At 44.5% G+C, this 142,905-nt stretch overlaps 4 protein-coding genes, 1 non-coding gene and 1 pseudogene across 8 annotated transcripts in view; 3 read left to right on the top strand and 3 right to left on the bottom strand.

The window, feature by feature from the left end:
- Window positions 1-3,544, bottom strand: part of LOC124977063 (cytochrome c oxidase subunit 5A, mitochondrial) — a 14,878-nt gene extending 11,334 nt beyond the window's left edge. Inside the window, exon 1 of the mRNA XM_047540256.1 lies at window positions 3,353-3,544. Within this exon, the coding sequence (XP_047396212.1) occupies window positions 3,353-3,455 (103 nt within the window). The 5' untranslated portion in view covers window positions 3,456-3,544. The remainder of the gene's footprint in view (window positions 1-3,352) is intronic.
- Window positions 3,545-19,829: 16,285 nt separating this feature from the next.
- Rpp25 (ribonuclease P and MRP subunit p25) lies at window positions 19,830-21,291 on the bottom strand. The gene has a single exon (XM_047540255.1). The coding sequence runs from the start codon at window positions 21,092-21,094 to the stop codon at window positions 20,477-20,479; it is 618 nt and encodes a 205-aa protein (XP_047396211.1). The 5' UTR covers window positions 21,095-21,291; the 3' UTR covers window positions 19,830-20,476.
- Window positions 21,292-28,875: 7,584 nt separating this feature from the next.
- Window positions 28,876-28,952, bottom strand: Trnar-ucu (transfer RNA arginine (anticodon UCU)). The gene has a single exon. It is a non-coding gene; the product is annotated as a tRNA-Arg (tRNA).
- An 18,224-nt stretch (window positions 28,953-47,176) lies between these two features.
- On the top strand, window positions 47,177-68,496 carry Scamp5 (secretory carrier membrane protein 5). Its single transcript, XM_047540249.1, has 7 exons — window positions 47,177-47,328; window positions 59,758-59,811; window positions 60,561-60,689; window positions 63,907-64,063; window positions 64,972-65,073; window positions 65,490-65,607; window positions 65,860-68,496. Exons 2-7 carry the CDS (start codon window positions 59,805-59,807, stop codon window positions 66,052-66,054), a joined length of 708 nt encoding a protein of 235 aa, XP_047396205.1. The 5' UTR covers window positions 47,177-47,328; window positions 59,758-59,804; the 3' UTR covers window positions 66,055-68,496.
- A 1,153-nt stretch (window positions 68,497-69,649) lies between these two features.
- On the top strand, window positions 69,650-95,904 carry Ppcdc (phosphopantothenoylcysteine decarboxylase). 4 transcript variants are annotated; one of them, XM_047539952.1, is made up of 6 exons: window positions 69,650-69,724; window positions 74,789-74,987; window positions 88,307-88,402; window positions 89,265-89,393; window positions 93,819-93,987; window positions 94,858-95,904. In XM_047539952.1, the coding sequence occupies exons 2-6, from the start codon at window positions 74,862-74,864 to the stop codon at window positions 94,941-94,943; spliced, it is 606 nt and encodes a 201-aa protein (XP_047395908.1). In that variant the 5' UTR covers window positions 69,650-69,724; window positions 74,789-74,861; the 3' UTR covers window positions 94,944-95,904. The 4 variants fall into 4 exon arrangements, with proteins under 4 accessions (XP_047395908.1, XP_047395909.1, XP_047395911.1 ...); XM_047539953.1 differs by lacking the exon at window positions 88,307-88,402; XM_047539954.1 differs by lacking the exons at window positions 69,650-69,724; window positions 74,789-74,987 and adding an exon at window positions 77,966-78,087.
- A 42,346-nt stretch (window positions 95,905-138,250) lies between these two features.
- On the top strand, window positions 138,251-138,550 carry LOC124978262 (acylphosphatase-1-like; annotated as a pseudogene).
- The last annotated feature ends 4,355 nt before the right edge of the window (window positions 138,551-142,905 follow it).

Genomic DNA, 142,905 nt, shown 5'->3' with positions numbered 1-142,905 from the left:
AAAAAGGGAAGCAGCTATGAAAAATGGGAACACTGTATGTGGGTGTGTGCCCTCCCCCCTCACACACTAGGGATTGAAACTAGGGGCACTTTACCACTGAGCTGTAGCTCCAGTCCTTTATTTTTCATTTTGATACAGGGACTCACTAAACTGGTGAAGCTGACCTTGAACTTGCCACCCACCTGCTTCAGTCTCCCCAGTAATTGGGACTACAGGTATATGCCACCATGCCTGACCAAAATTGGGAACATTTTTAAAAAGCTCTTATGAACATTGCTTTTTGGCATTTAGTTATGTGCTCTATTTAAAAAACCACCAACACCAACACCCAGCTGGCTTTGTTTAATAACTAATCAGCTCAGACAAAGCTGAAGGAATGGTGGTAATTCCAGGAATTAAGGATGGTAACAAATAATGTGGAGGGCACAATATCAAGTTTTATTTTGTTTTGTTTTTGGTAGTTGTAGATGGACAGATGCCTTTATTTTATTTATTTATTTTTATGTGGCACTAAGGATCGAACCCAGCAAGTGCTCTGCAACTACGCTACAGCCTACAGCCCCAGCCCAACAGCAGCGTTTTGATGATGTTGAGAGTGCAAGGTCCAAGACCAGGCATGGATCCTGAGAGCCTAAGGTTGAGAACCTGGAAATGTGGGAATGTTGCAAAAAGGTGGTTGGAAGGTAATAAAAAGTGTTGCTTAAATTCAGCCCAGCACGGAGAGGGAGAAAACTCTCTCACCCTTCTGAGTCTCCTGCAGGTCTCAGGAAAAGGATACGGGAGTCAGGATTTAAAAGTTGACTAGAAAATTTAACCATTATTTAAAACATTAAATCACCTAATTCAGCAGTTATTGGGAAACAATTAGGTTCCAAGTTAGAAGCTTCTTCATGGACCAGATTTAGGTTGTAGCTAAAGCTCCTCAGAGCAACCCCTTAAAAGTTCTCTTTCAAATATACTCTCATTTGACCTTGAATAGCCTCAATTAAGAAACTTAATTCTTTTTGACTTTCAATTGATTAAGACCTCTACAGTTTCATACTATTAACAAATCTCAACCTACTTACTATATGCAAAAATAAAATGCACTATAATAAAACTATAGTTCATACACTGCATAGCAATGTTTCAATCAGTGACTTTAAGCTTCAAGATGGAATATACCACACATATAGTCTAGGTGTATAGTAACCATACTATCTAGGTTTGTGTAAGTAAATTCTATGATATTCTCACAAAATTGCCTAAGGCCTAGGAGGCATTTCAGGTCTTATTTCCTCCTTAAGCAAGGCATGATTGAATTAAATATTTGTGTCAGGCAAGTTTCAAGTTATTACATTATCTCATTTAAACCTCACAACTACCAAAAATTATCTTGATTTCACAAAGGAAGCAACTGAGGTTTAAAAGTTAATGAACATGGGGCCAGGGTTGTAGCTCAGCAGTGGTGTGCTTGCCTTGCACATGTGAAGCACTGGGCTTAATCCTCACCACCATGTAAAAATAAATAAATAAAATAATGGTATTATGTCTACCTACAACCAAAAAAAAAATTTTTTTTAAAGTTAATGAACATGTCCACGGTCACAAATAAAAGTCGCTGATACCACTTGTACTGATATTGCCTCCATGTGCCAGATATCTTGGTATATGGGACAAACACCTAAAATAAAGCCCTTAGTTTAGTAATTAATTATATTTAAGAGGGTGAACAGAAAGTGTGAAAGACAAACCACAGATAAGAATCCCCATAGTCTACTGTTTGCCAAAAACCTATTGTGTTTCACAAAGCAGCAAAAAAAAAAAAAAAAAGGTAGAAATTTATTTAAAAAAAAAATTTTTTTTTGAAGCGGTCAAGAGAAACCTCCCAAAGTGTTATTCACATGAAAAAAATTAAAATAGTATTTGCTACTTTAACAACTAAATAAGGGGAGAAAAAAAAAAACCCTGAAACATCAAGATGGGCCAAACCTAACAACTATGGCTAAGAACAAAATATTTCTCCTACTACTAAAGGAGTCAGTTTCCTCTTTTGTATGTGATGATCTCCATGGTCTCTTAAGTGAACTCCAGCCTTATCATTCCATGAGACTTTAGAAAGAAGTCTAAATTGAATGAAACAAAAAATATTCTTCAGATTCCGAAGTGTCTAATTAAAATATCTGAAATAATCAAGAAAACATTATTAGTTTTGAACTTCTGAGTTTTTATGTTTAAATATGCATGCATAGGACATAAATTTCATAATATAGCATATACTACCACTCAGGAGCCAAGATCCAAGTGCAGTTACTATAATTAAAAGTAGAGTGCTGAGTCTGGCACGGTAGCGAACGCCTTTGATTCCAGTGAGTGGGAAGCTGAGGCAAGAGGATCACCAAATTCAAGGTCAGACTCAGTAATATAGAAAGACCCTGTCTCAAAATCAAAAATAGAAAGGACTGGGGATGCAGATCGTGGTAGAGTGTGCCCTTGAGTTCAATCCCCAGTACCAAAAAAGAAAAAGAAAAAAAAAAGTACAGTGCTGGACACACAATCTTCTGGAACACATAAAGGGGAAGGAAAAATAAAAGATAACAATAAACTGTATATTTTATGCTCTTACAACCAGGCTTCTAAGCGGAATGGGAAAAAAAGTCTACAAAATTTTCCTGTGTTTGTAAAACAATACTCCTGGGTCTGTGTTACTTAATTCTCGAAACAGTAATATAAATATATATCTTTTTTATCATAACACATATCAGTTCCTCAAGCTGTCTTTCAGACCCACTTACAGTGACACACGGAACTATTTTAAATGTGAAGGAATCAGAACGTGGCTCAATAGTACCTAAACATGAAAGTATGCACTAAGAACGGGACACACAAAACGCTAGCAGGGAACTGCCTGATTAAGGAAAAAAACTAGAGTCCGAGGAGACGCTGGGGGCCACCGGCGCACCCCCGCCCCTGCCCCAGTGGCGCGCCCGGAGGTTCAATGTCACCTTCGCCACGGCGCTGCAGGCCGGCGGCGGCCACTCCCGGTCAGGTGGCCGCGGGGTCGGCGTCGGGACACGGTCACCGCCCGCGTAGTGAAGTGGAACGCTGCGTCCCTGCTGGGCGCCCCCAGCAGGTCCACACCTGACCCATCACGGTGCCGGCGCCAGGAAGTTGCACTGAGGGAGGCCCCAGGAGCGCACCCTCAAGTTCACCATCAAGGTAGAACCGAGGGCGGTCTGCGGTCATAGGGCTCGGGCCACCAGTCCGCAGGGCAGAAGCTAGGCCGCCGGGACAGCCTGCCCTCGAGTGGCGGCGGGGGCCCAGGTCACCGCAAGGACACGCGGGCGAGGCCAGTGACAGGAGCGGGCCTTACCGGCGGCGGGGTTGGGAGCCGGGGCAGGGTACAGGAGGCCTCGGGGGCCGGCTCGGGCGGCTGCTGCTGCTACGGCGCAGCGGCGGAGAGCGGCGCCCAGCATGACGGCGATGGCTGCGCGTGGACTGAAGCTGAAGAAAAGCCGGGTGTGAGCTCGCGGGCCGCTCCAGAGATCGCGGGGGCTGAACCTACGCACTGACGCACGGTGGGCGGAGCGCGCAGGCCCGCCCACTGCGACGCTCGCGCCTCAGGAAGTGGGACCCACGCAGCCACGGGCGGGTTACGGCGCTTCGCTGAGGACAAATGCTGTTGGTGCGGTGGCCGGTTCAGGTGACTTGGAAGACAATGGTGAAATAATGGAAGACAGGCTAGGGCAAGCATTAAACAGTGTAAGGAGTTCGAGTCTGCGTTAGGAACAGATTGTCACCCCAAATGAGGAATGAGCAACAACAGCAAATTATAAATATAGTAGCTGGGCGTGGTGGTTTATCCCTGTGATCCCAGCAACTCGAGGGGAGAATCGGAAGTTCAAGGCCAGCTTCAGCAATTTAACGAGGCCCTAAGCAATTTAGCGAAACCCTGTCTCAAAATAAAAAATAGAGTTTGGGGGCTGGGGAAATAGTTCAGTCGGTAGAGTGCTTGCCTTGTAAGCACAAGGCCCTGGGTTCGATCCCCAGCACCCCCCCACCCCCCCACCCCAAAAATAGGGTTTGACTTGTAGCTCAGTGGTAGAGCACTTGCCTAGCACGTGCTAGGGTTGGATGTGCTGTAGCACATGAAAATAAATAAAATAAAGGTATGTGTCTATCTACAACTAAAAAAAGATTTACATTTAAAATAAAAAAATAAAAGGAGCTGGGCGCGGAGGTGCACCCCTGTAATCTCAGTGGTTTGGGAGGCTGAAGCAGGAGGATAGTGAATTCAAAGCCAGTGAAGTGCTAAGCAACTCAATGAGACCCTGTCTCTAAATAAAATACAAAATAGGTCTGGGGATGTAGCTCAGTGGTAAAGCGCCTGTGGATTTAATCCCCAGAACCTAATAATAATAATAATAATGATAATAATAAACTATTTTGCTTTCTCCATGAGTACCCCTTGAGAGACATGAGAAAAAACTGTATACCTGCAACGGACCTTACTTTTGTATGGAGAAGCAGGGTACTGGGAATTGAACCTGGAATACTCTTATCACTGAGCTACATCCTTGGTCCTTTTTTTTACCCTTTTTTTTTTTTTTTTTTTTTACATTTTGAAACAGAGTCTTAGCAAATTAAGGAGTCCTCGAATTTACAATCCTTCTGCCTCAACCTCCTGGGTAGCTGGGTTTACAGGCATGAACCACCGCCCCTGGCTGTATGGGACTTTACTAATAACTATTCTTATATCATAAATCAGCAAGTATTACTTGAGTTCATTTAATCCATGTGTACTAAAGTCTTTGGGTTCAATCCTGGGGTTGGGGGGTTAGGGTGTGTCCAACTACTTCCTTTCACAGATAAACAAGACTCAGAAAATAAAGTTGTTAGCTGGCTGTCAAAGCTTTTCACCACAGCCTCGGTTCTGTCTTTTTTTTTTTTTTTTTTTTTTTTTTTTTTTTGGGTGCTGGGGATCGAACCCAGGGCCTTGTGCTTACAAGGCAAGCACTGTACCGACTGAGCTATCTCCCCAGCCCCTGAGCTATCTCCCCAGCCCCCTCAGTTCTGAGGAATCATGGATTTTTTTTTTTTTTTTTAAGAATTTAACCTTAAATTATTTGTTTTTATGTGGTGCTAAGAAACAAACCCAGGGTCCCACCAGTGCTAGGTAAGTGTTTTACCACTAAGCTACAACCCCAGCTCCTCATCTGGATGTTTATGGCCAAAATGCCCACCTCCATTCCCTACAGGAGGGCTCTTAAGTTTATAGCAGATCACTCTGAAATGGGGTTGATCAAATTCTATGGCTCTAGCATCCAGTCTGGCCTCAGTAAATACATCCTAAGTCCCTGGGCAGTGGAGACACTTTTACACTTTGCCTAGGCCTCAATATTTATTCATTCATATTCACTTACTTTCTCTTTTTTCTTTTTTAAGACAGAACATTTATTGGGCAGCTAATCATTTAAACTCTCAAAGTGAATTGGATGCTGCCCTCTTAGGTTTAGGAGTTGTTCCTTCATGGAATCCATACCTGAATCTGCAGTATATAATTTTTAGGTGCCTTATTCGACCAGTCCTAGTGTTATTTAATCTTTTAGCCGTGGCACCGAAGTTGTACTTTCTTTTGCACTTTGCAGGGCAGCCACATTTGCCACAGGCCAACTTCTGAAGGAGGTAGTCCTTAGAGCCAGTGGCAGCACAATACATGTATCTTATTAGGAAGTTTTTCAAACAATAATGTTCCCTTTCCTTTGACTTCTACCTCCCGTAGAGCTGCCTGAATCATCTCAAGCCACAGAGAGTTAAAAAGAGAGTTTCTTTTGTCTTGGCATCTCCTTATTCTCTATTCTGAACCCACTGAAGAAAGAAAAGCTAGACATTCAGTTCCCTCTTCCTCACTCCAGGCCCTCGATCTATCCTTTCCCCGCCTCTCTAGTGGTGACTTTAGAGGAGTATGAACCTATTGGGAGAAGAATTTTAAAAGCATTTGCAGCCAGGTGTGATGGTGCAGGCTGAATCCCAACTACTCAGGAGGCACAGGCAGGAGGATAGCTAAATTTGAGGCCAGCCTGGTCAACTTAGACACTGTCTCAAAATAAAAAAAAATAAAAAGGGCTGAAAATGTAGTTCATTGGTAGAAACAAAGGACTTCTGGGAAGCTTTAACTTCTTTGCAGTTCAATTAATGTTCACCAAATCTCCCAAATGTGGAAGCTCAGGATGAAGTTAGGTCTAAAAAGTAAGAAAGTATTAAGGTATATTGTAACAGAGTTCCAGCTGGTCTCACTGGTTTCAGAGTCTCTCAACTTTGCCTTTAGTCATTTAGATCAATTACTGAAGTGATTTTTTAAAATATAACTATGATCTGGGTGCAGTGGTGGCCCACACTTATAAATCCCAGTTACTTGGGAGGCTGAGGTGGGAAGATTGATTGAGTCCAGGAATTCAAGGCCAGCCTGGGAAGTATAGAGAGACACCCTATCTCCAAAACAAAACAAACAAATGTGCCTATGAAGTGCCTCTGCATGTGACTAATCACTTATTATTCATTCTGTTTATGCTTCACAAGCTTGTGAGATAAATGTTTATCCCTGTTTTCACTTGCCCAGGAAATAGTGGGGCTTAGATTTGAGCCCACTTGAATGACTTCAGAAATTGTTTTCTTTCTCCACCTTGAAGGTAGGTTTTGCTGACCTCTCAGTCAATTTTGAACCCCCTTCTACCTTAAAGGCGGGCCTCAGCTGTAATTATCTGTATTAATTTCTATTGCTGTATAACAATTTGCTCCTAAGCAACTTATACCCTGTCCTTTTGGGGTTTTATGAAGAATTTATTGCATAAGCATAATTGAAGCATAGACAATAGTATAGAAATGTGATTGCAGAAACAGTATGGTATAATGCTTACAGACTGGGGAAAGCCAGCAAGGCCTGCCTGTTCAGATTCTTTGTGGCTCCCTCTGTGTAACATTCCTTATTCATGAGTTTGGGGCAGGACCCCTCTGAAATAGGGGTCTTTTTTGTTTGTTCTTTTTAGATATACATAACAGTAGAGTATACTTTGACATATTATACATACATGGAGTATAATTTATTCTAATTAGGATCCTATTCTTGTGGTTGTACATAATATGGAGTTACACTGGTTATGTATTCATATATAAACATAGGAAAGTTATATCTAATTCATTCTACTGTCTTTCCCATTCCAACTCCCCTCCCGTCCCTTCATTCCTCTTTGTCTAATCCAGTGAACTTTTATTCTTCCCCTTCCCACCCTCCCTTGTTGTGGGGTTAGCATCCACATATCAGAGAGAACATTTGGTCTTTGTTTTTTTGGAAGTGTCTTATTTCACTTAGTGTGATGGTCTCTAGTTCCATTCATTTACCAGCAAATGCCATAATGAAGTGGGGGTCTTATAATCTGTCAGACAAGGTGGGTCAGAAATTTTCTCTATGGCCACCCCTAAGACAAAAAGGTAGAGGAAGATGAGAGTGTATTTGTAGTTTCTCTGACTTACCTGGAAAGGAGAAATTTTAGTATATATGGCCTGCCCAGGAGAGAAAAAGGAGCAGATGATAGACCAAGAGAAAAAGAGAGATTTTGCTTTGTGAGGCCTACTTCTGGGGCCTAAAGTGCCCATCGTTATAACAAAAGATTGTTTTTATCTTTTAAAGCTTTTTTTGTTTTTGGTACTAGGGATTGAACCCAGGGGTACTTAACCACTGAGCCACATCCCCAGCCTTTTGATTTTTTGAGACAGGTTCTCACTAAGTTCCTTGGGGCCTTGCTGAGTTGTTGAGGCTGGCTTTACACTTGAAATCTTCCTGCCTCAGCCTGCCAAGTCACTGGAATTATGGGTGTGTGCTACCATGCCTGGATCTGAAGCTGTTTTAAAACTGCTTCAGAATCTAAAGACAAACACTTTGACCAAAGATATACTTATTGTTCCAGTCACTTAGGAAATAACAAGGGAGTTATAACTATGTGAGTTATAAGCCAGGAACTATGGACAAAAAAAAAAAAAATCACATTAACTCAAAGTAAACCGATTATTACCCTTATTTTAGGAATGGTATCAAATTCACAGATTCTGCCTCCCTATAGGAATTATACAAAGGCAGATACTTTAAAAGGCATGATACCCAGGTGCCATCTTCGGATTCAAAGGTAGAGCACCTGTGTTTGTTCCCAAGTTGGTCCTTAGATCCCACTACTTCTAGTGGAAACTCCTTCCCAAAAGAGCTCATACCAGACATCTGGTATGACATCAGGGTCTCTTCTCTCTTCCTACCATCCCCTCCTCTGAAGATTCTTTGCTGTCCCTCTGGAGAAGCAACAGCTGGATTTTTTGTTTATATATGCATATGTTTGTGGTGGTGCTGAGGATAGAACTCTACCACTGAGCTACAGCTAGACTTCTGATACCTCAGGAATGTCACCATCGGCAATTGATAAAGACATTATCTTTCGGCTGCAGCCCAGAGCCTTCATCCTTGAAGGGTTGTGATAAGGCAACACTTCCTATATGGTGACATTGTTGCAGAACTTGTGAGGGTTGACGCTGTTCCCCCGTGTAAATTTCATCTAAAGCTAACATGCAAGAAAAGCTCTCATTCTCCATAATGGTTAAAAAAAAAAAAATCCTGGCTGGGCACAGTATTGCACACCTGTAATTCTGTAATCCCAGAGACTTAGGAGGCCTAGGCAGGAGCATTGCAAGTTCAAGGCCAGTCTGGGCAACTTAGAGAGACCCTGTCTCAAAATAGAAAATTAAAAGAACTGTGGATATAGCTCAGTGTTAGTGCACCCCTGGATTCAGTCCCCAGTACCAAACATACACAATGAATCCTGGGGTCGATGGTACAGCTCAGTGGTACAGTATTTGCCTAGCATGTGTGAAGTCATAGTTTGATCCCCAGCACTGGGGGAGGGCAGGGGAAGGAAATCTGCTATTTCAAGGCTAGAAGTGGCCCAGTAGCTGTTAGTCTGATGGATTCTACATTAGGTCCATTTCCTCAGGCTCCCACTGGAGTATCTCCAGTGATGGGGATGTTAATAAAAAACTACTTTGAAAATGCAGATAAACAAGGAAAGGCAACTGCCAAGTAAATGAATGACATTCTTACTACTGTGGGAATTACAGCTTTGCGCATGCCCTTGGGCAAGTTACTGAGCCAGTTTCTCATCTTTAAAATGGTAATAATAATGGAACCTACATAATAGGTTAATAGGTTTGGGGGATTATTACCTGGGAAAATGAACATAAAACACCATGTCCTGGCTGGTGTCAATAAGGGCTCAATTAATGGGAAGTGTTATTCTCTAGAAAAAGCATTTTCCTGTTGTAAAGTTGTAGCAAGGAGTCTTTTTACGTGCGTGTGTGTGTGTGTGATGCTGGGGACCAAACCCAGGGCCTCACACATGCTAGGTAAGCTCTGAATCACTGAGCTACACCCCCAACCCACATGTAGTCTTCTCAGGGTATGGTAGGTTGTGAGATGGGGCATGTCTTAGTCTGTTTTGTACCTCCTATAGCATAGCAGATTACATGAGACTGAATTTTATAGTTTGGATCCAGACTTTCCCCCAAAGTCCCATATGTTAAAGGCATGGTCCCCAGCTGATAGCACTATTGGAAGTTAGTAAAAGGAATTTAGACCTTTGAGGGCATGCTCTTGAAGAGGGTATTGGGAGCCCTATCCTTTCCTTTCCTGTTTCTCTTTTTGTTTCCTGACTGCCATGAGGTCAACACTGTAGTGTTCCTTCCAAAGCAACAGAGTCAAAGAGCAGGGCCAATAATTGTCAAAACAACAGAGCCAAAACCTCTGAAAACTGAGCCAAAATAAACCTGTTCCCCTGTTAAGTTGATTATCTCTGTTATTTTATTACAGTAACACAAAGCTGTCTAACATACTGGGTGATTATAAAGAATCAAATTTAGGGCTGGGTTGGAGCTCATGGTTGAATGCTTGCCTAGCATGGGTGAGGCACTGGGTTTGATCCTCAGCACCACATAAAAAACAAATAAATAAAAAATAAAGGTTAAATTCTTAAAAAAAAAAAAATCAAAGTTTAGCTAGGTATGGTGGCACACACCTGTAATTCCAGTGATTTGGGAGACCAAGGCAGGAGGATCCCAAGTTTGAGGCCAGTCTCAAAAACTCAGTGAGGCCCTAAGAAACTTAAGACATTATCTCAAAATAAAAAATAAAAAAGACTGAGGATGTGGCTCAGTGGTAAAGCACCTCTAGGTTCAATCCCCAGTAACCCCCCCCCAAAAAAAATCCTGCAAATTTATTGGTTCAGGGTTCTGGAAACTGAGAAGTGCAATATTAAGTTGCTGGCATCTGGCAAGGGCCTTCTTTCTGTGTCATAACATGGCAGAAGGCATCATATGGCAGAGGGACAAAGAAAGTGTGAGAAAGAACAAAGGAAGCCAACCTACTCCAGAGTATACAGCATTTGTCCATTCTGAGGATGGATCTTTCATGACCTATGTACATGTTAAATGTCCCACTCTCACTGGGTGCAGTGGTGCACACCTCCAATCCTAGTGACTTGGGAGACTGAAGCAAGAGGATCTCAAGGTCAGCCTCAGCAACTTAGTGAGGCCCTAAGAAATTTAGCAAGACCCTGTCTCAAAATTTAAAAAATTTTAAAATGGGCCGGGCATGGTGGCACACGTCTGTCATCCCAGTGACTTAGGAGACTTGTTGCTCCCTATCGGGCAACAAGGTCGGATGTACCTCCTCAGGGCCTGCCTGAGGAGAATACGGGCCGAGCAGGATGATGAGTGTCGGCGGCAAAGGAAACACACCAGAGCTGGGAGGTCTGTCAGTGCACCAGGCACAGGAGGAATCTCAACTTTATTGTATGGGTCAGGTGTATATAAAGCCTTAGCAGATGGAGATAAGCAGGCCAATCAGGGAGTTACACATAACTGGTTGCTGGATAAGAACACATTTTTCAGGTTCCAGGGGAGAGCAGCAGTACAAGGAAGTCCTGGTAAACTGTTGGCGTGTCAGGCAGTGCCACGTATGAGGAAGAGGTTGCCATGAGGGTGCAGCCGCCATTATAGGGTGCGTCCCCTATAGAGACTGAGGCAGGAGGATTGCAAATTCAAAGCCAGCCTTAGCAACTTAGCAAGACCCCTGTCTCAAAATAAAAAAATTTAAAAAGAACTGGGGATATTGCTGAGTGGTTAAGGACCCCTAGGTTCAATCCCCAGTACTGCCAAAAAAAAAGAAAAAAAGTCCCACTTTTACTCTCAGTACTGTCACAAAGGCAATGAAATGGCAACATGAGTTTTGGTGGGGACAAACATTCACACTACAGCAGGAGACAAGGCCTGAGGTGAGTGGACAAACATACCACATGGATCACCTAGGAATCAGGGAAGAGAGTGTCAGAAAAGAGGAGACTTCAAAGGCAATCCTATGTGGCCACCATCCAATGGAGGAAGAGAACTCTAATAATATTTTTTCCTAATTTACATACTTATATTTACTATGAAATTTCCTAAATTAACTCAGAATATCATTAAATGATTTTTGAGATATAACTCACCATAAATATTGCTCTTTAAAGTATAGAATCCAGAGATGTTTATTCACTGCATTTGTGCAACCTTCACTAATTCCGGAACATTTTTATAACCACAAAAGGAGTAGCAATCCAATATCAGTCTCTCCCCATCCTAGGCAACCTCTAATCTGTTTCTATGGATTTGCCTTCTATGGACATTCCACATAATGGGAATTGTATAATGTGTTCTTTTTTTGGTCTCCCTTCTTTCACTTGGCATGTTTTCAAGATTCTTCCATGTTGTTAGTTTTGTTAGGGCTGCCCTAACAAATTACCACACACTGCCTTAGACCAACAGGACTTTTCTTGCAGTTCTATAAACTAGAAAGCCAAGATCAAGGTTTTGGCAGGGTTATTTCTGAGGCCTTTCCTTGGTCTGTTAAGCAACATCCCTCCCAACTTCAGAGTCTTTACTCTTTGTGCGTACATGACTATGACCAGTCCCCTCTTCTGACAAGGACACCAGTCATGTCAGATTAGAGCCTACCCACATGACCTCACTTCACCTTAAATACCTTTTTAAAGTCCTATGCCTCAATGCATTCACATTCTGAGATACTGAGAATTAGGACTTCAACAGGAATTTTGAAAGAATGCAGTTCAGCCCCTGCCACAACACTAAGTTGTACTTCTTCCTTCCTCTGGCAGAATTATACGCCATTATACTGATATACCATATTTTATCTGTTCATCAGCTCAGAGACATTTTAGGTTGTTTCCATTTTGGGGGGGTATTATGAAGGAGGCTGCTGTGAACATTCATGTACACATTTTTGTGTGAACATATTTTCAGTTCTTTTTGGGTACATAGCTAGGAGTATCACATGAATCATATTGTAACTCTGTGTTTAACTTTCTGAGCAACTGGACAAACTGTGACCCAAAGCAACTGCACTAGTAAGAAGGTTCCAATTTTTCCACAATGTAGGACTTTACAGTGCTGTTTGAGCTGGGCCCCACTCCCTCCGTTTCCTGTTAAAAACAAGGCCCAGAGTACAGTAGCTTCCTGCTTTGAGTTCCTTAACCTCTGCTGAAAGGTTTCCCTCTCTCCCTCCAGTTCAGGAGCTCAAAGTCTGTCATTCCTATTCTAACCTCTAGGGGGCAGCTTTCAGCAGGTCTTCAACAGTTTCTAAAAGAGTTTCACATCAGGGCCGGGAGTTGGTGGTAATGCTCAAGGGTAGAGAGTCCTTGCCTAGCATGTGTGAGGCCCCGGGTTCCATCCCCAACATGGGGCAAAAATCATAGCTGAATGTGAACAGAAAGGGGATTTAATTCTACATCTCTCTTACCACTATAAATGTGACTATTATCTCAGAGAATAAACAGCCTAGATTAATGATCAGAATCAACTGAAGATCCTATTAATGTGCACTTCAGTGTTTCTGGGGATGGAACCCCATCCCCACACACACATACTAGGCAAGCTCTCTACCACTGAGCTACAGAACCCCAGTCCTCCTCCTGAAAGATTCTGATCCTATTGATTTGGAGTTCAGCTCAGGCAATTTGTATTTTTAACATGTGTTCTAGGTGATTTTTACATTAAGCCAAGGTTGGAGGGCCTAGTGTTATCTATCTCCCACAGTACTCTGGCTTATTTTGCAAATGAGAAACTTGTGGCTCAGAGAAGTAACTTGCCCCAAATCACAGGCTTACTTCCTCCAACACCTATAATCTTTCAAGACAACACCAGATATATTTGCAATCACAAATATATAGCTGAGGGTAAAACCCACCTCCATGAAGGGCTGGAAATCTGATATGGGCACCTTGGCAATCACCCCATTTTTCTTCCTTATTTCCACTGAAGGCAGTGAGAATATCTAATCTATTAGTTTCCTAGGGCTGTCGTACCCTTAGTACCAGAGTTGGGTGGCTTAAAAGTTAGAGAGGGAAAAAAATCATTTTCTCACCATTCTCAAGACTAGAAGTCTGAAATCAAGGTTTGCTCTGAAATTTCTAGGGAAGAGTCTGTCCCATGCATTTGTTTTAGCTTCTGTTCATTGGTGGCAATCCTTAGAATCCCTTGGCTTGTGGATACATAACTCCAATTTCTGCCTCCTTCTTTTTTTCCCCTCAGGATGGGTCTTTATATGTTGTGCAGGCTGGTCTCAAACTTTTGGACCCAACTGACCCTCCTGTCTCAGCCTCCCAAGTGCTGAGCCTACAGTCACATGCCCCCATGCCTGGCTTCCTACCTCCATCTTTACATGACAATCTTCCCTCTGTGTATGTCTCTGCATCTCTTTTCTGTCTTATAAGGACCCTACATTTGATTGGGAGCCCACCCCACTTTAGTAAAACCTCATCTTAATTTCATAATTTCTTTTTTTTTTTTTTTTTTTTTTTGGCAGTATTGGGTATCAAACCCAGGGCCTTACACCCCACTCTACCACTGAGCTATATCCAACCCTTATTTTATATCTTAATATGCAAAGCCTTATTTCCCAAATTAGATTATGTTTATAGGTACCAAGGGTTAGGAGTTCAACATGTCTTTCAGAGGGACACAATTCAACCTACAGTACCTGTAAGTATCAGAAACAACACTGGCAGGGGGACCCAAGGGCCCAGATGGGATAAGGAAGCTGTGGTGGGGACAGGGGCAGTTTTGACCACTGGCTATGGGGCTAGACAGTTATGAACTTCGTTGTGACAGAACAGTTGAGAAACTTGGCTCAGGAAGTGTTTCATCATTCAGTCAACAACTCTTCAATGGCTTCTCATGTGCCTGGAACTGAGGCAGGAACAAGGTAGGCAGAATTCATTCAATCATGGACTTATGCTTTAGTTGGGTAACTGACAGGCTCACCAAAGTGATGAGGGCACAATTACTAACTAGTATCTGTGTCTGAGAGGAAGAATTCTGTGTCAGAATTATTATTATTATTATTATTCTTTTGTACTAGGGATGGAACCCAGGGATGCTTTCACCACTGAGCTATATCCCTAGTCCTTTTTTAAATTTTTTATTTTGAGACAGGGTGTCACTAAGTTGCTGAGGACCTTGCTAAATCACCGAGTTTGTTCTCAAACTTGGAATCCTCCTGCATCAGCCTCCTGTCACTGAGATTACAGGTGTACTCTACCATGCCCAATCTATGGCAGAATCTTATTTCCTTCCTTCCTCTCCTTCTCTCTTTCCTCTCCTCCTCCTCCTTCTTTCCCCACCCTCCCTTCTTCTATTACTTCTTTCTTGTCCACCTGGAGTTGTTCCAGCATCTCAGTGACATAAAGGGAATTAGTGTGTCACTAGTGGTCAGAGCAATAACAAAAACTGCCCAACTAATAGGGTTAGGAGATGGAGGGAAGGGTTAGTAGGTGAGTGTGGTTTGGTCCAGGTCTTCCACCAATTGTGCAGTGAGTATACCCTGGCAGATTCATGGCTAATGGGCAATAGCACCTAGTTTGACCAAGTTGATGCTGCAAAAACCTTCTTTATCAATAGTAACAAAACAGCATGGTATTGACACCAAAATAGACAGGTAGATCAATGGTACAGAATAGAGGACATGGACACAATCCCAAATAAATACAATTTTCTCATACTAGACAAAGGTGCCAAAAATATGCAATGGAGAAAAGATAACCTCTGCAATAAATGGTGCTGGGAAAACTGGAAATCCATATGCAACAGAATGAAACTAAACCCCTATCTCTCACCCTGCACAAAAAATCAACTCACAATGGATCAAAGACCTTGAAATCAGACCAGAGACCCTGCATCTTATAGAAGAAAAAGTAGGTCCAAATCTTCAACTTGTTGGCTTAGGATCAGACTTCCTTAACAGGACTCCCATAGCACAAGAAATAAAAGCAAGACTCAATAACTGGGATAGATTCAAACTAAATAGCTTTCTCTCAGCAAAGGAAACTATCAGCAATGCGAAGAGAGAGCCTACAGAGTGGGAGAATATCTTTGCCACTCATACTTCAGATAGAGCACTAATTTCCAGGATATATAAAGAACTCAGAAAACTCTACACCAAGAATACAAATAACCCAATCAACAAATGGGCTAAGGATATGAACAGATGCTTCACAGAAGAAGATCTACAAGCAATCAACAAACATATGAAAAAATGTTCACCATCTTTAGTAATAAGAGAAATGCAAATCAAAACTACACTAAGATTCCATCTCACCCCAATTAGAATGGCGATTATCAAGAATACAAGCAACAATAGGTGTTGGAGAGGATGTGGGGAAAAAGGTACACTCATATATTGCTGGTGGGGCTGCAAATTAGTGCAGCCACTCTGGAAAGCAGTGTGGAGATTCCTTAGAAAACTTGGAATGGACCCACCATTTGACCCAGCTATTCCACTCCTCGGCCTATATCCAAAGGACTTAAAATCAGCATACTACAGAGATACAGCCACATCAATGTTCATAGCTGTTCAATTCACAATAGCCAGACTGTGGAACCAACCTAGATGTCCTTCAATTGATGAATGGATAAAGAAATTGTGGTATATATATATGTATGTATATATATATATATATATATATATATATATACACACAATGGAATATTACTCAGCTATAAAGAATAATAAAATTATGGCATTTGGAGGCAAATGGATGAAATTGGAGAATATCATGCTAAATGAGATAAGCCAATCTCAAAAATTCAAAGGACAAATGATCTCACTGATAAGCGGATGATGACACACAAAGGGGGGTGGGAGGGGGGCAAGAATGGAGGAAGGAGGGACTGTATAGAGGGAAAAGAGGGGTGGGGGGGAGGAAAAAATAACAGAATGAATCAAACATCATTACCCTATGTAAATGTATGATTACGCAAATGGCATGCTGTTGCTCCATGTACAAACAGAAACAACATGTATCCCATTTGTTTACAATAAAAATAAATTTAAAAAAAACCTTCTTTATTATTTGGTCCTTATCTAGAATGTCCCTTGGGATGCCAGAGAGGTAGACTAAGTCCTGGCCAATATAGGGTTAATGCTCCAGAAGAAACCTTCTCCTTTCTTGGTTGTAATGGCAGCAGAAATCCTGCCTAAACTGGGTAGCTCTCAAATCAGCCCCATCTCCATTTGCATCACCACTATCTCCACTCTTACCTCCCTGTAGCCTTTAGTTCTAGTTGCCCCTTCCAATCCACCTCCCACCTGAGTAGGTGTCAGAGGAATCTCAAACAGCAATTAAATCAGGAAGGGTCTGGGGCACTCCCTGGCTTCCTTGGGGCCCTTCACTACCCTATGACCTGGCTCCCAGCTGGTACTCTAGTCCCATTTGCCTCTGTCATTTTCACTCTATCCTTCAGATACCTGTGGTGGCCTCAAGACCATAGGCAGCATCACATCTTTGTGTTCTACTTGGAATTCCCTGTCCAGTTCTGTCCAGCTGACTAACTTCTTCTGATCTTGAGAGAAACAGCTCCATCAGCACCTCTGGGCAAATTAAGTGCCCCTTCTTAGAGTTCCCACCTTCTTTATCATCACAGTGTGCCCATAATTTATGTTTCTTTCCACTACACTGGGACCTCTTTGAAGTAGAAACAATGTCTGATTATTCTGTGATTCTACCCTTGAACCCCACCATGTGCCTAGACTGGGACCTGGTACAACAATGAAAGTTTGTTGAATGGATGAAGGCCCAGATGGAAGTCCACCACCTCTCTGACCATGCATTATATATTCTTTTTTCTTTTTTTTCCCTTGTACTGGGGATTAAACCCAGGGGCACTCTACCATTGAGCTACATCCCCTGCCCTTTTTATTTTATTTTTTATGGTTCTGAGACAGGATCTTGCTGTTACCCCGACTGGCCTCAAACTTGCAACTCTCCTTCCTCAGCTTCCCCAGTAGGATAATAGGTGTGTGCCGCTACCTTGGGCTCATGCATTACATATTCTCAGAACATATATTCTTATGTTCCCAAATGAATTTTGATTTTGTGACCTAACAGTTTTCTGAGTGTAAGATTTCACTGCCACCCTAGACCAGAAGTGTCAGAAGGCAGCATGGAGGCAAGCTAAGCACCAAGCAAGCCAAACAGAACACTCCTGGATAGAGGCCACTATCAGAAAGATGGGGTCTTGCCTGTAATCTGTCCCTTTGTGGGTCTGAGGCAGGAGGATGGCAAATTTGAGGCCAGCCTTAGCAACTTAGGGAGATCCTGTCTCAAAATCAAAAAATTAAAGGGTTGGAGATATAGCTTAGTAGTAAAGTGCCCCTGAGTTCAATCCCCAATTCAAAGGAAAGAAGGAAGGTAGATAGAGTCACACAAGGGGGGACTTCCTACTTCTCTCATTCTGCCTCTAGTCCTTTTTTTTTTTTTTTTTTTTTTTTTTTTTTTTGGGTGCTGGGGATGGAACCCAGGGCCTTGTGCTTGCAAGGCAAGCACTCTACCGACTGAGCTATCTCCCAGCCCCTGAGCTATCTCCCAGCCCCGCCTCTAGTCCTTTCTGAAGCAGCTTTTGTCTCTGAGGTGCTCCCCTAGCTACCCCCTCCCCTTTTGTCTAGGACCTCTTAGGTTTCTACATCAGCCTGGGGATGAATGTACAGGGACATCTGTCACCTTCCTTTGGAGCCTGCTACTGGGACAGCAGGGTCAGAGGGTAAGACAGATGAGGTGCTCACAGGTGTGGGTCCACTGGTAAGTCAGCACATCCTTGGAAAGGCTGGTAATCAAAATTACTGGGGTGGGGGTATAAAGAAGGTGGTTCATGATCTTTTTCTGATATGGGGACAGGTTAATGCTTTGAAGCTGTGGAAACAGAAGTCTCTCTCCCCCACCTCCAAGGAAGTTTCTAGCCTGGAAGGAGACTTACCTGGTCGTCACAAGAGAAAGCCTCTACAGCCTTCCCTCCCTGATAAGACTAGCAGACTCCTGGTAACTAGGCAGTCAATACTTCAGACCACTGGTGGTCCTGGTAAACTGGCTTTCTTCCAGAAACCAGACCGGCTTCCCTTAAGCTTTAGCATGCAGGTCTCATCCAAGTTTTATCATTTTCTTTAGATGTTGCAGTCCAGGAGCAGCCCAGGGTAAGGTACCTTCGTTGTCAGAATAGTTTACATTCTTCTCATGCTTTTTTGAGTCACATCTGGGAGAGTCAAATACCCCAAACCCTTGGCCCTCCCCAGGGACTCAAGAATGGGAAGTCAGAGCTGGGAGGGTAGCTCAGTGGTAGAGTGCTTGCCTAGACTGCTCCAGGCAATGAGTTCAATCCCCAGCACCACAAATAAAACAAAACTAGGATATCAGGGAGGGCAACTATTGACTGTGTGGATGACAGGGCTCAAATTTATTTATCCAAAGCTCAAGGGGAAATATGGAGCTCTTCAGGATGAAGAGCCCCTCCTCTAACTGCAGAAACCTACCTCTTGTCACCAGAAGGATTTATTTCAGGGTTCTGCCAATAAAGTGAGTTATAAATATATTCTTCCTCATCTCCTCTTTTCCAGGGGTGCTGCAGAGTTGCACAGGGTGGGATCTGCTTCCCAGATCCTGGGGCTATAGCCCCTGCCGCCCAACCACTGGAGCTCTTCCAGCAACAGCACACCCTCCTCCGGCTGACTTGGGTTTGGGCAGAGGATCCGAGGCTGTTATCTTTCCACAGACAGCTGTGCAGGGCTGGAGGCAGCAGCTTATCAGGAAGCCTGCAGTGATTCACAGCCCAAGTCCCAGCTTCTCTGCTGAATAGTAATTTCCAGCAGTGGATTTGTGCTCAGTCTTTCTCCTCCCCCTCTCCCAAGGGTGTGCTGTCCTTTTGCAGAGAGGGCAGTGAAGGGGAGATTCTACCCATGGGGATGAAGGCTTTGTGCCAGCCTTCTGGATAGGGCTGTCTGTTGGAAAGAGGTTGCAGTTTTGGGGACCTCCGCAGAGTCTGCCATCCTTGGCAGTGACCCCCAAGAGAGCTCATCCAGCTCTCCTTCCTTCCCCTCCCAGAAAAGCAATGTGCTGCTCCCTTTCCCATTGTGGGGAGATTAAGGGACACAGCCCCCACCCCCTTCCAGTCAAAAGCGCCTGATTTCAGACCCAGCCAGTGAGAGCAGGGGAGAGAGAAGTCAGACTGGGCAATATGCCTTTTGCACCATTTTGAACGTGTCCAGTCTCTGTGCCTGACCCTCCCTGGAGACTGAAGGCTAAGGCTGCGGGAGGGCAGGCCAGAACTCTAAAAGTTAAGGCTAAGAATCCAAGGGCTAAGGCAGAGACACAAGGGAAGCAGGGCTGAGTTGTTACTGCACAGGCAGGTGATCAGGAAAAAAAACCCAAGAACGGAGCCATTTTTGTGTTTGTTTTATTGGAAGCGACTTCAGCTGTGGGACTCAGGGGAGGAGTCATGGAAAGTTCGGTCCCGGGTGCCTCCCCCTGGTTCAGCATGGGGGAAGGGAAGATATTAAAAGTGGAAGGAAAACTAAAATGGAACAGGTTCCAGGGTAGGGGGCAGGATTGGACCCCCACATCTCGGACTATTCTACCCTCAAGCAACCAGTTTCTCATTCCTGACCTCCTCTATCAACGGTGGAGGTGATTCCAAGACCTCTCCTCGGCTCCCTTCATGAATGCTGGGCGCCTTTAACCCCTATGGGTCCCAAACAAGACTTGGGTCCTACTGCCCACCATTCCCTCCCTGAAGAAGGTCCCAGTATAGCCCAGGGGGGGAAAAAAAAATAGATGTGGAGTTCTACGTCTTCAGATAACATAGTCGGCAAAGCAACCATTCCATGAAGCTTCCCGGGGCTCGTTGGGATCCTCTCCTTCCATTCTTAGGTCCCCTCTCATCGCCTTGGGGTCCATGTTGCTGTTCCGGAGGAGGTATATCCAAGACGTGGGCTCTTGAGGATCCAGGCATGAAAGGTTTGGGGTGAGTTTGAATGTACAGGTGCTGGGGATAAGATCCAGCCTGTATAGCCCAGAGTACAAAGTTCTCAGGCAGTCCGGTCCTCGTCTGCAGCCCCGTCCTGGTCCGCAGCCCCTGGCTCAAGCTGCGACCGCTTCGCGGTACCTTCTTCAGCTGTCGACTCCCCTAGGCTCCTCTTGGACGTCGGAGCTGTTGGTGGGGAGGAAGGATCAGGATGGGGACTCGGGGGCTGGTAGCCGGGTTGCCGCGGATCCAGCGCGTCCTTAGAAAGTAGGATGGCGAGGCTGGGCACGTTCTTAAGTACACTGAGACTGGCCGCAGGCTCGCCAGGCGTCTGAGCCGGCGTGGGCCCAGGCGGGAGGCTCTGCCACACCTCCCGCACGCTCCGGTAGCGCAGCCGCGTGACCTGGTGCAAGCCCGCCAGGCGGCGCTTGAGGATCTCGGCGCACGTGACGGTCTTGGTGGTGGCCCGGCCGCAGCCGCTGAAGACGATGGCGCGCGTGGCTGGCTGCGCCATGCTGGCGGTGGCGAAGGCCAGCAGGTTGCGGATCTTGCTGCCTTCCTTGACCCGCATGTGCACCGCGCCGGGTGCCAGATCGGCAAAGGGGCCTGAACCCGGGCCGTCCCCCTCTGCCCCACCCCCCGCCGGCGCCTCTTCGGAGCGCACCTTACGGAAGTTCTCCATGCACTGTCGTCGCCGGGACCGTCAGCTTTGCCATGGGACTGCCTCAACCCCGAGGCTGCATGGCCGCGGGTCGCGAGGGCCGGCAGGGGTAAGGGTGCGGGAACAGCGTGGACGCTGGCAGGCTGGCTAGAACCGCGCAACCCTCAGTCCCCACTTCTCTCGAGTGGGCGCTGCTCTACTCTGCGCTCTCTCATCCCTGCGCTCCGCGCCTTTAGCAGAGGCCCCGCCTGGGAGCCCGGGAGGTCCCGCCCCCTCCTCAAGGCCCCGCCCCCAATTCTCCCCTGCGGAGCCCAGTCCCAGCCTCACCAACCTTTCCGAGTAAGTCTTCCTACCCTGCTGCTAGGGCATCGCGGCCGCTTTCGCAGCGGGGCGCATTAGCATCAGAGGGTGCTTTGGGAGGCGAAGTTCCCCTACAGTGGCCATCAGTCCTCCCTGAACCGACCCTCATAAAGGGGCAACCTAAATTAAGCTATGCTTGCGATGCAAACGCCTTTTCAAGCCAGGTCCGTAAGCCTTTTCCAGTTCCAATTGAAGGGCGCCCCTAGTCTCCCCCCAGGGAGAGATTTGCAAACGGCCTGCTGGGGCTTCGCTCCCCCAATCCTCAGGAGAGACTCCCCTCCCTTCCGCCTCCTAGTATTCTCGCCTCAAGGACAGCGGGTGCACGGTCAGCAGAGTGCGGGAGGCGCTGACTGCAGCTCCACCCCGCGCCTCCCCTCGGATGATTATGTCGCGACGTGGTCCTCGGCTAGCGGCCAGGACCTGACCCGAACTCGAGGATATCAGTCCCCCCCCAACACACACACACACACTCAGGCGCGGGGGATGATGCTCTGGCCCAGACCGTTCCCTAAGGTGGATGAACAAAAGAACAAGGAGACCCCTCAAAAGTCGTTAAGCTCCCTCCACCATTCCTGAAAGTCCACTATTAGAGAAGCATGCTGTAGCGTATGCCAGGCATTACTCCCCCTGGAGACCCAGTTGTATCCTTTTTCAAAAAGGAGATTGAAGTGAAGGAAGATTTTGAGAGAGATTGGGAGGAAGGTGTGGAGCCCAAGCCTTGGTGTGTATGAAGCTACTGGATGCCCTCTTTGGAAACTCCACAGGACCGAAGGGAGAGGCTCGGGGTCTCCTGCCAGGTGAGACGAGCAGCAGACAGGACCCTGGGACAGGACTCACGGACAGGAGAGAGAGAGAGAGAGTTTTCTTCTTCCATTTTTTTTTTTTTTTTTCTTTTGTACTGAAGATTGAATTCAGGGGCGCCCTATCACTGAGCTACAGCCCCAGCCCTCTTTTTATTTTATTTTGTGATACTGGGGATGAAACCCGGTGCCTCATGGATGCAAGGCAGGCACTTTACCACTGAGCTATATTCACAGCCCCCCAGCCCTCTTTTAATTTTGAGGCAGGGTCTCACTAATTTGCCGAGGCTGACTTCTAATTTGTGATCCTCCTGCTTCAGTCTCCGGGGACGCTGGAATTACAAGCGTGCATCACCGCAACCGGAGAGGGAGGATTTGAGAAGGAGCCTGACCCTCTCTAAAACTGCTTCAGGGCATCGCCCTCCTTTCTCCACACTTTTCACACACACAACAGCCGGGCAGACTTGGTCTGGGTGCTGGTGACTGAGGAAGCGCAGAGGGAAGGAGCATCAAGGATTGGGGCAGACTGGCGCTCCCCAAAGTGGTAGGCGCGTGAAGGTGCTTGGGATTGCTGAGCTTCAGTGTGTGGATTGGGCTGCCTGGCCCTCCCCCAACCCCTTTTGGAATCGAACTCGGGACCACACGCATGCTAGGCGAGCATTCTACTTTCTCAGCCTCCTCTCTCCCGCGACTATACTTCATTTGGCGTAGTTACGGTTCTCGGCCCCTGCTATTCAGAACGCGGGGTTTACCTTTTAACCACCCCTTTGCGGGTGGCCGCAGCACTTTTGCTCCCCAAAGTATGAAGGGCTGAACCCCTTCGCCATCTCCTGCTCGTGGGTTGGGACTAGGGGCTTCTGAGTGTGCTCTGCACCTGGACTAGGCCCCTCCCCAGCTCCAAGAGGAACCCCGATAGGAACCGGATCAACCTCGGAAGACACAAAGACTGTGTGTAGAGTGTTCGGAACCGCAGGCTCTGTAAGGCCCGGATGATGAAGAGACTTAAAAGAATGGCATTTTCGGAGAGGCCTGAGAAAATGTCTTGGAAAGACTAGAAGATTCAACCGGGCGTGGTGACAAATGCCCGTGATCACAGCGATTTGGGAGGCTGAGGCAGGAGGATTGCAAATTCAAGGCCAACCTCACCTACTAGCAAGGCCCTAAGTAATTTAGCGAGACCCTGTCTCAAAATAAAAAAGAACTGGGATGTAGCTCAGTGGTAAATTACCCCTGGGTTCAATCCCTAGTACGGGGGCGGGGGTGTGGAGACTGGAAACTGCGTTGGAACGGGCTGGTTGCGGAAAAAGCCAGCTCCCTGGGAGTATGCAAATCTGGGTTGAATGGTCGTTTGAAAGAGAGGTAGGCAAGGGTCTGTAATTTGGAAGAAGGGGCCTAGGAGCTGCAGTTTGGGTAGGGTGAGAATGGGGCTGCTGTGCGTCCACTCAAGCTAACCCACAAGGACGCCGCCGCCCCCGCTCCGCACCACTGCCATCTGCTGTGGAAGACTCCACATTCACTTCACTCCTTAATCGGTGGAGGGAGAACGCTAAAAAGGCCCGCATCCCTCCCATCGGCCCCTCCCTTTCCTCCCGCTCCCTCTGCAGCACTTAAAATGTAAATGTACATCGTGATTAGCCGCGGGGTCGCTAATTACAGCTGAAGCCATTCATTACACTGTCAGCGCGCGTCGTAGCCCGCCGGCTGTGCGCTCGATCCCGGCTGCCGAGGGGTGGCGGCGCGGGGGATGGAAGGAATCGGGGACTGTGAGTTAGGGTGAAGTGAAGGCTGGGGGCGAGCCGAGGCGGAGACGGGGGCAGGGAGCCCAGCAAACTGGTTAGGCGGAGGTGTCAGGAAGAGGAGAGTAACGCTGGAGACAGGAAGGAATGGGAGGAGAAGCCGGGAGAATCCCCAGGAAGGGTTGTTGTGAAAGCGGAAACCGGGATGCGGAGCCGGTAGGAACCCAGGGGAAGAGGGCCCAACTCAGGGAATTTGGATAAAATGAACATGTCCATTTGTGCTGCGCACCACTTAATGGTTAGAAACACGGGACGACAGTCAGGGTCTTGATTAGAAATACGAGTGCCCGCCAAACACACAGTAGGACTCAAACGAATAATCATAAAAAAAGCTATTTCCGTATGTGTGTATTTATATACGTAAAATGTAATTTTTAAATACCTGCAAGAAATCAGCACACCGATATCGTTGACCTCTACAACCACATTCGGTTTTTGTTGCCCTCTTAAAGAAAGGACTACTATATGTGAATACAAAATTCAGTACAGGACAAAGTCGGAACAGGCTGTATAAATGAGATACTGACCCTGAAGCCTCAACTTCATTAGCTTCTTTCTGCCTGTGTGACCTAGGACGATTTACGCCTTGCTTTGTCATTCATAAAATGGGGCTAACTATAGTAAATGGCCTTGTTGAGCTTTGTGACAGTCATAAAACCTCTGCAGCTAAATTCTCAGGAAATTTGGCTGTTATTATTTTTCATATATTGTGACTCAAATACATTTCTAAAATTGTAAAAGGTAGACGAAGAGAAAGAAAGCTGATGAAAGGGAAAGGAAATAAGAAAAATCCTGGAAATAGCGGTTTTCCTAACATGTTAGGAACTGGCGAGTAGCAAATGAGATTCTTTTCCATTCTCAGAAGGGGTGAGACGCACAATGGGGCACCAGTCCCTGCTCTGCAAAGGCCCTTCTCTGCCGGGTCAAAGCTTTCACCGCATGACTGAAAGGAATTCTTCCTCAGTGTTCTGGCAGGAAGAGGGAGGAGCTCTAGCCCGTGGTGCTAATCCCAGCTTCTCATGGCCAGGAGTTTGGGAGCCTGCAAGTTAGGAATCAAAAAGTTATGGAGCCAGAGGGAACACAGATTTATCAGGCACCCACCAAGTACCCAGAATTAATCCAGATACTCTCACAGGTCGGTTCCCTGATTTAATCTCCAGACATTCTATAAAGGAGGGTCTCATTATTGTTTGAGAGATGTGGAAAGGGAGGTCCTGAGAGATTAATAACTTGCCCAATGGGTCACATCTAGAAAGCTGGAACCACAAATATCTGAATCTAGGAACTCTAGCTCATTTTACTGCCTTAACTGAATGTAAGAGAAAAAGAAGCAGGCACAGTGGCACATGCCTGCAATCCCAGTGGCTTGGGAGGCTGAGGCAGGAGGATCACAAGTTCAAAGCCAGCCTCAGCAATTTATCAAGGCCCTAAGCAATTTAGGGAGACCTTGTCTCAAAATAAAACATAGAAAGGACTGGGGATGTGGCTCATTGGTTAAGAACTTCTGAGTTCAATTCCTGGTGAAAGAAAAAGAAACATTCATTTTGGTTTTATCTTTGATTGACATGTAATTGTACAAATTTATGTAGTACAATGTGATTTTTTTGTTTATATCAGCTTTATTCATAATAGCACCAAACTGGAAATAACCTCAAAATCCTGCAACAGGAAAATGGTTAAAAATGTGGTACATCCACATCATAGCATATTACTCAGCTATGAAAAAGGAACAATATTGATACAATAACTGGGTAACTCCAGAGAACTGTGCAGAATGAAAAAAGTAAATCCCAAAGATTATATACTATATTATTCTATATATAAGTACATAACATTCTATTTTGTCATTCTTAAGCAAATGCTTTATATTCTAGTATTTCCCTGGGTGAATTTCTTCATAATGAATATAATTGCTTAAAAATCAGTTCATAAACTATTCTACTTGCATGATTTCATTGTCTCCCATCTTTTTAAAAAATATTTTGTACATATATATAGGGTAATAGTGTCTGTTTCATTCTACTGTCCTTCCCATCCCCACTGCCCCACCCCTCCCCTTACTCCCCTCTGCATAATCCAAAGTAATGTGATGTTTTTATACATGTATACATTGCAAGTTCAAATCAGGGTAGTGAACATATCCTGTCAAAAAAGCAATTTTTGAATGATTAGAGCTGCCCACTGAAGGTATGGGTTGGCTTTGATTTGGGAGAGAGAACCACAATGTATTGGTTGTCTGTTACTGCATAAAAATTTGCTTCACAACTCATGTAAGTTAGTGGCTTAAAACCATAAACTTTTTTTTTTCTTTATTTGGTGGTGCTGAGGATCAAGCGTAGAGCATCATGCATGCTAACGCAAGTGCTCTACCACTGAACTATACACCTCAAGCCCCACCAACATTTTTTTGGGGGGAGGCAAGTACTGGGGATTGAACCCAGAGGTGATTATCACTGAGCTACATTCCCAGCCCTTTTTATTTTTTATTTTGAGACAGAGGTCCACTAAGTCGCTTAAGGCCTCACTAAATTGCTGAGGATGGCTTTGAACTTGTAATCCTACTACCTCAGTCTTCTGAGTCACTGGGATTATAGGTGTGTTCCACTGCACCTGGTAACATTTATTATTTCGCAAAATTTCAGAAATCCAAGAGCAGTTAAAGTGGTGAACCTAGCTCAGGGTCTTTCATAGACTGAAGTCAATTTGTTGACTGGTCGGGAGGATCCACTTTGAAACTTCTCATATGTTTGTTGGTTGGAAGACCCCAGTTCTTCCACTGATCTGCTGACATAGAAGCTGGCCATGAAAGAGATGAGAAAGAGAACGTGGGAGCAGCAGGCAGCTGCAGTACCTCTTATGGCTTCCTCTGAAGCCTTGCCAATTTAGTGAGGCCCTGTCTTAAAATTTAAAATGAAAAAGGATTGGAGATGTAGCTCAGTGGAAGAGTGCTCCTGGGTTCAATCTTCAGTACCTCAAAGAAAGAAAAAGCACTTACTATGTGCTAGATACTATACAAAGCATTTTAGATGTACCAACTCATTCAATGCAATAAGCATTATGAGGGTGCAGCTACTTCCTAATCCAGCTAGAGCCAGATCCAAGTCAGTCTGTCTCCAGTTTGTCCTTAGTCATGGCAATACAGCACCTGCAGGGGGAAGAGGAATCAAGAAGAAAGCCTTCAGCTATCAAGTCCTTCCCAACTTTCCATAAAGAGAGTCCTAGAACTCCAGGGTCCACTTCTGCTCTGTGCTTGCCTGGGGTGGGAATACCAGGGCTGCTCTGCCTCCTCCAACTCTGACTTGGGGCAGAGCTAGGGTGCTTGTTTGGGGTATGCTTTCCCAGAATTATAACCGCCCTCCATAGGTATACCAAGGGTTGTGGGTTTTTTGGTGAGTGTTTTGTTTTTTTGTTTCTTAGACAGAGTTTTGCTATGCTGCCCAGCCTGGACTTGAACACCTGGGCTCAAGAGGTCCTGAGTAGCTGAGACTTGGGGTTTTTTTTGCTTGTTTTGTGTTTAATAACTTAGAAAATGCTTGACCCTCAGACCCTCGGAAACAGCTAATGGGGTTGTTAAGATTATGGACTCTGGTGACCAGCTGCTGGGGTTTGAATCTCAGCTCTACCCCTTGCTAGCTGTGCCCTTGGTCAAGCAGTGGGACTTCTCAGTGTCTGTTTCCTCCCTGGTAAAATGGAAATGACGTTAACAGCACTTCCCTCTTAGAAATGTCTCAGGTCATCCTCCCAGCACCTCGGTAGCATGGTCATCCCGGCTTTTCAGAGCTAGGCTAGAATCCCTGGCCCACAGTCTCAGCTGTTGAGCAGTAAAGCTTGCAGGCAAACCTGGAGGCTGGGGTAAAAAGGGGGAGGCAGAGTGGGATGTCAGCCTCCATGGGGCAGCTGGCTGTTGGGCCCCAGCTGTTTGTTGACAGGCAGGAATGCAGGCCCAGTGGCTTTATTTTGATTGCATGTGATTGAGCATTTTCTGCTTCATTTCAATAGGGAGTGGCTGTCTCAGCTTTTCTGAATATTACACACACAGAGCTCTCTGCCTTCACATCCTGTGGAGTCAGGCTCCTGGTAAACAATGTAATTCTGTAGCCAAAGAGACCCCCAGGGCCTGGAGCACTGGGAGGAAGTCAGGAAATAGTTCCCTCTTTCCTGGGTCACCTCTCTTCCTTGGTGGTTGCCCCTGCCCTACCTCTTCCTGATGGTGAGAGTGGAAACAACTCTTTTCACAAACCACCCTGGACACCCTTGTTTCCCAGCCTGCTGTCCCACAGAGCCCCCAAATCAAGCTGGTTAAATAGAGGTTTCTACCAATGCAGGGAGATACTTCATCAAATTACATGTGTGTTTGTGTGTGTGTGTGTGTGTGTGTGTGTGTGTGTGTGTGTTACTGGAGATTGAACCCCAGGGGTGTTTTAACACTCAGTCAATTATTTTTTAATTTCAAGACAGGGTCTCATGTACAGGCAGAGAAACAACATGTATCCCATTTGTTTACAATAAAAAAAAAAAAATCCTTAAAAAAAAAAAAAAAAAAAGACAGGGTCTCCCTGTGTTTCCCAGGCTGGCCTGGAATTTGCCATCCTCCTACCCCAGACTCCTGGGTCACTGAGATTACAGGCATGCGCCACCATACCCAGCTGGTCAAATTACCTTTATGACCTTGAGGGGCCCCTGTCACCACCAGCTCTTCCCTTCTCTTGAAGGAAGAATGAAATTGATCAAATGTGCCTTCTGTCTATTGTTCTGAAGTAAATCACAAGGCACATTGTACTTACTCTCACAGAAGGTATATTTTATGTATTTCTTTCTTTCTTTCTTTCTTTCTTTTTTTTTTTTGTGACTGTACTGGGGATTGAACCCAGGGCCTTGTGCTTAGAAGGCAAGCGCTCTACCAACTGAGCTATATCCCCAGCCCCATTTTATGTATTTCAACAAAGGAAAAGAACATATTTTGTTTGCAAAATTTCTTTCTTTCTTTCTTTCTTTCTTTCTTTTTTTTTTTTTTTTTTTTTTTTTTGCGGTGCTGGGAATTGAACCCAGGGCCTTGTGTTTGCAAAATTTCTAAGAGAACATTCTCTTTCTCTGCCCAATAGTATGCATACTTGCTGATTAATGACCTGTCCAATGAACATTACTTCAGGAAAGAGAGTTTTTAAAAATTGCCCTCCCCCACTTTCTTTCTTATATGTTGGGAATCAAACTCAGGGCCTCACACATGCCAGGCAAGCGTTTTACCCTGAGCTACATCCTCAGTCTTAGAATTGTGATTGGATGTCACCAGCTCCCATCATTTCTACCCTAGGGTGAAATCATGGGAGTGGTCAGAACTTCCCCCTATAAAGCAGTTGTCCCAGTATATTCATAAATCTTCACAGTAGGGTTGTGGACCTTTCAAATTCTGCTCTAAAGTGCAGGTGAGCTACACAGGTACAGTGTTTTCAAAAAAGAAGCTTAAAAATTCATGTTTTTATGTGATAGTTTTGGGTTTTTTGTTTTGTATTGTTTTGTTTTCAGTACTGGGAATTGAACCCAGAGATGATCTACCACTGAGCTATACCCCCAAGCCTTTATATTTTTTTATTTTCTGGTACTAGAGATTGAACCTAGGGGCATTAACTACTGAACCACATCGCCAGTCCTTTTTATTTTTTATTTTGAGACAGGGTCTCGTGAAATTGCTTAGGGCCTTGCTGAATTGCTGAGGCTGACCTCAAACTTGTGATCCTCTTGCCTCAGCCTCCAGAGTTGCTGGAATTATAACCTTGCACCGCTTGCACCTGGCTTTATTTTTATATTTAAGACAGGTTCTTGCTAAATTGTCCAGACTGGCTTTCAATTTGCAATTCTCCTACCTCAGCCTTCTGAGCCTTGGATTACAGGATTGCATCACTGTGTCATTTAGCTACTAAAATTTAAAGTGTTTTGTTACCCAGTAATAGATAAAGGAAAGAGTTGATGTTTAAAAACCTGAAACTAGGGCTGGGGAGATAGCTCAGCTGCTAGAGTGCTTGCCTCACAAGCACAAGGCCCTGAGTTCTATCCCCAGTATCACCAAAAAAATAAAACCTGAAACTAGCCAGGCTCAGTGGCACATGCCTATAGTCCCAGGGACTCAGAAGGCGGAGGCACAAGGATCTCAAGTTCAAGGCCAGCCTTGACAATTCATGAGAACTTGTCTCAAAATAAAAGATAAAAAGAGCTAGGGATGTAGCTCAGTGGTAAAGTGCCCCTGAGTTCGATCCCCAGTATTGAAAAATAGTAAATAAAATTTAGTGGCTAAAATAACCGTGATTGGGCTGAGGTATTGTTACGGTCGCGGCACCCACCGCCCGCAAAGGAAGACTCCAAGAGACCTTCTCATGCAACACGCACAGGGTTTATTGTCCAAGCATGCTGGGGCCCACTACATGTCCTTACAGCAGGACAGAGGCAGAGAGCCCCGAGCCAAAGTACAGCGGTCTTTTTATAACAGCAAGCAAACAAGCAGTTTTCTTGGGTGGGCAAATTTATGGTTTTACCAGCAATGGTGATGTTTATTCAAGGTTAGCTCCCGATTTACTAGCAATTTGGTGATGTTTACACAGGATTAGCTCCTGAGCTCAGTTCCTTATCTGTTTTAGTCACAAAACTACAACAAAATGCAGGTGGGGGTTACATTATCTTTTCTGGGCCGTTTTCTGACTTTTTTAGTTAACCCTCTCCTATCATTTAACTTTCTCATGTCCTTTGGCCTGAGCAACTCTTACAGTATAACTCGGGTAGAAGGTTTGGGTTCAATTCTGAGCACCAAAACAAAAGAAAAAAGGAAAAATACCAGTGATTTATTATTTATAATGGCTGCGATTTGCTAGACCCAGTTGGGCAATTCTGCCCCACCAAGTGTTGGCTGTGGTCACTCACATGACTGATTCAGCTGGGGGCTTCCAGGGACTGGTGGCTCAAGGAGGCTTCCCTCCTGTATTCAGGGTTGGGGCCTCAGGCCAGTGGTTGGAATGCCTGGGGGTACTGGCTCAGCTTCTTTCTGTATGGTCTCTAGCCCAAACTTTTTTCTTGAGTGGATTGATTCCAAAAAGGCTGCAAGGCCTCATAAGACATAGACCTAGAAGTCACATATTAATACTTCCTCTGCATTCTTTTGGGCAAAGATGCACAGATTCAAGGTACAGGGAAATGAACTCCACCTCTTGGTAGAAGGCCTGAGGTATTTATTTACTTATTTATCTTTTGCAGTATACAGAATGGAACCCACGGTCTTGCACATGGATGGAAGCATTCTATTACTGGTATTACTGAGCTACATCTCCAACCCTAATTCTTTTTTTTTTGGTACTGGAACTTGAAACCAAGGACGCTCTATCACTGAGCTACATCCCCAGCCCTTTTTATTTTATTTTTTTAAAATTTGAGACAGGGTCTCGCTAAGTTGCTTAGGGCCTTGCTAGGTTGCTAAGGCTGGCCTTGAATTTGTGATCTTCCTGTCTCAGCCTCATGGCCCCTGAGATTATAGGCATGCACCCCACCACTCCTGGTTCCCCAGCCCTTTTTTAGTTTTTATTTTTATTAATCTTTTATTTATTTATTTATTTTATTTATTTATTTTTTGGTATCAGGAATTGAACCCAGGGGTGCTTAACCACTGAGCCACTTCCCCAGCCTGGTTTTTTTTTTTTTTTTTTTTTTTTTTTTTTAATTTCAAGATGGGTTCCCACTAAATTGATGAGGCTGGACTCAAACTTAGAATCCTTGACTGGGTGCACTGGCACACGCCTATAATCCCAGCAGCTCCGGAGGCTGAGGCAGGAGGACCATGTGTTCAAAGCCAGCCTCAGCAATTTAGACAGGCCCTAAATGACTCAACAAGACCCTGCCTCTAAATAAAATATAAAAAAATGACTGCGGAGATGAGTGATTAAGCACCCCTGGGTTCAATTCCCAGTATTAAAAACAAAAAACGAAAAACCCCAAAAAACAAAAACTTGCAATTCTCCTAAATCTCCCAAGTAACTGGGATTATGGGTGTGTGCTACCTTGCCTGGCCCAAAAAATGTAAACTATTTTAAAATTTAACATGTATTGTTATTTTAAATCAATGAATATATATTTTAAAAATTTTCCAGTTTTCATTTATAATAGAAAATATGGGTTGATATAATGAATATTTGAAAAGTTTTGTGAAGTTATCATTAATTTTTAAGAATGTAAAGTGAGTAATCTCAGCAACTTGGGAGGCTGAGACAGGAGGATTGTGAGTTCAAACCCAGCCTCAGCAATTTAGCAAGGCCCTAAGCAATTCAGTGAGACCCTATCTCTAATAAAAAATATAAAAAAGGACTGAGGATGTGGCTCAGTGATTAAGCACCCCTGGGTTCAATCCCTGGTACAAAAAAAAAAAAGAAAGAAAGAAAGAAAAAGAACATAAAGTGATTTTGAGACCAAAAAGATTTTAAGGGTAGGAAGTAAAGAGAGCAAATTTTCTCCAATGCTACATTTTGGACCTGATCACCAGCCATCCCAGAGAGATGAGGGTTAGGAGGAGGCTGAGGGGCCTGGACCCAGGGAAGAGTTGACATATCAAAGGAGTTTAGCAATACTATGTCCCATGTACCCATGGAGGTACAAGGCCCATGCATCAGTCTCTAAGTTCAGGTATGACCAAAACTGTTTTAAGGGCTGTCATTGACTTTTTTTTTTTTTTTTTCAGTACTGGGGATTGAACCCAGGGTGCTTTTTATTTTAAGACAGGATCTTGCTAAGTTTCTGAGGCTGGTTTTGAACTTGTGATACTCCTGCCTCAACCCCCTTAGTTCCTACCACTACTCTTGACTTCTTTTGTTTAATTGGTCTAAAAAGATTTAATTGCTCGGCACTCTGGTGCATGCCTATAGTTCCAGCAGCTCAGAAGGCTGAGGCAGAAGGATTGAAAGTTCAAAGTCAGCATCAGCAACTTAGAGAGGCCCTAAGCAATTTAGCAAGACCCTGTCTCAAAATAAAAAAAATAATAATAATAAAAGGGCTAGAGATATGGCTCATGGTTAAGCACCCCTGGGTAAAAAAAAAATATTTAATCTATTAGAGGAATATGTATAACAATGTTTTTGGGGTGTGTGTGGGGGGGAGGGAAATCAGGGATTGAACCCAGGGTGTTTAACCAATGAGCAACATCCCCTCCCTTTTTATATTTTATTTAGAGACAGGGTCTCACTAAGTTACTTAGAGTCTCAATAAATTGCTGAGGCTGGCTTTGAACTCGCTATCCTCCTGCCTCAGTCCTAGAGTTGCTCGGATTACAGGTGTGTGCCGCCATGCCTGGCTAATGTTTTCATAATAAATTGCATATGATAGCAAAAGAACATAGCATCAGATCCTCGATATTTTAAGTGAAAAACTGGTGAAAATTAGCTTCAGGGTCTAAAACTAGGGAACCAGGGAATGTAGTATTTAAAAAAAATTAGATAATGAATGATCACGAAATTCCCAATCATTAAAAGGGGACTGAATTATAGCAAACCAGCTCAGAAGAGACTGATGAATATACCAGATAAAAACTGTCAAAGGATCTGGCAGTCACATCTGAGTGACCACATTCATAGAAAGGTTCCAAAGGAGGCCAGGTAATGACCAGAACTGGGATTGATGTGTCTTGAGTCAGAGTGAGCAAGTTGTTTTTATGAGGTTACTTGCTGTGAGTAAATGGAATGTGTAATACTGGGGAGGAATTATCCCAGTAGTTTATATACACAGAGAAGAATGCAATGCTATTATTATTCATTCATTCCAAATATTTATTGAGTATCTATTTTGTGACAGATACTGTTGTAGGTGCTGGGAATATGACCATGAATACAAAAACAATTCCTGCTCAGTAGAGCTCATATTCTAGTGGGATGAAAAGAACCCAGTGCCAGCTCCTTGCCAACTCCACTGCACCCTTCACCATTGGGTGAACTGAGGCCCCATCTCTCCGGCAGACCACACACAGAAGGAAGCCCAAGGCACCCCCAATATGCTCATTTGGTAGCAGGCCACCATCTAGTGTGTTTGTGCTCACCAGGTGTGGCAGATGTTGCTGGTACCCTTCTCAGGATCCATTCTCCCCTTCTTCTGTACTAATACTACCCTGATTTTATTGGCAGAGGCAATCTACTCAGTTAAAAGGTATTTCCCAGACTTTTTTTTTTTTTTTTTTTTCCCAAATTGGTGACAGTTCAGGCCAATGTGAGATAAATGGAAATTTCTAGGCAGGGCTTTCTGGAAAATTGATTAAATGGAGATGTAGACTTAGCCTGCACCCCCATTCCCCTATGCCCTTCCTTTTTTCAGCTGCCCACAGAGCAACTATGAAGGCTGGAGTGGAGACATCATCTCAAAAGGCCAGGGGAAGGTCAAGAGAATTGCAGAGACCTCTGCCTTGCAGGTTAAAGACCCTGAGCCAACTCACTTATTCCTGGACTTCATATTATGTGAAAAAAAGAGACCCATCTTCTTCAAACTATTGTTATTTGGGTTTTCCACTCTACGTAGCCAAGCTAAATCCATTCTTGATTCAGGAAGGATCAACTGCGCTTGCTGCCTGAGATAACCATGAAAATGGCTTCTCAAATCTGACTGCAGGGAGTGTAATTAGCCAAGGCTGATTCTAAAATCCATCACTGCATTTGTGCCAAGACCACATTTCCCATGAACTGTTCCCACTAATGACTGAGTGCAATTGGAAGACTAAGGCAGGGTGGGAGATGGAAAATGGCTGACTTTAGCTAGAGGACACCCTAATGACCTTGCTGAACTTTCCTTAGAACTGCATTGTCTTCTAAGATGCTCCTATGCAGCTCCCTTCCTTCTCTCCCTCCTTCAAGTGATGTTAGATCTATAATTAACTCTAATGTCTCTCCCAGCCCCTTCCTATTTCCTCTAAGTGATGGTTCTCCTAATAAATGTCTTGCATGTTTAATCCCAATTTGGAATCCCATCTCTGAGGACCCAACTAACACATTCCCAAACCTATTTCACTTATTTTTTGTGTGTGTTTTTTATTTTGTTTTATGGCATTCGGGATTAAAACCAAGAGCACTCTATCACTTAGCTACATTCCCAGTCCTTTTCATTTTTATTTTGAGATAGGGTCTCACTAAGTTGCTGAGGCCATCCTTGAACTTGTGATCCTCCTTGCTCAATCTCCTGAGAAGCTTGAATTGCAAACATGTGCCACTGTGCCTGACTGGCCCATTTTACTCATAATTATAATTGCATAATGTAATTAAACCGTAGCTAAACCACAGGAATGACTGCAAAAGGAAATTGAGTTGCTTTTTTCTATGACAACTAAGTTGACAGCTTTAGAAAATTCTGAGAAAGACAGTTACTAAAAACAAAAACAAAAACAAAAACAAAAAAAAACCCAAAAAGCCACCTGTTCACAGAAAGGTGATTCCTTTTATAGAAGTTGCCTAGAATAGTCAAATTCATTGACACAAAAAGTAGAATGGTGGTCTCCAGTGTCTGGGGGAGAAGTGGAAGTTGTTAATTGGTACAGAGTTTCAGGGTTCTTTTTTTTGTTTTTTGTTTTTTGATTTTTGCAGGACTTGGGATTCAAATTCAGGGCCTTATGCATGCTAGGCAAGTGTTTTACTACTGAACCAAATCCCCAGTCCCTAAAATTTCAGCTTTGCAGAATGAAAAAGTTTTGGAGATTTTGTTGTGTAACAGTGTGAATATATGTAATAATACTGAACTGTACATTTAGAAATGGTTAAGATGGTGAATTTTGTTATTATATATTATATATATATATTTTAAGTATATATATTAAACTATATATAAATATTTTAAATTTGTCTTAATTAATTGTTTTTTACCACATTGAAAATAAAGTTAAGTGAAAAAAAAAGTAGAGTTTGGCTTGGGAAGATCACTGTAAAAGATTGGGAAAACCCTGTAGAAGCCCAAAGTCTGCTCTCAGATTGCTTTGCTAGTGTCTCAAAGCTCTCATCCACTTTATGAAGCACAGAAGTCTAAGCAATTTGCTTTAGGTCTTCTTGTGTGGTACTGAGGATTGAATCCAGGCATGCTTTACTACTGAGCTACATCCCCAGTCCTTTTTATTTTTTATTTTGAGACAAGATCTCCCTACGTTGCTTAAGGCCTCACTAAGTTGCTGAGACTGGACTGAACTTGCAATCCTCCTGCCTCAGCCTCCTGAGCTGCTGGGGTCATAGGCATGCACCACTGCACCTGGTAATTATAGGTCTTCTAATGCAAGAAAAGAAATATGGAACTCCAATTGATGGACCCATACTCAAAGAAAAAATCTTGGCATTACATCAGAAGAATGTCAAGGTCTGGGTGCTGTGGCATGCACCTGTAATCCCAGCTACTTGGTAGACTGAGGTGGGAGGATCACTTGGGCCCAAGAGTTCAAGTCCAGCTTGGGTAACATAGTGAGACCCCTGTCTTAAAAAAAAAAAAAAGAAAAGATTGGCAGATTAGTACACATTTATATATTTTAAATTTTAAAACATTGTATAAATACAGGTAATCTTTATTTTTGTTTTATTTTATATTTTGGTGCTGGGGATCCAACCCAGGGTTCTATATAAGCTAGACAAGAGCTCTACCACTGGTTATTCCCCCAGGCCCCCCACGTTTTTGAACTAGGGATTAAATTTAGAGATGCTTTACCACTGTACCACTGGGATACTTTTTAAATTTTATTTTGAGACAGCATCTCACTAAGTTGTTGAGGCTGGCCTTAAACTTGGAATACTTCTGTCTCAGCCTCCTGAATAGATGGGATTATAGGTATGTACCACCATGCCCTGCTCAAATACATATTTTTAAAAAAACATTTTGAGCTCTACAGAAGCAAGCAGCAGTATAACAATACCAGAAAAAAAAAAATAACAGCAAAGTAGTTGCTACTTTTGTAACTAACAAATCAACTATTAAAATATATATAACATTTAAATGTCTTTTTTTCTCCCTGTAATATTGGGGATTGAACCCAGATGTTTTCTACCAATGAGATACATCCCTAGTCCCTTTTTTTATTTTATTATTTTGAGGCAGAATCTTTCTAAGTTGCACATGCTGGCCTCCAACTTTTGATCCTACTGCCTAAGCCTCCTGAGTCCCTGGGATTATGGGAATGAACCATCACACCTAGTTTACTTACATTTTTATTTAATTGACCAACTTCTTATCTCAACTGCACCAGATAAGGAGTCTACTGAAATCATAATAGTAAATATGTATTGCTTTATTGTACAGTTACTACTATACATCCAGGGTAAAAAGTTCAAGTGTTGATTATAGCAGTTTATTCCAGGGATCAGGAAGAAGCTGATAAACAGGGACAAGCAAGGGCTCAGGAAATGTTCTTCAAGGTCAAAGGACATACTGGGAGGTAGTGACAGGACTGGAAGAAGAGGAGGCTGTAGCCCAGAATGAGGGTGGAAGATGTAATTCTTGGGTGAAACAGTATCTGGAAATGACAAGACCTATGATGAGACCAGGGAAGCAGGTGATGGCTGATGGAGAGACAAAGGTCATTGGAGTTGAAGAGGAATCACACACCCAAGGTCAGGTTATCTGATGAACTCAGAATTCTCTTAGATGGGCAGCAAGACTGGCCCTGGAGAGCAAACTTTGGGCCAGAGGCCAAAACTGTGGTTTGCTAGCAGCAGTACATGCTGGCTCATGGGAGCCAATTGTAAAATGTTCAATTTTATGAGCTGATTATTAAACAGTCATTATTAAAAGTTTAATCATATCAACTTACAATTAAATAAAGTATATTAAAACAAATATTCAAAGTGTATGAAAACAAAGAGATATTCAAAACTCATCACTTTCTAATATCTTTCCTCTTTAATTTTTTTCTGTATTATACTGGAGATTGAACCCAGGGCCTTGCACATGCTAGGCAAGCATTCAACAATTGAGCTCTGCTCCCAGTCCCACATTTTTCCATTATTCATGCTGTTGAAGTTATTCATATTTATTGTATCTGGATAGGGAAATACTATGCAACGGCATATAGCACATCTCTGCCTAACTCTGCATTCAGTGACATCTCATTATTAGCTAAAATCAGCTGTAGTGGAAGTTTTTCTTTCTTTTTTCTCTTTTTTCTTTCTTTCTTTCTTTTTTCCTTTTTTTCTTTCCTTCCTTCCTTCCTTCCTTCCTTCCTTTCTGATGGGGTCTTTGATGCCTGTAATCCTGGTGGCTCAGGAGGCTGAGGCAGAAGGTTTGTGAGTTCAAAGCCAAGCTCAGTAACAGTAGAGCCCTAAGTAACTCAGTGAGCCCCTGTCTCTAAATAAAATTCAAGAGAGGGCTGGGGAATGTGGCTCAGTGGTTAAGTGCCCCTGGGTTCAATTCCTGGTATTAAAAAAAAAAAAAAGAAAAGAAAAAGAAAAGATAGGATCTTGATAAATTGCCCAAGCTGGCCTCAAATTCATAATACTTCTGCCTCAGTCTCCTGAAAAGCTGGGATTACAGACACATATGAATGCATATAGCTTTGTAGTGGAAGTATTTATACTTTGGAAATTAGCAGAAACTACAAATTAAAAGCTTGATTTATTGTTTTGTTAATTATCTATACTCATCACATGCAACTGTATGTTGGCTATGGATCAAGAATTCAGCAAAAACCAATGAAAGCATTTTATGAGATTCAATTGACTGCAGAATTTACAATTAAGAGTACTATACATTATGTGTAAATCATGGGTTAAAAATCCTTTATGGAAATAAAAAAAAATCCTTTATGGGCTGAGGATATAGCTCAGTTGGTAGAGTGCTTGTCTTGCATGCATAAGGCCTTGGGTTCAATCCCCAGTACCTCCCCCCCACACACAAATCCTTTATATCAACGGAATTTATTTTTATTTTTTGGTACTGGGGATGAAATCCAGGGGTGCTCATCACTGTGCTATATCCCCAGCTCTTTTTATTTTTTATTTTGAGACATGGTCTCGCTAAGTTGCTTAAGATCTCCCTAAGTTGTGCAGGCTGGCCTTGAACTTGCAATCTCTCTGCCTCAGCCTACTGAGTTGCTGAAATTACAGGCATGTGCCACTGAACCTGGCTGTATCAGCAAAATTTATAATAAATATAGACACATATATGAATGATACAGTATACATTTTTCCTCAAAGTACTGGTCGTTAAACCTTTGCCATCACACCATTCAGTCACAATCTCCTTTTTCTGAGACTGGCATTGGGGTGATGGTGAACGATACCAATGTGAGTTGACTCTCCTTCCTGTTCCTGAACTCAGACTCATGGGACATCCTAGATAACAACACAGTGCTGGGTGGCAAGGAGGGAAGGAGCTAAGACCAAGCAGAGGCCTCCAGGTAGGCCAGGGAGGAATCCAGAAGTGAGGCTTATGTGGACCCTCAGAAGACAAGTAGGAATCAGTCATCCAGAGGAAAAACATGAGTAAAGGCCAAACTGACTTCAGAAAGAATGAGTGACAGAGGGTGGGAAATCAAGAAATATAGGACATGGTATGCCTGAGGGTGGTGGCCATGGGGCATTCCTCCTGACCCCATGGTGCCTGAATGGGAGAGAGAGTGCAGTCTCTACCTGAGAGGGTCTTCTGGACCCTACTCCTAAGAAAAGTAAGAATTTCTGAGCAAGGGACAGGGCTGGGAACAGAGGGTGTTCTGAGTAGAGAAATAATCATGGGTGAAAGCAAGGAGGTGAATTCGATAGTGCCCGAGTTGGGGGCAGTGCATGCAAAAGATGAGACTGGAGAAGAGGCCAGGATGGAGGTCAGGGAGATGTGTATATCTGTATGAACAGTGAGGAGTCTCAGGTGGGCCCTAAGTTGGGGAGTGACATGGTTAGGGTCTCTGTGGCTGCTTGGAGAACAGCTTGGGGGGTGGGTGTCAGGTGGGGAAAGACCTTTGAGAAGACCTTTGCACTAAAATAGGTGAGAGTGGTGATCCAATCTGGTAGTGAATGTGGGAATGCAAAGAGAAGGACTTTTTTTTGGTACTGGGAATTGAACCCAGGGCTGCTTAACCACCAGCCACATCCTCAGCCCTTTTAAACATTTTATTTAGAGACAGGATCTTGCTGATTTGCTTAGGGTCTTGCTAAGTTGCTGAGGCTGGCCTTGAACTTGCAACCCCCCTGCCTCAAGCCTCCTGGGCTGCTGGGATTACAGGCGTGCTACTGCACGCAGCTGTGACTGGGTTTTCAATGTAACCAAGCAGGTAAGCAAGTGATTACTGGAAGGTGTCCTGTGGATTTGGCATCCAGGGGTTTGGCCAGTGCTCGAAGTTAGTGCGCATTGGGGCCAGGTCCAGGCCGGGACTTGTGGGGGACATTTTTCTTTCTGGGCAGTTTGTGGGAGCAGGTTTGAATGGGTACTGCTGGCTGCATGATTCCTGTTCTGAGTCAACGAGTGAGCAGTAGGCAATGTTCTGGATTCCATGTTCGCAGCTGCTGGCTAGACTGCAAGACATGAGATGAAGCTGGGTTATATGTAGACCAGTTGGCTGCCCAGCACCCACCACTTCTAGCTAGGCAGAGCAACCTAGCTGGTGGAGAATTACCACTGCAAGTGTTGGACATTGCAGGCATGGGTGCCCCCAAGTGGTCCACTGGAGGCACTGCTAGCAGAAAGGAAACAGGAGTGGCCAACGACTGGCAAGATAGAGGAGGTGGGGATTGTCTTTGTTTTCTAGACTCAAGCTGCCCCTGAGAGCACCCCACCCCTTCTATAATAACAAAACTTTATTGAGTTATAATTTACATACAATAAAATGCACATGTTAAGTTTTCAGTTTGATGAGCTTTGATAATTTTATATACCTTGTAACTACCACCCAAATAAGATCTAGAATATTTTCATCACCCCCCCAAATTTTTCTTTCTGTACCTTTCAAGTCAATCTGTCGTCCTCCTCAAAGAGCAACTACTATTCTGACTCCTATCACATTAGATTTCCTGTTACCAGACTTCATATAAGTGGAGTAAAATAGTAATTTTTTCTTGTTGTTTTGAGATGGGGTGTTGCTATGTTGCCCAGGCTGTCCTGGAACTCCTGGCCTCAAACAATTCTGCCTGAGTAGCTGGGATTACAGGTGTGTATCACAGCACTGACTTTAGTTATTTATTTTTGGTCTGGCTTATTTTGCTCAACATGTTTTTGTAATTCATCAATGTTGTTGTATGTATCTGTTGTTTGATGAGTCATTTTCCATTGTATGAATATATGATAATTTGTAAACTCATTCTCTTGTCAATTGTCGTTTCAAGTTTTCAGCTACTATTAGTAAGGTTGCAGGCTAGGGCTGTAGCTCAGTGGTAGAACACTTGCCTAATATGTGTGAAGCCCTGAGCTTGATCCCCAGAACTAGAAAAAAAAAAAAACTATTAATAAAGTTGCAATGAATATTCTTGGTCTTTTTATGAATATGTTTTCATTTTTCTTGAGTATATACCTAGTAGTAGAATTGCTGGGTCAAATGGTAACTTATGTTTACATTATTGAGAGGTGGGGAGTGTAACAGTGGTAAAACATGTGCTTAGCATGCACCAGACTCTGGGTTTGATTCCCAGCACAGCATACATACTATACATACACACATATAGCACATATATACTATACATTCATACATACAATTTGGGCTGGGCCACAGAGATGTACGCCTGTAAGTCCAGCAATTTGGGATACTGAGACTGAGGATATCCTGGGAAATTTAGTGAGACCCTGTTTCAAAATAAAAATAAAACTGGGCATGGTGGCACACACCTATAATCCCAGCAGCTTGAGAGACTGAGGAAGGAGGATGGGGAGTTCAAAGCCAGCCTCAGAAACTTAGCAAGACTGTAAGCAACTCAGTGATACCTTGTCTCTAAATAAAATGTAAAAAAGGCCCAGTGGCTCAGGATTCTAAAGCAGGAGGATCGCAGGCTTGAAGCCAGCCTTAGCAATTTAGTGAGGTTGTAAGCAACCTAGTGAGACCCTCTCTCAAAATAAAAAATAAAAAGGGCTGGGGATATGACTCAGTGACTAAGTTCCCTGGATTTAATCCCCAGTACAAAATAAGTAAATAATAAAAATAAAAATGGGCTGGGGATGTAGCTCAGTGGCAAAGTGTCCCTGGGTTCAATTCTCAGTACAGGGAAAAGAAGAAGAAGAAAGAAGAAAGAAGAAAGAAGAAAGAAGGGAGAAGGAGAAGGAGAAGGAGAAGGAGAAGAAGAAGAAGAAGAAGAAGAAGAAGAAGAAGAAGAAGAAGAAGAAGAAGAAAAAGAAGGAGGAGGAGGAGGAGGAGGAGGAGGAGAAGGAGAAGGAGAAGAAGAAGAAAAGAGGAGGAGGAGGAGGAGGAGGAGGAGGAGGAGGAGGAGGAGGAAGGGGAAGGGGAAGGGGAAGAAGAAAAAAGCTGAGGAACTGACAAACTGTTTTCCAAAGTGACTGCACCATTTTATATTCCCACCAGCAGTGTATGAGTTCTGATTGCTCCATTTCCACACCAGTACTTATCTGTCTTTTTGATTATAGTCATTCTAGTGAATGTGAAGTTGTATCTCATTGTGGTTTTGTTTTGCATTTCCCTGATGACTAATTGTGTATTCATGTGCTTCTTGGCCATTTGTATATCTTTTTTGGAGACATTTCTATTCAGATTATTTGCCCATTTTAAAGTGGATTGTTGCCAGGTGGGTGTGGAGGCACATTCCTTAATCTGGGGTGATTCGAGAGGCTGAAACAGAAGCATCACAAGTTCAAGGCCAGTGTCAGCAATTTAGTGAGTTCCTACCTCAAAATAAAAGGGCTGGAATATAGTTCAATGGTAGTGTAGTGGTTCAATTTTCAGTACCACAAAAATAAATTCGAAATAAATATATAAAGTGGATAGTTTACCTTTTATAATTTGGGGGGTACCAGGGATTGAACTCATGGGTACTGGACCACTAGGCTACATCTCTAGCCCTATTTCATATTTTATTTAGAGATAGGGTCTCACTGAGTTGCTTAGTACCTTGTTTTTGCTGAGACTGGCTTTGAACTTGCAATCCTCCTGCCTCAGCCTCCGGAGCTGCTCCGATTACAGGCTTATGCTACTGCACCTGGTTTACTTTTTATAATTGAGTTGTAAAAATTATTCATATATTCTAGATTCAAGTCTGTTATCAGATATGATTTGCAAATACTTTCTTGAATTCTGTGAGTTGTGGAGAGCTTCCAGTCTGGTTGGGGAGAGAGGACAAATACAGGGAGGAGGCAGTGGGGAGCAGAGTGGGGAGAGGACACGTATGTACAGGGAGATCCAGGGTGAGTCTCTAAGGCTCAAGGTTGCCCACCTGAGTAGTGAGCGAGTTGGATGAGCTGCTCCGACACTGCCATGGTTCATGGGCTGAAATATGTGTCACTGTATGCTGGATTCTATGCAATCAGGCATGCATGTTAAGTGTCAAGGACTTGGAATTTGGGGCATGGAGGGGCTTGGGGAGAGCAGGAGGCTCTCTGTTAAGAAAGGAGATTAAAAAAAAAAAGAAAGGAGATTCCATATTGCAAACTTTCACAGGACTAAGAGAATGGGTAATGACTGGTTATCCTGGAGGCAACATATGTGACTTGGGAGCCGGACAGACTTGGGTTTAGATCTTGGCTGCAGTAGATACTACTACATATTGCCTTCCCCAAACCCTTAGCCATTCCTGACAGTTTTACTGCAAGCTCCTGGAATTTGCTGACTGAAGGCACTCTCTGCTCAGAAGTGCCAGGAATAGCCATCAACTAATAATGAAACCCCAAATGGGTGTGGTGGCATACACCTATAATCCTAGTCACTCAGGAGGCTGAAGTAGGGAGATGACAAGTTCAAGGCCAGCCTCAGCAACTTAGTGATTTAAAAAATACAATAAAATAAAAAGGATTGGGAAAGCAGATCAGTGGCAAAGTGCCTTTATATTCAATCCCCACATTTTTTAATACCAAAAAATCAAAAACAAAAGCAAAACAAACAAAAACCCCTTAGTCTCCTCACTCCTTCAGGGGGATGCCTGCATTATCCCAAAAGTTCTCTGAAAGATCAGGTCACAGTTGCATATTTGTTTCTTTGTTTCACTCTTCCTACTCTTTGGTGCTTCCTGGGATCATCTGTCAAATAGACTATTTGTACTTATACCCTTATCACAGTGTTTGCCTCTGGGGAAACCCAGTCGAAAGATACCGGATCTTCCATTTCTTACATACATCCACTCTTATTTCCATGGAAAGATCACTTTACCTATCTGATCACTTGCCTCATCTACAAATGGAGATAATAGCAGTTACTTCATACAATAGTCAGGAGGCTTAGCTTCTCGCTCTGAGGTAGCAAAGATTCAGTAAAAATGCTGGTCTTCTCCCAGAAACTCTTGGATAGACATGCCTCATTCAGCCATGGTTGGGCAGGAAAAGATAAGCAAGCTAGAATTAGTCCTGTGGATGATTAATTGGATTATTTCTCTCAGTCACTTGCCCCTCCTTGCAATGGCATTAAACATATCCATATGACTTTCCTTGACAGCCTGACTTTCTCCCTGTCCCCAAGCATTAATTTTGGACTTAACTTTTTTTTTTTTTTTTTTTTTTTTTTTTTTTTTTTTTTTTTTGGTGGAACTGATCTAACCCAGGGCCTTGCACATGGTAGCAAGTGCTCTACCATTTTACTTTGAGACAGGGTCTTGCTAAATTGCCAAGGCAGGCCTTGAACTTGTAATCCTTCTCCTTCAGCTTCCTGAGTAACTGGGATTATAAGTGTGTATCACCATGCCTGGCTTAATTTTGGGCTTAATCTTTTGACATGCTTTAAATAACAGATGTGATATTCTCTACATCTCAGCCTGTTTGAGTTCAGGGTCTCTCACACTTGCCCTCTACCATGAGAAAGACATGTATCCAGTGCCTGGTGCCCACTGAACTTTTATTATGTTCCAAGCATCATCCCATGTGTGACACATGTCTAGTGCCTTTATTCGTTTTCTTCTCACAGGAACCCTAAAGACAAAGGGTTCCTTATTTTACATATGTGGAAAGCTAAGTTTCAGGGAGAATGAGCACCTGGCTCCAATTTATACTGCAGGCAGTCTGCCTTCTTGGCCCATGCTCATAATCACCACATTGCACTGCTTCTTATAGTACGTGATCAGCAAATGCCTGTTGAATAAAAGCTTATTTAAATGACTGTCACTACTAACAGCATTGTTCCCTTCTGTTAACATAAATATGGAGGGAACAATCCCCTGGGACAAAGACAGGCTTCTGACTTCTTCAGACCTGTTTATTCTTCCTACGTCATCATTGCTAGTTTTATGACCAAATAGGAGCCCTTCCAATTCTTCTGATGAGAAAAGTTATATGTGGTCATCAGATGAAAATGCCAACATTTTCCCTATAGGACCCACATTAGCCATCAGTTATCTCTTATAATTCCATGTGGATTCCAGACATGGAATATGGACCTCAGAGCCTTCTTATAAAGGCCCAGGTGAACCCCTATATCATTCCTGAGGCCCACATGGACTCCCCACATCTTTCCTGTAGGAGTCATGTTTTATAATCTCTGCAGGTTCCCATCTGTCATCTCATTGGCTCCTCCCCACAGCTATGTAAGTCAGACTATACTTGCATTATTGCTGGGAGAAAGGGCAATGGCCATGCATGTGGGTGCCCCAGGGACAGGACCAACAGAGAATTCAGTTGTCCTGCCTATAACCCTGAATTCTTCCTTCCCGGTTGGACTAGTGATGGATATTGCTTCCTGTTTAGCCCCTCCTAGCGCTGAGTCTCCCTCCCTTCTTCCCTCTCTGGCACTAGTTCTTGGCTGCCTTTCTTCACTCCCTCTCCTTTCCATCCCAGCTGTGGGAGTGAGGCCCCACTCCTGGCAGGCTGGAGCCAGACAATGGGCTCTTATTCTGGGCAAAGAATCCCTGTAGTGTTTCCCACCCACTAAGGCCCCCTTCCAGGCCCAGGATGGTGTGGGTGAGGGGTAGGAGGTAGTGGGCACTGTGGGGGTGGGGGGAGCAATTGGCTGGCAGGACAGAGAATGGCCCTGGCTGTGGAGATCCCACAGGACGTTTACTATGTAAACATCACTCACAATAAAAGCCTGTCTTCCATTCCCAGCCCCATTTCACTAAGTGGACTCTCTCAATCCTCCAAAGTTCAGAATTTTAAAGCATTTATCCTGGTCTCTACTCTCTCTTGGTGTTCATTTCTGCATATTACTGTGTGCCCCCTCCACCCCACCTACTGGGGACTTAACCAAGGGGTGCTTTACCACAGAGCTATGACCACAGCCCTATTTTATTTATTTATTTTGGTACCAGGGATTGAACCCAGGGACACTTAACCACTGTACCACATACACAGTCCTTTTTTATATTTCATTTAGAGACAGGGTCTCACTGAGTTGCTCAGGGCCTTGCTAAGTTGCTGAGGCTGGCTTTGAAATCATGATCCTCCTGCCTCAGTCTCCTAAGTCTCTGGAATTAAAGGTCTGTGCCACCATGCCAGGCTTTTGATTCTTTTTCTAAGCCACTCCCTTTCTTTCTGTTCCTTTGTGTAGGTTGTCTGTCTCTATTTCTGGTTTCTTTCTCACTTTATCATACCTCCTAGTATCATTTTTTTTTTTTTTCATGTCTCTTGATCTCTCTATGTTTCTATGCCTGTGTTTATGGCTCTTCTCTCATCTGCTTTTCCGTGGTCCATATATCTATATCTCTGTCTCATCTGTGTCTCTTCATGTCACCCTGAATCTTTGGCTCTGAGGAACTTCATCAGTCACCACGCTCTCCTGTTCTCAAAGTTTTTTCTTAGTCCTCCTTGCTGGCATGTCTCAGAGGCTTCTGGGATTAGCATGGGAGGTTATTCTCACCAGTTTACAGATTTGAAAGTTGAGGCACTGGATGCTGATACCAGGCTCCCATCTCAAGGTCGCTTCGTTGCGCGTACTCGCTATGCTCTTGTCCCTTAGGTGCCCGCAGACCACCTGATCCAGCTAGGGCCCGGGAACTAGCACCTCGGACAGCTCTTGGAAGGTGCGGAGGTGACCGCGCCTTCCTTCTCGCGAGCGCTGGAGGAGCGGCTTTAAGGGTGGATCGGGAGTCTCGCGAGAGCGGCTGCAGCAGGCAGAGTCTGTGCGGGCTCGCGAGGAACCAGCCCCTGGCGCGCGCGCGCTCCCCGCCCCCAGCCTCCGAGCCGCTCGCGGCCGGCTCCGCGCCGCATCGCTCGGGGCTTCACAGCGCAGCGCGGCGGTCTTTCCGCAGCTAAGCGGCCGCGGCGGGTGAGTCCCGGGCCTGAAGACTGGGAGGAGGGCTTTGCAGGGAAACTGGGAGCCGGGTGGAAGGAGGGTCACCGGCTCCAGCTTTGTATCCCCTGTGCCTCGCCTTTGGATGCGGGGGCAGGCCGAGCTTCTGGAGAGGTGGGAAATCGAGGTGACCTTCCTGTTTGGGGCTAGGGAAGAGTGCTTTGGGCGACCCCAGGCTGCTCCAACCCCTACCATCCCCATCTTCGGTTTCTGCAGAGGGAACTGGAGATTTGGGTGACGTCAGACCCTTGGATTCTGGAGCCTGAGCCTTGGGCGCTCCATCCCCCCAACCCCACCTGGCGTTCCCTGGAAACTGGCCTACTCCTTCTGGGGATGGCGCACGCAACTGGGGATTGGGGCGATTGGAAGCGGGTGCCTGTGGTCTTCTTTGAGACCTTTGTCACAAGAGGCACCCGCAGGTAATCTAAGTTGTACCCACCCTTGCCTTCCGGGGCCGCAGACCTTTGGACAGCGCGTGTGAGCCACCTTAGTGTTGGGAGGAGGGGGATGGGAACATTAGCTTGGGCCTGGACTCTGCAATAGATTTGGGTAATGAGTCGGTATGAGGAAGGAGGAGAGGTGTTTGGGAGCCTTCCCCTGCCCCTGACTGGGGGAGATGCTGGTCTGGGATGGAGGAACCAAATACAGAATGGGACTGAAAATTGGCCATCAAAGATTTAAATGGGTTGTGTCCCAACTTTCCCATGGGGAGATCAAGGAGGGCCTGGCAGACTTTCCCATAGACACAGGGAGAGAGGGAGACAAGAGCCAGTTAATAGGAGACTTTCTGGAGGAGGTGAAATTCAGGCGGAAAGAGAACATCCTAGGGTGGATGGTATGGGCAAAGCATAGAGGTGGGAATGAAGCCCAGCTCTTCTCCCTGTCCATTAGCCCAGCCACCTGACTGCCCATGGGGTGAGGAAGTCTGGAGAATTTTGCAACCTGTGCTCAACTCATTCTGCCTCCACAGGTCAGGGCTGTGAAAGAGGGAGATGGTTCTAGTAGGGACATGACTGGTAGACAGCTTTTGTTTGGGGTTACACACGGGTTGCTAGTTTAGGTTCCATGCGAGATTGGTGAGCCTAAGGGCAAAGTCTCCATTGCTGAGAGAAGACCATCTCTGGTGAATAGGTCACAGAGAGAAGGTCTTAGGTCTAGTAAAACTCACAAACAGTTAGTGGGGTTCTGGGAGAGAAGGTCTGGATAGCGGCCTTGGGCTCGGCGACTATTTCTTTAGCCCTTTCCCTGGCTGACTATCGCTGAACAAGTTGATTTCTTCCCTCTCTGGGTATCTATCTGCCAGCACCTTTCTCTAGGGATGAAATAATAGGACTAAGTAGTATCCTCCCTTGAGGAAGTACTTTGTTCTAGTTTAGAGCAACCTTCCCAGTTTTTCCTCCTTTTCCTCTGCCTGTCTGGCCCCCTCCCTCTGCAGGCTGCATTCTTGTCCTGCTGCGAGCCTGGAGTCTGAAGGTTTCCTGGAGAAAGTGTGATACACAGGGCTGACAGAAGCTGTGGCCCTAACTTGTTTCGGGGAGAGCATCAATTTTCCCATCCCACCCTTTGGGAGGACGTCCAAGTCTTAAGCAAGTACTAAATATGAATTGATTCTGCTCTGTGCAGGCCTCTCTTAGAAACTCCATCTGTGAGGGATTGAGGAAGAGATTGGATGAGAATGAGTAACCACTTAGTGCCTGGTGACTGGGCACAAAATTTTTGCAGTGGGTTGCACAGCAGGGATGTCTGGAAAGGCTTCCCAAAAGAGGTGGGATGTGAAAAGATTCTGATACTTATAGGAGGTGATAGGGCTGCTGATTTAGGGGCACCGGATACAGGCTAGTGGCAAAACATGATTTGCATGAAGCTGGTTGTGTAGGAAGCAGGTCAGCCTCTGGTAGAAAAGCGCGGGGTGGCAGCTGATTGGCAAAATGCCTTGAATGCCAGCACAGGATCTGTAGGAGGCTACTGAAGAGTCATCAGCAGGACAGTGATAGCATGGCAGGAAAGTGCTGTTTTCTGAGGATGATTCATAGTTCTGGGATATCAGAGATAGAGATGGGACTGGGAATATGATAAAGAGACCAGAAGTAGAGCAGAAGAGGGAAACTTTGTCTTAGCAGATAGGGTCTGAGGAAAGAGATAGAAAATAACCATATCTGTGCCGGGGATAAGAAATTCATGCTGCTAAACTGGAAACCTAACTAGCTTTGTGTCTTTGGACTGATCTGAGACCAGGCTTGATTCCCTCTGTCTGCTGTGGACCTTATTCTTCTACTGCAGGACTTCTGTCCTAGCTTCATGTAATGAATGGAATAAATTATAGGGTGAGTTTCCTGAACAAATTGCATGTTATAACCAGGTGTGGTGGCACATGCCTGTAATCCCAGCAGCTTTGGAGGCTGATGCAAGAGGATCGTGAGTTCAAAGTCAACCTTAGCAACTTAGTGAGTTCCTAACTCAGTGAGAGCTTGTCTCTAAATAAAATACAAAAGAGGACTGGGGATGTGGCTTAGTGGTTAGGCGCCCCTGGATTCACTCCCCAGTACCAAAAAAAAAAAAAAAAACAAAAAAAACAAACTACATTATATTTGCTATTTTATTGATAACTAAGGAAATGTTTCCTTAGGGCTACATTTTGGGAGAGATATGTAGTATGCTTTCCATCATGAATCTTTTCTTTCTTTTTAGCAGTACTGGGTGTTGAACCCAAGGGAACTCTATTACTGAACTCTATCCCCAGCCTTCATTTATTTATTTTTGGTGCCAGGGATTGAACCACTGAGCCATGTCCTCAGCTCTTTTTTATATTTTATTTATGGACAAGGTTTCACTGAATTTTTTAGGGCCTCGCTAAGTTGCTAAGACTGTCTTTGAACTCATGATCCTCCTGAGCCTCCTGAGCCCCCAGGATTACAGGTGTGTGCCATTGTGCCTGGCCTTTAAAAATTTTTTTTGGTACAGGGTTTCACTCAGTTGCTGAGGCTAGCCTTGAACTTGAGATTCTCCTGACTCAGCCTCCTGAGTTACTGTTATTTTGTATAGGTGTATGCCATTGCACCAAGCAGAGATTCTTAACTGAGGAACAAATTTCTGCTTTTCCTAATTGCAGTCTATGAACTTTAATTGTAAAAGCCACAGATTGCTGTCACCCCCTTGTCATATCCCCCCTAAGTGAAAGGCTAGACCTGACATAGAGGCAAAGAATCTTGTGGTCTTCCATTTCTGTGACTCCAGCCTCCTACTGTTGTCCTCTTAAGTCCTAAATTCTCTCTGTCCTAACCTTTATGTACGAACCAGGCAACTTTTCCTTGGACTCTGACTTCTGCTCTGAATCACACATACTTTGCTACACTGAATAGCTGACTTCTCTGTATCTGTTGCTGCCTTGATTTCTCTAACTGGGCTCACTTCTGAAAGACAGCCTGGATCCAGGTTGGAGTCAGTGTTAGGAAAGCAGCTTCCTTTGAGGGTCCTCTAATCTAGTTAATATTTCCTCTACTTCCTTTTCTTTTCTTTGTTTTCCTGGAGAATTTTAGTGCTGTACCACAGTCTCCCACTCCCCATCCAATTCATTGTCTCAGAGGAGGCAACATCTCCTTTAGTCACCTTTTCTACCAGCCACACATGAGTCTGGTCATCACTGACCTGTGGCCACCTCTGCAATCTTAAACTCCTTCTCTGACCACAGTCTACATCTGTTTACTGACTTTGTGACCTCAAGAAGACCTCCAGGTCTCCAACACCTCCATTTCCTCTATCTCATGACAACATCCTTGCATTCCTGCTGATTCCATATCCTCAGCCACTTTGCCACTTTGCCTGTGTGCCCCACTCAGCAGCAGACCCCTAATTCTGGATTCTACTCAGAATGTAGAATGATTCTGGAGACCATCACAGACCAATTTAGAAGCAGTCTGGTTCTGCTTCTAACAGGGTCTCCAGACTCAGTTGTCCCTCTATCACCTGTGGAAACACTTCTCCATGTGTTTCATCTTCTCCCCAATCCATTCTGTGGGAGGAGTATTGTTAAACTGGACTACTCTCCCCAAGCCCTTTCCTCATATAGAGGGTGGTCATGGTGTGTGTGTGGCGGGGAGGTAGAACCAGCACCCATGTTTCCTCATGTTTCTTGAATCCCAGTAGGAGGGTTCTGCACTTGGTACTATGAATGCTGACCCTTTATGTCTCCCAAGATATCACTATCCATCACTTTTTCCCCCCTCTATGGTATCTTCAGCCTGTATAGTATTTTCCTCAGTACCTTCTTCCCTCCTTATAAATATGCTCATCTCCTGTCCTGTCCTGGAGAAGACCTTTCTAACCCCGTGTTTAGCTGCTGCCACAAAAGGGATATATGACCACTGTAGAACATTAAGGGGGAAAAAAAAGATAAAAAGAAAGAAAATAGCTTATTATTAAGGGACAACTACTATTAATATTTTGGTGTCTGGTCTTTCAGTGCTGTCACTGATATTCTGGGTGTGTGTATATTAAAATTTCAGCCAAACCAGGTATAGTGGTGCACACCTATAATCCCAGTGACTTGGGAGGCTGAGGCAGGAAGATAGCAAGTTCAAGGCCGCTGGGTAACTTAGTAAGACCCTGTCTCCAAGTAAAAAAAGACTGGGGACATAGTTCAGTGGCAAAGCGCCCTTGGGTTCAATTCCCAGTACCTCTGAAGAACAAAACAAACACAAACAGGAAAAAAAGTCAACCAAACTTTTTGAAAGACAAGTCTGCTAGATTTATTCCTTCTTTTTCTTCTTCATAGTCTTCTAATTTCTTGGCTGCTTGGCTTCAACTCTATGACTTCCCCGAAGCCACGTGACCTTCTAATTACCAAATCAGCCTGTGACTGCTCCACGGTCATGGCCATGGTCGTTGTTGACCTAGTTGAACAGTCAGAAAGATTGTATTCTGTATTCATTGACATGAAAAATTTTCATAAGCCATTACTGAATGGAAAATAACAGGTTGTAAAAGAATGTGTGTAGAATAATCTCATTTCTGTCATATATGCTCATATATACATTAAAATTAAAATAGCAACAACAACAAAAAACTGGAACTGGAGGTATTATAGCTCAGTGATAGAAGACTCACTTAGCATGTGTGAGGCACTGGGTTTGACCCAGCACTGTAAACAAATAATAAACCAACAGATCTAAGGGTTATTTGTTAAAGGGGTGGCCTCTGAGAGGTGGATTTTAAAAGGACTTCTCTACTTTATGTACTTTTTTGGGTTTTTATTTATTTATCTATTTATTTATTTTTTTGGTACCAGGGATTGAGCCCAGGGGTGCTTAACCACTGAACCACATTCCCCAGGCCTTGCTAAATTGCTGAGGCTGGCTTTGAACTTGTGATCCCCCTGCCTCACCCTCCCCAGTCACTGGGATTATAGGTGTGTGCCACCACACCAGGCCATTTTTTTTTTAACTGGTAGATAATTTTATACATAGCTAAAAGGCAACATTTTAATTTTATTAAAAATAACTTTGAGTACTGGAAATGTAGCTCAGTGGTAAAGCACTTGCCTAGCATGTGCAAGACCATGGTTTGAGGTCCATCCAGTACCACAGCAAAACAAAACAAAACACTTTGAGGCCATGTATATAACCATATATATATAAAAAATCATATATATATATATATGTATATATATATATATATACATATATATATATGATTTTTTTTTTTTTTTTTTAAAGAAGAGAATCCTTCAGTGACTACTGGCCTGAGGATAAAGGCAAATCCTGCCCATAACCTGGCTTATCCTCTTTCTAACCCTGTATTCCCTTTCTTTCCCTCCCTTCGTTTTAAGATTTATTGTCATTCTGCCTTCTTTGGTTCCTTGAATAGGCTATGCCACTGCTCTTCTGGCCTTCACACCTGCTTTCCTGACTCTCTTTCCCTGGCTAATTCCTATTTGAAAAATTTCAAAGCTACAGAAAAGTTTAAAGACAAGTGCAGTGAACACCAGTATACCCTTTACCCAGATTCATCAGTTGTTAATATTTGGCAATATTTACTTTATATGTATATATAAATTTTTGTTTTTGAAAGTAAGTTGTGAACCAGAGAGTTCTAAATACTGCAGTATCTCCTAAGAACAAAGATATTTTGCTGCATAACCACAGTACTCAAGAAGTTCAGCATTGAACGGTAGTATCTACCAAGAAGTGTATGTTCAAAGTTCTCTAGGTTTCCCCAAAATATCCTTTAATACCTGTGATTTTTAAAATCCAGCATCCAACCCAGGCAGGTGTTGCATCCTTGTAATCCCAGCAATTTGGGAGGCTTAGACAGAAGGATGGCAAGTTCAGGCCAGCTTGAGCAATTTAATTTAGCAAGACCCTGTCTCAAAACGAAAAATAAAAAGAGCAGAGAATGTAGCTCAGTGGTAGAGTACCCCTGGATTCAGTACCAGTACTGTAAAACAAACAAACTGTGTGAAGTCAAAGGGATAATACCTTTGCCCAAATTCACCAATTGTTAACATTTGCTTTGCTTTGATTCTGACAATATGTAGCCATTCATCATTTATTTTTTTTCTGTACTGTTTGAAACAGTTTCAGGTATGATAATACTGTAACTCTAAGTACTGGAGTACATATTTTCTACACTTTCACAACATTTCCTATATAACCTTAATACAATTATCACACCCGAGAAAAGTAACATTGATATAATCATATTATCTAGTTTAGAGTCCATATTTGGATTTCTCACATTATCCCAGTGATGTTCGTTGTAGGTCTCCCCCTTGAATCACAACCCAGTCAAGGCTTATACATTGCTTTTTGTAGTTGTTTGCCTTTATTCTCCAGTAGTTTAGAGAAATCACTTATCTTTTTTTTCCCCTTGTCTTTTAGGATGTTGGCATATTTAAATAGTATAAGCCAGTTTTTATAATGCTTCACAACTTGGATGTGTCTGATTATTTCTCATGGTTAGGGTCAGATTAAACATTTTGTGGCAGGAATGTGCCCTTCTCCATGGGTCACACTGGGAGACAATAATGTTACTTTGTTGTCAATGACATTATTGGTGAAATATAGTTTGATACTTGGTTTTGGTGATGTCTGTGAGCTTTCGTCAGGGTAAAAGTGACTTTTCCCCTTTTGAGTTAGTCAGCTTTTTGTTGATGTGACCAAAATACCCAACAAGAACAACTTAGAGGGGGAAAAGTTTATTTTGGCTCAGTTTCAGAGGTTCAGTCCATGGTAGGCTGAGTCCTTTGCTCAGAGTCTAAGATGAGGCATATTATCATGGTAGAGGACAGCTGCTCCATTCATGGTGGCCTGGAAGCAGAGAGGAAGGGGAAGGGGCAGCACGGAAGATGAACCCTTCTAGATGAACCCCTCCCAGTGACCCACCTCCTCCAGTCGTGCCCCACCTATTTATAGTTACCATCTAGTCCATTCAAACTAGGATGCACTGATTAGGTTACAGCTCTCACAGTCCAATCATTTCACCTCTGAATATTTCTGTATTAACACAGGAGCTTTTGGGGGACAACTCACATCCAGAACAAAACACCTTTGTAATTACTGAGTCATCTTGGGGCTGGTCCTTTAAGACTACATGACCCTCCTCTTCCTCAACTGTCTTTCAGTTACTGATGTTCTTTGTCTGAATCAGCTATTACATTAGTGATTGTGAAATTAGAATATTTTCTAATTCTGTCACTCCTACATTTATGGCTGTGTTCTGCAAAGACCTTTTGCTGCTTCCTCCATCTCTCTCTTTTAAAAAATTTTTGTACCAGGGATTGGACCCAGGAATGCTTAACCACTGAGCCACATCCCCAGCCCTTTTTATTTTTTATATAGAGACAGGGTCTCATTTTTTATGGCCTTTCTAAGTTGCTGAGGCTGCCTTTGAACTTGAGATCCTCCTGCCTCACGCCCAAGCTGGCTTCTTTTTTTATTATGAGACAGCCTTCCTAAATTTGCAGGCTGTCCTGGAGCTTGTGATCCTCTTGCCTTAGCCTCCAAAATTGCTGCGAATACAGGCATGTATCACAGTTCCTAGCTCATTTTACTTTTTAGATATTCTAATAGCCACAAATTTGGCAGGTCATAAACCATTCAAGGTGGTGCTTGTGTCGTTTTGACATGCTCCCATTAGTTGTTAAGTGTTTTCTTAATGTTTCTGGTACCACAAGCTGTTCCATTCTAACCTTGTACTTTATCCTTGTCCGGACTTGGGGCCAGCCATACGTATTTTTTATTTATTTTATTTTATTTAAATTTATTTTTTATTTTTATTTTTTGCAGTGCTGGGGATTGAACCCAGGGCCTTATGCTTGCAGGGCAAGCACTCTACCAACTGAGCCATATCCCCAGCCCCATACGTATTTTTTAAACGATGAGTTAGAATCTAGTTACTACTGAGCTCTTTCTTATTTTCCCATGTTCCATATTCTGTCTCTGTACTCTAACTGGGAGAGCTTAAGTTCCCAACATCAACACCTTAACTCATTGGCTCTTTGCTAGAGTACATATGACAAAATTTCAAAATCACCACAGTAACAGTAAGGACCAATAGTAAGGACCAACAGTAACAGGAAGCCTGCTAAAATTCAAGATTTATTTTTCTCTTTTTTTTCTGAGGTACTGGGAATTGAATCCAGGGGCACATGCCACTGAGCTACATCCCTAGACCTTATCGTATTTTATTTTGAGACAGAGTCTTACTAAATTGCTGAGGCCAGCCTTGAATTTGTGATCTTTTTGCTTCAGCCTCCCAAGTAACTGGGATTACAAGCACTATACCCTGTAAAGAAATTCAAGATTTATTTCCAGTTATTGTTGTCCTTGAGGTATATCTTTTTAAGAGAACACAGAGCACTATGATCAAAAGATACTAGGGCAAATTCCTTTTTCTTTGAATGTTATCAATTTAATATACACATAGCTTCATTTGTTTTTGTTTGTTTCAATTTAGAGTTTGCTTTTCTTTCTGGTTTGTTTTTGAATATGCAAGTCCTTGTTTATACAAAAGTATATAAAAAGCTTTATCCAAGGAGTCTCTCTAAGGCTGGGGATGTAGCTCAGTGGTAGAGCACCTGCCAAACAAGTCTGAGGCCCTGGGTTCAATCCCTATACTATCAAAAAAAAAGAAATCTCTCTAGAGGTCCTAGCCCTTCCATCACTTAAGTGACTATTTCATTAATTTCTGGTTTGTTCTTCCTGTATTTTTTTTCCCCAAACTATGCAAATTCATATGCATGTTTTTACTTCACCTTCTTTCTTACATAAGGAACAGTATTCTATTTATACTCAGGGGCGCTTAACCTCTGAGCCACATCCCCAGCCCTTTTAATTTTTTATTTAGAGACAGGGTCTCCCTAAGTTGCTTAGGGCCTCGATAAGTTGCTGAGGCTGGCTTTGAACTTGTGGTCTTCTTGCCTCAGCCTCCTGAGCTGCTGGGATTACAGGTGTGCACCACCACACCTGGCTGTATTTTGCATATCCTGGAAATCTTCCCTTAGTAGTTCATAGAGCTTATCTTCATTCCTTTTTACATCAATATAATACTCCATTGTGTGATGTACTTAGGTTATAAAGAGTCACATTTAGGTTGCTTTCAACGTTTTGCTATTACAAATAGTTTCTCTGTATTGTCACTTTTGAGTAATGTTTTTGTTGTTTCTTATTTGGGGGTAAATAAGATTCGGGGGTCAAGAGGAAAAAGTATTTTTGTTTTCCTCTCCCTTCTTCATTTTTTCTTATGTTTTTCTTAATACAAAGGTAACATGTTATACTAACTGTTCCACATCTTGCTGTTTTTTGTACTGCTAGTGATTGTGGAGATTTTTTCATCCTTAAACCCTAAGCTACTAACATTTTTTTTTTTTTTTTTAAACAGGCCAGGTTATGGTGGTGCCTGCCTGTAATCTCAATTACTCTGGAGGTTGAGGCAGGGAATGCAAGTTTGAGGCCAATCTGGGCAATTTAGGGAGACTCTGTCTCAAAATATAAAAAGGGGTAGGGCCCTGGACTCAATCCCCAGTATTGGGAAAAAGAAGTAACAGTTGCAGAGCATTTTTAGAAATAGCTGTTGAACAGTCCATTGTACGACTGTACTATTTATTTCATCAACCTTTTATTGATAGTCAAGTAGCTCATTTCCAATTCTTAATTATTGTAAACAAAGCTACAGTTATGCAACTGTGGAGGGTATCACTTCATACACATCTCTATCATGCCTGGTTTCTTTTTGTGGTAGATATTGTTGGATTTTTGTATTTATATTTGATTCCATACCAAAAAAGGGCCACAGAAGATTTTAATTGCCTAGATTAAATTCAGGGGGTTTTGACTGGAAGGCTAATTTTTTTTTTTTTTTTTTTTTGTAAAAAGCAAACTTTAATTGAAGTACAGATTGAACATCTCTAATACAAAAATACAAAATCCCTTGAACTCCAGTGATGCTCAGAAAGTTTTAGACTTTGGAGTGTTTTTTTATTTTCAGGCTAGAGATGCTCAACTGATAAACTGAAAAAATGTGATAAAATGTGAAAAACTCTGGAATCAAATGCTTCTGGCCCTAAGCATTTTGAATCAGGCATGCTTGACCTACGCATATAACACACAGTAGGGTACACAAATTGTAACTGCATGCTTAGTGAATTTTCACAAGGTCCATATCTCTAACCAGCACGTGGGTCAGGCACAGCTTGAATAGGTGGCCCAGATGCTTGCACCCTGTCATTACCCCTCAATGATAATGCTGTCATTTCTAACACCATAGATTAGTTTTGCTAGTTTTAAAACTTTTAGATAAGTCTCAGCCAAACTTTGAAATGTTACATTGCCTTAGGACTTGTAACATTTCTGCTCTTGATTACAGATGTGTTCACCAAAGTTATTATTCTAGCAGTTACGTAGGGCTCGCTAGTTTCCTTGGCCTGAACTCAACAATGATTACTTAATGTGTATCCCAGCCAGGCCTCCTGCTGAGGTCCCAACCACATGCCAGCAGGAAGCCCTGCCAGGTGTCTCCCAGCATGGCAGACCATGCATGTCCATAACTCAGGTTTCTTCTCTGCCCTGGACCACACTGTTTATGATCATGGGGTGCCATCATCCACTCACTCAGGTGATCAAGTGTGCAGGGAGTCTTCCTTATTATCTCCTTCCTTCTACTTCTCTTCAAACTTGCCTCCTAAGGACCTCATGAATTACACCTTGTCCACTTACCTCCAGCCTTATCTGCTGCTGTCTCCACATTTGCACTCAGCTTTGACCACAGCAGCTTTCTTTCCCTTACAAGTATGAAGCTCCTTCATACATGAGTGTCTGTGTGATGCTTCCCCTCTGTCTACCTCAAAGACTGCCCTGCTGTGGGTAATTCTCTTTGTTGTGCCCGAAGGCTCGAGACCCTGCAAAGACCACCAGAGACCACGATCAATGCAAGCAGCAAAGAGTAATTTTTTAGCAAGCTCGAGCTTGGTCCTCTGCGTCCTTAACCAGTGACGCTAAGAGAGGCCCCCAGCCCTCGTTAGCAGGGTTTATATAACAAAAGGCAAGCAGTTATACAGTGTTCTTTCTAATTAGTTAACATATACAATTGTAAAGCATGTTATCTTAAGTTCTGAGTGGCTCTGACCTCCGGGAGGAGGGTTATAGTTAGGTTTGTTCTCGGGTCAGCTCCCCTGGCCTTCACAGATAAGATGGGAGAGGTCTGTGTTTATACATTCTTTACCATTTTTACGACCGGGGCTGTGGGCAATTTGGGAAAGCTTGTGTTTATACAGGTGCGGAAGAGCGGGGCTGTGGGCATTTGGGGAAGCCTGTGTCTCTATCTTTCATCTTCATTCTCCAGGTCTTTGATTACTGCTTATATTTTATTTCCCTGACCTTCCGGACCAGGTTAGATCACCGTGATGGATGCTGTGCATGTTTTCGGAGCAACCCTTCTTCCCTCTTGCATAATTAATGGCAGAGGATATTGACTATTTCATGTGGAGGACAGGGACCACATCTGTTTTGCTCACACTCTCCTCAGTGCTTGGCAGATGAGTGTCAACAAGTGGACAAATGACTGAAGGCTGAAGGCAGCTTAGCCTGTGTTCAGGGTCAAGGAACAGAATTTCTTCTTTCTGAGGTCTTTGGTCCCTTGAGTCTGCATTGTCACTTGGCTTTCCTTGCATTGGGATCCCTTCCCTGAACGGAAACAGGATAGACTTTGTACCTTTAGGCAAAGGGTAGGAGTAGCTGGAAGGATGTGGCTAGTGGCTTTGTGAGGTGGGGTGCTGACTCCCGTGGGGTTTTTCCACTGTGGGAATGTGAGCCAGGTCCTGTCCCTTGGAGGTTGCAGCCTAGCTGGGGCTTAGAAAGATATTAGGTTGGGTGGGTCCCTGATTCTCATCCTTCTCTGGCTTTTTCCTTTCAGTTCAGGACAAAGAACTGTGGCAGGCCTCTGGGCCAACTGGTACCAACATGGCAGGTAAGAAGAGGGGTGGGCCAGGTGGGTAGGATGTTAGAGTGAACATAGGATGGATGACCCTCTCCCTTATCCCTTTTTCTCCCCTAGTCTTTGGAGGTCAGGCTCTTTCTGTCCTCTTGCCCCAGGTGTCTCCTACTCTCCCCACTAAAGCCTATCTGAGAACCTATCAGCTGTCTGAATCTCTCTGAGATCTCTGATCCTGGGGATTGACATCTTAATGTCCTTGTCTAACTGACCCACTGACTGATTAGCAGCCTGGGTGACCCAGCCCTCTTCCCCTTTGTCACTGTTGCTTTCTAATACTCCGAGACCTCTTCCTTCTGGTTTCTGAGTTGTCAGATTTCTGAAGGCTCCAAGGTACAGAGTGCCAGCTGGAGGGAACTTTAGGGACCATGTCACACCACTGGACAAACTGGGTTCTGGAGAGGAGCAGTGATTTAAATGAATGAGTGTTGGGGTGGAGGCTGGGATCCACATCTCTTCCCTCTCACCTATCCTGCTTCCTCTGCCTGGAACTGGCAGAAGTGAGGCCTCACTTCTCAGTGGACAACCTTTATTTTTTATTCTTCTGAGGCACTCCATCTCAGGGCTTTTGGTTACATTGGGATCATCTTAGCAGATGTGGGAAGTAAGGACGCCAGTGGCCCCAGGGGCTGAGGGGGCAGCTTGGCCAGAGAGAGGAGTGGCATATTGGATTGTAGGGGAGGGAAACATTATAGGTAATGCCATGTGGTGTGCCTCACCCACAGAGAAAGTGAACAACTTCCCACCGTTGCCCAAGTTCATCCCACTGAAGCCATGTTTCTACCAAGACTTCGAGGCAGACATCCCTCCCCAGCATCTCAGCATGACCAAGCGCCTCTACTACCTCTGGATGTGTGAGTGCTGTGAGGAGGGAGGAAGACTGGGAGGTGCCAGGCATTGGGGTCAGGAGCCACAGGCCTGGCTGTCCTTCAGTCCCCTGTGTGACATCTGAATGGATCAGGAAGTCTTTGCCGTGGCTTCCAGCAGGCTCCTTTCATGGACCAGTTCCCCAGCCGGACCTCAGTTTCCTTTGTCTAGGCCTTCCTTCCCTTCCTTCCCTCCCCCATATTTCATTCACAGAGCCTTGGGTTAAGAGTTCTCTTTTTGCAATATAATTCTTCTGTTTTTGCTTCCCTTCTCCTTTCCACTGGAGTAGTTTTCTAGGGAACTCTGGTAACCTGAGAATTCTGGATTTGGGAGAGAATCCTTTCCTCAAAGCCTCATTTTTCTTGCTTTCTCTGGGAGATTGCTCAAAGAGAAAAGCATTCAACTGTGAGGTGGGAGACATGGATCCTGTTTGTCTCATGGCTTCACTTCCCAAGCAGCAAATTCCCCATTTATAGAAAGAGTATTGGTTTAATAATTGCTGTTGTTCCATGTAGCCATGAGTCTAAGAGTCTAGAGTTCTAATGTTGCAAGGTTTTGAGGTTGAGAGTCTAAAGGCCCCATTTCTGATGGTGTATGGCAAGTTGAAGGGAAAGGTGTCATCAAAGGGGATTGGGACTTGGCTGTGCCCAGACTGCTTTGGCATATGAGGAGAGGGCAGGCTCATGGTCCTGTGCAAGGTACCTTCCTCAGGGAGCCCCAGACACCACAGTTGGGATCTGTCATGTTTGACTTTCCCTTGAGTCAGGCCTGCACAAATAGGCAGATGATTGATTTTGCCAAGAAGATGGGAAAGAATGCTGTCTTTAAAGCAGGACCTTTGTAGGATGGTAGAAAGAGTAGAGGGTCAGAGCTGGGTGTTTACCTGTTGTCCCATCTACTCAGGAAGGATTGTTTGAGCCTAAAGTTCAAGACTACCCTGAGTTACATAGTGAGACCTTAATAAAAAACAAAGAAACAAACTCAAAAGAAAGCAAAGAGTGAATGATTAGGCAGATAAGCTGAGTTTCAAGTCCTGGCAAATCTGCCTTTGAGCAGAGAAGGGATCTGCCCAAAGGAGATTGCTCTGTGTAACATGAGAAAAGGAGGGGATGGGGCAGCTGTGGGTAGGTCTTTAGTTGTTGAGAAAAAAATGAAAAAGTTACCTCTGTTGGCTTCTATTTCTTTCCATCAAATATGATATAGGCATGGGAATGGGAACTTTTGAGTAGATGAGTCCAGAATGAGAGAGCAAGTTTATGGTAGAGGGTCAGGATACCTGCTAAAGAAACCTGGCCTCTAAGATTTCTGGGTCATGTAAAAGGTCCATTTTGAGGTTACCTGCTATGAATTTATAGTCCTGCCAGGCTTCTCTGTGACGTCCTTTTTTTCCTAGGGACATTCAGCTCAGGTGTAAATAGAAGTTATATTCATCTAGAGTGAGTGTGACCAGAAGACAGGGCAGGGGAGTGTAGTGAATTATGAACTTTATGCTGGATGAAGAGAGGAATGAAGACAGTAAAAACTGATGACTAGAGAAAGCGTGGCCAAGTCAATGGATGTCCATTCCAAAGAGGGAGTAGAATAATTGCAGCAGAGCACTAGAGCAAATGAGCTAGAGAGGGATGTGACTGAAAAGAGAGATGTCAACCTATATGATAACTGGTTAGTGTCTTTTCTATGTAAAAAGCAAATAAAATTAGTACAAATATTAAGGCTCCAGAAAATTGTGTAGCATGAATACGGATGGTAGAAGTACAGCTGGAATACATAGGAAAAAGTGTCCACACTTGTTATGAGGGACTCTGAAATGTGCATACTTGTATACAGGTGACAGAGTTGTCAGGCCAGAAGCACTATTTGACCCCGGGGTTCCTGGAACTCCACGCCTGGGGAGCTCTCATCCAGAAGCTGGATTTAAGGGCTATAAATATCTTCCTAAGTCCTTATTAGGTGCCTGCTAGGTGCTTGGTCCTGAGGAAATGTATATAAGCCTTGAGATGTGGACAAGTTCTATTCAGAAGGCAGAACCATAGATGCCTGATTGTTTGAGGCCAAGATGGAGTCCACCTTCCTGTGTTTATTCAGCAGATCATGGGGACTTAGTCCAGTGTTCAAGGCAGGGAGCACCCTGATGTCACAAAACCTAGGTGTGTGAGAGTGTCAGCATTAGTTTTTTAAAGTAAGGAGTCTTTGAGGCCCCTGCTGGCTGTGACCCTGTAATATTGTGACTCCTAGGATCAGCTAGATGATGTGGGGACAGAGGAGGGGGAGTCTGGATCTCCCTTGGGGAGCTTCTAGTCTGGTTGATGGTTTGTATTTGGGGGACTATGAGAGCATCCTAGGTCTGCAGGATCTCAGAGGAATGAGAGATGAGTAAGGAAGCCTTCTTGGAGGAGGAAGCATGATAGTTGTCTATGAAATTGGTTAAGGACTGAGATCCTGAACATCACTGCATACCCCATTTAAGTGCACGGTAGATGGCACAGTGACTTGGAGAGATGCTTCCACAAAGCCTTTTGCTTTCTCCTTTTCATGCCTCTACCTCGCAAGTGAAGGTGTAAGATAGGTTTCCTGCCTTGGGCTTAGTGACTGCTGCAGGTCTGGGAAAGTCAGGGACTGAAGCCTTTCTGCTTTGTGGTGCCAGGACTCAAAGGTTGGGCCTAGTGCATTCTAGGCACATGCTCTACCACTGAGCTATATCCCTAGCCCAAAGACCTTTCTTACAAGAAGAACATTTCTACCACCCTGAGGCTTTGGGGCCTTTAAAAGTGGCTTGCTGGGCAGAAACTCTGGGTTCCTGCGTTAGAGATTCTTTGTTCTCTGGATTTCTCAGATTCCCAGGAGTGGGTATGGGGAGGGGTTTGGTCCAAACTCCCAACTTTTTTTCTTATAGTCTGTACTCCCTCTGTGTGTGTTTGTGTGTCTTGTGTCTTGTGTGTCTGTGTGTATGTATTCTTTGATATGGGTTGTGCGTCTTCTGTGTGGGTATGAATCTATAAATGTGGTTTGTTTTTGTATGTGTATATCCATGTGTGTGTCTACATCTCTGTTTGTCTGCACTATTGGCATGTGTTTATGGGTCTGTGTTGCGTTCCGGGTGCATGTTGTCCATGTCTGGGTGCTTATGAATCTCTGAATGGTCCTGGATGTATGTGTGCATGTTGGTGTCTGTCTCTGTGTGTGCATGTGCTCCTGGGTCTGCAGTGAACAGCATCACACTGGCCGTGAACCTGGTGGGCTGTCTTGCGTGGCTGATCGGAGGCGGGGGAGCCACCAACTTTGGCCTCGCCTTTCTCTGGCTCATCCTCTTCACACCCTGCTCCTACGTCTGCTGGTTTCGGCCCATTTACAAGGCCTTCAAGTAAGTGGTTGGCACTGATCCTAGCTCCTAGCCCTGTCCCTTTGTCCATTTCCCTTTTTTTCCCCTTTTCAACATCTTTTCTCACTCTCTCCCTCTCTCTTTCTCTTTTTGCCATCACTTCCCCCACACCCCCATATCACTTTCCCTTTTTCAGCTTTGCCTCAGGTTTCTAGTGGTGCTTGGGCTTCCTGGTAGCTCCAGGCCGGGATGAGAGGGCTGGGAATTAGAACCTTCCTGTTAGTTTTTTCCCTTCTCACTCTATCTTTAGGAGGGGACAACATAGAGACCAGATCTATTTTTGTCTTCTCTCATCACCTTTCCTGGAAAATTACATGTTAAATTTTGCCTGGGGGTCCACCTGTCTTGGTGGAGCTGCCCATCCTTGATTGGTGATAAGAAAACCATTTAACAACGTGACATTGGAAACAGCTATCGATCAACCATTGACACTATTCATGTACCAATGAAGTCATCCAACTCTGTACCAAAGGGATACCCATCCATGTATCAGTGGCATTGACTGTCTCAATGCCTGTGAATGCCCACCTAGTGCCATGCATCCATGTACCAGTGTGTCTTAGTGCCTGTGTGACTGCCCATCCCCTTGATGGTGGGGCTGCTCCAATGGAGCCATCTATTTCTATGCTATTTCCATGTGCCAGTGGATGGTCTATTCATGAGATCTCCCTGTGTAAATGTTGCACACAGGTCTGACCCATGGAAACATTCAAAGCTCTATGGATAAAAGTTCTCCCATTTTGGTCTCTCAGTTAAGGCCAGATTAAGACCTCAGTTAAGGTCATATTTCCATTATGCATTCACTTCAACTTAGGAAGGCTTGGGGTCCTTGAAGGCAAGGAAGCCCTGGCTGTCTGCTTACATGACAGGAGCCATCTTCTCTGCTGCAGGACTGACAGCTCTTTCAGCTTCATGGCATTCTTCTTCACCTTCACGGCCCAACTGGTCATCAGCATCATCCAGGCTGTGGGCATCCCAGGCTGGGGCGTCTGGTAAGAGGCAGGGGACTGACTTGGGGCAGGTAGGAATGACACCTTGGGTGTGTCCTTTGCTTACCTCTGTGTGCTAAGCTGCCTAGCCTGTGAGGACACTGTGAGTGACTGGTTATTGGAAGAGTGAAAGGATTCAGGATAGTGTAGTAACCACCACTGTGAATTAAAGGAAGGAGAATTGGGCAGTTAGGCAGCACATTGTGGGAAAACCTCAGGGAAGAAAACCTTATATCTGAGTCCCAAGGAAGGGGTCTTCCTGGGCCACTGACACAGGCCCTTGAATATCAGTAAGATGATCCCTCTGTATCCAATCATGTGGTTCCCCCTTGTGGCAACGAAATGGTTCCCTGCTCCAGTGGGATGGCTCCGGGTTCTCCTATTGCCTGCATAGCTCCACAGCTGGCTTTTTCCTACAGTGGCTGGATCGCCACCATCTCCTCCTTCGGAACAAACATTGGCTCAGCAGTGGTGATGCTCATTCCCACCGTCATGTTTACGGTTGTGGCAGTCTTTTCCTTCATCGCCCTCAGCATGGTATGTGGCCACCTCAAAGGTGAGAGGGTGGGTTTGGGAAGGGACTGTGATCTTAAACAGTCCTTCCTCCAAGTTATAAGAGGAGCCAGAGGTTTACCAAGTTACTCACTTGGAAGTACCTGCTAGATTTTCCTACTGGTGAATAGTGCATGAGCTGGGAGGGAGGAATGTTTTTTACATATGGATCCCATCTGTTTCCTGGGTGGGCTGCCTCTTTCCTTGGATTAACTCTTCCTTATGCTTCTTCTACAGGTTCATAAATTCTATCGGGGAAGTGGGGGGAGTTTCAGCAAAGCTCAGGAGGAATGGACCACGGGGGCATGGAAGAACCCACACGTGCAGCAGGCAGCCCAGAATGCAGCCATGGGGGCAGCCCAGGGTGCCATGAATCAGCCGCAGACTCAGTATTCTGCCACCCCCAACTACACATATTCCAATGAGATGTGAGCCAGCCAAGCCTACAGGAGGCAGGGCTGGGGGCCATTGGGACAGGGGGCTCAAGCCACAACATCTGTTGTGGTAACCAAGCAGGGTTCCCCCTTTCCTTTTCTCCTTCTCCCCAACTTTGTACAAAGAATCAGAGTTATATATATATACATATATATATGTATATGTCTATCCCTCATCCCCACCTTTTGGGTCCTGCTCTTAGCTCTTTAAGAGCTGTGGGTTGCACGTGGAGCTGTCCCGTGCAGTGGTAGCTGTGTCCATGTCCCCTTGTGAAATAGTTGCAGTGAAGGTCTCTTGTTGTGGTGCTAGCTGTATGTTTAGAACTAAACCAGCCCCCCCACCCTCACCAGGCTGCCCCCTCTGACCCTGGCCCAGGGACTCCTTATGGGGCAGGGGGAGGCATAGCAGGGAGCCTGGCACCCTCTGCAGGGTTATGAGCCAAAACTTTCCACTTTTGGCCCTACTGTGAAGTAACAGTATTTAGCACTTACGGTGGTAGATGGGAAGGTGGGGACAAGCAGGGGTGCTTCCCTTGCTTCTTGTAATCCATCTGATCTCCCTCAATCTTCTCCTCTCCTTGTCTCCTCCCTGCCATCAGATTCCCTGTGCTCTCTTCCATTGTCCAGGGTCTCTTTCTCTTTCCTGTGTGACTTTTCTGTCTTCCCCAAGGCTGTGTCCCAGTTGTAACTGCTTCCAAGACTAAGCCCAGATTCTCAAATCTGATCTGATTCCCAGTTCAAGTAAGTGGAGAGGCAAGCTGAGCCTCAGCCCTGATGTGGGAAGGGCATGCAGCTGGACATGGCAAAGCCCACCTGGGGACCTGACTTCCAGGGAATGGAAATACAGGGTTGGACTCCTTGGCTCTGAGTCCATCTGCCTGTTTCCCTCTATTTCCTCTTCAACCCCCAAATACTTGGGCTTGACTATTCTACCCTGCCTCACTGCTTTCCTTTAGGAGTTGGGGTTTATGGACAACTGTCAGCTCCAGTTGTGCTTGAGCAGAAGGCATGTAAATAATTATTGGTCCCTGGGGGAGGTCTGGCTGTTCCTATCCCACTGGAGTGTCTAGGTATCTCTGAGTAACCACTGGATTCCACTGGATTCCTTGGAGCAATAGCTGTTCTGTTTGAGTCTGGAAGGAAGTACAGGGTTCAGAGGGTCAGAACTGGAGGGAAGATCAGAACAGAAGGTAGACAGTGCCCAGTGAGAGAGGAGCATGTCACTCCTAGCCCCACTTGCTTTTGGCTGCAGGAAAGTGCTGGGCACTTGAACTTGGGGCCCAGGGAGAAGTGCACAGGCCCAGTCCTTGCTGCAAACACAATGAACTAAATGGTATTTCTGGTCTGGCAGGGAGGGAAGGGGAGGTGCTTTGGCTTTATTTTTTGGTTTAGGTATCCCTCACTCCACCCCACACCCAGATTAAGATAACTTGCTTCCTTCTGTCTATAGGACTTATTTTTTGGCAATTCCTCACCCTGTCAGTACCTCTTTCCCCTTCCAAGAGGCCCACTGGACTGTTTTGTTTGAAGCAGTGATGAACATTGCTGGTAGAGGCCCCAGCTCTATATGAGACCTGGAGGGAAGTGGGTTCTCACCCAAGGAGCAGCTACCTGTTTCCCACTCTCTTCTTCCAGTAGATACCCACCTGGGCTGGATGAATTAGAAAACCAGACCCCACTTGACCACTTTAGGCTGGCTCTACCTTGAAACTCAGCACCTCACTTTGAAGGTCACCCTGAGCATTGACCTACAACTACTTCATAAAATTCTTTTATTAATGGTCCCTTAGGCTTATGCCACAAAATGTAATTGGTTCTCTTCTCTATCATTTTCTCTCTGGAGAGAAGTTGTCACAGCCCCCGATACCTGAAGAGACCCTAGATCTAGGCCCTTCCTTACCTTCCCTTTCTCTGACCCCAGTCTTCTGACTCCTTTTCTCTTAATCCCTCTGGTAGTTCTAGGCAGGCTGTGGTCCAGTTGCTAGCCTGGCATCTATGACCTGTTGGATGCCACCTTCAATCAATTTCCTGTCCTGCCTGCCTTTCCTTTTAATTGGCTCAGACTTGTATGGCTGTGCCTGGCACTGTCCTTGGAAAGCCCATTACCTGTGTCTGGCCCAGCTTATTCAGTCTCTGGGAGGCTGCATTTCCAGGCAACTATGCACTTTTCTGTGGAGGGAACCAGGATGAGATATGGGGGATGGGCACAGAACCCTCTCTGCTGAATGGTCTGGCTTGGCGGTGGGTCAAGGAGGGCCCAGTCAGTTATGGGATCCTCAGGTCTGTGGCCAGCCAGTGATCTGTTTTGCATTCTCCTGGTGCCCACTTCCCCTCCTTGTTTCTGGGAGGCATAAACCATTCCCTAGCTGGCAGTTGATCTGCCTGAGCCAGTGTGTCTAGCTGTGGTAAATGAGTGAACAAAAATAAAGGGGAATATTTGACCCTGTCTGTTGTGTCATGTGTCTTCATGTGGGCCTGCATGGAGCCTTACTATGTGCTATGGGCAGAGGTGTGAAGGTAGGATGGGTGAGTTGGGTGAGTCTGTGGTGTCATTCCCTAGCACCAAAAGCCATGCACTTTTTTCTTTTTAAAAAAATTTTTTTAAGTTGTCAATGGGTCTTTTATTTATTTATTTATTTATGGTGCTGAGTATCAAACCCAGGGCCTCACATATGCCAGGCAAGTGCACTACCACAAAGCCACAACTCCAGCCCAAGACATGCACTTTTGTGTGGCTCTTTCTCTGAGGCAGCTTTGAGTAGGCCTTGAAGTTGCCACATAGGCCTCCTGCATTTTTAGGCGGAGAAATTTGTGAATTCCTGAGAAGGAAGTAGGAGGAGTAGGTGAATCAGTGGGTGAGGGGTGGTTTGGTCCACATGGTTCACTGTGGACAAGGGAAAGAGCAGAGCATAGAGGTCCCTCAGCTGCCACAGTGGGATACCTGTATCTGGTTGAGCAGCCTCAACACAAAGGTCCTGCTGGTCCGTAAATGCAGATGAATGAAGAAGATAGGGAAATGCACCCAACATGCTTTTTCCTACTATTTTTCCTTTGCCAGTGCTGTGTCCCACTTGGAATGCCATTCTGGTCTTTTATCTTGGTCATCCTTCCAGATTCATCTCAAGTGACTGGCTCTTTCATTGAGAGGATTTTCCTACCTGGAATGTTGCGTAGGTTCCTCAGTTTCCTCATGGAGAACCTTATCCTCTAATTGTGTTCCTGTTTGTCTCAAGAGCAGAGCCATATCTTATTCATCGCTATATCCTGTGCACCTAAAACAGAAGGGGCAAGGTACTACTCAGTATTAAGTCCCAGAGTTGAGAACAGTGTGTGTGTGTGTGTTAGGATGGGGGTGAGGAAGTCCTACAGTTAGGCCGGTCCCTGACAAGAGCTCCTGAGATGAAGAGCTTGGAGTCTTTAAGTATCACATTCCCTCAGTTGACTACAACTCCCAGAAAGCAGAGGATGGACTACAACTCCCAAAAGGCAGAGGAATGGACTACAACTCTCAGAAGGCAGCGTAGACTACAACTCCCAGAAGGTTGCGCGATCTTGCGTACTGACGGAGGCTCTCGTGAGGCTGCGTACCATTCAGAATCAGTGGGAAGGGCACCAAGATACCGCGATATTTTGTGACTGCCCCGAGACGCGCCTGGGGTCTGGCGCGGGTGAGCAGTCGGAGGGCCTGGGGAACTGGGTTTTGGGGCGTACTGGATGGGGAGGCGGGAAAAGTTCTACTTGTGCCTGTGTGTACTTGTGGGTGGGAGGTGTGTGTGGGATTTTGCCGTGTGTGGGCCTGTAGACAGCCCGTACAGATCGTGAGACCTCACCTATCGGTACCTGTGGGGGCCCGCAGAAGCAATAGGAACCCCTGAACCCAGAATGGGGGATATGCATCTACATCTGTGGCCTCTCATTTTGACTTGTGCTATTTGTCATTTTGACCTGAGATTATTTGTTCTGCGCTGCTTAATCCAGTGTAGGAGGCGCTATCCATTTCTCATACTTAATGTTCACCTTTAAGAAACAACAGCATTGTGAGTCTGTTTCAAGAAAGTGATGGGGACTTTCCAAAGGGCAAACCGTATTTTAATTAATTAATTAATTAATTAATTAATTAATTAATTAATTTTGGTATTTGGGATTGAACCCAGGAGCGCTTTGCCATTGCGCTGCATCCATAGTCCTTTTTATTTATTTTTATTTTGAAACGGGGTCTCGCTAAATTGCTGAGGTTGGCCTTGAACTTGTGAGCTCCTCTCTCAGCCTTCGGAGTCACTGGGATCATTGGAATTACAAGCAGGCACCAGTGGAACCCAAATCTAAAAGGTGGTGAAATCGAAAAATGAAAGCTCTGGAGTGTTGGATTTATTCCTTGAACCCCCCAAAATGCTGCATAGCGTTTAAAAATGAGCTAGGGCAAATTTTGTGAGAACTGCCAGCTGTCCTTTGAAGTATTTGGAAACTGCTAGACAATGAGAGATTTCCAAGTTAGGCAAGTGGTGGGTGTCTTGGAGCAGGCTTTTCCACATCTGTCCCAGTGGCTGGGAGTTAGCAGTACTCAGTCACTGCAATCTCTCTACTAGCTAGAGTGTGTGTAAGATATATCTCTCCATGTGGCCTAGTGGACAGGTGCCCACATGAAATTTCAGGAGCAGCAGAGTCAAGCATGCCTGCCTCTGGTTTGAGAGAAAGTACTGTATTAGAAATAACCAAGGCTTTGAATGCTCCCGGCAGAGTTCCTTGTCCTACCTAAGGTTAGGGAAGAGTTTTAAGGTACTCTTATATCATGGGCCTCCTTTTAATTTGTCTGGGTTTTGGTGCAGGGTGACACTTTGGGAAGTTACAAGTTCCCAAACTATTCATTGTTACTGGGGTGGAGGGGAGAGTGTATTGATTGGTGGGAGAACTGGCTAGTGTATAAGCCTAGGTGAGTAATTTGGGACTTTGATGGCAGGCTGAAGGATTTGGGTTTTTTTGTTTTGTTTGTTTTTAATATGCCAGGAATGAACCTAGGGCCTTACACATGCTTTACTACTGAGCTGCATCCCACCCCCTTCCAAGATCCCTACTTGCCCACCTCCCTTTTGACCTGTTTTGTCTTAGGTTCTAGTCCCTCATGTTTCCTTTATTGGGCTCAGCTTATACCCTGTCTGGTCTTGCTTACCTTGCTTCCATTTTTTAGCCCTAGTTCTATTTTGGTTCTACTCTTGACCATATTGTGACTGGCAAATACCCCTGAAATTTTTACATTTTTCCCCCTTTATTTAAACTACTCAGAAAGGAAGACTTAGACATTGCATGCCAAGGCTCTTTGCTCTTTCTGATAACCTTTCTTTTTTTTTTTTTTTTAATTTTTTTTGTTGTTGTTGTAGAGGGACACAATGCCTTTATTTTATTTGTTTATTTTTATGTGGTGCTGAGGATCGAACCCAGTGCCTCACTCATGCTAGGCAAGTGCTCTGCCACTGAGCCACAACCCCAGCCCTCTGATAACCTTTCTAAAGACAGAGAAAACCCAGGCACAGTGGCACATGCCTGTAATCCCAACAACTCAGAAGACTGAGGCAGGAGGATTGCAGATTTGAGGCCAGTCTCAATTTAGCAATTAGCCAGATTTTTAAAAAGGGCTGGGGATGTAGCTCAGTGATAAAAGCATCCCTGGCTTTAATCCCCAGAGCCAAAAAAAGAAAGGGGGAGCAGTGTGGAGAGAAGCTCCCATTTTTCTGGATGTGTGTTACCTGCACAGCTGGTGCCCTGGGACTTTGAGACTCAGTAATCGTGGCCTAAATTTAGCACTATAACCTGCCCGGCCCCTGCCCCATACTGGGGATTGTTGCCCAGGGGTACTTTACCATTGAGCTACATCCCCAGCCCTTTTTATTTTTTATTTTGAGACAGGACCTCACTAAGTTGCTGAGGCTGGCCTGAAACTTTTGATACTTCTGCCTCAGCCTCCCAAGTTGCTGGGTCTACAGGTGTGTGCCACTGCACCTGTCTTCAATTACTTGCTTTCTGTAACCTCTTTCCTAGGAATTTTACCAGTTTGTTGTGAGGAGGTTCAGGGACTACAGAGATTAAATTGAACTTCTGGTTTTGCAGGAATCTCCCTGTCCTAGTAGGACAGGCTGGGTTGGGATCTGGCAGTTGGATTTCTTGGAAGAACCAAGAATGTGCTTCTGTTACCCACCAATGTGCTCTGACAAGAAACTGGATTGTAGACCCCTTGGACCTTGCTAGTTGCTAATAGGAGTTTTTAGTCCCAGGATTGACTCAGTTCTTCAACTCTGAGCAAGCATGACCCTGGCTGGGCCTAATTAGAAATTGAAATTGCTGGCAAATGGAACTCTGGCGGTGAGGGTCTTGCTCTAAGAAACCAGCCTATGCTTAACCCCTACTGAGAAGGGTCTCAGTCTTGGACACCCTTCCAGGTAGAAGTGGGATAATGGAGCCAAAAATGATCCACTCACGTGGGTGTATGCCTAAATATTTAAAGGCCAATACTAGGCAGAGATGCCCTCGTGGAACCTCGGAGGTAGCCAATAGAAAAACCTAGCTGCTCACCAGTTCTTCCTTGGAATCAGTTGGGTTTCTCTTGTGCTTCTGATTCTGCCCTTTTTCAGCATCTTAAGACTTTCTTGCACAAAGAGCCCTTACCACTGTCTTTTATGCATTGACTTAGTCTTCTGCTAGAGGAAACTTAAGAGATAAACTGGTCCTAACTCTGCATTTGTCACATGAACAAGGCTTAGGGAGGAAATGACCCTGGACCAAGGTTACATACCAAATCAGAAATATAACCATGAGCAGGACCCAGAACTCCTGATTCACTGGCAATTGACTGGAGGGTACACCCACATCCCCCCCACCCCCAGTACTAAGAATTGAACCCAACACCCCCAGCATGCTAGGCAAGCAATCTGCCAGTATGCTACTTCTCCAACCCCAGGATACAATTTATTAATCATTCACAGACATTCAGAACTTCCTGGTAGTAGGCTAGTGACTGGGTATTATGGTTTAGATATGAGTTGTCCCCCCACAACTAATGTGTGAGACAATGCAAGAAAGCTTAGAGGTAAAATGAGAGTCTTAATCAGTCTGTTAATCCTCTGATAGGGATTAACTGGGTGGTAACTGTAGGCAGGTAGGGTGTGGCTGGAGAAGCCAAGTCTATGTTGGCATGCCCTTGGGGGTTATATTTTGTCTGTGGTGAGGGGAGCTCTCTCTGGTTCTTGGTGCCCTGGTTCCAGCTGCTTTCCTCTGCCACACACTTGCACCATGATGTTCTGCCTTACCTCAGACCCTGGGGATTGGACTTCACTATTTATGGAACTGAGAATTCTGAAACTGTGACCCTCAAATAAATGTTTCCTTCTCTAAAATTGTTCTTATCAGGACTTTTGGTCACAGCAATGAAAAATTACTGACTGAAACACTGGACAATTAAACTTGGTTACACTTGCAGGAACTTTCTGTTGGAGGGAGAGGCAAGGAAACTGGTATACAAATTGAGTCACTGATGACCAAAAAGGTACATGCCAGAGAAGGACCTATCTGGACCCATCTCAAGTAATTTTAGGTGTGACTCCTGCCTTCTCAACCTTACCTATAGATTCCCTGAAGGTAGCAGCTGTTTTCCATAGTTCCTTTGCCTAGACTTGAAGAAATCAGTCCTTAGTGACTGATGCTGATAAAGTGTGGTTTGCTGGCTCAGCCTACCAGAATGTAGGTTTTGGTTTGTCCCTCAGCTGTATTATCATGAATACTTAGCTGTGTGTCATGCACACCCTTGTAAACCCAGCTACTTGGGAAGCTGAGACAGGAGGACTCCAAGTCAAGGCTCTAAACCTGACACCCTCCCTACCCCTTACCCCCCACCAAAATTCATGAGCACTTACTTTTAGCAACATCTAAGAGCCAGAGGAGGAAATCAGCTATCTGGTCCCATGGAGTGGCTTATATCTGCATCTTACTCATCTCTTTTTGGGCTTTGATTTGTAAGTTGGTGCTCAGGCTGATCTGCAGAGCCAGAGAGGTAAACTCTTTCAACCCCTGGGAGCACCCAGCCCCCCTGGGTGCCTAGGGTTTTGACTCACAAGCATCTCCATCCCTTCCTGCTACTCCTTTGGGCCAGTCAGCCTGGCCCACTGTAGTAGCTCTTTTCACTCCTCAGTCTTTCTACCTCTGTGACCCCCTCTGTACTGTTGGCAGCACCAGCACAATCTTTCTAAAATCAAAACTCCAGGGTCCTACTGCCCTTGACATTCTGACCTCAACCTGATTTTGCAGCCTTATCCCAACACCTACATCACACTTGAGCCTCACTTCTAAGCTACTCCCTGTTTCCCAAACTTCCTACCTCTTTTCAGATCTTTTCACCTTTATAAGATTGTCCCATCTTTTGAAGTCATTTCCTTCTGTTTCTGGAAAAAAACAGGGGATCCTTCCTCCTTCAGGACTCAACCTGAATGTTGTCTTTTCTCAAAGGTAGTCACTGGAGAACCACTGCACCTGGTACTACCCTTCTTCACAGCACTTGCCACATTACATTGTAACAGGCCCATGTGGGGAGGGATCTGACTTTCTAATCACACTGTGTTTCCAGAAGCTGGGACTCAGTTGATCCCCTGGAGCTCCCCAGCCTCTGGTCTAGGATCTAACATGTTGTACTCTATATATACCTTTGGGTTGAATGTGTGAGCTAAGGGGTGTCCTTTGTTCTGCTGCAGATCCTAAATCCTGACAGAGCTTTATGAAGTTCAGCTTTGCAGGCTCCCAGACTTTGAAGCTATTAGACCCCATATGGAACCACATCCAACTGCCGCATCCTTGGTGGAGAGGAAATTCCATGTTCTTGTGGGTGTCACTGGAAGTGTTGCTGCCCTGAAGTTGCCTCTTCTGGTGTCAAAACTTTTGGACGTTCCTGGAGTGAGTATCCTCTTTAGACAAGCGTTGTAGCCTCTAGCATTAGAGAGTCACCACTACTGAGGCCAGCCTATTTCTCTTCTGTGTGTGGATTTTCTTCCTTTCTTCCTTACTTTATTGTACTGGGAATTGAACCCAGGGGTGCTTTACCACTGAGCTACATACCCAACCCTTTTTATTTATTTTATTTGGAGATAGGGTCCCACTAAGTTTCTGAGGGCCGTGCTAAATTGCTGAGTCTGACCTTGAACTTGGGATCCTCCTGCTTCAGCCTCCTGAGTCACTGGGATTACAAGCATGTGCCACCACGCCTGGCAGAATTTTCTTTTTCTTAATCATGGTGCTCGTGGAGCTTCTCTGTGTGAGTTTGTGTGGGGGGCATACAAGAGACAGAGACCAGGAGCTAGGTTAGATTAGACGGTGAACAGAATATGAGGGGAGATGGGGAAAGGACACTGAATGGAGATTTTGGTTTCTCATACACTGACCCTGAGAATCCATGAGGTCCTGTGGGAGCAGGGGCTGGCTGAATAAATACAGCAGGTTCTCAGCTCCCACTGTGCCTTGGGCTCCTCTGCCCCCATTTTCACTTGGTCCTGAGCACCGTGACTCTTCTCCCTTCTTCTTAGACACCATGGTTGTCTGCCAAATGCACTGAAACCTCAGAGACTCCTCATTACTCACAGCTCTGGTTTCAGACTTTGCTGCCTCAGGTGTTTGCAGATGCCCAAGGAGCCACCACCTTGTATTAGTGTAGGAAGCTCTAGCCCCCATTCTTGGCCAGGCCTCTTCAACTTGGATCAGTTTTATATGTTGGTTCAGGGGCATAGGTTCAAAAACTTAAACAATGTGAAATTCGATCGGTGATAGCCCCACAGCTCTGTGGTTTGATCTGACATGGAACCATAGGTTACCTTGGATATTGTTCATGTCATGAGCCTTAGTTTTGGAAGCATCGTTAAATCACTGGGGTCCTTTTCCTTGCTTGTCTGCTTAGTCTAGTCCCTAATGTAGGGTGGCCCAGACAGCTATATCTGGCATGTCCAGCAGGGGGCATTGCTCACCCACAGATGACTGTGGGGACGGCCTTCAGGGTCTGGGAAAGCTTGTTTCACTTTTTTTTTTTTTTTTTTTTTTTTTAATGTTCCACAAACTTCTACCCAGAAAGTCACCCCCTCACTCCACCTTCCAGGCTTGGATAAGCAGTGAAGCTGCCAGCCATGGATGCCAGCCAGGCCAGAGAAGGGAGGGAGAGAGGAGAACCTTGTGGCTGCTTTGAGACTGGGTGCTGTGGTTTTGGGGCAGTACTGCCAGGGACTGGCTACCCTCTGTGTGCCCACAACCATTAGTAGGAGGTACACTGAGAGCCTTGAGGGTGGGAGACCTAGAAGGGGTTGCAGCAGCTAGAACCTCTGCCACCACCCCCTGGGGAGGGAGGGAGCCATGCAGTTCCTTTTCCCATAGCCCCGGAGCAAGTGAGTTTCCGGGACAGGGTGGGTGGGGGCAGAGAGTCCTATCCCAGGAAACAGATGGGCAGCTTCAGAGCTAGGGGAAATGGCAACACTGCCACTTGCTCACATCCCACGCAGCCAGCATTTATGGGGGTGTGAGGAAGGGTTGCCTGGAGCAGGGAAGCTGTCCAGCCTACCCCAGGCATTCTAGCCTGGGCCTCCTGGGAGGACAGGCCATGTCTGGAACGGGATTTGGCCCTCCCTCTCTGAATGAGGTTCAAGCTGGAGCGAGGCAGCCAGAGGGCATTGAGCTGGGAGGGAAGCCTCTTTACTTTGCTTCTTGGAACCTGCCCTTCTTATTTTAAAATAGGGACAATTATTGCTACCCATCCCCCAGGTGCTTGTCAGGACCATGAAGTGTTGGCTGGAGAAGAGGGACACATATGACAGATATGTCAATTTGTCATCTTGTGCCAGCAACTAGGCACGGAGCTTGGCATGCAGAAGCACTTAATACCCCCATTTTCCCCTGTGTCCTGTCCTGTCCTTTGGGCCAGGAGCCTGGTGTGAGGTATTGGGGTTTGCAAGACAGCCATGTGGAAAAAACCATGGAACCACAAGTGAGGTCCCCATTCCTCTTCTCTTGCAGGCAAACAGCTCACCAAGCCTAACTTTGCTCATTATGTTCCTGTGAGGCATCCTGGGATCACCTAGTGTTGGTCCTGGATGTTAGACACTACCACACACTTCCTAGTGGTACTGAGCTCCCCAATTCCTTCTTCTGGGTGCTCCCCAGGAGCAGTCTTTGTCCCTTGGAACAGTCACTTTCAATTCTTTGCCTGCTGAGTTGTGAGTTCACATGCACAAGGCTTTATGAGCTCCCTTCAGGACACCAGGATTGACTAACCACTAAGCAGCTGGACTGTGGGCTGCAGGGAGCTGGGCAGTTCTACAAACCTGGCTCATAACTACTTCTGATCCATCAGTGTGTGCAGGCATCTTTGGAGAGTCACTGACCTAGAGGTCACTGTCCTGTCATCCCACAGTCAGACAAGGGAGACTGTGATGGCTGATGGCAAGGGGTGGATTCAGCCATAAACCTCATACCAGCAGCTGGGGAGAGAAGATACCCCAAAGTCCTCAAACCTTTATGTGGGAGTAGGGAATAGTGGTGGGGGCAACCCTTCCTCAAGAGAAGCAGTTGAGCAGAGAGGATATCTGATCCTAGAACTCTGGGAAAGTCAGTCCTTTTTGTCTTAAATTGTCTTTTATCCATGCAGTGAAGGGGAGATAGGTACTCAGATATCCATCTCCAGGGCTTCTGGCAGATGATATTAGATTTTAGATGTAAAGGCAAAAGTGACTAGGACCAAAAGGTAGCTGAAGAGAAGGTCCTGGAGTTCAGGAGTTCCAGGGATTTTGCATTTTTAATTATCATGTAATTGGGCAGCAGTTACATCTGGGCTGTTAGCTCAAATCACCCTCTGCCCTTTGGCTGGCAGCCTGGCTGGTACCCTACAAACTGAGAAGAAGACAGACACTGCAGTAGCTTCTCAGGGCAGGTATCAACAGGACTGAGAGCCAGAAGAGGATCCTAAATGTGAGAAAATTTCCCACTAAGGAACTACGTGGACCTGTGGGATTAGAGAAGGGTAAGTTTCTAGAATGTCCATGAGGACATCCAAGACTGCCAAAGATGAAGAAAAGAGGGCCTGGCTCATATGCAGTATGACACAAATTCTGCTTTTCTGGAGGAACATTTGGCAACATAGAAATTTTAATTGTTCATAGCTCTGTAGGACTAAATCCTGTGGAGTATATTTATAAGAGTTGACCATATGTACAAGAATGTTCATTTATATCATTTCAAAACAAAACTAGAAACAAAATGTTCAACTATAGAAAGCTATGGTACAGCTGGGTGAGATAGTGCATGCCTGTAATCCCAGAGACCCCAGAAGCAGAGGCAGGAGGATCACAAGTTCAAGACCAGCCTTGGCCATTTAGCAAGACCCTATGTCAAAATAAAAAGGACTGGGGATAGAGCTCAGTGGTAAAGGGTCCCTGGGTTCAAACCCCAGAACTGCAAAAAACAACCAAGCAAGCAAGCCATGGTACACTTATGGCACAATCTCTTGATGAGTTAGTTTGTAGTAGTTCAGAAAAATGAGGTGTACCTCTCCATGCTGATGTGGGACTATCTTCAGGGTAAAAGTGAAATAAGCAGAGAGCAGGAGGTGGCACACTTTGCCTATGAGCCAGATCCAGCCCATTGCCTGTTTTTGTACAACCTGCACCTAAGAATGATATTTTTGTTTTGTTTTGTTTTTGTTGTGCTGGGGATCAAACCCAGGGTCTTGTGTATTTGAGGCAAGCATTCTACCACAGAACTACATCATCAACCCTAATTTCTACATTTTAAGTGGTTAAAAGAAGTCAAGAAAAATGAACTGGGGGCTGGGGTCGTAGCTCAGTGGTAGAGTGCTTACCTCAGTGCTAGAGCATGTGAGGCACTGGGTTCGATCCTCAACACCACATAAAAATAAATAAAATAAAGGCATTGTGTCCATCTACAACTAAAAATATTTTTTAAAAAACGAGCTGGGTATGGTGGCGTACTCCTGTAATCACTGAGGCAGGAGGATTGCAAAGTTCAAGGCCAACTTTGGCAACTTAATGAGACCCTGTCTCAAAATAAAAACATGAAAAGGACTGGGGATATAGCTCAGTGGTAAAGTGCCTCTGGATTCAATCTCCATTACCAAAAGAAAAAAAGACCAGGAATTTGCCTTTCAGTGTTCATAGTGTCTCACTGGCACATAGCCACACCCATTCACTTACACATTCCCCATGGCTGCACTTGTGCTCTCCAGAGTTGAGTAATTGGGACAAAGCCCCAAATATTATCTGGCCCGTTATAGAAAGTTTGCTGACTGAGATTGTGGCTCAGTGGCAGAGCGCATGCCTGGCATGTGTGAGGCACTGGGTTTGATTCTCAGCACTGCATACAATTAAGTAAAGATTCATCAACCAGTAATAAAAATAATTTTTAAAAATCATTTGCTAACCCCTGGAACATAGTATGGTTCCTCTGTGTTCACACATGTGTTTCTGCCTGCAGTTTTTTCCTCTGGTGGTCATTTATTTTGTGGAAATAGACTTATTTTTCATTTTGTATCATTTGTTCAATTTTCATTTCCTAACATGTATTTATTTCCTTTTTCTATGTCACTGGACTTTTGGTGGAGGATTATGGAACATGCTCTGTAACTTTTTTTTTTTTAAGTGCTCACTGAGGAAAGGAGAACAGGAAAAATCAGGCCTGGTTTGAGGTTTTCTTTCCAGGAAGAGGTCACCTGCCTGCTCTGTAGTCTTGCTGTGGAAACTCTGAGGCCTGTATTTGTGCCTCTGCTGGCTTGGATGGTCCCTTTCTCCCGTGCTCTGTAGACCTCTCCCCTGTATCTCTAGGGAGTGAGGTCAGAGGCAGCTAGCCCTGGGCTTCAGGCAGAGGGTCCTGCACCCCAGGGTCCTTCCACAATGCCCTAGAACAAATCCCTATGGAGAGCCTCTGCAGACTGCCTTTCTAGTTTTGTTCTTGGGAATTTTCTTGAGTTAGGGAAGGGCACAGAAGGATAGACATGAGGTGCTGATGTGACTAGAATACCAACTCCCCTAGGAGACAGGTAAGAGAATACCTGTTTCCTGCAGTCTAGAGGGGAAAGGAAGGGATTACAAAAGGACTGGGGTTACCCAGTGAGCTGGATCAACCCATAGAAACCATGTTGTTAGAGAGGAAGAGAGACTCACCCGAGATCTCTCAGCAAGTGAGTTTGCAGAACTGGGCTTGAAGCCAGGTGTTCTGACTCCTATCAGCAAGTGAACTTGAGATCAGATTTGGAACCTGGGCATTCTTTGCTCAAGCTCACCAAAGCTGTGAGGTTGAGAACCCCCAGGAATTGTGGACTCTTGCCTTGGTCTGCCCTGCTTTGTAGTCAGAAGTCAGGATTATATGTGCCCCACCTCTCTATTAGACTGAGTCCTGACTGAGGGTACAACTCCTATCTTGCCAGCTCTGGCCCCCATGGCATATAGTAAATGTTTCCTAGTCGAGGCATCATTATGAGACATTGAGATACCTACTCAGGGACTTGTTAGTGAAACTACTTCCACAACTCCCCTGTCCCATGTACTGACTGCACTGGGTACCAAGAGTCCTTTTTCTTCAAGTATACTTGATACCTCCATGCTCAGGTTAATGTTAGTGGTATCCTTTTTTTTTCTTTCAGTACTGGGGATGGAACCCAGTACATGGTAGGCATGGGCTCTATCATTGAACTATACCCCCTGCCCTTTTATTTTATTTTGAGACAAGGTCTTGCAAAGTTGCCCAGGTTGGCCTTGAACATAACCTTCCTCCCTAGTAGCTGGGATATAGGCGTGCATCACCATGCCCCACTAGTGTTAGCTTCTTGGCTGGTTACTATGCCCTGGACACAGATCTGAAGCATGTCACTGTCAACACTAAGGAGCCCAAGGTCAGGGTCCTCAGCCCAGAGACCTTGAGCCACCAATGCCCTGGTACCTTACCTTGTCCCAGGTTGAGTCCATGACTGATATATCCTCTTAGAATCTTCTTTGCTCTCCTGTGGAGCCATCATCATACACTCCACTGGAAATGAAAGCTCTTCTGCGGTCACTCAGCTGTAGGTTCCAGCTGGGGCTTTTCTCCTTTGTTTGCAAATACTAGAACTGTGCCATCCAATATGATAGTTGTTAACACATTCATCTTTAAGTTAATTAAAATTAAATAAGTCAGAAATTTAGTTCTTCAGTCACACTAGCCACACCTCAAGTGCTCAATGGCCCCATGTGACTGGTGGCTACCATGCTAGACAGCTCAGACAGGACTATTTCTGTCATTGCAGAAAGTTCTATTGGATAGTGCTATAGAGATAGTGGTTTTCCACTGAGGCAGTTTTGCCTTTCACAGGTCAATGGACGATGTCCAGAGACATTTTTCGTTGTCAGAACCAAGATGTGGTGGTACTACTGCCTCACGGTTCTAGCAGATGGAGGATAGGGATGGAGGTGGAAACTCAGGAATGGGATTTGTCTCATCCTTTTGCTGCAGAGTATTTTCTGCACAGGTTCCTTTGATACTCTGCCCCAGAAACTACTAGGCTAGGGGCCAAAAGTGGATGTGTCACCCCAAATTTTGTTTCTACTTCCCTTCCTACCTCTTTAGGAGCTCCAAACTCCAGATTGGGATTCTCAATGTCTTTTTAGCAGAGAAGAGGAAATTAGACTTGTCAACTGTCAGGACAAAATACAGACTGTGCCAAGTGTGTGGAGGTCCAACCCGTAATCCTAGTGGCTTGGGAGGCAAAGGCAGGAAGATTGTAAGCTCAAAGCCAGCCACGGCAACTTAGTGAGGCCCTGAGCAATTCAGCGAGACCCTGTCTCTACATAAAATATTTTAAAAAGGGCTGGTGAAGGGCTTGGATTGTAGCTCAGTGGCAGAGTGCTTTCCTAGCATGTGTGAGACCCTGTGTTCAATCCTTAGCACTACATAATAAATAATTAAAATAAAGGTATTGTGTCCATCTACAACAAAAAAAAAATTAATTAATTAAATTTAAAAAAGGCTGGAGATGTTGCTCAGTGGTTAAGTGCCCCTGGGTTTAATCTTCAGTACAAAAAAAAAAAGAAATGTAGTAATAGGGTCTTAACCAGGTCTCAGTTACATCACACAAAGAAGTTCAAGCTAAAAATATTAGATGCAGTGCAGGGCTGGGGATGTAACTCAGAGGTAGAGAGCATACTTAGCATGTGTGAGGCCCTGGTTTCAATTCCCAGCACTGAAAAAAGAAAAGAAAGATACAAAAAGTGTTCTTAGGGGTCTCTGCAGGAGAGCAAGCAAAGAGCTCTCTCTCAGGAATGCTGTAGTCTCTCAGGAGACTGATTTTTTTTTTTTTTTTATGGTGTTGTTTTGTTTGTTTATTGAGACTGGGGTATAGAAGATTGTTTTAATGCCCAGCCCTGCTTCTGCCAAGCCCCACGAGGGTGTAAGAGAAAGCCCTGGAGAGTTCCGGTCCTTGAGGCATTTCTGACCTACCAGGGCTCCTTGGCATTTGCTGGGAAAAGGTCAGGGTAAATGAGTGAATAGTCTTAATTATTTAGGAACTTAGAAGGTAACACGACATGCTTTAAAAAAAAAAAAAAAATGTATACAGACCCACACCCAGCCCTTGGCTCCCAGGACCTCTTGGCTGAGTGAATGAAGACGAAAGAACAAAGCCTGCAGGGCTGATGAGTCAGATCAAGTGGTATCCCTATAAAACCAGAAAAACGAGCCTGGGCCTGCCTTCCAGCACTGGGGTCCGGGTCACTGCCAGGAGAGGTGGCTGCTTCAGTGGGGCCTGAGAGGGGTGTGGGGAAGGACCTGCCCATCACATGCTCATCACTGTATCCCTCAGGTGAAGGCATTGACCTAGGAGGCTTCCTCACAGTGTGACTATGTAGCCTGGGAGATTAGACCAGCTGAGAGACTGAGGTCAATCAAAGTGCTTAGCTCAGCAGAATGATGTCAAGTAGAACTGTTGCCCAGGGTGGGAGGCCTAACAGACCCTGGGTTGGGCTCCCAGGGACCAGTTGGAATGGGGGATGATATGAAGGCTCTGAGACCTTGAGTAGACGTAGAAAGGTAGAGCCAGGATGTGGGAGGGAGCCCTTGACCAAGGGAAATACCAATTTGGGAATATTTCTGAAGGCTGGCATTAAAGCATAGACCATTTGAGAGCTGGCAGGCAGTTTAGGAGTTGGGGAAAGTGAGGGCACTAGATCCTCAAGAATAAGCTTCTCAAAATTTCAGAGTAGAGAAGATGAACCCGGGATGGTTTTTTGTTTTGTTTTTTGGTACTGGGGATTGAAAGCAGAGGTGCTTTATTACTGAGCTACGCCCCTGGCCATTTTTATTTTGAGATACAGTCTCAGTGAGTTGCTAATTGCTATCTTCCTGCCTTAGCTTTACCAGTCACTGGAATTATAGGGGTTTGCCATCATATGTAGCTTGGAACAGTCTTAAGTAGCCAATAGTTCAGGATGGTCAGAAAGCTCTCAGACATGAAAGATAGTGATCCCCTTGAGAAAGAGGAGGCAGTGTGTGAGTAGAGAGGGATGCAACTGCTTGGGGAGCCTCCTGCTGAAGGAGATGGAAAGCAGTTAAGTAGAAAGGAGGACTTGATCAAAGATGAAGGTAGAGCAAGGTCCAGAGGGCCCCAGAGTGAGCTGAGGTTTATGGGGAAACTTAAGAGCAACAAAATGACTGTCACATGTCAATTTTGGGGGAAAGAATGATGGGACAGTGTCTGGAGCTTAAGGCCAGTGGTGAGACATCAGTGGGGGATAGGAGGAATCACTTGAGTCCTGTTTCATTTCATCCTCTCTTTTGAGGTTGAAAAGTAGGACAAACAGTGGTTGAGGACCCTGAACCCAGGTTGGGTGATTCATCTCCTAACCTGGGCCAGTTCTGGTCTGGGGTTTTGAGGTCACAGAGTTGTGTTTGGTGGCTTTTAGAATGTGTTGGAAAGAAACACCAGAGGATCCAGATACTGGAGATGGCTAATGTCCATTTATCAAACAGGTGAAGGAGGTGGGCTCCACAGATTACTACAACAGGCTGGGAGTGCTTAGAAAAGCATTTTGGAAATGGGTGTCTCTGGGGCTAGGCAGTGCTTACTAGGAACAAGGCATATTGATTTTAGTTTATCTTGGATATGAGATAGTATTTTTGGATTTAGATGAGATCTTTGATGAAATTTTATGACATCCTCCAGGACTATCTGGGAACATTGCCATCCTGTTTGTAAGTTCATGAAAGATCCTAGAATTCATTCTTGATTCTTTCTTACCCCCACCTCCAATCCATACCCCAAGACAGTAGATCCTGTGGAAGATCTCTGCCCTTGACCTTATCGTTGGGGTTGATTTGGATTTGTATCTCTGGAGGCTACTGATGGTTGCATGAAAGCCCAGAGGAACAACAGGATTGAGATCTCAGGAGCTCCCAGTAAACTGACAAACTGCGGGCCAGCTCTAGTAAGGGAGGATTTCCCAGGGAAGAGTACGGGACTACTTTTGGTACTAGAAAGATAATTGCTCAGGTACAAACTGAGGCTGATGGCTTAGCAGCAGCATGGATGAAAACTTCTTGAGTTTTTGGTGATTACAAGCTGCATATACATTAGCAGAGGGACGTAGCCACCAGAGTAGCCCTGGTGGGCTCAGCTTCTTTGACAGACAGTTGGGGCTGTGGTATTCCAGGTGAGTTTGGTAGTAGGGACCCCGGCTTAAACTCCTGCAGGCAAAATAAGTGCCTTCCATTTTGAGTTTTTCAGTTCTAGAAATTTTAATTTTATTTCTTTTTTCTTTTTCTTTTTTTTTTTTTTTTTGAGATTGGGATTTCACTATGTTTCTCAGACTGGCCTCAAACTTGTGATCCTCCTACTTTGGGCTCCTGAATAGTGAGGATTATAGTGTGCACCACCACACATGGCTTTAGTTTTACTTCTTTTGTAATTTTCTCACCTCCATTTATCAGTACTTTTTATTAGATTTTTTTTTTGCTTCCTGGATTGTTTCTTTTGATTTTCACATTTATAATGTTACCATCCTCTTTTATCTTTTTGTTCTACTTTCCAGAAGATTTATTCTAAACTTGTATTGAGTTTCTTATTTCACTATGATTTTAATATCCAGGAGTTCTCTTTTTTGTCTCCTGGATGTTCATTTCTTAAAAATAGTATTATGTTCTTATTTCTTTAGTGTGAACTCTAACCTTTAAATTTTCTTCTCCCAGTATTATCTCTTGAGTTTCTGTTTTCTGCTAGTTTAATTTCTTTCTGTTGCTAATGGTCTTTACTCAAATATCTGATACTCTTTGACTCTTCCTGTTTGGGTGGGAAAAGCTGATTTTTGGAAACTGTCATCACTGCTAGGGACCCTACTGCCCAGTACTCAGCTGGGGGTGAGATGTTCTGTTAAATTTAGTATCTGAATTCCCCACCACACCCTTATGTTCCCAGAGTCATTTGGGTTTTCCAGAAAAAACCTCACCAGTTTCCTGCCTGGTAGACCCAGCATTCTTAGGGTGCAGTAAGTTTCTGGAAGCCTGTAGATACTTCTGTTGCAGAATTCCTCCTTCGACATCTGTCTGTCAAGTGTTCCAAATCTAACTCAGACTCCTGTTGCAATGGAGAAGGGTGATATGTTGGCAGTTTGGGATGGGCCAGGGCTGGGGGCTTCACTGTCCTTTAGCAAATTGTACAGTCCTACATTCAGCTCTCTGTTACCTGCCCACCTTCCCAGGTATTAGCACATCCAATTACTGAGCTTTTCTTGGTCTCCTTGTCTCCGATGGGCTTGTTTTTTTAGGTGCTTTGTAGACTCTCGGAATTTTGGTTTTTAAATCTCATCTCATCTGATCTTGTCTCATCTGCTAATGCTTCTTTCTACTCCTGTCTTAAATATATTGACATGTCCTAGCGGCTGTTGTTTTTTCTCCTCTTCTCTTTGTTCTTGGGAGTTTAATTTATATTATTTAACGGGAAGTTTATTCTTTCATTTAACCTTTATGTATCTTTGGTTTGAAATGTGTCTTTTTAGACAACCTATTGATGGATTAAAAAACATTCAAGATGAGCACCTGAATTTTGATCAGGAGTGCAACCCATTGTATATTTATGCTAATTACTATATTGGGAACTACTTTTGCCATCTCCCTTCTCTCTCCCCCACCCCCATCTCTCTCTCTTTCCTTCTCTCTTTCTTCCAGTGCTGGGGCTTAAACCCAGGGAACTCCATATCCCACTGAGCCACATCCCCAGCCTTTTAAAAATTTTTTTATTTTGAGACAGGGTCTTGCTAAGTTGCTGAGGCTGGCCTCGAACTTGTGATGTTCCTGCCTCAGCCTCTTGAGTTACTGGGATTATAGGCATGCACTATTGCACCATGCTACTTGCCATCTTTTTTTTTTTTTTTTTTTTTTGTAGTTGTAGGTGGACAGCATGTTTATTTGTATGCAGTACTAAGGATCGAACCCAGTGCCTCACACATGCTAGGCAAGCGCTCTACCACTGAGCCACAACCCCAGCCCCCAGTACTTGCCATCTTAATGCTTTCTACTTACATGTGTTCTCTCTGCTGCCACTTCTCCTTTTTTGTGTAAATTGAATTTTCTTCGGGTTTGAGAGTTTTATGTTGTTCTTATCATGGTTACGTTAACTTATTATGTCTCACACTTCCCCATTAAGAAGTCAAGACCCTCAGCATGGTCCCCTCTCCCTCTGCTCTTCCTGCCTGTGCGAGTGCAGTGGCTTCTCCAAGCCTGGGTTCTATGGAGGGACAAGGCAGCCCTGCTTACTTGCTCTTTTGCTCAGAACTGGGCAAGGTTTGTTTAGGGCTGTCCTAGAGGAGCCTCCAGCATTATGGCAGTTTGGTTTAGAGGACCTCTAAAAAGTCCCTGAGGTTTGGTGCAGGTTCTGGGGATGGTAGATTCTTAGAGGAAGTTGGGCAGGCAATGGACAGGTCAGTAGAGCCAGGAACCCCAGACCTTCTGTAGTGGTTCCTCAGTCCTTCTGTGTGACATATTTGCCCCCTGGTCCCAGCTTTGCTCTCAGGTACTGGGTAGAATATACCCCCAGGCCCTGTACTAAATAGGCAGGAAACAACAGGAGAGGGGCTTGGAGGCAGTAGGAGGAGTGGTGACTAGGCTGAATTGGCCGGGACATGCCCTATCCAAAGAGGCACCCTGACCAAGGCCACGAAGTCTTTGTGGAGTAGAAATGTGGATCCAGCAGCACCAGAGTTTTTACTTTTTCATGAGAAGTCAAGAAATTGAATTTCCTGTGTGAAGGCTTCCATTCTCCATATTAGCTCAAAAATGTTTATAACCTGTGCAGGACATGCAGTGTGTTGCAGGCTGGCTTGGCTTCAGATACTATTGCCCTTGCCCACTGCCCTGGTTAGTCATTGATTCTGTCCATGTCACCCTTGACTCGTCCCTCTCTGGGACTCGGTGTCCTCTTCTGACTCAGTGATTTCCCCCAAAAGTGTGGTTTCCTACACCCTTCCCCTCCCAGTCACTTCCTCTGGTCCCTTTGTGACATCTTGTTTTACAGATGATGACCAGCCCACCTAGTGCCTTCCATACTATGTGTGCTATTTCTCTCACCCATTTGTTCTTTTAAGCAGGTTAAACACCTTCCTTGTTTGCATCAGTAATTTGTAAATGGGTCATGTGAAAGGAAACTCATTTTCCCCCATGAGTGATGGGCACACAGGCTTGGTTTTTTGGGAACCTGTCTGCAGCCTGAGCCCAGGAGTCCTTGTTCCTGGAAATAGGGAGGAAACTGCTCTCACTGGTGCATGGATGCAGACACAGCTTGCCAGTCCCAGATCTTGTGCCTTGGCCTGCAGAGGGCGGGACTGCTATGTGGCACAGAGCCGGTGAGCTGCTTCAGGTGGCCTGCAGCCTGGTTGCCTTGAGTTCCCTTCCTGTCACTGCCTGCCTCTGCCTCTGGCCAAGTGCAAGCACTGCTGCTTTATATGCACTGGGCAGTTTGTGACTCAGTCCTCAGTGGCCCCTCAGATGGGGAAGTGAAACGGCTGCACCTGGCTAGGCCTGACCTTTGGGTGACAGCGGAAGTAGCTGTGCAAACATGGGGCTCACTGCCCTGGAGGGGAAGTCCTCGCTGCAGCCTGTCTGTGAGGAAAGCACAGACTGCCTGGCCCTGTGTGGCCTCCAGACCTGTAGCTCCAGTAACAGTTTCTCCCTCTCTTTCTCTCCTTTCCTCTACTTTTTCTTGGTGACAGCTGGAAGTCACAGTGGTCACAACTGAAAGAGCCAAACATTTCTACAGCCCCCAGGACATTCCTGTCACCCTCTACAGTGACTCTGATGAATGGGAGGTTAGTGCTGGGCCCCCAGGGCTGAGTTCCATTGTGTTTCTACCAACAGGACAGAACTGTCCTCCCTCAGCCTATGGTCCTGGCGGCCGGAGCAGACAGGCTGGGCTCAAGTCAGCGGTCAGGGCCATCTGGGCAGAGGCAATGAGGAAAACATCTGTCTAGCTTCTGGCCTGCGGGAGGCCCACAGTCCCCTCCTTCCCCAGGCAGAGCTCAGCTTTGGCTCAGTGCCTGAGGTTGAGTGTCCTTGTACTTATCTGGGCTGATGAAACCACAGAGGAGCTCTGTTCCCACCACCCTTGTCCACGTGGCTCCTGGCGTCAGGGCTGTGGAGAGCGCCTCACTTCCCACGGCCTCCAGGCTCTGCCTCTGCCCTCCTGTGGAGGGGCGGGCACCAGCCGACCCACCAGACGCAGAGGGTGGGCCTCACAGGGATGCCCTGCCAGGCATTTTTAAACATTCTCAATCTTGAACATTTTTGGCTGGCTTGTTCTCCCAACCCCACCCCCTCCATTTCTCACCGCCCCAGAGCCCTTCCACTGGCTTGGACAATCCAAGCATCCGCCTCAAGCAGACAGGCCAGGAGTTCCCTGCCAGATGTCAGTTCTCTTGAAAACCAAACCATAAAGGGAATAGCTGAGAGAGACAAGGGGCGTTTGTTTCCTCAGGCCTGGTTTCTGTCAGGCTGCTGGCTGCTTGGCCAATGCTTGCCAGCCTAGCTCTGAGAGGGAACTGTGGTGGACTTAAGCAGCGAGGTCAAGTGGTCTCCCTGGGTTCCTGACTTGTACCTGGATTGCTTTGGTCCCCTCCTCCCACCACACAGAGAGTGACAGTCTTGGTGACCACTGTTTCCTTCCTCTGCCAGATGTGGAAGCACCGCTCTGACCCAGTTCTCCACATTGACCTGCGGAGGTGGGCAGACCTCATGCTAGTGGCTCCTCTTGATGCCAACACTCTGGGGAAGGTGGCCAGTGGCATCTGTGACAACTTGCTTGTGAGTGACTCCCTGGTGCCCTCATCCCTCCCTCAGGCTCACTGCCACTTTGCTGAGCTACAGACTTCCTTGTACAAGGAGACCTATTATCGTGGGACTCAGGTTTGCTCAGGGAGACTATGGTCCCCCTGGCTCCACTATCCTTGTGCCCCCTACTCTCCAGCAAGTGTGCAGCAGACCTGGACCTGAGGATCCACTGGACTTGCTGATGCTCTCTAGGAGTGAGCACCTCTGCCTCTTGTCTGCTTCCCAGATCTCAGTCAGGTGCCCACCCTTGGCCCCTGCTCTCCCTTTGTTCATCATGGCTGCCTGCTGTGTGCTTTTACATTGATCTCCCTGCCACCCATTCTCTCCCCCTTCAGCTCTGCCTCACCAGGATCTGGATATGTGTACATGTGGGCAATCTGATAAGGTGCTCACTTCCTCATAGATCTCTAATACACACATACCTCTTGTAGCTTTAGCACCAAGGCTAAAACTCAGTTTTTCTATGTATTATAGAAAGTTTAGAGGGAAAGAGGAAAAAGTCAGAGCAAGAGATCATTACCTATGAATGGTGAAGGAGAGGAACAGAAATTCAGTTGTATGAAGGTAGTAACTGACTTAGGCCTCTGAGACCTCCAGGGAGCTATCACCCATAAAGAGGATCTGCTTTTGATTATATGATCAACCTGGAATTATTTGGGTGTGATTTTTCTCCTTCCTCTCTCTCTCTTATTACACCTCCCCCATATATTGAACTTTCACCTCCATGTCCTAGGGGCCGTGCTGAGGACACAGAGCATTCTCAGTCTGGAAGAAGAGTATTTTTTTGTTTTTGTACTGGGGATTGAACTTAGGAGCACTTTACCACTGAGCTATATCCCCAATCATTTTTTAAAATTTTGAGACAGTATCTCTAAGTTGCTGAGAGTCTCACTGAATTCTTGAGACTGACCTCGAACTTTTGATTCTCCTGACTCAGAAGTCACTGAGTCCTTTCACTGGAATTATAGGCCCTGGCAGAAGAAGGTTTTTGATCATAGTCCCATGTATAGATGGGAAGGGACTATCTCCGCTGGTGAGTGATGATGGTTCTAAGTGACCATCAGTCAGTCCTTTTTATTAAAATTTCAGTACTGGCAATTGAATTCAGGGGTACTCTACCACTGGGCTATACCCCCAACCCTTTATTTTTAATTTATTTTTATTTTAAAACTGGGTCTCACTGTGTTGCCCAAGCTGGCCTTGAACTTGAGATCCTCCTGCCTCAGCCTTTTAAGTAGCTGGGATTATAGTCATGCACTACCATACCAGGCCCCAGTTAGTCCTTTGATAGCAGAGTCACTGCCTTGCTTAGAACTGGACATGTGGTAGACACTCAATAAATACTGTATGTATGTGTTCAGAGGTATTTTACTCTTGCTAACAGCTGAGAATTTTTTAGTTTACTATGGTGAAGAAGGTGAATACTGAAGCTGGGTTAGGGTTTTGTGGGAGTCAGATAGGAGGTGATTAGTAGATGATTAGTGAGCCTTTCAGTGTTTTTTTTTTTTTTTTTTGTTTGTTTGTTTATTTGTTTGTTTGTTTTGATAGTGGGGATTTAACCCAGGGGTACTTTACCACTGAGCTACAACCCCAGCCCTTTTTATTTTTTACTTTGAGATGGGGTCTAGCTAAATTGCTTAGGACCTCACTAAGTTTCTGGGGCTGGCCTTGAGTTTGCAATCCTGCTTCAGCCTCTCAAGTTGCTGAATTACAGGTGTTTACTTCCATGCCTGATTGTCAGTGTGCTCTTGAGGTACTCCTGGGGAATCTTCTAGTGACTTAAGCATCTCTTGACGAAGAATACAGGTTGAGCAGAACACACCCAGGTGGTGTGGCCCTGAGCAAGTGCAAAGATGTAGATCTGAGAGCAGCATTATCAAGAATGCCCAGCAGGACCTGGGTGCCGTGGTGCAGGCCTGTAATCCCAGTGACTCAGTAGGCTAAGTCAGTAGGATCGCAAGTTCAACGACAGCTTCAGCAATTTTGCGAGGCCCTAAGCAACTTAGCAAGACCCTCTCTCAACATAAAAAAATAAAAAGGGCTGGGGACATGACTCAGTGATTAAGCACCCCTGGGTTCAATCCCTGGTATAAAAAAAAAAAAAGAAAGAAAGAAAAGAAAGAATGTCCAGTAGGGTTGGGGTCTGGCCTGCAGGCACTAAAACAAAAGAAATACCCTGCCACTTTTGTTGAAGCAGCTCAGATTTGGGTGACTGTACCATCCCACCAAACTCTCAGGTTCCCACTGGCTGGTCAGCAGCAACTGATGTGCTAGGAGCACACCCACCTCAGAGTTCGGCCTTGACCAACCTCTCCAAGAGCTCCTTCTGTCTCCTGAAAGCTCTGCTTCATTTTTTTCTTCAAGGCTATCGCTACTCCCTGAAATTTTGGGGGTTCTCTCCTCTGGAATTGGCAAGGGAATCTGTTCCCAAGTCTAACCATTTGCCTCAAAGGAATTCACTTGAAGGCACAAATGTTTCAAAGAATATCAAATGTTACAAAGTTTGAACTTTCAGCATCCTTGGTATGTGACCATGTCCTTTTTCAGAAACGTCTTCTCCTTGTATCCTTGAAAGGAAGCTCATCCCACTTCCTCCCTCAGATCTTCTCAGTGCCCAGAATTCGAGTGCCTCAAGAGCACTGTGCTAGATGTGAACATGTTTCTGGCCAACTCAGGTCCTGGTCCCTTGTTTGTGCTAAATAGGCAGTCAGATCTAGAAAAATAAAGTCACTTCCCTGGGCCACCAGTCTGGGCGCTGGTATCCTGACTGGGCTGTACCTCCAACCCCCACCTTACCACCCAAACTATTCCCTGAGGCAGAGCCCGAGGTGCCGAACAAAAGTGACTGTATGAGCCCATGCCCTCTCTTTTCCCTCCTGCTGCCAGTAGGTTTGGAGGACCTGTGGTTTGTCCAGGAAGTGCTGAGCTCCAAGATGAGGTGGGGGAAGCCAGATACACTGGGAGGTGGAGGTGCTGGGTTTTTGCCCTGGTTGGTGTGTTTTCCTTTGATGGTGGCTTCTTAACCCCAGCCCAGCCCCCGCCTCCACACCACAAGACAAGGGGCTCTTCTAGGTATGCTCAGGACTTCTGCAGAAGTAGCAAGTGGCACAGGGCCAAGAGGAAGTGTGACTGAAACTGTCCACTCAGCCCAGTTGCACACTGAGAGAACTTGGTGGGAAACCAACGCTAGTTTCTGGGATGACGCAAGCAGCCAGATCCTAAGACCGTCTGCTGTCCCAGATGAGGGCAGGGGCACCAAGGGAGCAGGCGCTGGCCTGGCCTGTGTGCAGCATTGTTCTCTGCACATCCTCTTATTTTCCCAGATGGACTCCATTTCCGGGGAGGAGTGTTCCAGCCACTGTCTCCCCAAGGGGCTCCTGGCCAAGAGGAGGTGCATGGTGTAGTTAGAGCACGGGAAGCTTATTTCCCTGGAGGCATCCCCCGACCCGGGGAGCCTGTGCCTGTAGTAGTAACAGGAGCCACTGTTCTGGAGCCTGTTCTTGGTGTCAGGCACTATGCTAAGAATTTTGAAAGCATTCACACCCTCCGTCTTCACAGCCATCCAGTAAGGGGGCCTTTTTGCAGAAAGGAAGCTGAGGCTCTGGTGTAAATAACCTGTCCAGGTTCTCACAAATATATAATTTATTTATATTTGATCTATGCAGCCTCAAAGCCATGGCATTAAGGACTCTGAGCCAGTTAGGCCCTTCCATAGCTGCTGTGGTCTGTAGCTCACTGGGATGACCCAGCTTTAGGAGGTGATAAGGCTGCCTGGTGCAATAAGATTGCACAGGCTTGTGTTTTGGCCAGGTGTGACCTTGGGCAATTGTTCATCCTGCAAAGAACTATGGCTTGCCCATTTGTGAAAGGGACAGGTCTTTCCTCCTAGGGTTACATTAAGGGTTCCTGAAATAATGTATAAGAGAAGGTATTTGTCATGTGTTGGATGTTTTCATTGCCAGGTTTAATTGGCTCAGAAGTAGAGCTGGTGCTGGGTAGGTCTCCCTGTGAGCAGTCTGGTCCCCAACTTTCTGGCGAACTGTGAAAGCTGCCTCTTGCTCCCCAGGGTTGCTTCTACCCAAGATGCATGAGCCAGTGTGGAGAAGGGTCAGGCTTAGGCATGGGGAGACTACACACAGGAGGAAGGTCTGCTGGAGGTGACTGAGCCATTGAAGGCATCGGTTGAGCACTTGCTGTGTGTAGGGCCTGTGCTAGAACCTGAGGAAAGGTGACGAGGGTTGAGGAGCCCCTAATCCCAAGAGATGTGAGACAGGTGGCACCCACGCATCCTGAGCCCATGTCTGGGCTGCTGGCTGTGCCCTGGAGGACAATGGGGATGGTTTAGGGGGCTAGGAAAGGGTGGTAGGCAGAGGAGCAGGACCTCTCCCTTCTTTACAGACATGTGTCATCCGGGCCTGGGACTGCAGCAAGCCCCTGCTCTTCTGTCCTGCCATGAATACCACCATGTGGGAGCACCCCCTCACTGCACAGCAGGTGGACCAGCTCAAGGCCTTTGGCTACATGGAGATTCCTTGTGTGTACAAGAAGCTGGTGTGTGGAGATCAAGGTAGGCACTTTACCAGGCTTAAAGCCCGGGACTGGAAGGGGCTCAGCTTTGGGGGTCACATTCTGGCCTGTTGTGATCTCTGGTAGAACTATTCTCTGAGCTCAGCTCTTTTATCTGGAAAATGGGAATCCTAATTCTTGCATCTCAAAACTGTTAGGATAAAATGATAGCATGTGTCAGTGCTTGGTAGAGGCCGGGCATGGTGGTGCATGCTTATAATCCCAGTGACTTGGGAGACTGAGACAGGAGGATCTCAAGTTTGAGGCCAGCCTCAGTAACTTAGCAAGACCCTGTATCAAAACTTAAAAAGGGCTGGGAGGCAGGTAGGGCATGGCCAGAGGAAGTAGATCCTAGGGGTGGGAGGACATGCCTTTATGGTTTATATTTTGTTCCTGGTACCTCACTCTTGATCTCTCTGCTCTCTGGCTGCCATGAGCTATTGTCTGCCATACCCTTTATGCCATGATATTCTGCGTCACCTTGAACCCAGAGGAATGGAGCCAGCCAATAATGGATTGAACTTCTGAAACCATGAGCCCAAATACACTTTTCCTCCTCTGAAAAAATGGGACTGGGGATGTAGCTCAGAGGTAGCGTACTCCTGAGTTCAAAAACCAATACTAGAAAAATAAATAAAAGTGCTTGGTAGAATCCCTAGCACTCAGCATACACAATCAAGGATGACTACTGGAGTGATTCCCAGGGGCTACCCTGGGGTGACTCAGGAGGGGTTTGATGGGTCTGGTTGGTGCTATGATGGACCTGGCCTTTTCAGGCCTTGGTTTCTGGGTGGGACATGTTGGGGAGCACTGGGCAGGGGGCCGTAGGCATTGTTAGCCCCTCGACTGCAGCACAGGACTTTGCTTCCAGGTCTGGGGGCTATGGCTGAGGTGGAGACCATTGTGGATAAAGTGAAAGAAGTCCTCTCCCAGCACAGTGGCATCCAGCAGAGTTGAACTGGATTTCTGTCTCTGGTGTACCTCTGCACTGTGTATATTCAGGCTGAGATGGTGAAGAAGGAAGGCATCATCAAAATATGGTGAAGATTCCTGCATTTGCTAAAGAGGCATCTGATCTGCTCCAAGTTGAACAGGACTGAAGGCCCAACTTCATTCAACCAGGGGATGCCTGCTTTCTGTAGCCCCTCCCCATCTCTTCCTGGGATGGGTACACCAAGCTAGGGGAGCAAGTTGCCATGTGTCCTTGTACACCTGAGAGGACTAAGTGACTGCACACCTCGATTTTCTCTCTTGCCCAGGATTTGCTTTTTGAAACACAAGTTGAAGATCCCTGGCATGGCAGGCCTTGGGAGCTTCCATTTTTTGATGGAGTGCCCAAGTGCCATAAAGTCAGGAAGTTTGTCAGATTTCCCACAGACCATACTGAGAGTTTGGGGATTCTGGAAAACAAAGAAAAATGACATTTTAGGAGACTCTGTCCTTCCTTCACAACCCATCTTTGGTCTCAGAGATTTGAGGGCATTGATGGATCAGGCTGGGAAAGTGTAGGGTGATCACTGACTAGCACTCTCATGTCCCCATATAATAAGAGTGCTAAGACCCTGAAGCCAGACAGCTCTTAGTTCAAATCTCAGTTCTGCCACTTACCACCAGTGAACCTTGACTTGGGCCTTTGCCTTTCTGATCCTCACTTTCTGCATCTGTATTATCCTTCCCTCATGAAGCTGTTGAGATTGAGATGATGTGCGCAAAATACAGGCGTCCCCTCTATCCTCTAGGGACACATTCCAAGTCTCCCAGTGGATGCCTGAAACCATATACAGTACTAAACCCTATTTATACTATGCTTTTCCCCACACATAACATACCTATGACAAAGTTTAACTTGGAAATTAGGCATAGTAAGAGATTAACAACAATAGCTAATAGTAAATTAAAACAAATATATTGTATTATACTGTACTAAATTTTGTGTGAATGTGGTTTCTTTTTCTTAGCAACCTCAACATGCAATTTCTATTTTTTTTTTTTCCTTATGAAGTTAAGAACTTTCACTTCTTCACTTAAAGGAAGCACTTAACTGCTTCTCTTTGGCATATCTGAATTTCCAGCATCACCATTCTTGTGATTTGGGTTACTTGAACACAGCATTGTGATAAAGCAACAATCTGAAACCAAGACAGCTTGTACTGACAAACTTATCATTCTGACAAAGAACAGGCTGTGTGACTTTTCATTTAATATTTTCAGCCTGGGGCTAGGATTGTAGTTCAGTGGTACAATGCTTGCCTAGCATGTGTGAGGCACTGGGTTCGATTCTCAGCACTGCATATAAATAGATAGATATATAGATAGATACTGGGTTCAATTCTCAGCACTGCAGATAGATAGATAGATAGATAGATAGATAGATAGATAGATAGATAGACAGACAACTAAAACAATTAAAAAAAATATTTCAGCTTGGGGTTGACCACAGGTAACAGACCACAGAAAGCCAAAATTGTGGGCAAGTGAGCTCTATTATATCCACCATGCCAAGCACCTGGAATGAGTAACTGTCAAATAAATAGAAGTTAAAGCTAACCATGTATATATGCCAAGAGCTTTTCTAACTGAAATAGTTCATCTCATTTTTGGAAAAATTAAATCTCAGATCCTAAGGTGACATGACCCCTTAGGCAGTGACAGGCAAGCAGTCAGCAGGGTTGGAAGTGCATGGAGTCCCAGGCCCCTTGCTTATTTCCTGGTTTCTTGGTTGTTCTCATTCTTTCCTCTTTTTTTTGCACATGCAACAGGGGCCTGGGTGTCTGCCAATGAGGACTACTCTCCAGAGACATATACTCTGGCCTAGAAACCCCCTGCTGCCCTGCTTTGAACCTAGGGCTCTTTAGTGTGGCTAGTGGTGAGGGCTTAATTGCGTATTTGCAGCTGAGGTAGGGGCTAGCTCCTTGCCCTCTTGGCTTCCAGTTCAGAGTTAGGAAGCACCTCATGCATACCCTGAGAGCACTGAAGGCAGAGGTGCTTTGAGGAGCCAAGGCCTCCAGCAGCTTCCAAGTCTTTCTCACTAAGCACTTGACTTCATTAAGTGCCCCTTTGGGATATAATTACCCTAGGGCACCAAAGAAACCAACTGAAATGGTAGCATCAAGAACCAACCTATCAGCCCTGGGGCATGACTCAGTGGCAGAGCGCTTGCCTAGCATGTGTGAGGCCCTGGGTTTGATCCTCAGCACTGCATATAAATAAATAAAATTTTAAAAAAGATTCATTGACAACTAAAAAAATATTTTAAAAATATTAAGTAAAAAAACAAAAACAAAAAAACATATCACCAAGTATGGAGGCTGAGGCAAGAGGATTGCAAGTTCAAAGAGCCTCAGCAGTTTAGCAATTAATTAATTTAGCAAGACCTTGTCTCAAAAAATGAAGGACCTGGGCTGGGGATATAGCTCAGTTGGTACCCTTGGTGCAATCCCCAGCACCGCAAAAACAAACAAACAAACAAAAAACAAACAAAAAAAAAAAACAAAGGACCAAGCATGGTAGCTCATACCTCTAATCCCAGAGGCTTAGGAGGTTGAGGCAGGAGGATCGAAAATTCAAAGCCAGGCTCAGTAGCTTAATGAGACCCTCAAATAAATAAATAAATAAAAAGGACTGGGAATGTGGCTCCGTGGTTAAGAACCCCTGTGTCCAGTCCCTGGTAACAAAACAAAACAAAACAACCTTGTGAGGTCCAGGGTTCAATGCCCAACACCCCAAAAAGAAAACAAAGGGCTATGAGCTGGATGCAGTGGCACATACCTGTAATCCCAGCATGTTGAAGCAGGAGGATCGCAAGTTCAAGGCCAGCCTTGGCAACTTAGTGTGACCTTGTCTCAGAAAGGGTGGAGGCTGGGGTTGTAGCTCAGTGGTAGAGCGCTTGCCTAGCACATGTGAGGCACTGAGGGTTTGATTCTCAGCACTACATAAAAATAAATAAATAAAATAAAGGTATTGTATCCATCTACAACTAAAAAAAATATTATTAAAAGTGCTTGAGGGCTGGGGAGATAACTCAGTTGGTCGAGTGCTCGCCTTGCAAGCACAAGGCCCTGAGTTCAATCCCCAGCACAGCAAAAAAAAAAAAAAAAAGTGTTTGAAAAAAAAAGGCGGAGAGGTTGGAGGGTCAGGGCATGGTAACAACCTGGTTAGCTGAAATCCAGAGACGGTTCCAAAGTTTCATTTAGATTGTTTCAGCTTCCCTCCTCATGTCCATGTCTCCTTTCCTCCCCCTCAGCAACCCCACTATAAATGGTGAGACCAATTTGACAAAAACTGCTGCCATTTTCTCAGTGCTTATCATATGCAAGGTTCTGTGCTGGCAAGTACTGTACCACTGAGCTACACCCCCAACCCTTTTGATTTTATTTTGAGACAGGGTCTCTTTGAGTTGCTGCGACTGGTCTGGAACTTGTGATCATCCTGCTCTCAACCTCCTGAGTCACTCTCATTCCAGGCATATGCTACTGCCCAGTCCTGCTACCCATTTTGAACGGAGGTCTGGGTGAGTGGGCATGAGCCAGGACTGAAGAACCCAGTTGTTTCCTGATCTAGCTAAGCGGAGAGGACAGCACATTTACCAGTCCCCATCTGCTAGAGGGGTGCTGAGGTGAGAGTGACAATCTCAGCTTTCCCTCTAAGGATCCATGCTCAAAGTTATCATCCTGGGTAGAAATGTTTCTAGAAAAGATGCTAATAACTTCCCTGATGATTTTTCTGGAATTCTGGAAGTTTGATAGAAGAAAACATTTGGGTCTGCAGTTTGCACTCCTGTTTGGCACCCTGGAGCCTTTCAAGGCTGTGTGGCTGCTGCAGGCCAGGGCCAGCCTCCACACGGGCTGTCTCTAAATCTTTTTCAACATGCTGGTCAGGTCCCACAACTGCTTCCCTTGCTGCCTCCAGGTAAGTACTGACTCTTGGCAAAATATACCTGATCTTCCATGATCTGGCCCCTACCTACCCTTCTAGCCCCACCCTTGACCACATGCCAACCCTCCAGGGCTCCCTGTCCTATTGTCACACTGGACAACCTTGAACAGGCCGTGTTGATTCTTTCCTCTTGCCTTTGAACGTGCTGCTGCTTTTATTGGAGGGACATTCCTCACCTGGCTGACTCCTATGTGTGCCTCCAGAGGAACCTGAGTGCCCGCCACCTTTGGAAGCCTTCCCTGGCCAACGAAGGCTGGATTAGGTGATCCTTGACCAGGTTCTTCTTGTGCCTTTGATACTTATTATAACAGAATTGAATTGTAATTGTTAGTGTAGCTTTTGTCCCCTAAAATTGGTTATCTCTTGGAAAGCAGCAGTTGTCCTGTTCCTTGAAGAACCCAGCAAGTCATTCCAAGCTTATCATATTGACAAAAAAAGGTGTGTGTCGGGGGGCACATCCTGTAGCTTTCTGAGCAAGACAGACAACCCTGGAGCCATAAAAGCAAAGACTGACAAAATCGACTACAGAAGTATATACAATTGGGCAAATATGTTCACACACATCCAGCTACTCAGGAGACTGAGGCAGAAGAATTGTGAGTTTGAGGCCAGTTTTGGCAACATATTGAGAACTGTCTCAAAGCAAAACAAAAACATTTGAATAGAGCAATAGCCAAAAGGCAAATGACTGGAAAGTTATCTGTAGCTCTAATAACAAAGGGCTAATTCCCCTAATACTTAAAAGAACTTCAAGAACTCCACTACTCCAGAGGCTGAGGATGGAGAGTCTTAGGTTGCAAATCGGCCTAAGAAATTTAGGGAGACCTTGTCTCAAAATACAAATAAAAGAGGGCTGGGCATGTAGCCTAGATGGTGGAGTACCACTGGGTTAAGTCCCCAGTATTGCAAAAATAAGTAATAAAACAGAATATAATCACTCCCTTGCATTGATTAGAAAAACACCAAAATCACAAAAGAAAAGTAAGCCAAGGATGAAGAGTTCACATTAAAAACAACCAACCAAGAAATGGCCCTTAAACATAAGAAACATTTAAAAAACAAAACAAAACTATACAAAACTATTCAATCACATTCACAAGTAGAGTAGGACAGATCAATCACACTGAAATAAAAGTTCTTACCTATCAGGTGTGGGGAAGGAGCACCCTCATACATTGCTGGTAGCATTGTGAATTGATGCAACCTCTTTGAAGAACAAAGAACAATCCAGAAGTATCTATCAGAATTAATATGTACCTTACCCTTTGATCCAGCGATTCCACTCCTGGGATTTATCCCACAGATATATATTTGATATTATATCTGAACAAGGGTATTTATTGCAGCATTGTGTCTGGTACTTTTAAAAGACTGGAAAAACCCTCGCTAATTAGAACAGAATAGAGTTCATTCATTCTCTGGAACACCACACAGCTACAAAACAAAGTACTGAGGAGGCTCTTGATGTGCTGATTTGAGACTTCCAACGTACATTGCTAAACAGAAAAGGAAAGGTGAAGAACAATGGGTATTGCTTGTGTATAAAAAAAGGTGGGAGGTGTTCATATTGGCTTGTATATGCAGCAAATTATCCGTTGAAAAATAAGAAACAAGTTCAGTCTACTGTTCCTTGGCAGGAGAACTGAATGGTGGAGGAACAATGGTGGGAAGCAGATTTCATTTTTAAGTCTTGAGCCAGATGAATATATTATCTACCATAAAATTAATACATTCATTTTAAAAAGGGTTCTTGCTGGGCACAGTGGCCTATGCCTGTGATTGGTTGAAGTAGGAGGATTTAAAGTTCCAGACCAGCCTAGGGAGGTCTAAAAAAAATGAGGCACATGGGGTGGGACAGGGGGAGTTTGGGAAGTAACTTATTGGGAGAGTCCACCTGAGTTCAATCCCCAGTTTAAAAAAAAACAAAAACTCAGTAGAGAGTAATGAAAATGGGGGAAAAAAAAGGAAACATGAAAACTTGGTGGGGCAACTATATATATATTAGTTGTAGATGGACACAATGCCTTTGTTTTTTAATTTTTATTTGGTGCTGAGGATGGAACTCATTGCCTCACACACGCTAGGCAAGTGCTCTACCACTGAGCCACATCCCCAGCCCCAGGGGTTTGCTTTTCTTGTCATGAGTAATATAGCAGGAGGACTTTTGAGTTCCCTGCATGCTCCTAATAAGGCTTTGAGTTCCTGACCTTAAGGAACTTATTATTTTGTGGGAAGATGATTCAAGGCTACATAATAATTACAATGACCAAATGATGCCAAAATCAAAAGTGAGACTGTGTGGCAAAGACTCCGAGTGCTATACTTCAGAATCCAGAAGCACCCAGGGTGGGCCTCCTTAGAGGGAGGAGAACTCAGGCCGGGTCTTACTAGAGGACCAGCATTGTTAAAAGGGATACAAAGGGTGAAGATATGCTGCCCCGGGCTTGGTGGAACTTGATGACAATTGTGTGTATGTTGGTGCAAGATTTGTTAGCAATTCCCAGTGTCATCCACTAAAGACCCCAGCCGTGATCCTGACCCCACAGGGTTGGGGGCATTTTGTAGTGTGGAGTTAGGAAAACAGGTCAGAATATGGATACAAGAAGATGGGAAGAAAGGAGGTAGGAGTCTTACTATTGGGCTTGGTCCCAGGCTCCTTGTGCCAAATTCTGGTAATGGGTAAAAGGGAGAGAAATTAAAGCAAGGAGCAAAGAGACTTGGTTAACTATATAGTAAGAGTCAAGAGTCCCTGAGTACAGTGGGTGGCCCCAGAGCCATACCAGTTGGCCAGGAGCTGAGGTAGAGTTTGGAGATGGCTTTATGAATGGCCTGAGTGTTGCTGAGGATTCTGAGTTGGAATTGTCACTAGATTGGAGTAGAAGGAGGTCCCCCAGAAAAGAGAAGGGATTTGAACTTGGCTCTTGCAGGCTCTTAACATAAATCCCAGAAAAGAATCTGAGGACACGAGAGTCTGAAGCAGGAAGATTACAAGTTCAAGGCCAGCCTCAGCAACTTAGTGAGACTCTAAGAAACTTAAGGGAGACACTGTCTCAAAATAAAAAGTAAAAAGGGCTGGGGATGTAGCTCAGTGGTAAAGAACCCTGGGTTCGATCCCCAGTATCAAAAAAGAAAGAAACAAACAGAACATTGTGCCCCTCTCTCTCCTCTCCCCTCTGCTTCCCCCTACTTCTGTTTTCCTCCCCCACTTTTCTTTCACTCTCTCTCTTCCCTCTCTCTCTCACCAAAAAATAAATAAAAAAGAGAGAAAGAAAAATAAAATAATGCAGTGTGAGCTATCGATGTGTGTAGACATTAATTAGTTGGCCGTTTTAGGAATTCAGGCTTGGAGAAAAACAGGGAGTACATGTGAATGTGTTCATGGACCTTCTTAGATTTAAAGTTACATTTTGTTTTCCCTTCCCTATTAGTTTCCTTTCTAGCTATTCAATCCTACCTCAGACTCACTTTTGTTCTTCAGGAGACCCAAATAAAGACTGAGGCTCCTCTTGAATTCCTCTGCCAGTGTGAGCTTCCCTGATGTGACTGTGCAGAACAGAGCTACGTGGAGCCCTGATTGTATTTGGACAGTGCGTGTGTGTTGTATGTTCTCGGTGTTGCTAAAGTTTTCCCTGATCTCATTTTACCCTCCTCACACACCAGCTTCGTGATGGAGTTGACAACATATAACTCTGTTTTACAGATGGGAAATGGAGGATCACACAGCCAGTGACGGGTCTAGGGTGTCCTCTTTCTGCCCTATGACTGCCTCCAAACAGGCTCTTGGGTGAGACTCTTATCTTCATTAGTACTCACCTCCCTGGGATCAGTTGGAGCTACATACCACCCTTTATACCTGTTTTTTCAGTCACAATTTAATAGCTGCTTCATTACCTTTCCTCCCAAAGCTCCCTTCGTACATATTTTTGTGGTTTCTAGGGCAGCATATAAATCCTAAATGTCACGCAAGTGCCTCTGAACAAAGAGCCCTGAAGCCAGACCCCAATGACTGACAGGTTGTTTACAGTGAGAGCTTCCTGGCGGAACCAAATCATCTACAATATTCAAGCTTAGGTTTGGTACCACCTGGGGCAAGGCAATGGGGAGGTTCAGGCCAGAAGAACTGCCAGTTGTCTCACTGCAAAGGAATGTGGGGAGTGGGTGGGTGTGAGGGCAAAAGGCAGACTGGAGACCTGAGCTTCAGGGCCTTTGGAAGACATACAGTTAATGCAGGTGTGATCCGGGAGCATGTCACCCCCTCCTGGAATGAGCTTTATCTTCAGAGATTACAAGGTGACCCTTTGCCTGAAAGGCCAGATAGCAGGTCCCTGGGGATTGGAGGCCCTGTAGACTCCCTTTTGGGCCTCCACATTCCAGGAAAGGGAGGGGAGAGTTCAAAGGTGGCTTCCATGAGTATAGGCAAAACAGGTGAGGACTAAAGGGTTTCCAGCCCTAACAACAGACTTGGAAGCAGGCAGCCTGGGCAGAAACATGGGTGCATGAGGAGGAAGAGTTGGGGCACCCCTCAGAGCCTACAGTGGAGCTTAGGGGTGAGGGTCAAGATCATTTCTTGTTCCCTTGAGAGATTATGACCAAGTCCTGACTCAGAAGCTCATTTGTCACCCAGAACTTCTGCCAATGACTCTCCTAGGAGAGGAGAAGTTGAGCTCCAACAGGCCGTGCTTGAGGGAAATTGGCAAGATGGGTACTGGAGACGACAGAGAGAAGGCTGTGAAGGGGACCCACTTTCGTCTAGCACCCAGCTGTGTTAGCTACCATGTTCTGCATACCTTATCTCTAAGCTCCTAGCCATCCTTCAAGATAGGCTTTGTTATCCCCGTTTTAAAAAGCAAGGATCCAAGGTCAGGGAGAGGGGCAGACAAACTCTAACCAGAGATGGCCCCTCAAGGGACAGTAGACATGGATCGTGTTGCCAGTTGTGGTGGCGCATGCCTGTAATCCCAGCAACTCGGGAGGCCGAGGCAGGAGGATCACGAATTCAAAGCCAGCCTCAGCAACTTAGAGAGGCCCTGCGCTCAAAAGTGAACACTGTATCAAAATAAAATATAAAAAAGGGCTGGGGATGTGGCTCAGTGTTTAAGCATCCCCGGGTTAAATCCCTGGTGCGCGTGTGCACACACACACACACACACACACACACACACACACAAGGGACAGTTCTGCTCACAGGGGCTGGGCCTAAGAGGCAGTAGAGGTACAGATCGGTTGACCAGGTATTTTGTGTTCCAAATTGTTTTGTTGCTTCTGAGAGCAAAAGGGGCAACAAACACATAAGACAATAGACACCAACCAGGACAGTCCTGGGGAAACCTGGCCTGTGGAGACACTGCCTTTATTTATTTATTTGCTTGCTTATTTATTTATTTATTCATTTACTTTGGCAGCACTGGGGATTGAACCCAGTGGTGCTCTACTACTGAGCCACATCCCCAGTCCTTTTTACTCTTTTTATTTTGAGGTAGGGTCTCACTAAGTTGCTGAGATGGGCCTCAAACTTGTGAACCTCTGGCCTCAGCTTCTGCCTTCAGTTGCTGGGATTACAGGAATGTGCCACCATCCCTGGCTTCAACCCATCTTCAACAGTAACAGCGAAGTATATCAGGCATTGTGCTTTGTGCTGGGGATGCAGTGAGAAGCAGAACCCCACGTGCTCCCTGCCCTCATGGGCCAACCGTCAAGTGGGAGAGAAGGATTTGCATCAGATAGTCACCCAAGTACCGGGAATTGTAGACCCTCTGATAAAGTACCCTCCAGGAAAAGCTCGGGGTGCTAACCCGGAGCTCAATTCAGTGAGGGGGTGGTGGGCGTGGGGGAAGTGAACAGAAGGAAGAGCAGTAACCATGAGATGAGCCAGAGCATTTCAGGTGATGCCAAGACTTGTGCAAAGGGAAGGAGGAGAGGGCTGGCCGGTGGAGGTGGGGAGCCTAGAGAGGGTTTCAGGCATGGCTGAGTGCAGGTGTGCGGGCAGTAGGCTGAGCAGATGTCCAGTGGGGCCAGGAGTGACCCTGGGAAAGCAAGGCAAAAGCCTGTGAAATAACAGCATCTTTCTTCTGACAACCTCAATGACAATCACTCCATACCTGTACCTTCCCTAATAGGTCAGGATGCATCAATAGTGGCCTAGCCATCAGGTCTAAAATTGGGCAGCATGTTATTCCATAAAACACACATAGGATGTGTGTTCGCAGGCACTGAACAGAAGAGGGAGGGTCATAGACAAGGGCTGGGAGAAGAAAGCAGAAGCAGAACAAAAGGCAGAGTGCTCATTTCAAAATGCTTCCAACTGTAGGTGTAGAGAGGGAGACAGAACGATGGGAAAATAACTGGCTAACATCGGGTTACTTTTCGTGTAAGGATTAAGGCAGAGGAACTTCATTATACCGATTGAAATGGGTTTGTTTGAGCTTTGGCTGTTCTCTCTCTCTCTCTCTTCTCTCTCTCTCTCTCTCTTTTCTGTTTTCTTGAAAAGTCAGATAAATGGCTTAGTTTCGTTTCGCTTTGGTGACATGGAACTTCAGCAGAAATGACTACACTTTGATTTTTTGTTTGGTCTATTGGACCCTAGTACAAAAGCCTCATCCAAAATGAAGTCCTCCTGTAATTTTATTCATTTATTTATTTTCATCAATGCTCAACTGGTAAAGCTGTTTCACTGAGTTCTGTGAGCTGCTATAGCCCTGCTTTATAGCTGGTAGGTCAGAAGCACAGGCAAAATGGCTGGCGTTTACCACTGGCACTAGAAGTGGGGGATCCCTGAACAATAAGAATAAAAAGTGGGGGTTCTGGCACTCTCTCCAGGAAGACAGTTCCACAGCTTAATAGAATTAGAGGACACCTAGCTGGTGTCCACAACAGAATTCCTTGCTCAGGAGCTGGGCCCAGGGGCACACACCTGTAATCCCAGCAGGAGGCTGAGACAGGAGGATTGTGAGTTTAAAGTCAGCCTCGACAATTTAGCAAGACCCTAAGCAACTCAGTGAGACCCTATCTCTAAATAAATACAAAAAAGGGCTGAGGATTTGGCTCAGTGGTTAAATACCCTTGGGTTCAATCCCCAGTACTGGAAAAAAAAAAAAAAAGAATTTTTTGCTTAGCGTATAGGGAACCCCACCACCAACAATCACATGGCTGGTGTCAGAAGTGTGACAGCATAGAGGGGAAAACTGACTTTGTTTCTTCTACTCATCACATCTTTTAGAAGTCTGAGTGTTTTCTGATATCCCAAACTCTCCAACTGTCAACCATGCAGCACAACTTAATCAGAACCTAAAAGAAATCAGCAGAGCTGGGCCAGTAGCCAGGCTTGGAATCCCAGGGACTCAAGAGGCCGAGGCAAGAGGATCACAAGTTGGAGGTCAGCCTTAGCAAGTTAGTGAGACTCTGTATCAACATTATTAAAAAATGATAAAAATGGCTGAGGATGTAGCTCAGTGGTAGAGTTCACCCCCTGGATTCAATTCCCAGTACCGAAAAAAAAAAAAAAAAAGTTAGCAGATTCCTCCACCACTTTTTCATCATCCCTCTGCATGCTGGGACTGCCCAGTCCCACCCAGTTGTTCTGGCTCTTGAACCCAGAACTCTCGCCCTTGATTCCCTTTCTCTCTGTCATTTGTCTGTCCCTGTTTGTTCCCAGGAGCTTTTCTTTTTTCTTTTTTTTTTTTTTTTGGTACTGACACTGGAGAAGGGATACTCAGGACCAGTGGGATTCTTGGCATACACAACAGAAAATAATTTCTACATCCATCAAAGGCATAGACAGAGGTTTAATAGAAAGTAGATACCTACTCAAGAGAGAATGGGGGCAATCTCAAGAGAGATGCCTCTGCGGTAAAGCAAGGAATTACACATTCAAGGGAGAATTCTGGCTATTTCCAGAAGAAAGCCTACTAGTGTGGGGTGTTAATATTTATAGATGGACAATTGCTAGGGTCTGAACTAGAGGTGGAACCAGGGTAGAACTGCACAATTTCCGCCAGTTGAGCTTTGCCCTCATGTTAAAGGTCAAGAGCTCAAGCCAAGGGCCTGTGGCTCAGGAGTTGCAGTTGTTCGTGGGTGTGTCCTGCATTTCAGTGGTTCATGTGTTCCTTTGATACTCAGTAACGCTCCTTTTATTCCCAAATTTCTCTCTTAGTACTGGGGATTGAACCAGGGGGAGCTCTACCACTGAGCTATCCCCAGCCCTTTTATTATTTGAGGGTCTTGCTAAATTGCCAAGGCTGGCCTCGACTTGTGATCCTCTTGCCTCAACCTCCTGAGTTGCTGGGATTGCAGGCGTGAACCAGGTGGACATCTTACCAGGTCCACCGTTTTCAAAAGGGCTCCAACCTTGAGGCTCCACAGCTTCTCTGTCGGGCACTTGGCAGGTATTGCCTTTCATTCCAACTAGCTGGAGGGCGGGAACCCATTCCATTTGCTGTTTTTGCCTCACCCTGCCTGACCTAGTACTGTATAATATCCCTAAGAGGTACTCCTTGAGGCCTAGCTGATGGAGGGGCATGGGGCTTACCAAGTGTTCTCAGAATATGTGCATAGTTGTCTCTCAGAAATGCAGGAGAAGTGCAGAGATGGAGGATAGGGTCACCAGAGTTTAGGAGGGTTATGCCCCAAGCCCCAAGTGTGCAGGGTCTGCTCAGGTGACCTGCCACCCCGGGGAAGATGTATGCAGGCAGACATTCTCAGCAGAGAGCTTCAGTGTGTGGAACTCTCCCATCCTGGGTCCAGATACATCCAGTTTTGTAGGCCCACCTTCAGAGTCTGCCTTCAGATGGCACATTTGAAGGAACAGGGCCAGGTTGGGCTCAAGGGAAATTTTGATGTCAGGTGCCTGGTGCAGTATGCTCTGAGGGAAGCCAAAAGGCAGATTTTCTCTTGGAGGGCAAGACCTCACCCAAGGGAGTATGGTAGCCTATTTCTGTTGCTATAACAGAATACCTGAAACTAGAAAATTCATAAAGAAGGGTGTTTTTTTGTGTGTGATGTATGGAGAGAAGCAGTGCAATGCCACACAATTTTCAGAACACTATTAAAGGACTGGGGTTGTGGCTCACTGGTAGAGCACTTGCCTCGCATGTGTGAGCCACTGGGTTCTATCCTTAGTACCACATAAAAATAAATAAATAAAATAAAGGTATTGTGTCTGTCTACAACAACAACAACAACAACAAAATATATATATACACATAATATCTATATGTATATTCACACACACGTATCTATGTATTTTTAAAACATTGTTAAATAGAATACAGCTGCCATATTTCTAGGACTGAGGGAATATGTGCCCATTGGATCATTCAACCTATGTATTTGGATAAAATATAAATAAAGAAGACTCAGAAACTTTCAAAAAAATGAAAGAAAGAAAAGAAAAAAGGTCTATTTAGCTCCAAATCTGGAGGCTGGACATGCAGGATCAGACAGCATCTGCTTGGCTTCTAGCGAGGGCCTGGGCTGCTCCATGATGGTGGAAAGGTAGAGGAGCCTGTGGGTATATCCAAGAAGTGAAGCAATGGAGACCCTTGCTTTTTAACAACCCACTCTTTTTTTAAATTATTTTTTTAGTTGTCAATGGACCTTTATTTTATTTATATGTGGTGCTGAGAATCGAACCCAAAGTCTCACACATGCTAGGCAAGTGCTCTATTACTGAGCCTCAATCCCAGCCCAACAACCCACTCTTATAGTAACTAATCCAGTCCCACAAGAACAAGAATCCACTTTGATGGACAGTGTTGATCCATTTGTGAGGGCTCTACCTCTATGATTGGAATACCTCCTACTAGGCTCCACCTCCAAACACTGCTGCACTGAGGAATTAAACATCAAAATGAATTTTGGACTGGGTGTGGTGGTGCATGCCTGTAATTCCAGTGGCCTGGGAGGCTGAGGCAGGAGGATCACAAGTCTGAGGCCAGCCTCAACAATTTAGTGAGGCCCTTGGCAACTTAGTGAGAACTTGTCTCAAAGTAAGAAATAAAAAGGACTGGGGATGTGGCTCAGTGGTAGAATGCTTGCCTAACAAGTACAAGGCCCTGGGCTCAATACCTAGTATTGCAACAACAAAAATATATATTTATATGACCATATTGGAAAGATGTGAGATCAAGCATCTTGGCCCTGTCTTCCAGCCTGACTGGAACTTTAGGTTTAAATAAAGGAAGGATTGGGGCAGGGGCGAGAGGTGTGCATAATTAAGCGGTCTTGGTCAAACTGTGGTCTGGCTGATCATTATCTCAATTCTGGTTCTGCAAGGTGGCTCTGAAGAAGTTCTTATCATCACTTGAGGGGACAATCTCCATTTACCTCACAAGGACAGTTTTATCTATCAGACCTGTGATCCTGAAAGGGGGCAGTTTGGTTTCCATGAGGTGATTGCTCATGCTCAGGAGGACAGTCTCGTTGTGGGGTGATCTGCCTGCAAGGTTCTGCTGTTCCTGGAAGGTGAAGGGTAATGACTTGTTCTGGGCCCTGCTCCAGGGGTCTGAGACAGGATGCTGTAAAAACTGACAGTTGACTGTCCCTGTAAATCTTGATAATACCTTAGTTACTCTTATCTTGGTGTCTTCATTCTTGAAGGGGGCGGATTACCAGCTTGAGATGAACATTCCTTAAATGACTAACGTGCCTATATGCAGAGCTGAGCAGGAATCTGATCCAAAGTTTAAGGGAACTGACAGATAAAAATGAAGGCAGAGATGCTAAGCCTTTCTCCTGCTTTTAGTTACATATTGGGAATCTGTAAGCCAAGTGAAGAGTCAGTGCTTGTAAGCAAAGGAAGCCTCTAATTCCTTATTATAGAGCCACTGAAGTACCTTAGATTAGTTCTGAAAGGAGAAGTTTGGAATGTTAGTTTTTTCCTGAGTGTCTATTCTGGGACAATCATTTGCCCTTGTGTGATCTGCAAGGATGTATTATTACCTTCATTTCACTGAGAAATTGATGCTCAGGCAGTCACCCAAACAGAATTGAAAAGCAAGAAGATAGAGCCAGACATGGTGGCACACACCTGTAAATCCAGCGGCTCAGGAGGCTAAGATAGGAGAATTGCAAGCTCAAGAACAGCCTTGACCACTCAGAGAGGGCATTAAGCAACTTAGTGAGACCCTGTTTCAAAATTTAAAAAAATAAATAAGAAGGACTGGGGATGTAGCTGAGGGGTAAAGCACCCCTGGATTCAATCCCCAGTACAAAAAAAAAAAAAAAAAAAAAAAAGAAAAGAAAAGAAATAAAGAAAAAAAGTTAAACAGAAAGACACAGAGATGAATAATAGGACAAAGAAAATTAGAATAAACTGGATTCACCATCTTATTTGATTCAGTTTCTGAGAGGACTAAGATAACAGTGGGAAAGAGTCATCGTAAGAACACATTCGGAAAAGACAAAAGAAAACAATTAGGAGGCCACTGGGTGCCCGCACAATGAATGGATACCAAAGAGCAGGACCCCTCGTGAGGTCCTGCCCTTGTGACATCTCAGAACACTAGGATTAAAGGGAAGGCCTGAGGACCTCGGCCTCTAGAAGGCCTCTCCCCTGGCGAAACAGGCAAAATGGAAGAAAATCAATTAAAAAATAATCAGTTAAACTCTCCAGAGTTTGTGCCAGGAGCACATGGCAAAGGAAGAAACATTATTCTTCATTATTGAAGAATAAATCTTGAGAGTGAGAGACCAGGACATTTGAGCTGTGACCTGCTCCCTCTCTTTCCCCTTACAGCTCTTTGAGACAGAAGCTGCGGTGAGGGAACACTCGGGGCAGGGACAACTCATTCTCTCTACCCCGTAACTCCCTGACTGTACCTGTAAGCATCTTCAGGCCTCCAGTGTTCTCATCTTCCCCAAATCTGTGTTCCAGGCTCTCCCTCAACCCAGCCCCACTCAGGGGTGGAACCTCTACCACAGGTGTGGTAGGTGGAGAACACGGGCCCAAATCTCCCTCCCTCCAGTTTGCTCATAGAAGGGAGATTCCACCAGGCACAGTGGCACATGCCAGCCTGGGCAACTTAGTGAGGCCCTAAGCAATTTAGTGACACTGCCTCAAAAAACAAAAACAAAACAAAAGGGAGCTGGGGATGTGACTCAGTCATTAAGAACACCTGGGTTCAATCCCTGGTACCAAAAAAAAAAAGGGAGAGTCCATGTGGGGGAGGGGAATGGTTAGCAGACCAGGCTATTGCCCTCACCTAGCACCCTTGTAAAAGAGAGGTCTCACTCTAAGAAGAGGTCACCTCAACTTCCAAGCAGTGGGACAGAGGTGTTTTGTTTTGTTTTGTTTTGTTTTTGTACTGGGGATTGAACCCAGGGGTGCTTAACCCCTGAGCCACATCTCTAGCCCTTTTAATATTTTTATTTGGAGATAGGGTCTCGCTGATTTGCTTAGAGCCTACTGAATTGCTGAGATTGGCTTTGAACTCACAATCTTCCTGCCTCAGCCTCAGTGTAATCCCAAACCACTGGGATTACAGATGTGTGCCAGAACAGAAGTTTTGTACAGGAAGAGAAGACCATAAGAAGAAAATTCTGGGGTTGAGGATGTAGCTCAGTGGTAGAGTGCTTGTCTAGCATATGTGAAGTCCTGGATTTGATCTCCAGCACCACTAAAATAAAATGTATTTCTACTAAAAAACAAACAAACAAACAAACAATGGAACAGCTCTGAAGCACCCCAAGTGAATTCTGGAATAGTGTGGGGAAATTCATGACTATAGGTGCTCTTGAAAACAATGGAGACACCGATTAGCAATTAAGAGAAGGCTGCTGGCTCCGGGAGTGAGGAGTGCAACAGGCTGGACGGAGACTTGGACCACCCAGGAGTTTACCAGAAAGAACCAAGGAAAGAGAACCAGAAGAGCCATTTTGGGGTCAACCTGAGAGACTGGCATCAGAGACTATTCTTTCAAAGGGGCTTGAGTTTGATTTGTAGAGAAATGTATGCATCAGGTCATTGTTGAAAACATTTGAGCAATGAGTCAACAATTACTGTAGGCTGGCAGCTGGGTGTAATACCAACAAATACAGCTTAATGGAAAGACCTAGGGATTGAACCAGGGGTACTTACTGCTAACCTACACTCCCAATCCTTTTATTTTTTGAGACAGGTTCTTGCTAAGTTGCTCAGGCTGGCCTCAAACTTGCAATGCTCCTACCTCAGTTTCCTAGGTAGCCGGGATTACAGGAATGTGCCAAAGTGCCTGGCAGAATGCTGTTCTTTTTTGTGGTTGAATAACTTTTCATTGTGTGTATATACTACATTTGCTTTATCCATTCATCTGTGGATGAACACGTGAGTTGATTTCATTTCTTGGCTATTGTGAATAGTGCTTTGACATTCTGATCGTATTTCCTTTGGATATATACCCACTAGAGGGATAGCTGGTTCATATAGGTGTTCTATTTCTAGGATTTTTTTTTTTTTTTCAGTATCAGGGATTAAACCTAGGGGTGCTTAGCCACTGAGTCATATCCCCAGCCTATTTTATTTTTTCATTTGGAGGCAAGGTCTCACTAAGTTGTTCAGGGCCATGCTAAGTTGCTGAGGCTGGCTTTGAACTCGTAATCCTCCTGCTTACCTCTTGAGCTGCTGGAATTACAGGTATGTGCCACTACGCCTAGTCCTATTTCTAGTTTTTTGAGGAACCTCCATACTGTTTTCAATAATGGCTTTATTAATTTAAATTCCCAACAGCAGAGTATGAAAGTTCCCCTTCTCTAAATCTTCAGCATCTTCATATATACATATATATATATATATATATATATTTTTTTTTTTTTCAGGAATGTGGATTGAACCCAGGGGTGCTCTTCCACTGAACTACATCCGTAGGCTTTAAAATTTTTTTTTTTTTAGGGCTGGGGTTGTGGCTCAGTGGTAGAGCACTTGCCTAGCATGTGTGAGGCACTGGGTTCCATTCTCAGCACCACATATAAATGAATAAATAAAAAAAGGTCCATCAACATCTAAAAATAAATATTAAAAAATTTTTTTAGTTGTAGATGGACACAATCCTTTTATTTTATTTATTTATTTCTATGTGGTGATGAGGATGGAACCCAGTGCCTCACACGTACTAGGGAAGTGCTCTACCACTGAGCCACAATCGCAGCTCCATCCCTAGATCTTTTTATATTTTGTTTTGAGAGAGGGTCTTCATAAATTGCCAGGCTGACCTAGAACTTGTGATACTCCTGCTTTAGCCTCCCAAGTAGCTGGGATTACAGGCATGCACCACCATGCCCTGTGCCTTTATTTTATTTATTTCTTTTTTATTCCGTAGGTTGTCTAACTGGGGTGAGATGGTATCTCATTGTGGGTTTTCTGTTTTGTTTTGTTTTTATGGTGCTAGGAATTGAACCCATGGGAGGCAAGTACTCTATCATGGAGTAGAGGGCTGGGCTACATCCCCAGCCCTCATTGTGGTTTTTATTTGCATTTCCCTGGTGATTAGCAATGTTGAACATTTCTTCATACACTGTTAGCCATTTGTATATCCTCTTTTGAGAAATGTCTATTCAGATCATTCACCTATTTTTAAACTAGATTGTTTATTTTTTTTGCTGTGGAATTGTTTGAATTCCCTATGTTCTAGAAATTAATCCCTTGTCAGATGAATAGTTTGCAAATATTTCCTCCCATTCTGTAGGTTGTCTCTTCACTCTGTGGAATATTTCCTTTGCTGTACAGAGCTTTTTAGTTTGTCATTTAGTTTTTCATTAGTCATTTTTCGCATTTGTTGCTTGTGCTTTGGAGTCATATCCAGAAAATGTTTGCCCAGACCAATGTCCTGAAGCATTTCCCCCAAACTTTCTTCTAACACTTTCAAAGTTTTAGGTCTGACATATAGCTTGAGTTAATTTTTGAATATGGTGAGAGGGGTCTGGATTCTTTCTTCTGCATGTGGATACCCACGTTCCTCAGCACCATTTATTGAAAAGATTTTTCTTTCTCCAGTGTATATAGTTCTTGTTGAAAATCAATTGAGTGTAAATACGTGGGTTTATTTCTGGGTTTTCTATTCTCTTCCATTGGTCTCTGTGTCTGTTTTATGCCAGTACCATGCTGTTTTGATTCAATCATACTGCAGTATGTTTTGCTTTGTTTTTGTTTTGGTACTGAGGACTGAACACAGGGCCTTGTGCATGCTCTAGGCGAGCACTCTACCACTGAACCACATTCCAGAACTTTTTATTTTATTTTGAGACAGGTTCTTGCTAAATTGCCCAGGCTGGCCTTGAATTTTTAAACTCTCTGCCTCAGCTTCCCAAGTAGGTGGGATTACAGGCATAGGACACCCTGTCCTACAGTTTGTTTATTTTTAATAGTTAAGTTATACATCTTTCATATGACCCATTCATTCAACTCCTAAATATTTTATCAAGGGAAATGAAAACATATGTCCCTACAAAGATATGTACACCAATTTTTATAGCAGTTTTATTTGTAATGGTCCCAAACTAGAAACAACCCACGTGTCCATCAACAAGTCAATAAATAAAAACATTGTGGTATACCCATACAATGGGATATTACTCAGCAATAAAAAGGAATGAATTATCGTGAATAGTGTGTATCACTAGAGTGCTATATAAATATGGGTGAATCTCAGAATGAATGAATCTCAAACATTTATGGTGATGCATACCTGTAATCCCAGTAACTCAGGAGGCTGAGGCAAGAGAATCATAAATTTGAAGCCAGCCTGGGCAACTTAGCAAGAACCTGTCTCAAAATAAAAATGAAAACAGGATGTAGTTCAGTGGTACAGCAGCCCTGGGTTCAATCCCCAGTATCAGAAAAAAAATTATGCTAATTAAAAGAAAGCAGACAAGAATACCATATACTATAGAATTCCATTTATATAAAATTCTGGAAAATGTGGTGATAGAAAGTAGAACAGTGTTTACTTGGGAACAAGGTGAGGAAAGAAGCTGTAAATGAACAAAGGAGCAGTTTAGGGTTGATGGATATGATCATCTTCATTGTGATGCTTGGTATGCACATGGAGAATCTTACCAACTGTAAATTTCAAATATGTTCAATTGATTATAGGTCAATTATTCCTCTGTAGTGCTATTTTATTTTTATTTTTTTTTTATTTTTTGCAGTGCTGGGGATCAAATCCAAGGCTTCATGTATGCCAGGCAAATATTCTACCACTAAGCCACATCCCCAGTCCTTAGTACAGCTATTTTTTGAAGGATGTGTACCTTTGATTGAATCGTAGTCCATTTTTAGAAAATATTTTTTAGTTGTCAATGGATCTTTTTATTTTATTTATTTATTTATATGTGGTGCTGAGGATTGAACCCAGGGCCTCGCATGTGCCAGCAAGTTCTCTACCACTGAGTCACAACTCCAGCCCCCCTCATTTTTTTTTTTTTTTTTTTGATCATAGTCTTAACAAAGCAACTCTAAATGAAATTTTGGAGAAATCTAACTCGAGAAGAGTGTAGCTCAATGGAGGAGCACTTGCCTTCTGTGTGTGATTGCCTACCTGGTTTCAATCTCCAGAACTGAAAAAAAAAAAGAAGAAAGAAAAACTTTTTTTTTTTGGTATTGGGATTAAACCCAGGAGCACTTAACCATTGAGCCATATCCTCAGCCCTTTTTTGTATTTTATTTAGAGACAGGGTCTCACTGAGTTGCCAGGGTCTCACTAAATTGCTGAGGTTGACTTTAAACTCGTAATCCTCCTGCCTCAGTTTCCTAAACTGTTGGGATTACAGGAGTGCAGCACTGTGCCTGGAAAAAAACTTATTTATTTATTTATTTATTTTTGGTACTGGGGTTTGAACTCAGGGTCACTTGACCACTGAGTCACATCCCCAGCCCTATTTTGTGTTTTATTTAGAGACAGGATCTCACTGAGTTGCTTAGCGCCTCACTGTTGCTGAGGCTGGCTTAGAACTTGCAATCCTGGCTGCCTCAGCCGCCGAAGCCACTGGGATTATAGGCGTGCGCCACTGCACGTGACTAAAAACTTATTTTTTAATTTTGCTAATTGTGAGACTATAACAAAATGATCTTATTTATTTTTAAAAATGAGGAAGGATTAAGAGACTCCAAAGTGGGCTACATAAATGGCCCTTTAGCCAGATTCCCACCTCACAGCCTGGCAGAGGTGATCCTACTCTAGCCTGTAGGTCTCCAACCTGTCCAGCCCTGTCTTCTCGGAGATGGGAAGAGAAAAACCCGTAGTTTTTCTGCTTTCCCTGAAAATGTTCTGTGAAACAGACTGAATTTGGGGGCCCCCATGTGACTAAGAGCAACTTCCTCATGCCGAGGGCAGAGACTGCATGCAGGACTGCAATGTCACACCCTCACAGCACCCAGGAAGCTGAGCAGAGATGCCCCTCCTCAGACCTGTGCAGCCCTGGCTAACTGAGTCAGCACATGCACATGTCCTGCCTTTGGTCTCACTGGGCTGCCTCTTCACTGCTTCCTGAGGATTGAATCCAGGAACTACTAAGCCACAACCCTAGCACCCTCACACACTCCCCCACACTGTGCTTTTAAATTTTTATTTTTACACAGGGTTTTGCTAAATTGCTGAGGCTTGTTTTGAACTTGTGATCCTCCTGCCTCGACCTCCTGAGTCGCTGGGATTACAGGTGCATCCCACAAGGCTCAGTAAATGCTTCCTCTTAAAAAGCCTTGCTTGCCTTCAGAGATTTCAAAAATGGAACTTTTGAAGCAGTAAGTTTCTTCTATCTTCCTCAAGAAAGTTGATCTTAGCACGTAGGTGTGTGCCACTGTGCCTGCCTGACCAAGGCTAACCTTGGCTGAGTCTGGTTTAAGTGTTGGCATGGGAGCTATTGAAACTGGAGAAAAAGGTGAGGAGAGGGGTTGTCTAGTCCTTTCCTGCGGCTATAATAAAACACCCTAGACTGGGTAGTTTATAAAAAGCATATATTTATTGCTCACAATTACAGAGGCAGGGAAATCCAAAATCAAGATGCTAACAGCTTTGAGGACCTAGTCTATACCTTCAAGGCAATGCTTTGTTACTGAATCTTGCAGAGGGGAGGAACACATGTTCCCACCTGGTGGAAGATGCAGAAAGGCAAAAGGAGATTAGCTGGTTCCCTCCAGTTTTATAAAGCACTAATCCTATCCATGACAGTGGAACCCTCATGGGCTAATCACACCCATAGGCCCCACCTCTTAATACTGTTGCACTGGGGATTAAGTTTCAACATGAATTTGGAAGAGACACAAATATTCAAGACATTTCACAGCCTTTTAGGGAAAGTTTCCTGGCTCTTAAAAAGAGATTCCAGGGCTGGGCACAGTGGTGCGTGCCTGTAATCCCAGTGACTCGGGTGGCTGAGGCAGGAGGATAGCAAGTACAAGGCCAGTCCCAACAATTTAGTGAGGCCCTAACCAACTTAGTGAGATCCTGTCTCAAAATTTAAAAAACAAAAAAAGGACTGGGGATGTAGGTCCATGGTAAAGCACACTGGGTTCAATCCCCAGTAGAAGAACAAAAACAAAAAAGAAGAGATTCAAGGAAGGTGAGCACAGTGGTGAACGCCTGTAATCCCAGCTACTAGGGAGGATGAGGCAGGAGGATCACAAGTCAGCCTGGGAAATTTAGACCTTGTCTCAAGAAGAGGTTGGGCCAGGTGTGATGGTGGACTCCTATAATCCCAGTGATTCCAAGAGGTTGAGGCAGGAAGGTTTCAAGTTCAAAGTCAGCCTCAGTAACTAAGCAAGACCCTCAGCAACTTAGCGAGACCCTGTCTCAAAATAAAAAAGAAAAAGGACTGGGGATGTTGGTCAGTGGTTGAGCACCCTTGGGCTCAATCCCTAGTACTAAAAAAAAAAAGGAGGGTGGGGATTGGGATGTAGTGCTGTGGTGAAGCACTCCTGTATTCAATCCCCAGTATTGGAAAGAAAGAAAGACTGATGTAAAGTCTAGGCCTCCTTCTTAATGTTGATCAATTCAAACTCAGAAATTATGAAAGTAAAATAATTTTATTTGCAGGTCATAGGAATTTTATTCAGGAAACACTGAGTCAGGTAGCTCTAAATCAGTGTTCTAAAGAAGCAGAGAAAGCAGGAACTCCTCTGAGCAAACAGTGCTGATTTATTGCAAAGCAGTAAAAATTCTTTTGTGGGAAACTTCTGTTGGAGATGAGAAAGAAGAGCAGGTCCATGAGAGGGGCTGTGTGCCTGGTAGAAGATGAAGAGTGTAAGCTGGTGTGGTGGTGCACACTGTGGTCCTGGCTACTAGGAGGCTGAGGCAGAAGGATCGCATGTGCAAGTCCAGTGTGGCAACTTAGCGAGACCCTGTCTTAAAATACAATTAAAGGGCTGGGATGTAACTCAGTGGTACAGGGCTTGCCTAGTTTGTATGATGCCCTGGGCTCAACCCCAGTATCACAAAAAAAGAAAGAAAAGAAAAGAGTGTGAAAACAGAATAGAAGTGTCCATAAAATGAGAGTCAGATATGCTCTTGATATACTCGTCTTGAATCTCTGGACCAATGTAATTATCTGGTCAGTTCCAGATTCCTACAGTCATTGGGTGAAAGTGACCAAATTTCACTTTTCAGGCAGCAACTTAAGACATGTGTAAGTCCTGCTTCCCGAAGGCCTCCTGACTCTAGTTTGAAAAGCTTTCAGTGTTGCTTCCATCATGATTTTCCTCCCCACCCCCCAAAATATGAAGCCTGCAACTGTGGCAAATGTACAGGTCCAATAAGCAGGGTCCTCTGGGAATAGGCCAAGCCACTCAGCAGAGCAGAGATGGAAGCCTGGAAGAGCTTGAGTCCTCCAAGCTGCTCCTGAGCCTCGGGATGAGTCGACTCTGGGGTGGCACGCCCACTTCCTGCTGTGTGACTTATTAGACAATCATTTTGTCAAATCCTTGAAAAAGAAACTAAAAGAAAAGGAAGGATAAAATAAAAATGTCCATCTCAAAAGAAACAAAACTCATTCAATAAATCATAGAAAAACTACTCAACTATTAAAAGCCTCTAGAGAAACATAGGATAGGGCTGGGGATGTAGCTCAGTGGTAGAGTACTGACCAGATAATTACATCGGTGCCCTAAGCCACTGTCTCTAAATAAAATATGAAAAAGGAGCTGGGGATGTGACTCAGTGGTTAAGTGCCCCTGAGTTCAATACCTGTACCAAATAAATAAATAAAAAATAAAAGATAAAAAGGGCCAGGGATTTGGTTTAGAGGTTAAGCACCCATGAGTTCAATCCCCAGTACCAAAAAAAAAAAAAAAAAAAAAAAAAAAAAAAAAGGCGAAAGTCTTGAACAGAACTGTACAAAAGAATCTATTTAAATGGCTAATTAAAGATACTCAGCATCCTTAGTCATCAGAAAAATGCAAATTAAAAACCACAAAGAGATACCACTACACACCTACCAGAATGACTAAAATGAAAAGAATGAACAACTAGACCACTTCTTGGCAAGGCTATGGAGCAACTGAACTCTCTTATACTGATGATGTGAGTGTACAATTGCACAACCACTAGAGACCTGGTTAGCAGTTGTGAATGAAGTTAAACATACATCTGCCTTTTCACTTAGCAATTCTGCTCCTAGGTATGTGTCCAAGGGCAATGAAAGCATATGTCCCCAGAATATTCATCTTCAGGACACCAGGAAAAAAAAATAAGAATGACCATAGGAAATATATTCATAATAGCCAAAAAATGACAATCAAAATATCTATCATCAGGGGAATAAGTAGAGTATGTTATATTCATATCATGGTGTACTACTTAGCAAGTGACAAGAACAAACTGCTACAGGCACATAAATAGCATCGATGAATCACAAACACATTAATGTTGAGTAAAAGAAGCTGAATGTAGAGTTCATACTGTATGGTATCATTTTTATGAAGTTCAAGAACAGGTAAAACTAATAGATGGTTATAAAAGTTAGAATCATGGTTAGCTCTGGGTTGAGAATATTGACTGGATAAAGGTAGAAGGGAACTTCCTGGTGTGATGGAAATGGTCTATCTTGAGCTGAGTGTCAATAACATGGGTGTGTACAAATGATAAAATATACTGCAATACACTTAATATTTGTGTACTTAGCAAAGTTGACAGATTTAAATTTAATATCCAATAAATAATCATCTAATGACTTTATAAACATCATGAAGTCAGAAAGAGCAATTTAAAATTTATGATAGCAACAAAAAATAAAGGTATGATTCATGTGAATTAATTTAAGAAAAGATGTGCAAAACTTTCATGGTGGCATATGTCTGTAATCCCATAGACCCAGGAGACTGAGGCAGGAGGATCCTGAGTTCAAAGCCAGCCTCAGCAACTGAGTGAGGCTGTAAGTAATTTAGTGAGAACGTGTCTCAAAATAAAGCATAAAAAAGGCTGGGGAGGTGACTCAATGATTCAGCACCCCTCAGTTCAATCTCTGGTTCCATAATGATGATGATGATAATAATAATAATAATATAAAAATTTTAAAAGGCTGGGGGTGTGGCTCAGTAATAGAATGCTTGTCTAGCATGTGCAAGGCCCTGAGTTCAACCCCTTGTACTGGTGGGGGAAGTATGGGTGGAGGAGAAAGAAAAATGTTAAAAACTAGGAACAGGCATTTCAGAGAGAAGGAAACACAGGTGACCTGTTAAATATATGAAAATATACCCAGCATCATTAATAAAAAGAGAAAGGCAAATAAAGCCAGACGTTACCATTTCATGCCTACTAGCTTGGAAAGAATTAGAAGACAACATGTTGGGGTCATGTTGCTACTAGACTGCATGAGGACTAGAGGTTGGAACAACACCCACTTTAGAGAAAGATTTTTGCAATACTTTGTTCTTATGCTCTGTGACCCAATAGTTCTACTCCTGGAAACATAGAATATACACAGAGCACATTGATAATAGCAAAAAAAGAAATCAGCTTAATGTCCATTAAAATAAATAAATGAATTGTGATTCAATCACACAATAGGGTACTAAATTGTAGCGAAATAGAAAACTACACCTCTGTGCATCAACATGGATGCAGCTGGTTATGTTTTCCAAAAATGGCCTCTATAATACATCCCACTTCAGATGCTCTTGTCACTTTTTTTTCCTTTTCTTTTTCTCAGTACTGGGGATTGAATCCAGGGCACTCTACCCCTGAACTACATCCCCAGACCTTTTTAAAATTTTTCATTTTGAGACAGTGTCTCATTAAGTTGCTGAGGCTGGTCTCAAACTTGTGATCTTCCTGCCTCAGCCTCCTGAATAGCAGAAATTACAGGTGTGGAGATTCTGGGTCTGATTTAACCTTCCTTCTTAGCTGGCTTCCTCTGACACTGCTCCAGCAGAAAGGGAAGGGGTCACTTCATTACTGTGAAGTGAAGGTGGACAATTGGTACCCCATTCAACATCGTTGACCATTTCTGTGTTTCTTATCTCCTTCCATTGGATTGAACCCAGGACCTCGTGCATACTAGGCAAGCACTCTACCCCTGAGCTACATCCAGGCACATCAACCCTTGAGAAGAGGCACTTATCTCTCCACTAGGAGGGGATGTCTTTGAGGACTCTAGAAGCCCTCCCCTGGCTGTGAGGGGAGGAAGGGTCTCCTTGCTGCTTTCTGCAAGGCTCCCAGGTACACCATGCTATTCAGGATGTCCATCATCTCTTCTGTAAAGAGAGAAGATGATTTGGGTGGAGATGCTGGAGGCTTCAGAAAATATTTTTTTCCTGAGTGATAGGTAGGCAAGTGTTAGTTTTATTCTTATTATTTAAACTGTATACACAAGAGATATTCTTCTATATTTGACCTATTATAGTATTAAATAGGAAAACTTAACCACAACAAAATAGAAATATGATCTCTGAGCTTGCAATATTTATGAAATAGTTGAGTTCCTCAAATAACAAATAGTTAATTGGGCACGGTGGCACGTACCTGCAGTCCAAGTTACTGGGGATGCTGAAGCAGAAGGATCACAAATTCAAGGCCAGTCTGGGCAACTTACACAAGACTCTGTCTCAAAGTAAAACTTATAGAAGGCTAGGTGCATAACTAAGTTGTTGAGCACCCCTGGGTTCTATCCCAGTGCCACAAAACAAACAAACAAAAAAAACACAATAGCTGCCATGTGTAGTATTAATCATTATTTTTGCGTTTGGCCTTGTGCTAAGCACTTCCATTTATCACCTTATTTGCTCCTTATAACACTCTTAAGGGGTAGATATTAATCTGTTTTGCAGATGAGGAAGCTCAGGTCAAAGAAGTTGTGGCAGTGATGGGTTTGGGCCTGGGCCTGTCTGCAGAGCCCATTCTCTTCAACTCAACACCCAGCTCTCTGGATGAAGTTGAAAACAATGACCATTTATTGTGATCATCACAGGCCAGGCACCAGCCACAGTTGGTACAACCTAGCAGAGAACACAGGACTCTGGCAGGAAGGCAATGTCCTTTGGGAGAACTTGTAGTCAACCTGAATACAATGAGTAGCTATACCCACGCTGGCCAGGACCCACCCAGGTAAGCAGGGCTCTGGACTAACAGTCAGGTAAGAGCTGTGGCTGAGGCCTGTCAAACCACATGGCGTCTTGCCTTCTGTTTCAGAGTGAGGGATCCCAACAGTGAGGCAGGAGCTGCTGGAGCTGGAGGGATGGAATGGTGTCTGAAGAAGGAGAAAAACGTAAGAGCTAGCAACTGAGGCTGTGGCCAGAACCCACAGTCCCACAAAGTGGGGCCTGCCCTGTGCCACCACTTTCTCTGTGGCACAGAAGTTGAGTCATGATGTACTGAGGTATATTTACGAATCATGGCCTTCTCAGGGAGCTACAGGCCCCACCCTACAAAGCCTGTCCAACAGGTGGGTGACGAACACCTGCCTATCCACTAGGACAGGGACGAGGAGACTGAGCCACAGTCATAAACCCACATGGTCACTATGCATGGGAATGGTGGCCAAGGCCAATAAGATGGAATTTTCTAGCCGGGTGAGGTGGCACATGCCTATAATCCCAGCAGCTCCAGAGGCTGAGGCAGGAGGATCTTGAGTTCAAAGCCAGCCTCAGCAATGGCGAGGTGCTAAGCAACTCAATCAGACTCTGTTTCTAAATAAAATACAAAATAGGGCTGGGAATGTGGCTCAGTGGTTGAGTGCCCCTGAGTTCAATCCCCAATACCAAAAAAAAAACAAAAAAAAAAACCGAGTATGAAAGATGGGGTTTTCTGAGATCAACTGTCAACTCCTACTGCAGGGCGTGGACCTGGGATGGGAATCCTGACTGGCCTGCAGCTCGCAGGAAAACTCAGAGGATTTGTGACCTCAGATTCAAGCTTCATCTCCACTGCTGAGAGCCTGAGTAGTAGAAGGGAGCCTGGTCAGGCACCCCTGGGTTCCCTTTCAGACACCAGAACCCTGGGAGGGCAGGAGCAAAACAGAGAGTGGTCAGGATAGAAGAGTCCCACACTTCCCCCTTCATGGCTGCTGAAAGGGCAGCTCTGCTGGCCCAAGCACATCCTGGGATGGGAAAGGGCAGTCCACAGGTAGGAGTGGCCTGTAATGTGGTCTGGCTGCGGAAGCTGGGCCAAATAGATCTTCCCTTTGGGATTTATTATAAAATATTCTGGTTTTTTTTGTTTTTTTTTTTTCATAATGCTTCTTTTTCGTGTGTTTGTGTGTGGTTCCAGGGATTGAACCTAGGGGCACTTAACCACTGAGTCACATCCCCATTCACATCCTTTTTATGTTTTACTTAGAGACAGGGTCTTGCTGAGTTGCTTAGGGTCTTGCTAAGTTGTTGAGGCTGACTTTCAACTCAGGATCTTCCTGCCTCAGCCACCCCAGCTGCTGAGATTATAGGCATGCACCATGCCCGGCTCATGATGCTTCTTGTCTTTTTTTCAAAAAACTTTAAATTAATTAATACATTTTAATTTTCTCCATTTTCCATAGTTTATTGGTACATTATAATTATACATTAGTGGGAATGCACACAACATAACAATATAATTTGGTCGATATCATTTCCCAGTATTCCCCCTTTCCCTCGCCTCCTTTCCTTCTTGTCTTCAAGTCTATATTTCTAATTTTAATGTATTTATCAATTTTCTTTCAATTAGTGTTTACATGATATATTGCTTTCTAACCTTTTTCTTTTACCTCTTCACATCCCATTTAAAATACACTTTTGGGACACAGCAGGGTTGGATTTTTAAAAAATATCTTTATTTTGTTTATTTAGTATTTTTATGTGGTACTGGGGATCGAACCCAATGCCTCACGTGTGCTAGGCAAGCACTCTACCAGAGTCACAACCCCTGCCCTGGATTTGTTTATTTATTTTTTAATTTTTTATTTTTGTGGTGCGGGGAATTGAACCCAGGGCCTTGTGCATGCAAAGCAAGCACTCTACCAACTGAGCTATATCACCAGGTCCCTGGATTTGTTTTTTAACTTGTTTGATGATTTTTGTCTTTTAATTGGTATATTTGTTATGCACAGTAATTGTAATTACTGATATAGTTGTGTTTATTTGCTCTTTGCTTTCTGTTTATCTTTTATTCACTTATTCCTCCTTTTATGCTTTCTTTTGGATTAGTCAAGTGTATGTATGCGTGCACACACACACACACACACACACACACACACACACCAGGGATTGAACTCAGGGGTGCTTAACAACTGAGCTACATCCCCAGTCCTATTTATTTTTCATTTTGAAACAGGGTCTTGCTAAGTTGCTTAAGGCCTCATTAAATTGCTGAGGCTGACCTTGAACTTGGGATCCTCCTGCCTCAGCCTCCCTAGTCTCTGGGATCACAGGTGTACACCACCACACCCAGTTCAACCAAGTATATTTTTAAACATTATTTCATTTTGTGCTATTATTAGCATGTTAGAGGCAAGTGCTGTACCCACTGATCTATAGCTCATGATCTTTTTATTTTATTTTGAGACAGGGTCTTGGTAAATTGTTGAAGGTCTTGCTAAATTGCCAAGGGCTGGCCTAGAGTTTGTGATCCTCCAGCCTCAGTCTCCTGAGTTGCCGGGATTACACAAGTGTGCCCCAACATCCACTATTTTTGTTGTTTAAAATATTTGAAATTCATAATTAGATACATTTTACATTTTGCAACACCCTTCATTCTGCCTACAGTTTCATCAGGGATCATTTTCCTTCAGCTTCAAAAATTCCTTTAAGTACTTCTTGCAGTGCAGATGCGCACTACTAACAAACCAAACTCTTAGCTTTTGTCTGTCTGAAAACATGTTTATCTTAACTTCATTTTTGAAAGATTTTTTGCTGGGCATAGAAATGTAGATTGGTAAGGTTTTTTTTTCTTTAGCACTTTAAAGTCATTTCATTGTCTTCTGGCTTCTGTAGCCAGCCACACAGATTGTATTGTTGCTTCTCTCTCAATCTCTCTTTCTCCTGCGGTACTTGGTATTGAACCTAGGGGTGCTCTACCTCTGAGCTACATCCCCAGCCCTTTTTATTTTTTATTTTGAGACAGGGTCTCACTAAATTGCCAAGGTTGGCCTTGAACTTGTGATCCCCCGTCTCAGCCTCCGGAGTAGCTGGGATTTCAGGCATGCACCACTGTACTCGGCCATATCTCGTGATTCTACATATCCTTGATTGTAGTTGCATTTTAGAATCTCTGAATTGTATTATCATCCTGTGAAGAGTGCTAGGTTTTGTTCCAATAGGCATTTAAATTGCCAGTGAGTCCCCGTCATCCCTGAAGACTTGACTTTAGGCTTCAAGAGGGTTGGTCATTTTCCCTTTGCCCTTTCTCCTAGGGGAGAGGCTTTACCCTGGTATCCCTAAGGGATTGGTTCCAAAGCTCCTCAGATACCACATTTCATAGATGCTCATGTCCCTTGTGTGAGATGGTGCAGTATTTGCCTCTAACCTGCACACATCCTCCAGGGTACTTTAGTCATCTCTAGATTGCTTATAGATATGAATGCAATGCAAATAGTTGTTATATTGTATTGTTTAGGAAATATGACCAGGAAGAAGAAGTCGGCACGTGTTCAGTACAGATGCAACCATCATAGGCCTAACTGCATTTGTGATTCAATTTGTGATTGAATTTGGGGACACAGAACCTGCACCAGAAGGCCACCTGCACTTTGGGGGTGCTGCCTTTTTGGAACCCTAACTGAAGTCCTGAGGGACCCACAAAGACTGGGGCTGAACTCCAGGTTCCCCCAGCACTCTCTGGCCTCCCAAGTCTGTGCTCACCTCCCAGTTGCTCCATGGCTGTTCTCTGCGGGATCTTTCAGAGTCTCACTCTGAACTTGTATGAGTCAGCCAAGGAACCAAGTGGAAACTTTACACAGATTTTTGTATCCTGCGCGCCAAACCAATTGCAGATACCTATTATTTTGGCCCAGTGAGATTGTCACTTCCTGCTTAGTCTATGTCCCTGTACCTCAGCTAGAATCTGGCCTCAGGGAGAACTCTAGTTAAACATGGGTTCACCTCACGTGCACTCCTCGCAAGGGTCATGGTGCTACATTGGCTGCCGTCCAGTGCCTACAAATTGTTGCTGTATTTATTTTGCCCAGCATTTATAGTTGCTCACCATGGAAGGGTAAATCTAAAATCAATGACTCCACCATGGCTGGAATCAAGTTTCCTCCCTTAGGGATTCGAGAGGTTGAGGCCAAGTCAAAAGGGTGTGTATTAGGGAGGCCATGAGATGTCTGGACTCTGAGGTCATGCCCAGCAAGCTGAAAGCTGAGGAAATGGAAACAATGAGTTTGCCGAAACTGGAGGAAGAGAAAAGCTGGACGAGCGGGGTTGGGGGTGAGAGAAGGTTACCGACCCCGAGGGAACTCAGGAAGCGCCTGCCCTAAGACCACCCACTCCATGGTGCCCTACACCCAGTGGCACCCTCCAGCCCCAGGGTCCCTGCCTGGTCAAGGTACAGATCCCACTCTGTGTATATCTGTCTTCCTTACTAACTAGCCTCTCCCAGATTCAAGGGACCTGGTGGGAGTCTACTATCCCAAAAGACTCAACTTGTCCACAGCCATACCACCCTGAACATACCCAATCTTGTCTGATCTTGGAAGCTAAACAGGGTCAGGTCTGGTTAGTACTTGGGAGGGAGATCAAAAAGACTCAACTTCCCATCACTCCAACAAGTAAAGAAATCAAGACACAGAGAGGTTAGGCTACCTTTGAGGACCGCACAGTAATAAGCTATGGAGCCAGGATGAGCACCTAAGGTAATCTAAACTCCAGACCCTGGGTTCTTAACCACGGGCTCTCCTGTCTCTTGTGAACAAGCACCATGCCAGTCCCTTCTGGAAGAACACTTCCAGGCTTACTGCTCCCAAGGAGCTGCCTCTGAGATGAACTTGCTTGTGCCTCTTCATCCTTGAAGGGCATCCTTGGGCCTACACATGAGAGGGAGAGGCTTGAACAGGCAGCTGCAGGCCTGGTTATGGTCCCCATTTTGTTGATGATCTGCTGGGCAACCCCAAGCAAGTCACTGTCTTTCCTCAAATACCTGCAAGGCTATTGTGAGTTGCAGGCAAGAGCCTGCAGGGGCCACAGATGCCCAGCAGTACAGGGCCTGCCACTGACATGGCCCAGAGATGATTCCACAAGGGCGCGGTGGGCAGCCAGGAAGCCCCTCGCCTGCAACAAGGAGAGCAGAGTGACTGGGCAGAGGCAGGGGCATGGAGGACCAAGCCTCAGGGATCCGGGGATGCTCTGTAGGTGATTGGAAGGGGGAGTTGGGAAAACTCCCTGTTTGGCCTGGTCTTGTAGCCAGAAAGACTGTGAGAGAAGACCCAGGGGGGACGACAGGGTCCCGGAGAGGACGAATGCACACGTCCACCAAGGAGCAGCAGGCCCTTGATACTGTTCTCTTTCATGTTCATTTACATCTTTTTGGATGCCATTTGTCATTTGAGTGTGGTTTTATTAGAAGACTAAACGAGTAAGGAAACAGGAGAATGATGGAATCTCCCGGAAGGACAATTCTGCAGTGACACAGATCGTCACTGTTCTAGCCTCCTTCGATTTTCTTATTGCTTTGTCCAAAGCGGTAGGCCATCTTTGAGGAAGGTGTAAAAGAAGTCTAGAGGCATTGTCTTTGTTTGTTATGTATTGTTTTTTACAATTTCTCATTGTACACAGCTGAGGATTGAGAAATTTGCGTTTTCCACCAGATGAAAGACAAGAAAACCGATGGAGGAGGACATTTCACAGTTAGAGGTATCAGTAGACAGATGCAAGGTGACAGCACCACTCTCGGCTGTAATGATGGTAAAATTATCAGATGAGCAGCATCACAGACTACGAGTTTTCAGATGATGATACCATAGGTGAACTTTATCAAACTCAAGAATTACCCCCAGCCAGGCATGGTGGCGCATGCCTGTAATCCCAGTGACTCGGGAGGCTGAGGCAGGAGGATCATGTTTGAGGCCAGCTTTAGCAACTTAGCGAGACCCTGTCTCAAAATTAAAAAATGAAAAAGGGCCAGGGGGATGTAGCTCAGTGGTAGAGCACTTGGCTATTAATCAACAGACCCTGAATTCCATCCCCAGCAGAGAGAGAGAGAGAGAAAGAGAGAGGGGCAAGAAAGAGAGAGAAAGAATAATTGTTTCTATTTTTTCCTAGGGGGGAGGGCTGGGGAGCAGAGAGGGACAGTTCTTTGCCTAAGGTCTTCTAGCTCTTTCTTTGTCCTGTTGCACTGAGTCAGCCTTTCCCGTGCTGCACAGTAGGGGCTGCCCCTGCAGGATGGGACCTTGAGGTGAGGAGGCCATCCAAATCCCCACTCCCCTCTCCCCTCCTGAGTGCTCGCTCTTGGCCCAGCTCACCTGCCACCCTTCTTTGGGCCTTGGACTCCTAAAGTTGTGGTTTTCCTCTGGGTGGTGACTCAGTGCCCACAGCCTGCCCTGCATGCCATCCTCCCCTCCCTTGGGCCTCACTGACTGCCCTGAGCAAGAGGCAGCTGTGCTTCCCCTGAAACGGCAACCACAAACTGCCAAGCCCACTCACCTACCCTCTGCTCCCCACCCCACACCTCAGTGCCTCTACTCCAACCTCAGGGCGTCAACTGAAAGAGAACAGGGGATGTTTTGTATGTCCATGGAACTTGATGAAGTTTTTTTTTTTTTTTTTTTCCCAGTACCGAGGATTTACCCCAGTGGTGCTCCACCTCTGAGCTCTATCCCCTGTCCTTTTTGCTTTATTTTGAGACATGGTTTCACCAAGTTAACCAGGTTGACCTCGAACTTGCAATCTTCTTGTCTCAGCCTCCCAAGTTGCGGAATTACAAGCATGTGCCACTGCACCCAGTGGAACTTGGTGTTTATAGACTCAGCCGTCTCAGCATGAGGGTGGAAGATATTCCCATTTCACAGATGGGGAGAGTGAGGTCAACATGTTTTAGGGGCCACTTTCAGGGTCATTCATTCATTCATTTATTCACAAGCATTCCTCAAGAGCCCTCTGAAACCCAGGACAGTGGACACAGAGACATAATGCTCAGGTTCCTCAGGGAAGGACTCATGGTCCTAGCTGTGGGAGAGCCACAGGTCTCTGCCCTCCAGGGATCGCCTCACCTGAGCTCCTGCCCTTCCCTAGGTGGCCTATATCCTAGGCCTAATCCAGGTGGGATATAAAGCCCAGCTATTTCAGCCCCACGCAGGGTTGCGACAGGCTACTCCTGCTTCAGAGCTCCCACGAGGCAACCAAGGCTGGGCTGGTCTGCACTGCAACTCAGCTCTCCCTCTGCTTTGTTCTGCCTCTTCCCTTCTCCAGGCTGTGATCACCAGAGCTGCCCCCATAACCATCCCGCATGCTACCTTCACATTGGAGTCCTCTTTCCATTGGAGTCCTCTGTCCTGCAACTCTTGGCTTCCAAAACACTGGCAGCCTCTGTCATGGCAGAGAGGCACAGAAACAACCACAGTGGGCAAGAATGGGTGACACAGTCACCAGAGGCCCAGGAAGCAGCTTCCCTGTCTCATTGGGTACGTGGGTCACAGTCCTGAATCCCCAAGACAAGAGCCCACGTGCCTGTTTCCACCTAAATGCTGCTGACCATCATCCTCAGTTAGAGGAGGAGCAGGCTCTCTCCTTGTCTGCCATGATAGTCTCATGCCCAGCTGGCTCCTATAAGCCCCCACTAGGCTCACCACCCCAATTTTCCTCTCTAAATGCATACCCTGACTGTGGGTCTAGATGCCATCTACATCCTGAGTGACAGTGCCATCCAGAGGCAGCTGCAGCCCTGGGGCTGCCCAAGGGAGTTGCTCTGGATCTGGAGAGTTCAGAAGGGAGAGCATATCCTTAGGTTAAGTAAGGAACCCCAAGATTGTGAGGGACACATCACAAAAGGAAACATGTCCAAAAGAGCCACCAATCTCTAGCCACTGTGAGGCTGACCGGGCAGCATCTCTATACTGGAGTCCGGACTGTGCTCACTATGCCTCTGGTGATGAGGAACTCACCACCCCACACCTCTCCAAGCAGAGGTCCCCGGCTGGACACTTGATAATTAGGGAGATCTTCCCTGGAGCCCCATCCATGTGTCTCCCTGGGCCTTCCTCTGGGTCCTCCTCTGGAACCTGGAGTCATGGGGCATGCTCCCTTTGTCCAAAGCTGTTCTTCAGCACCAGACGTCCACATGTCAAGAGTTCACCACGGGATCTCAGGAAAGTTCCTCTGCCCGGGCCTCAGTTCTCCATTTGTCCAGGGAGTGGGAGGGAAAGGGCTGGTCTTTCAGCTTCTATGCCTGCCCTGACATTTGATGGCTCAGCAATAGAGTGACACCATGATCCTCTGCTTGTCTCTACTCCCCCACTTCACCCTTGTCTTCTGCCCTCTGGATCACCCAGCCCCAGCACCCTCCTCTGACCCCTCACCTCTCCTGGGCTGATGAGAGGTAAGTGGACCTTGATTCCCACCTGTCTCAGGAGGCCTTCCTGGAGCAGGTGCTTCTTACTAAACCAGGCACAGCTGCATCCAGCCAACATCTGGCAGGCCCTGGAAATTACATTGGAGAAAGCCTAGCCTGGTGAGGGGTGGAAATGAAGTGTCCAGTCCGGGGAGCAGCCAGTTCAAGGCTGTGCCTGCATGTTTGGATTGGAGGAGCTTCTCACAGGAGAGAAGCCAGGATGAATGCCAGCCATGCAGACTGCTGCATCCTGAGCAGGAGTGACTCATCACAGACAATCCCTGCATAAAGTGCCCTTACTGCAAAAACCCCCACTGGCACAAAGAAGGGCAATGGGAGGGGACAGACTGGGCACAGGTTGTAGCTTTGAGTCTGGTCCAGGATGGAGGGAAACCTTGTCAGAGAGTTTAGTCCAACCTGTACTTGATTTTATACATTATCAAGGGAGTTGGTGGCAAGGGGTTGGGGCTCAGTCTATAAGTCTACAACCAAGTTTAGCACTTTGTCTAGGATAAGGAGCAGGGTTCAGTCTATAGTGCACATTAAGCTCACCCTCCAGGTGGGGTTGAAAGCCAGGCTGGGTATCATCATCATGGTGGCAGGTGGGGAGTGGATGAAGAGAGATAGGGGAGCATGAGAACTAAGAAGCCCCTGGGCCTGAGGCCAGCCAAGTGAAAACAGGACAGGGAGTCAGAAATCCAACTGAGCCACTAACTGCCTATGTGATTTTGGAGGGTTCTCCTTTTTGGCAAGGGGGGGGGGGGTCTCTGCTTTCTTGTGTATAAAATGGGGATATTTACTTGTGCCCCACCTGATAACAACCATATAACTTCATATTTCACAAAGCACCTTCTCTTTGACCTTCACAAGAACCCTTATCAATAACGTCTCCTGGGGCCACCCAAGAGGGTGAGACTGCATTTTAGGAGATGCCTGAGAAATGGACAGGATTAGTTGCTGAATTCTTTGTTTTGTTTTTATTTGGTACCAGGGATTGAACCCAGGGGCACTTTACCACTGAGCCACATCCCCAGCCCTTTGTTATATTTTAGAGACAGGGTCTCACTGAGTTGCTTAGGGCCTCACTAAATTGCTGAGGCTGGCTTTGAACTTGCAATCCTGCTGCCTCAGCCTCCAGAGCCACCGCACCCAGCTATTTGCTGAATTCTTAAAAGGGAATTGCCTCAACAGACAGGAAAATCTGAAAAAGGAAGGACCCTAGTGTTGTCATGGTTTCTCCTCATCTGCCTTTAATTTTTATTTCCCAAAGTAATGCAGGCGAATCGCTTATAGAGTCAGTGTGTGTAAGGATCATAGCAAAAATATCACTCTTCCTCCCTCCGCCCTGCTCTCTAAAAGCAGCTGCTTCAACACATTTAATTCTTTCTTCTGGTTTTTACCTTCTGAGTAAAGCAGTCATTGCTATTGCAGCATCTCCACACTGTCTCTTGACCTTCCTATGGTGACTAGTGGGGTTCAATTACACCCTGTCTCCTGCCCTGACGTCAGCAGCGTATCTCTACATTTCCTGTCACTTCCCTAATGGTAACAATTCCCAGTTAGCCAACTGGTGTGCTATGACCATCTTTCCTTTCTTTCTCAACTTCTTTTCCCCCCTCAGATTTCCCCTTGTCCTTTAATTTCCATCATTTACTTTTTCACCTATGGGTTATTTAGAAATACCTGGTTTAATTTCCAAATATTTGGGGATTTCTTCATTTTCTTCTCTTACCGATTTCTACCTTGATTCAGTTGTGTGTGGAGAACATTCTCTGTATGCTTTCACTCTTTAAATTTACGTAGCCTCATTTAATGGCTTAGTTTATCTATCGTCCTGGAGAATATCCCATTTTTGCTTGAAAATAATATATATTCTAGTGTTATTGAATTGAATGTTCTTTTTTTCTCCAATTTATTGTGAGACAGGATCTTGCTAAATTGCTGAGGCTGGCCTCCAACTTTCAATCCTCTTGCCTCAGTCTCCAAGCCCCTGAGATTCTAGGCGTGCACCACCATGCCTAGTTTGCTCATTTCTTCCTGGGCATTTGAGCTGTTGTCTTCCTTCCAGTAAAAGGAACTTTTTAAAATTATGTCTAGTATGGAGGACTGCAGAAAGTAGATTCTCTGAGGGTTTTTTAAGTTTGTTTTTAATCTAGAAAAGTCTTTGGTTTTACCTCATTTTCAAAGAATACTTTGGCTCGTATGGAATTCAAGGTTGGCGCTGTTGCCTCACGCACCCTGACTGTCCTCTTGGTGCCTCTGAACTCCGCCATTTCCGGGAGGCCAGCTGTTTGTGTTGTTTTCTTCTCTGTACACAGGAGTCATTTTCTCTTCCAGCTGTCATGATTTTCAGCTTTCAGCAGTTTGACATGATGTAGCTTGGCAAGGACCTCTGGGTTTATCCAACTTGGGGTTTGTTGAACTTCTCGGATCTATAGATTGATATTGCATCAATTTGGCAGTTTTCAGTCATTATTTCTTCAAACATTTTTTTCTGTCCCTTTCTTTGCTCCTCTCCTGAGAGTTCTACTACATGTGTGTTCATGTGCTGGATGTTATCCCACAGAATCTCTGAAACTCTGTTCATTTTTCTTCATTACCCCCGCGACACACACACACTTAAGATTAGATCATTTCTGTTGACCTATTTTCTTTTCCTTTTTTTTTTTTTTTTTTTTTTTGGTAAGACTGTGGATGGAAACCAGGGACACTACCACTGAGCCACATCCCCAGCCCTTTTTATTTATTTTTTATTTTGAGACAGAGTTTTGCTAAATTGCCAAGATTGGTCTGGAACTTTCCATTCTCCTACCTCAGTCTCCCTGGGATTATGGGTGTGAGCCACTATACCTGGCTCCTATTTTCAAATTCACCATTTTTTCTGGTATCGAAATCTGTAGCTTAGTCTTTATGATGATAAATTTTTCAGTTTTTATACTGTTATACTGATTTGCCATTTCATTTTTAAGTTTCAATTTCTGTATTGAGAGTCACTGTTGAATTGTTGTTATCATATTTTCCATTAGTCTTAAAAAAAATATACAGTAGCAGCTTTAGTTTTTGTCTGCTAAACTGATATCTGCACCAATTAGTTAGTTCTTAAAAATTTCTACTTTCCTCACATCTCCTTGTTTGTTTTCATATGTCATAATTGCATTGATAATATTTTATAGAGTATCATCCTTAAAGAAAAAGGAGATAGTAAAACACATGTCCCTGAATACCCCCTTTCTGTTCCCAAAAACCTGGCCAGATTCAGGGAATAGTGAGATAAAGCCTGGGCCAGAATGTCCAGAAACCTATTATCTGAAGGACACTGGCTTTCTCTTATGCCTGCTGGGAACTAAATGGGGACTAAGGCAAGTCGACCTTTTCTGTCGACAGCTACTTTCTTGTGTGTACACCAGCTCCTTGGGATGCTGGCCATATTAACGAACTAAGCAAGCTAATGCTGGTGGTGTCACTCTTCTGCAGCCTAACACAGAAAACCCCCTCTCTCTGTGGCAACTGGTGTGCAACTGAAGGCTCTGTGGGAAGAATACGCGTCACTCATTCAGCTGGTTGCCACTGGACAAAACACCATGAGGGAAAGGAGGCACCGGGAGGTGCTATCTGTCCAGCCTGTCCCCACTGAACTCTTCGTGGAGAAGTCACTGATCTCTTGTGGGTTTTCCCCAATAAATCATATGTCTTACATGCTAACTCTGGGCACTTTTTCGGTTTCTCCAACCTACCCCACTGCTGTGGCATAAATGGACTGTGCTATGGATGTGACAATAGAAACTTAAATTATGATTTTATTTTTACTGTTTTTTTTTTTTTAATTGACCTGGACTTAAACTTCAGACCTTGTCTCCCCTGTGACATACTTTCATTGGTATCTCTAATTAGGTTTGTCTTTTTTTTTTTCTTTCTCGTATTCTTCCTTTTTCTGTTTTCTTCATGTGTGCGCATGTGTGGTGCTGGGAATCAAACCCAGGGCCTCCTTTGCACATGCTATCCAAGCACTCTAGTACCACCAAGCCTCATCCCTGACGCTCTATTTCCGTTTTTGTCCTAGCTTCCTGGGGACTGCCCTCAGTCTGCATAGCTCGGTGTGCAGTCAATGATTTGGGCACAGGGTGTTGTAAATACCTTAAACTTATTTATAAGGTGCCCACTCTCTGCCAGTTGATCTCTGTGTGAGGTGTGGAGTTTGTACAAAGTTCATCCAGTGCTCAAGGCTCCCTTGGCTGTCACTTCCCAAAGGCTCTTGTGGATCTCTCCTTTGCACTTGTGTACTTTCCCAGTCAGCAAATCCTGTACGGAGGGCTGATCTAGTCCTTCTATGCCTCTCATTTCTAGGCTGTCCCCAGGAACTTTCTATCTGGTCTGCTGTTTGCCCCAACCAGGCTAGCAAAGCTGCAAGTTTTCCCATTTTCTTTTCTTTTTGGTATTGGGCATTGAAACCAGAGCACTTAACTGCTGAGTTAATATCCTCAGCCCTTTTTATTTTTTGAGACAGGGTCTCACTAAGTTGTTTAGGGCCTTGCTAAGTGTCTGAGGCTAACCTTGAACTTGCGATCCTCCTGCTTCAGCCTCCTGAGCTGCTGTGATTATAGGTGTGTGCCACTGTGCCCAGTTCCTATTTGTTTCTGACTTTTTTTCTTTTATTCTTTTTTTTTTTTTTTTTCAGTTCTGGGGATTGAACCCATGGACTTGTGCATGCCAGGCAAGTGCTCTACCACTAAAGTGCATGCCCAGCCCTTTTTAAAATTTGAGATAGGGTCTTGCTAAGTCATCCAAGCTGGCCTTGAACTCATGATTCTCCTGCCTCAGCCTCCTGAGTTGCTGGGATTGCAGGCACACGCCACCATGCATGGCTTGTTTCCCTTTACTGATATTTCTGATGGCTTAAGTTTCAGCCTCTACCTCAATTCAGATATATCTTCTTTGGTGGATACCCTTCTGTTTTTTCACACCCAGCCTTATTCTGGTAATACTGTCATTGTCAATGACCAACCTGGGAAGTGATGGGGACAAGAGACAATAAGGCTGCAAAATCCCACTGTTTTTAAAATCTGACTCAAAGTTCTAGCACTTTTTCAGGCACAAATACTTCTCAATTTGTTATCTACCTTTGGCTAACAACAACCCTGTGAAAGTTGTCCTCATGATTTGATCTTGAGGTGTCTCTCTGGAGAGTGGCCAGAAGCCAAGATAACCACTCTCCAAGAGAGCCCTGGCTGGAAGGAGAGTTGGTTTAGGCGTGCTGGGCAGGTGAGATACAAAGGAGTTGGCACAATAAAAGACACATGAAATAACAGAAGCATTTTGTTACTGACAGATCTACAAGAGAAAAGGGGTGTTCATGACAGTCAGTAGGAAGTCTGAAGACAGCAGGGTGCTCAAGCAGTGTGTGTGTGGTGGGCCAAGGCCTTCACTGGGGTCCAGGGCATTGCCCCAGCAGGATTCCCACAGGGTATTCCAGCTGATGGGTTTAGAGTTCAGAGCAAACAGGCTTAAGTTTTGTGGAATCACCTTGTGATAGAGGTTACTCTGTCATATCTGAGCAGCTCATGCAGGGTGTCAGGACCAGTGGGGAGAGTCAAGTCGGCTTTATCTGCCAGTTCCATGGGGAGGTGCTGACACGAGCAGTTAAGGTATGAGACGAGACAATGGATAAGTTTATTCACTGCACACAATCACAACTACTTGTGGTAACCTTAGCCAAGTCTCACACCAACATCCCAGTACTCACCCAGTGATGTGTCTTAAGGCCGGCTTCTCTGGGAGTCAATCCGACCCGGAGGGCACTTGGAGAATTCGTTGCAGGGGAAAGCAGAGGCTGACATCTGTCTTCTCTGGCGTCTTGGCTGGCTCTCTTCTCAGCTCTCCCTGTCCCATCTCCTGCTCTCTGGTCGGTCTTCTTATGGTTCTTCTTTGTGTCTGTCGTGGCTCGATAAGGTGAGTGGCACTGGGTGTGTTGGGTGTGGTTGTTCTGCACTGTCCCTAATTGCTTATGCCTCTTTTTTGGGGTCACATCGTTATGGTTACATCTTTTAGGTTGTACATCACACATGACACTACTTTATTCATAACACTCATATCTTTCCACATAGTAAACTACATCACTCATAACAGGTGGTCACCAGAAACAACTGTATAAGATAGATAACAGAATCGACCGCACGGAAGACTTGGGAAAAGGCAGAAAACAGGAAATGGTGTCAAGGTGACTGATCCCTGCTTCTGGTATAATTTATATTCAAAATAGATGCTGAGGCACTGTAAAAGTATACATCTATTTAACAGTGTATTTTGAAGAGTGAAACTTTTAACTTTATTATTATTATTATTATTATTATTATTATTATTATTTCGGTACCAGGGATTGAACCCAGGAGCACTTAACTACTGAACCACATCCCCAGTCCTTGCTATTTTTTATTTTGAGACAGCATCTGGGCGGTTGCTTAGGGCTTCACTAAGTTGCTGAAGCTGATTTTGAACCTGCGATCCTTCTACTTCAGCCTCCAGAGCAGCTGGGATTACTGGCGTGCACTACCAACACATCCTGCAGTCTGTAGTCTTTGTTTTGTTTTGTCTTTTTGAGTGGCGTGAAACATGGTTGAAGTTTTTTTTTTTTTTTTTTTCTTTTTTTGAGATGGGGGTCTCTCTATGTTGCCAGTTGACCTTGAACTTCTTGGCTCAAGTCATCTTTCTGCCTCAGCTTCCAGAGTAGCTGAGACTATGGATACATACCACCACTGAATCTTCGTCTTTTTTTTTTTTCAGTGAATGTGTAATTGTTCCAGTACAATTTGTTGAAAAAAGACTATTGTTCCTCCATTGAATTGACTTAGCACCTTTGTCAAAAATCATTTTATGTGATTGATATATGTATGATTTGGATTCTGGACTTTCAATTCTGTTCCATTGATTTATGTGTCTGCTTTTATTAATACTGTACTGTCTTAAAATATCATGCCTCTGTTGTAAGAGTAGAAATCAAGTAGTGCGAGTCTCCCAACTTTATTATTTTTTTCAAAAGTCATTTTGGGTATATTATTTCCTAAAATATTTTGGAATTGGCTTTATTGTTCTCTATGAAAAATCCTGCTAATATTTTGATTGGGGTTGCATTAAATCAATTAATCAAGTTGGGAAGAAATGACCACTTAAGAACATGAATTTTCCTTGCTGGGTGTGGTGGCACACACTTGTAATCCCAGCAGCTCGGGAGGTTGAGGTGGGAGGATAATGAGTTCAAAGCCAGTCTCAGCAATTTATCAGGGCCCTAAGTAACTTAGTGAGACCCTATCTCAAAATAAAACATAACAAAGACTAATGGGAGTGGCTATTTGCATGGCTGGGGGCAGTTGGCTTGGTGGTCACCAGTGTAACTCAGTCCACAGTGGGGAAGACAAGGAGGATTGGAGCATGGCAGAAGGGGACACGTTGGTATCAGTGGATTATGACTTTTTTGGGTAGGTGCAAGGGGTGTTTTTCTGCAAGTACACTCAGGCTGAGGGTACAGAGTTAGGATCGGTAGGCTGGGTCCAGAACACTGACCTGGGCACAGTTCTGGGACAATTGCAAGGTCCCATCTCCAAGGTGTATCACATGCAGGAATGGTTTGAGACAAGAGGAAATTCTAAATCGTGCATTGACAGAGAAAATTTCAACAATGGTACAGTCATCTTGAAGTTGGATTATTCTGATTTCCAAATTGTGGAATAAAAACCTGAATTTAAATTTTGCAAGAAAAACTCAGTTTTGGTTTTTATTATTAATAGAGATAGAACTATTCTGTGTTCAATATTAGAATTAGTTATTTTTGTATCAGGTACTTGTTACTGCGTGTTACATGTATGATGGAACACAACTTTACACAATTCTTGTTTTTTTAAACATATGTATATATATATATATATATTTTTAGTTGTCATTGGATCTTTTATTTTATTTATTTATTTATTTATTTATTTATTTATATGTGGTGAGGAGAATTGAACCCAGGGCCTCACACATGCCAAGCAAGTGCTCTACCACTGAGCCACAACCTCAGCCCACAACTTTACACAGTTCTAATAAACAAAAACACATTAGAAAAAAAATGAAACATAAAAAGGACTAGGGGTGTGACTTGGTGGTTAGGCGCCCCTGGGTTCAATCCCTGGTACCAAAAAAAAAAAAAAACAAACAAAAAGAAAACAAATTTTCCCAGTCCATAAATACTTAATGTAAATCTCTTTTAGTTTCTTTTGTCAGTGTTTTGTTGTTTTACCCTACTGATCTTAAATGTCTTGTTAAATTTGTACAAAGTATTTCATGTTCTTTATGCTATTGTAAGTGGTATTATTTTTTAATTTTACTTATTTATTTATTAAAAATATTTTTTAGTTTAGATAGACACAATACCTTTATTTTATGTATTTATTTTTGTGTGGTGCTGAGGATGGAACCCAGGGCCTCATGCATGCTAGGCAAGTGCTTTAACACTAAAAAGGCTATATCCCCATCCTTTTAAATTTTATTTTTGAATTTAAGACAGGGTCTTGCTAAATTGCCTGGGGTTGGCCTAAAACTTAAGATCCTTCTATCATGGCCTCCCAAGTAGCTGGGATTATAGGCATGCAGCTTTATGCCCAGCTAAAATTTTTCATTTTAGTTGTTCATTGCTAATCTATAGGAATACAATTGATTTTTTTTTTCTGTTATCAACTGTATCTTGTAACCTTGCTAAAGTCATTCATTAGTTATGGTAGCTTTTTTTGTAGAGTCTTTGTGATTTTCTATATACACAATTATATATTCTGCTAGCAGAAACAGCCTTTTTATTTTTTCTTTCCACTTTTTTAAATTGGTGCATTATAGTTGTACATAATGATGGGATCCATAGTTTGGTATGTATACAGCATACTAATATAATTTGGCCAATATCATTTCCCAGCACTCCCCGCTTCCCTCCCCACGTCCTACCTCCTGGTCCCTTTCCTCTACTCATCTCCTTTCATTTTTCATCAGATCCCTGGCCCCCTTTTCCTTTTTCTTCTCTCACTTCCTTATGTGAGAGAAAACATACAACCCCTGACCTTCTGAGTTTGGCTTATTTCACTTAACATAACTGTCTCTAGTTCCATTACTTTTCCTGCGAATGACATAATTTCATTTTTCTTTATGACTGAATAAAACTCCATTGTGTGTATGTGTGTGTATCACATTTTCTTTATCCACTCATCCATTAATGAACACTTAGGCTGTACCATAGTTTGGTGATTGTGAATTGTGTTGTTGTACACATGTAGGCATGTATCACTAGAGTATGTTGACTTTGATTCTTTAGGATCAATACCAAGCAGTGGCATAGCTATGTCATATGGTGGTTCCCTGCCTGGTTCTTTGAGGCTTTGAGGAGCAGAGACAGTTTTATTTCTTCCTTTCTGGTCTGTGGTCCTTTCATTTATTGTTCTTGATCTAGTGTACTGTTTAGGACTTCCAGGAAAATGCTGAGTGGGAGTGGACATCCATGCTTGTTCCTGAACTTGGAGTAAAAGCATTTGGTCTTTTATCAGAAATATGGTCGTATATGTAGTTATTGTTGTTGGTTTTTGTGTGTGTGTGAGACTGCCTTTCATTGAATGGAGGAAGTTGTATTTAATTCTTAGTTTATTGAGAGGTTTTATCATGAATAAATATTGAATTTTTTTCCATGCCTCTTAACTTCTCTTTCATATTTCATCTTTTTTACCTTTCTTTGCAGAATGCTTGGTAATTTCTTAAACTTTACATTTCAATTTACTATTCTCTCTTCAACTCTGTCTATTCGTTTTTTGATTTCTTTTTTGAAGGTTTTAATTTTAATTACTTCAGTTTTCTTTCTAGAAGTTTTATCTGGTTCATCTTCAAATATGCCTACCTAATTTTAAGTTTCTTTTTTTTGTCTTCATGTTTTTAGTATCCTTATTCACTTCTTTAAACATATTAAAATACTTTCTTTTCTATTCTGCCTCATCATTCTATTTTATGTGGTATTTGTGGGTCTTGTCATTTGTTGTTTCTGCTAATTCATGTTCCTTGTGGTTTGTTTTCTCATGAGCTTATTGATCTTTTATTATGAGCTCATGTTCCTTGGAATTCTTTGTGAGAATTCTTTGAATCTGTATTTAAAATATATTCTTCCACAGAGGATTTTTGTTTACTTCTGCCAGGCGCCTAGGGGTACTTCTAACTCAGAATCATTTTTAAAAAATGTTTTTGGTTTAAGGTTTTCCCATTCATATGAGGGATATGATATTGGACTTCCCTGTATGTGAATGTTGGCTGGGTTAGGAGTTTTGATGGATTTCTTCATTTCCCAGTGTTCTTACCCTAGCTAGGGCTGGGTGGGTGTAAGAAAGTCTTCAGTGGTTAAGCTGGGTTTTTCCTTGTCTCTCTCGCTAGGGCACTGACTTATGAGAAGTCCCAAATTTGGAAGAGGGGAGAAGTCTTTGATAACCTACTTCCCGGGGTCAGATCTGAGGCCTTTTCTCCTCTTTCCTGATTTCTTTTCGTTCCCCTAAAGGCAAAGCCTCAGGCAAAGGTTTGTATGTAATTAATTTTGGAAGTGATCTCAAGGAGCAGGAGTGAGAAATGGACAGAGAGAAACAGAATGAGGAAAAACCAGTACAAGGTTGCCTTATCAAGGAGAACTCTGATAGGTCGGTAAGCCTGTAAGCAACCTAGTGAGACCCTGTCTCAAAAAATAAAAAGCGGGGGTTGCAGGGATGTGGCTCAGTGGTTAAGCACCCTTGAGTTCAATACCTGGTAAATAAACAAAAGATAAAATTAAAAATAAAAAATGAAAAGGACTGGGGATGTGGCTCAGTGGTACAGTGCCCCTGGGTTCAGTCCCTGTTAGCACAAAATGACCTAGCCAGGTGCAAACTTCATGGATCAGCAAAGCCTTTATTCAGCAGTGGCGCCGTGCTTCTGGTGGACACACTTTCCTGACGAAAAATGAGCCACTGGCCAAAGGAGGAGTCTGTGCTTTTATATGCTACACTGTGAAGTGACTTAATTATTGACAGAGTGTGTCAGTTTGGGCACTCAGGAAACAGGTTGTGAGAATTTGAAATTTTACTGAACAATGGTTTTACTTGAAGAAGATTGGAGGACCTGGGGTCAGCATTCAGGGCTTATCTCTTTCCCTTCAGGGTTCCATTCTACTGTCACTGGGAAGGGATTTATTTGGGGAAGGATCAATGCTTTGGCTTCCTCTCAGAGACTGCCATTTTAAGCTTGATGAATATCTCTTCATCACTGGAAAGGGATGTATTGGGGAAGGATCAATGTTATGTTTGACCTTCTTTCTCACTTCCTCTTCCCAGGCCACACTATTTTGGGATTTGTCATTTTCCATATCTTACGATCCCCAGTCCCCCACTCCACCAAAAAATAAAAATATAAAATAAAACAGTGCCTAGGTGTTACCTGACAATATGCTCATTTATAACTCAGAACCTCAGGAGAGCATGGGCTGTCCCATAGGCGTACCCTGAAGGATTCTGCTCTATCGTTATTCTGCTTTCTTTTTTTTTTTTTTTTTTTTTTTTTTCCTTTTTTTTTTTTTATTATAAAATTGTAAACAAATGGGATACATGTTGTTTCTCTGTCTGTACATGGCGTAAAGGCATACCATTTGTGTAATCATAAATCTACATAGGGTAATGTTGTTTGATTCATTCTGCCATTTTTTCCCCTTCCCCCCCTCCCCTCCCACCCTTCCCCTCCATCTATACAGTCCTTCCTTCCTCCATTCCTGCCCCCCTCCCTAAACCCAACTCCAACCCCAACACTAACCCTTCCCACCCCCCATTATGTGTCATCATCCACTTATTAGCGATATCATTCTTCCTTTGGTTTTTTGAGATTGGCTTATCTCACTTAGCATGATATTCTCCAGTTTCATCCATTTGCCTGCAAATGCCATAATTTTATCGTTCTTTATGGCTGAGTAATATTCCATTGTATATATATACCACATTTTCTTTATCCATTCATCAATTGACGTTATTCTGCTTTCTGAATGACTCACTTATTTAATACCAGTTGGG

Source organism: Sciurus carolinensis, chromosome 2, assembly GCF_902686445.1.
Source record: "Sciurus carolinensis chromosome 2, mSciCar1.2, whole genome shotgun sequence".
In the NCBI taxonomy this organism is placed as follows: domain Eukaryota; kingdom Metazoa; phylum Chordata; class Mammalia; order Rodentia; family Sciuridae; genus Sciurus; species Sciurus carolinensis.
Note: the sequence above shows the minus strand (reverse complement) of the source record. Positions and strands in the feature narration are given on the sequence as shown.

What these genes read in the sequence shown, in the direction of transcription:
- Rpp25 (XM_047540255.1), bottom strand. Translation starts at nt 21,094, where the DNA reads ATGGAGAACTTCCGTAAGGTGCGCTCCGAAGAGGCGCCGGCGGGGGGT.
- Scamp5 (XM_047540249.1), top strand. An exon ending in ATCCCAGGCTGGGGCGTCTG is followed by an intron (nt 65,074 to 65,489) that starts GTAAGAGGCAGG and finishes TTTTTCCTACAG; the next exon opens with TGGCTGGATCGCCACCATCT. An exon ending in CCTTCATCGCCCTCAGCATG is followed by an intron (nt 65,608 to 65,859) that starts GTATGTGGCCAC and finishes CTTCTTCTACAG; the next exon opens with GTTCATAAATTCTATCGGGG.
- Ppcdc (XM_047539952.1), top strand. Translation starts at nt 74,862, where the DNA reads ATGGAACCACATCCAACTGCCGCATCCTTGGTGGAGAGGAAATTCCAT. An exon ending in AACTTTTGGACGTTCCTGGA is followed by an intron (nt 74,988 to 88,306) that starts GTGAGTATCCTC and finishes TCTTGGTGACAG; the next exon opens with CTGGAAGTCACAGTGGTCAC. An exon ending in GCTGGTGTGTGGAGATCAAG is followed by an intron (nt 93,988 to 94,857) that starts GTAGGCACTTTA and finishes CTTTGCTTCCAG; the next exon opens with GTCTGGGGGCTATGGCTGAG.